We start from the raw sequence: 144179 nt of genomic DNA, 5'->3' as shown, positions 1-144179 counted from the left end.
GTAACTTATTAGGCAAACGGAGAGTACAGTGTACAAAACAGCATTCAGGTGGTTTCTTTAGGAACCAACTGGAATAGCATAGATTCCGTTTAAATTAACTTAAGAAAATCGATTAGGATTTCAGGAGACTGCGAGCAATCGGATGGTGGGTTCTGAGTCGATCGTCGACCATTTTGAGCCGCGGTGCAAGTTAAAAGGTGGCCGAGGCAAAAATACGTGTTTCTCCTAAAAACTAAACTTATTATAATTGCCTGACACGATGCCCGAGTGAATTATTTAAGTACAAAAAGTTCTCTATAGTTAAGAAACAGGCCAGGTTTTTAAAACTGGTTTTCATCTCCGTCTAAAGTAATTAAGGCACACGGATTTATCCAAATTCGTCTGCTTCGCAAACTCTTCAAGTTAAAGAGTTGCATTGTAAAAAATAAACATTTAAGAACAACCCATAACTTACCCATCAGAAAACGCAGTACTTGTTATTGGCGGGTCTTGTGCTTCACATAGTAGCATTTTTCACAAAGGCATTAAGTTTGTAACATAAGGGAGATTTCTAACCAGTGGAATATATTTTTCTGCTTGGTACAAGTGTAATTTATACACGGTCTCCGCGGGACACAAAAGGAAATCTGAAGAATACTGCGATTTGTTGCTATTGAGTATGTAGAATGTAACATTAACTTATCCACAATGATCAAATACAAAGCTGAAATGGTCCTCTTTCATTTACGCTATATGTTGACATTAATCTCAACAATGATTCATAGCTTTTAGTGCGTTTTTATAGTCTGTAATGGTAACACAGTCACTCAAGAGATTTTGACTTCCTGGGGTGCATGGCAATGTGGAAGTAACCACACGTTTGAACTACAAATTCCATTCGTTTAAAGATTTTACGAGCGTAACATGAAATGATGGGATTAGTAAGTCCTCGGAAATGTGAAGCAACATATAGGCCATTAAAATGAATATTTTGAGATAATCATTCTGTAACCAACGCATATATTGTTGCAATTAATTTGTGAGCACCGGAAAACTCTGGCGAATTGGATTTGGAATAGCGAAAGCCGTCAAATATTGTTAGATTGTGAGAGTTTCCTGCCCCACTGTTGACTGTAAGAAATATCACCGATGATGAAAGGATCAATAACCTCAGCATCTTGCTCTTTTCTCTTGATTGCGCCTAACACTTTTAGTGGTGATAAAACACCTTCCTGACATAGCCGAATACTTTACAGCCGATTAGCTGCGGGTGTGTTTGCCCCTGCTCCCATGTTTTAACCGATATGCTTCGAATTTCTCAGAAGCAACACATTCCGCGTACCAAAAAGTGACGAGATGGGCATTTGGCAGCACGTGGTCAAATGCAATCAAAAACGAACAGGAGCAGAATCTCAAATCTGTCCAGTTGATGTTGATCCATGTTACACTTCACTAAAGGTTGTCCTCTCACTTCTCCCCTCCGTACACATCGTTATATAAGGCCAAAACCTATAATGGATTCATTGGGTCCAGAAAAATTGTAGGCGCTAAAAAAAAGTCAGCGAATTAGTTTCGACAAAAGAGGATTTTAATTTGTCTCAAAAATTCTAAAATGTGAAATACGAATCATGAATTATTTCTACAAAAACATAGTGAAGCCCTGTTTATTGGTTAAGTAAATTATTGATTAATTTGGTGTTTTTTTACGAGTTCCGCAATAATTTACTAAAAATTAAAACGAAAACTAAAACCTGAATTAAACCATGCTGTCACATACAGTGGGCGGCGGTTGCGTTTTCCGACTGCAGTCAAACGGAAATAAATCTGAAAGCCGTGCTACTAACTTTTCGGTCGAAAATAATGCGAGATCCACGATAGCATAGTGTTACTTAAAGGTTATTTGAGCAGTTGGACACTGGGCAACAGAACAGGCAATTTTAATAAAAAGTACAGGAAGGGCAGAAAATAACTGCTTTAGCAAGTTTAAACTAGTCCGGGCCGGGATAGCAAAGATGCTGCATTATTCGGCACTAAGCATTTTATTACTTAGAGACTAAATATTTGTTCAAAAGTCTAATGTAGGTGTCTTTGAAGAAAGCCTAGGTGCATTGCCCATTGTAACGACCAATAAACCTCAAACCTCCCATGTCTCTGTGCTAAATTAGCTGGATCAGATCCATTTGTCCAGCCATATTTCATATACTCAGCTCCAACATAGACGGTTTTACCCATGTTATGTAAACTGCACAATTCTGTTCAAAGGTAAACGTGCGTCTGGACTTCGATGCAAGTTAACATGTCTGATCTCGGATCACACTTTGCATCTGGCAATGTAAATGCAGTTGCCGCCTCAGTGTCCTTGACTCGAACAGATTAAAGATTAACCAGAGACGGTTTTACCCTGCTATTTAAACATACACATTGTAATACAATGATACATTTGCGTAGGCGCAGGATATATATCCAGTGACAAGAATGGTTGCTTTTGGTAGCATGGTAAAAGATGGCGTTCTGTACACAGAGGCTGTTTACCTAGACACATCCAAACGCAGTATACCAAGTATAGTGACTGCAAACTTTGGAGACAAAACTTAAAATTCAGGAAAGATTCTTGAACAGCTTCAAGCAACTCTGCAGACATCTAGTGGGAAAGCTGTGCCATTACAAGGGTAAATATAGAAATGATCTCGCTTGGTAATATGAACTATATGCACATTACTTTTGCTCCTTCTGCACAGAATGCTGGATATTATCCTTTCCCATGTGCGTTTCAAGTTTAGCACTGATTGCCTTCGGTTATGATCAGTTTTCTACAGTGGAGTCCCTGCTACTCGCAGTATCTGAATGGTTGTGAGTTGCAGTTATTCCCGAAAGCTCTTTCCCCGACCCGAGCCTGGGCTGAACATGCAGGGGTCATCCGTGCTTATCAGGAAGCTATAGGTTCCCACGGCCCTCTAATCTCACTGGTCAAACTAAGACTGATACTAATGAACCAGACCCGAGGATAACCCGTTACCATTACTCACTCTTCACTTGGAGCGAAGGAGTAATTAATAACCCTCGTTCCTTAGGTCTGTTGGGGGGTTGCTAACAGAACGAGTTACCGTGACTGGGATTAATTTCTGATCAATTTATAACAGTTGCAGTCATAACATTATTATGCTAGGATTGACTTAGAAAGACTCGATAAAGAGATAATGAACTAAAACGACAAAATAAAACAGGTGGTGTGAAATTTTGCAGAAATATATACAGGCCAGTTTATTATTACTAAATGATTCCGAAAATAATTCCACATCCATGAAGTGAGCAGAAGAAAAACGATGCAATAAGTTTGCGCCTTCTCACTGCCTTATTTCTCCTTTGCATATACATTGATTATTTTTATGTCCTGCATTGCCTGATGCAAGTTATCTCGCGGATATATTAAATTAATTTTCGGCGTGGAGCACTTCATTTCAAATATCTGCTGAATATTGCAGTTTCAATCTACCTCCGTGAAGCAACCGAGAGCCCAGCTCACGATTAAGATCGTGTGTGGTATAATGTTGACAGAGTATTGCATTTAGACATCATAAATTGACAAAAAGAAACGTTTCAGTCTAAAAGCGATAGTAAAACTTTATGTTGATACTCTCCCCCACTCAAGTGCCCAAAACAATATTAACAGATTATCATTTTACGACTTAATGTATGACATAATTTTTAAACAGTTCACTGGATGGGTGACGAGATGTTTGTTACTGTGCGGGCAACATTTTACCTACAGGTTTGAAAAAGAGAAAATAAAGCGATCATCTTTTATGCTACCTCTATCACTAAAACGTATAAAAGTCATTGAAGACTTTCAGAGGCAGTTGTGAACGAAAATGTGCAGATGCTTGTTTCGATATGTTTATACAGAAAACCGAAACCAGTCGCAGAGAAGATAGTTTGTTTAAATATCCCGTGTCATAATGTAAATTGTTCTTAAGCACCCGGTGAATTGATTTGAAAGGATTAATATTCGAGTATAAATATATTTTGCAGTTGAGTGTTGAAGTGCATCTTAAGTAATATGAGCGCCCATTCATTGAACATACACAATATGTCCTTGCCCCAAGGATTAATGATTTATTAAGGTGGAATGTATTGTTTAATTTAAGTACATTCAACGATACAAAATAGAAAAATGTTGAGGAAACATGTGCACCTGTATTTATCATAATACCTTTTAGCTAATTGTTTTCGCATATATATATAGCAACTACAAGGAATCAAATATTATTGATGAAAATTCAAAACACTAAACAATAATTAGCATCAAGACACCTTGAATTGGAGTTCTTACATCCAGCTTGTCATCATACTGTGCAAAAAACATCCACAGAAAGCAATCTTCGTTAAGTATATAGTCATCCAATATTAAACATATTACTTATTATTTGGCACATAGCAGGGATATGTAACCGAGTTAGAGTGTAGTAGAAAATAATGCCAATGCAAACGTTGCGTTGTTAAAGGAAAACAAATAAATGATTTCTCTTGTTAAGGACTGTGAAATTAAATTCACCGTCCCACAATTACTAGCATGTACAATGTGTCACAGTAAACTAACCTGGGTTAAAAACAAAAAAACTGCGGATGCTGGAAATCCAAAACAAAAACAGAATTACCTGGAAAAACTCAGCAGGTCTGGCAGCATCGGCGGAGAAGAAAAGAGTTGACGTTTGAGGACTCGAAACGTCAACTCTTTTCTTCTCCGCCGATGCTGCCAGACCTGCTGAGTTTTTTCAAACTAACCTGGGTGTTTAGTTTTGACATTTTACTTATTAAATGTGAGAAAGGTTGTTTTCATATAGTGTGGGCATCAGTTATATCGCAGAGCAACAATATCGTTTTTCTTGTTTTCTGGTTGGTATTGATTCATATATCTTCATGTCTAATGATACTTTATACACACAAACCATGAACGTTGGTGTCCGTCGCTTAGAAGGGAACGCATACATAATTCGTATAATTTGATTGTATCTATTTGCGTGCGCTTATTGCAATAGGGTTGAAGAGACACTTGTCTCACATGAATTTAAAACCATATATAGGGTTTTAGGTGGCAGTTGTTTACGGAATGTTCGTGGTTTGAGATCGTAAATTCAAGTTACCACAAAGCTGACATCTGCGCATTCATATGTGTACTGGAAAATTTTATTTGCATTCATTGTGCATACATAACGCCTAGAGGCTTTTATACTATAGGAACATCACTATGGATATATATATATATATTCAGTTAAAGCAATGAACGTTTTCTTCGTATATTGTAAGGCCGTTTATAATAAATAATAAACATAATAATGAAAATAGTTGAATCGAATAATGTGATATTATTAGTTTACAGCCCCGAGTGCTCATTCACCCTGGTCTGCCCACCCACACAGCTCAGTACACACAGGGGAAGAAAAGAATCCATCATAGCAAACCCCATACTGCACAACTCTTTCGAGAGCTTTCGAGGAAACCTGCTTACTGACTCTTGAAATACAGCAGCAAAAATAACTGTTGCAAAACTGGGGCTAGCAGAACAGCAGGTAAGGGCTAGGAGATTCAAAGTCAAGAATGTTCCAGGCGGGCTCAGTTATGTAACGGACGTCCACGTCGGTAACATTTTCTCTTGATGGGCAAAAGATCTGGCTACAAGTTGAGTATCAAGAACAATAAAGGCTCATCCGTCGCCAGCAAACTGTAATTAATGATTTAGTTGTGGGATGCAGCGCTAAGACCCGATCTTTACAATTTCAAATCTTTATATCTAAATACATTTGGTAAATGTTTGCAAATGGTGCCAAAAACGCGGAAGGTACCATGTAATTCGGTTTGAAGCCAGAACGACGTAATATTTTTTGAAGCAAAACAATGTTATCCGTAATTATATCGATTGGCTCTAAACATTTTAAATGAGAGGCGAATTTTGAATTCAGTTGTCAATTAGCAAGACTCTAAGTTCATCATTGTATAATTCAAGTTTTCTTAGAGTCTGAACTATAGTTTCAGTAGACGTTTGTTGGAATATGTTAGAATAGTTTTGATAAAAAGTGATCGATTTTCTAATCTTTTACAAAGATCTCGCTAATGATCTGATTATCTTTTTAGATTGTTGGTGATAAGTATATTGCAACTGTTTCATGAATAATTATTGCAATGCACTTGACTTATTTCAATGGCATGCAATTTTACTTTGCAATAATAGCATAATGAGTATACACGCCTACTGTGCATAATAATTTGATAGAATGGAAAGCGTAAACTGCTCGCACCAAAATGAAGAACCTAGTCAGATGCGTACCAACAATTCAACGCTGTCACTTACTATAATTCAAGTGCCTATCTTGTTCTTTATCTTGTTGATAAGAATATACAGCATTTTATTCGAATGATGGACTGACATCAGCAAATATGAAAAACGAAGTTTGTTCACTTTTTAATATATTGTCTGTGAATGTGTGCCATTGACCAAGAAGCCAGCACAATAATGCAAATGCGAAACATTTGTAATATCGCTGTGTTCTGAAACGGTTTGATAATTGAAGTGATATAAATACGTTAGGAATATTGGCATGGCCAGCTATGCCAAACCCAATTCTTATAAGTAACAAGTTGTTCTTCAAGGATATATGATACACCTACAGAGTGTGTCTTACGCAGTTGCTCAATGGTACGGGGCAGGAGTCAGCGTTCAGAATGATGACTGAATGTGTTCGAACTGTGCCAGAATTAAGAGATAAAAGAAAACCATATCCGAGCTGTAGTGGAAATATATTTGTAGATATGTATTTTATGATATTGTAGATTTAGCAGCTCATGGAAAGCGAGGCTGATTAATCATTTTAATAGCTCTCAGTCGGGCTTCCGGATAGAATTTCGAAATATTTCAGGGAAGTAATATGGAATGCTTAGCAGGGTATGTTAGCTTGTGTAGGTGCCCGTGTTAATCTAATAACGGTATAATTATTCCAAATACAACTGGCAAAACTCATGGTAAACATGTTGTAATTTAATTGTTTGGGGAAGATGGTCATTACAATAACACGATATTTTATTGCGATTAATTTGGCCATATAAATAATTCTAACATAAGAAGTACATCTGCAATAGAGCAACACAAAGATAAATAGCTTCTTTGTTGGTTTTGTTTAAGACGTTGCTTTACAGTTTAACCTGTAGAATCTAAAGTTTGAGACACTGGTAGCAGCATGGGTGGAGGACAGCTGATATTGGAGTATAAGTGGTGTGATTTACCATATGGCCCATGTGATAGAAAATCAGAAATCAAAACGACACCCATTAAATTATTTATTTAAATTAGTCGTTAAATTATTACATATTATCTGTAACTGTTACTTGGCAAATGAAGGGAACAAATAACGAAAATATAAAATGCATGATAAAATGACGTATTTAAATACATTTTCCAGAGCACCTGTGTGTGCATGTTATTTAATCTTGAAGTATATGTAGTTGGAAATCATGCAAAACTACTTAGAAAATCTGAAAACAAATGCAACATAAAACCGAAAACATTGCCACAAAGAGTTCTAGAAATATTCTGATGTAAGAATAACAAATGCACGTAAGGCAACTTAGTTCTTTGATATGATAAATGGAATCCACGCTATAGACTAAACCTATTATGTAACGCTCACAGAAAAAGGAACAGAAGATATTTCATTCTATGGTGCCCTTGGACGAAAACTTATTGTAGGAAAGGTTCAGGTTTTAACAGCAATACGGTTAATATATCGTTTTTATATTATTTAATGACAAATTTATGTTGAACAATTAAAAAAATTCTATTGCTCCAATGAATCACCATTGAATACATATTCGGAGACGTTTTACTGGAATAATATGGAAATCTTTATTCATATTTTGGGGGATGTAAATACACAAGCTTCTTGGGTCTCGTAAATACTTACATTAGGTGAAAATGGCAAATCAAGGTCTCGGTGATCCCAAAAGCCTGTACTCTATGTTGAAACAAAAAAAAAACCGAATCAAAATACGAATTCTTACTGAAGAATAATTCTTGGACATGCTTCAAGCCGCATCAAAATATGAACCAATGTGTTTATGTCCCACTCAACGTGCTTGCAGTTTTACCCCAACCACCGTCCTGATTCGAAACACACATAAAGCGCACCTATGCGATATTTAGCCGCAATTCTAGCCTGACAAAACAAGCACAACTAGGCTGAAAACACTGAACAGATTAGGACGTCGAGTGCTTTAGCATGGATGTTCTGTGATTCAGTTAAAGCATATATAAGGATCTTATTGAACGAAATAGCCGACAATAATTTGATAAAAAAGATTTATTTCTATCATCGTCCTACAGTGCATGAGCATATCCGGAATAGCAGCATACAGTACCTCTCTCGACAAATACTTCTTACTGGTGATGTCCTGATCTGTAGATAGTTTGTAGCCAATTCTTGGAGATAACACTTTACAGCACATCACGACCCTCAGTACTTTAGCGTAACATGATCTTCTACAGATTACCCCTACCTTTTCCAGTAATAGTGACGGGCCTCCAGTGCAAATAGCTCAAAACAAGAGGTTTTGTAAACAGTGCATTTAAACCGGATGCAATGCTATATAATTTGCAATGTATCTTAAAACGACTGCATCCATTTCACATCCTTTTGCCAGCCATGCAGAAACAGCCTGGAAATGAAGACGGTATGGTCAGTGGAACCTTTTTTTTTCATTTGGAGGGTTGTGAGTGGAAAACAAAAGAAAACAAACAAAACGGCAATGAAAAAGTCAATTCTCACGGCTTGCCTTTATAAGAATTCAGACAGGGTCGTCAACGCGTGAATGACAGCACTCACATTGGCTAGACTGCAACTTTCAACTTGACCTTGGCCTTTAGCCGTGTCTAACCCGTATGTAAAAGAGCTGCCCATTTGGTTGCTGCCATTTTGTAGTATAATCCGCAATGTGGCCGCTTAAATATGTAACAGTTTGCATTTGTAAAGCACACATACCATAGCACAAGACTTTTTGGAAGTGGAAGACACTAGAGGTTCTACCTATTACTTAAGTATGCAGCCGAATGTTTGTTTCAATTTAATATGTACTTTGTTGGGGGAGGGACAATGTTTTCTTAATTCAAGAATGGAGAATTAAATACGATGCCGAGTCAGTATGAGGTTCAAATGTATTTCAAGTTAAAACGCAGTCCAAAACGACACAGGCGCTGGTCATTTTTTCGTTTCTAGACCGGTCATTGGGGAAGAAAACGTAGAATTTTTAAATAACCTCTTCGGTATATATTCTGAGATTAACATTGCGGATGCGGTTTTAACGATTAACAAGGAAGAACTACGTGAAAAAAATGTTCGCCTTCAACATATTGAATCACCAGAACAAGTCTAATAAAACTATATGTTTATATTACAAGGGGAAAATCATGCTCCACCAACTATATTAGATTCACACTCAGGAATTCCACCAGCTCATAATCATGCGAGGAAGGCGAAGCATTGTCATTCAGTGACAGATACACTCGAACACAAATTATGTTATCACATAATTATCACTCAAGTATAAACTGCAAGGATACTCATCGGTCATGGAAATGAAAGAGTAACCATTAAAGGTACACCGAGAAAATAAAAGTAACAACATCCCTGCTCTGGTTTGTCATGATTTCGCTGCAGCGTTTAATGTTGTGACAATACCTCGATATCTTAACAGAATTGTAATCCACAGAACGGTGGACACTTTCGGTGGATTTCCGAAGGGGGGGTGGGGCGGGATAATGTAGAGAATCTCTAGATGCGGTGGAGAGACGTTTTTAATCTCGTTATTTCATGGCACGTTAGTCGGCGGAGGATGTTTATATTCCACATAATTGGAATTCAGCGTCCCGGCTTCAATAACGCTGATCGGGAGCAGCATACAACCAGTGCTCCTAATTCATCAAGGTTCGTATCACTTCCAATATCTAAAATAAGTTTAAAGGAACGCCGGGCAGCTGTTTCTCGAGCGATTGTATGATCTCAGTATTAGAATCCTGTAAGAAATATAGAAAAGGTGCAAGAGAAGGGAAGAGAAAGTAAGACATAAACATGAAACAGAGTTAGAGAGGGAGAGAGGGGAATTGCAAAGAATAAGAAAAGCAGCATTTTAATTGTAAAATGATTGCTCTAAACAGCTGCATCACTACAGGCATATTGGATCATGTTGCAGAAGAAAAAGGACAAACAACTTTAGTGAAACAAGCTTGACGAGTTCGCCTGATCCGAGATGGCTTTCATTCCACTCATTACACTACCTGATCTACAATTATCGGACTGAAATTGAATTAAAAATCACCCTTTGTGACGACCCATGCCACCCGAATTAACATCGGCTACATCTCTGCTTTTTTTAAATGCATTTTCACCAGCTACCATTCCTCACCATGTAATAGATGGCTGTAGCAAGGGGGTTTATAACCTCGCTTTTCGCCAAATTGCAGCAAATTAATTTCAAATACATTTAGAACATGGTTGATATTTATCTATCAAATAACACCTTTAACAATGTGCTACATATTATAAAACAAATCATATTTATGGATTTTAGCACATTTAACTATGTGCTAGATATTGTTAAATAATTCACATTTTATCCCTTTTCCATGAATTTAATTGTGCCAGGTACTCATAAAACACGTGCACTGATATTTCAATGTGAAATCCAGTTGTGTGAATTATGGTCCTGGTGAATGAATACACATTTTGTAGCAAGCAAGTTAACGCGAAGCGGCTGCATTAGCGGGGGAAGTAAGAAGGCTGACATTTATTTAAATACTTTTGTATCGCGGCTGGCAAACGGCAAACAAGGAATTAGTGGATACCCTTATCTGTCTTATAAATGTCCTTAGATCTTAATATTCCTATACTCATGGCTGGCGAAAAATGTTGCTGTTATAATTATAATGAAACATACTAATTGGTCAGTGCGAATGGAAATTCAAACTAATTTCATTGCTATATAATATGGATTCGCAAATGTAGAGTGATTTGCTTTGATAAACTTTGTTCTGATGTTTAGTTTAATGACATATTATATGCAGAGCGAAAAGATGTATTCTTTCAAATGTTTATTACGGATTAAGAAATCTAGGCTTTGGAATAATTTCGGGCTGTTCTTCGGCATTATTGCTATTTGCTTTAACGAGTTATGTCAAGAAGCAATACAAAGGTCATGCAGATGTTTCCTTCTCACTATAAAATTCTGCTGCTACCTATTTCTTTAAATGTTATTTTCTTATTGGTTTAAAGCACCTTGAGATTTTATTCATGAAGCGAAATGCAAAAAAGCCGGAAAGGTGTCGTTTTAGCCCATCCTAATGTGAAGTTTTGCTAAAAAGGCAATCTTTATCAGAAGAAAGTGCATTTTCATTGATCAGAGATATAGATTATACAAAGGATGAATTGTATAAACATCTATGCAGAAGTAACCTCAAACGCGGGCACAATGATCAAATACGCAAATATATAGCCACCAGCATTTCAAGTATTTGATGTGGTATAGCCTCGCAATTAGGTAAGTTATTCATTTTGATACATTCAAAAGCCAGCAGGTTTTGCTTTGTCTTGTTTTGTATACATGCAAAATAATGCCTTTTCTAGCCTGGCCACGCGTTTTCATTTACCGCCACCAATCTGACGCCCACAAAGAACTGGTTTATTTTGTGCACCGTTAGCATTTTGTTATTTTAGTAAATGTATTTTATTCCAGTCACTCATTCACGTAAATACTCAAACGTTGCTTTATTAAACTAATGGAGTATCTACCTTTTTATCCTTCATGTATTTATCATCTACTTTGCATATCATGTGGTCATCTCGCAGCCAATGAGGAGGCAAGTTCCAGCGACACTGGCGCGTCAATGCTGCTAAGTCTGAGAGATTCAGTATCTCTTTTCAGTCTTAGGGGCTTTTAAAACGGCCACTAGTCTCAATGGTGGACGTGATATGACAGCGTCCGTGATACTTCATCCCCGCTGGATCGACACGGTGATGTTCGTCTACGACAATAGCTTGGATGAAATTAATAAAAACATGGATGGATTTTCAGGAGGGAACTTCACAGCGAATCAATGCAGGAATTTGATGGCTCATCCAGCATCCCTAGCCCCCAGCTCTGCCTACTCGTCGAGTGAAGTGCCAGCCTCTGGCATTGCTGAACCTGTCAAACAGTGTAGTCCTTGTCCTGCTGCTCAAACTTCGTCCAGTGCTGCCCTTCCTTATGGATACTTTGGGAGCAGTTACTATCCCTGCCGAATGAGCCACCATAGCAGCATCAAGTCCTGTGCTCAGCCCTCCACCTTGTCCGGCTATCCTGCCGACAAATATATGGACACGTCCGCCGGCGAGGAATTCACCTCCAGAGCTAAGGAGTTCGCTTTCTACCAAGGTTACGCAGGGCCATACCAACCGATGCCCAGCTATTTGGACGTACCTGTGGTTCCCACCATCAGCGCTCCGGGGGAACCGAGACATGAGACATTATTACCCATGGAGAGCTACCAGCCCTGGGCAATTACCAATGGGTGGAACGGGCAAGTCTGCTGTTCGAAAGAGCAACCCCAGGCTACCCACCTCTGGAAATCAAGCCTGCCAGGTAAGTATAGATAAATACAGGAATCTTTCAATTATCACGAGGAACTAGCACAATGAAGGGAACAAAGCATTCTGGTGTGTAAATACATACGGGTAACTGGGGTAATGTGTAGCAGAGATTATAATTAAGAAATTATATGCGTAATTCCCCAATACCGGTACTAATATGTTATCATAAACTTTCATGTTTAGTGCACTGCCTAAATATTATTTTGCACGATTTTTCAGAATCATTCAATTTCTCACGCGCTTTCAAAATGATGTTTTCTGCTGTAAAAAATGTATTGCAAAAAAAAAATCATAGTCGGTATAACATCCCCAAGGCGCAATCTTCAATTTGACTCCGGCGTCAGTTCACGTTTTTCCAGTTTTTATTCGGTGGCGAATGCTAAATGCCTTGGATAATAAGGTGTGTTTCCTCTTCACAGACGTCGTTTCGCATCCTTCCGATGCGAGCTCTTTTCGGCGTGGGAGAAAGAAAAGAGTGCCTTACACCAAAGTTCAGTTGAAAGAACTTGAGCGTGAATATGCCACCAATAAATTCATCACCAAGGACAAACGAAGGAGGATATCGGCATCAACTAACCTTTCTGAGAGACAAGTCACTATTTGGTTTCAAAACAGACGAGTCAAAGAAAAGAAAGTTCTTACTAAACTGAAAAGTAACAGCTAGTGCGACAATTCCAGATACGTTCGGACTTCATCTGAAAAAAATTAAGAACAACTGACTTCAGCCTGAAGAAAAAAACCACCACAGCTCATTTTCTTGATGCTAGATTTTTTCCCCTTCTGCCTGCTCGTTGCTTTTTCTTTAAAAAAAAGGCAGAAACACACAAGTAAATATCTCGGAGAGACATTGTATAAAGATTTTGTCAAAACAACTAATGTTCACCAAAAGCAAATGAAACCCATTAATCTAGAATCTAAAGGGTTGCTGTTTTGAAATGTAGAAACCATGCGGGGTTAATTGTTTACTGCATACAAAATAGATCACTTCAAAAGAATAAATGTACCCATTTGATTTAAGTAGTCCCTTCACATAAACGTAATCTAAGCACCTAAAGAAAATGTGTATTGCTGGAAAAGGTTCTGGTTAACAAAAAGCTAGAGTGCATGATAATTTTTTTCCTCAGGTAAACTATGGGATATATCGTGAAATGTATAATAAAATGTATGTTTACGCACTACATTTTCTTTGGATGGGATGCGCTGTCTTTTAAAGATATTAATGTACAGGTAGAAAGAAGAGTATATTCTAAATAGCAATGTATATGGGAAAGTAAATACGTACTATTCTAGCATTCTACATTTCGTCTTATGTAAATATTTAGGAGCATCCACGCTTTCGTAATTAAATAGCAGAGTAGATTGCCATTTTCTACAGAGTGGAAGAAAGATCTGTCTGCAAACATGGAACCACCCCCTCCCGTGTAAATGAACTAAATATTAAGTATTTTCTGTCTGCTTGTTATATTATCCACTTCACATAGCATTAGCCTCCACGCAGACTTAAGGCGCACAGCTTTCTTCCTAAAGGTGATAACATCTGCGTGCAATTGTATTTTTTTAAAATACTGCATTATTATATCTGCATGCAACCTCCTGCTTAGTTAATATATACCAATAATAGTTAACAAAATAAATCACGAATGATAATCATGAAATTAAAATGTCTTGCATTATTATTATGCAGCTGTTTAATTTGTATACCCTATTGTCTTTTTACATCTAGTGAATTACTTGCATTACAACAAATTATTTCACGAATAAAAGATGTTCATAAACAACAGCGTCGAATTTTTTGTTAAGGAACATGACGCCAGCTAACAGTTTTTGAAACAAAATGTAAAGGGATAAGTATGGGTCAGCTAGATTTATTCTTAAAGTTCAGAGGCCGTTGGTTTAGACGTTTAAAATACTTTGAAATCATGTTTTTATACTGAAGTTTTAGTAATAATCAAAAAAATTGCAAAGAGCTAAAGGCATCCGAGAATATTCCCTGCTGCTTTTAATCGAAACCAGTAAACGTATCACGACAATTATGATAGAACCGCTTTTTGGAAGTGGATCCCTAAGTTTGTATTAGGATATGCTGAAAGTTTAAAGACAATGAATTAGTCTCCATATTCTGATTGGAAATATTGGAATCCCTTTGGTTTTAATATGGAGGCAGGGCGTTAGGAGGGGGGCTTAAACCTTGACCTTGACGAAAACAGATAGTCTTTGACCTTGACTATTAACAGCTCATGAATAGTCATGAAGTGCATTGGTAGAGCAAGTGCGCCATCTACTGTTAAATCTGCGGATATTCCTTTATACGGGCTTTGAGCAAGCGAGCAACCAAACATAATTGTTTCAACAATAAAAGAGCAAAGGGTGAACTGGAACCGTCAGATGTAGGTCAGTAACACTAACAATTAATTACGCATTATCCAAATTGTAGAAACGCTCAGAGAACTTATTTAAAATGTTCCTGTTTCAATGGTTCGTCGGGAATTATTCGCTTAATATAAATAATAAAACCATCAAAAACAATCACCAACTTCTGGTATTGCAATAGGATGACAAGCGCGAAGGTGTATGATCAATATAAATTTAGGGCTGTGATAACGTGGTTTGCAAATTAATTTTCGCGATGGGTTTAAATTTCAGCCTCTGTAAGACAGCTAACAAAAGAGTAACCAAACTGATCGGATAAAGTTGATTACTGTCACACTTGTGAAATGCATAGTTTTACTTTAATGGCGTTTAAAATATATATTTGATCAGCCGTGTCTGCCAAATTCGCTCTAGCATCAGTCTATCTCCCTGTCTTTATCTGCATCTCGTCTAACTGCTTCTGCTAATCTGGTGGTCAGGTTCATCAATTCACGTTCATACTCCTCCTATACAGCCCCCGATTAAATAGTTGCATATTTTAACATGGAATTTCACAAAACTAAAGCAATCAGTGGTATTATGGAATTTGGCTAGAAATAGCCCGAGATTTTAAGAATTGTACCTAGATATTTCTAAAGTATGCAGTCCACATCATTTCAGATATAACCTGCGAATAACTGAAAGTGAAATTCCATATATTTTCAGCGGAGAGCAGAAACATACGTCTATCTGCATTTGTATCTTTGCACCAACCAAACATTGTGGCTATTTAAATGTTCATTTAAAAATATATAATTACAGAGAAATTTCATAGGCATGCGAGCCGTACAGTTTTTAACGTGGATATTGTAGAAATGTATTCCTTGCACTTACTACTTGTGACCAACCTAAGCAGGGTCGCTCATGTAAACAATGAGTTTTTGTCACATTTATTTTCGAATCAATGTTAAATGTGTAATGTCCAGCCCAAAACAATTCATTTATTTTCGCTTGTGTCCTTTCTTAACGCAGCCGAAGCCGCAAACCGGGAGATGTCTATGGCAAAAATGAAAGCTGATTTGTCAAAATGTTGTGGGATTAAAAAATTCTCATTCATCACATGACGTGTTCGAACCAATCACGCCACCCTCTTGTAAAATCCGTTGAAATATTTGTTGGAAAGTACTTGCAGAGAACCACCCACATTCTGTCTGATCAAGGCAGGTCTAATGATCCAATATCTTTGTTTTCTAGATGCACCGAGTTGAAGTATATCGTAAGATTTCTATTTACACAGAAGTAGAAGGATAGTTAGCCAGTGTTTATTAGTTAAGAGTATCCATTGCTGATTGGGTTTATAGATGGAATTGAAAATTATCAGTGCTTTCCAAAGAAATTAATCAAGTGCTGAACCTTCTTTCAGCGTGTTTTCTTTTGCCGTTCCTGGGCTTTAAGTAAAATAAACTAAAGGCAAAAGATGAGAACGAGCAGTCAATGGCACATTCCTGATTATCCGCGTCATTTCTTGCTATTAATTTATTGCAAGATAACCGTTCAAGTAAAATGAATCATATTGCCAATGTTACCTTTATAAGCATAGCAAAGTAGGAAATGCAATCAATTGGAACAGACACTCTAGAACATAATCATTTAGCTTTCAATTCTGCTGATCGTTCTGTGCCAATGCATTCATCCTGAACTGTGAACCTCTATTTACAGTAAATAAATGTACCTTTTATGAGTACAGTGGCGAACACGAGCGATTAAACTAGTTTATAGTAAAAACAATAATGCATTTGGATCATTGAATTTGTGCCGCAATTAGCCTTGGTAATGGTCTCCTGTGTAGTCCTCACGGAGAAGCTCACACATGTCACTTTAGAATGCCACACAAGGCATAACATTGCGAGAGAAATACATGAAACAAAACATTATTAAACGAACTTTTAAGGGCTTTATGCGCTGAATCGCCTGTAATTAAAGCATTGCCTATTAGTTGTTGATGTATTAGCGAACATTAGAAAAAGAAACAAAGAAGCCATTGCCAAGAACCGAAGGCGGATGAAAACCTGGGCATGTCTTCAATGTAGTTTTGAATTTCATTTCGCTAGTTTTAACTCCACTTCTTTAAAATATGCAAATATTCACATCCATGTGCCTTTGTTTTTATTACACTAAGTTGGAGCGATTGTTCAATTTGCAGTTGTTGGGTTCATTCATCTTGAAAAAAAATAGTTTATTTGATTTATTTTGCTTTTTTTTCACGCAGCTGCAGCCACGCTATCAATTCTGAGGTCGTACATCACTCAATGTAGGAAACTGTATATAAACACCACAACGCACGGTTTATGTGTTTGTGTTAACTTCGTATTATACAATAAGTGTACCCAAAACTTAATATTTTTAATAAGTACCAAAGAAGTGCGCATTTAATGATTAGTATGAATCATTACAAAACAATATTTATCTAAAATGCCTGCCCTGAATTCAACGATGAACCACAAACAGCTTGAAGAGAATGTTTAATACTATACCCACTACCCCGGCCCCACCCCCAAAGAAGGGTACATATACTTTTTTGAAAAGGCTGTTTATATTTTTAAAATAAAATTTCGCCAGGCAGCTTATGCAGTTGTTGAATTTACTATAAAATTTGTAACCAAACGCTCCTGCGCCGCGGCGAACCTGCTTGTATAAATGCAGTGATATTTTTGTAATATACCTGATTCTGGTTAAATCAAATCTGCTTGGACTCACCCTTGCTTTCTTCCCATGTAGAATAGAACATGCCTATATTACAATAATAGAATATACTAGACGAAAAATTGGTGGCAATATAGAACGGGAAAATGGAATACTTCAGAAATTAGGTATATAAGAACACGTATAGCATTGATGACCTACTGAGATGTTTACGTGTCCAAAATAAAGCACAAATATGGAGCTTTGTTTAAAAAAACATGAAAATATGTAGCACATAAGCAAGGCCATTAATGCAGCCTCAAACATCGAATTTACAGACGACCTGCCAACGCATATTTGCGAATATTAATATTGTACGTGTATATTAATAGATGCATATGAATATTATTTAATATATATGTGTTTATATATAAAGTAAACGGGCAAATTCTATGTTTACATGTTACATATATGTATATATAGCAATATAAAATAAAACCGCTTATTATATGTCTGTATATTCACATAAACACACATATATAAGATATTAACAATTGAACTAATATTTAGGGCAGGTTATGCTGCAGGGCATTTTGGGTATGTAATGTTTCACTTTTATCTGAGTAATTAGTGCTAAGTTTACAAACTAACACGAGGGATAATTAAAATATTGTCTAATAGATTTTGCTGCATTTCGCGGGGAAATATATTTCAATTCGTGGAAATCTTTTATTAATGCTGATATGGATTTTAAAAAAAACTAAAGTTTGAGTATTTGCAAACACTGTTAAGTATATTCTAGATGGCTATGCAGATGTGTAAATATATGGGTATAATAACACCATAATATCGCACATCCAAAAATATCCTTTAATGTAACGTAACACATTGTGTACGGTCTACAACTCGAGGTTTCCTTAAAATTATAAGTCTATCCGTTCCACTCACCGGACGTTCTATGCTGGACATAAAATAAAACATTACATCTAACAGTATTGTTTTGCACCCCCAAGTCTGTGTTTGCACTAAAGATTATATGTCGCAAAAGCAAAAAAAAAATGTTTTCGTTCTTTAATGGAGTACATTTAATTTCTGTGACCAAGTGTAATAATTTCAATCACCTTAAACTATGTTTTTGCATGGTTATAGCTCAGTTTTCCAGTGGTGTAGTGTTGTTGTTTAATGGTTTACCGTAATTGTATAGGCCAAATGTTTTGTATAATCACGTTCGAAGATTTGTACTATTACATCTTTTAAATCTGAGGTCTTATTTATTTAGCTGCATGCAGAATGCAATATCAGAGAATGGTTTTCATTTCTTTGTTAATGTGATTTGTTTCAAAGTTATTGAATTAGCAGTAAAACTTTAGCTCTGCGTCTCTACTTGGGCAGATGTAAACAGATGAAATACAAGTTCCAATGGTAAATTCGTTCACAGTTGTGTGAAAACACACTCTTAAAAAACGAAGCAGCATATCGTGATCTGAACTTTGCCCATTGACCTCAAAACATTTGTTGTGTCCCACAACCAGAAAAATATATAACTGCATTCTGAGCCACTGTCATCCAAAGTCACTTACATAATTCATTAATAAAGCATCAGAAAGAGGGCGTATGCAATTCATTAATTGTAGCTTTCATTAAAACGCAGTTCACCCTGTCTCCTCTGGTACACACAGTCGCGGTCGGTTTTCTTGTTGACATTGAACACGAATTCAGTATTTCATTGTTATTCCATGTGTTCTTTCAATTGAAAGGGGTTCAGTCATTTTGTCACATTGCAAGTTTAGTATGCTACGTGTGTGGGTCCTGAATGTTCATCTGGGAGACAACTGCATCACACCACGGTTTGGAATATGCTAAGCTGTCAAAGATTAGGTGCAATTAGAAGACTGTCGCTTCTGTGTTCATATGGGTACGGCAAATGGGTACTGGAAAGATAAAAAAAAAAGGCTTTAAGAACCCCAGCACCTGTGCATTTTGCAATACCGTCCAGTTTTGAAAGATTAAAGATTAGAAAGCTGGAAGAATCTATTCGAAATGTGCAGGAAAATAATTCGTACACTCGTGTCTCAGCTTTTGCTACATTTGGAGGTGAGTACAGCGCCTTTTAACGAAGATAGTTCTGAAATTCCAAGCTGAATTCCTCTAGCCAAGTTCAAAGTAAAGATCTTTCAAGTTCAAAACCGATCAGTTCAAGTGAAACTCTCCTTCCCTTCTCGCTATTTCAATGTTCACGACTGCTTGGCCTGCCTCTCATATTGCAGTAGAGGAGAGGCTCCTGCTAACATAAAATCTTATTTTGTTGCTTGTTTTCATGAAAGGAAATTCTGCCAAAAATTGCCATTGGCCTATTTTTGGGTTTGTTCAAACTGTTGTTTTGAACCCCGCTATTAAAGTGCTGAACTCATAGCTGCGAAGTGGCTGCGGCAGCAAAGGGTATAGCTACATTTTTCTGATTATCTTGCACACCAAGTTCAAAAGCACGACATGAACCCCCTATTTATCTTCAAATTAGCATTTCGTATTAAAGTGATAATGGACGTTTAGCTCAAAATACAATCTCACGCCATAGGCTCCAAAAATGCTGGGAAGTGAAACATTGTTCTTGTGTATTTGAGAGTAAAGGACAGATATTCGGAAGATTGTGCCTAAATTATTCAGAGGGGAAGGCTCGGTATTAATTATCTCATTTATTTTGTCATGCAGTGTGTTAAAAAGGCGCCGGCTCAGAGTTTTCTTCGCTTAACATTTTGGGCTCCAGGTTACGGAAATGATTGAAATAATTGCAACAAGCTTTATAATAAAATATGCGAAAGAGTTTCAACAATTTTATTGGGGAAATATACAGGAGTTTAAAAGTATCCGGAATTGAAGTACACATTTACCATAACAAACGTGATACGTTCCGAATCGCAAATGAATGCACGCATAAATAAATATAGATACATAGATAGATACAGGCAGATACGTCCTCTCAAATTACTCAAAGGTGTAAATGCCCGCTTATTATTTACAAACCGTGTTACCTTCATTGCAAATCCTTACTAAATGCGCGTGCCCCTGCGAGACTATTACTGTGCTATCATGGTTTTGATTGGACACAAAAAGAATATTAGAAAAACAAGTTTAAAATATTAATTTTGCCCAGCTGTAGGTCGCAGTGTTTTATGCACAATCTCTTATTTCAGGATCATTTTAATAAATCTACTGTGCTTCAGCTGAAATAACAATGGAAGTAAACCATGCAATTCTGCCTCAGTTTCTGTCTTCAAGTGTGACCCACTTGGAGGCTTTGCCTATTATTACTTGGGATGTTCTTTCAACCTTACAAAAATGTTCTTTATCAATTCAAAGCGGTTTTTAAAAAAAATAATATAGAGCTCATTTCTTGAAGTTGTTTCTCTTGAATGAACTTTCTGCGGAATTTCCTAGACACTAGGGCATGAAAATGGCCGACAGGGACCGTTGTCTTGTCCTTGTCACTGAACAAGGCACAAAACAACCACCACAGAAAATCAGATGGATTTTCGTTAAAAGAAACCTACTTTTCTGAGGCCAATATCTACAGAGCCTGAAATTCATGACTTTTTTTTTGGCAATCGGGGTTTGTAAATAATAAGCGGGCAAATCATTGCAGAACTCCTACAACAGCACTCGCATCCCCACCCCACCCCCACAATCACCGCCGCCAAGAAAGGATTTTAGTTTTCAGTTTATTCCACTTTACACCATTAACTTCAAATGTGGAATGATGTTGCCCCGAAAATGCATGAAGGTTTCAATGCTCGCAGCTTGCTGTGCCAATTTCAAAGTCAGCGATTATTGTGGAATAATAATTGTGATGAAGTATTACAGCCATGTGGAAGAGATCCGTTAAAAGGCAGCAACTACTATCTAACAATAACTTCAGTTGAATTGTTCATGTTATATGTGGAAGCCTGGTCAGGAAAAGTCCACTTTCTCTTATCCATGAAGATGTCCTTCTCCTTTGCAACGTTTTACAAAAAGTGATAGCGCAGTAATGAGTTCCATGTTAGAAAATTGGCTTGGGGTGTAGGATAGTTAAGGGCGTTTGAGGTTGCAGGCAATTAAGATATATGTGACTTAACTTGCACGGTGGTAAGTAACGTGCAATGTAATTCGTGGGAAGAACTGAAGAACATATGCGAATACATTTTCCTGCAAAAAATCTGTAAAGGACAATATGGCTGGCCGTTTTCATGCCGTATTGATTGCCTTTAGGGTAACAGTAAAAATCTATTGGCTACAAATATAGTTATCAACTTTTAGCCAGTGGATAGTGATAGTTTAAAATGAATGAATCCATGCACGACGAATTATATTTTAATTCACTGCTTCATTACATTACAATTAATGACACAATCGACTTTGTAAATGTCGACAGGGCTCGTCGAAATGTTTATCTTTTTTTCCCAGATGAACATTTGATTTAAGCCATCCTCATTATGACTTCAATTTCATTTCGCTCGATATAGCTCTCACCTTTAAAAAGCAATTTTCTTAGACTTGTGCAGCGTTTTTCAGAGTTGAAGTTCAATGTTAAGCAGGGGCTGTGCGCCCTTAAACCGCAAAGCTGTCAAATAACTCAAGTGAAGACTTTCTCTTACCACAATCTTATTTTGGTGCTTGTTTTTATTTTCAAACTTTAACAATAGAGTTTTAAATCCGATTCCGTTTCTGACAATAACTGCGGCAAAGCTTCGAAGTACACATCAGTGTGCAGAAATTCAGCTTCATCCGGGTCTCAGCCCTCCCGTTGAGTTGGACTCCTGCAGGAAAATAGCTTGCGCCGCAATAATTCACTGATCTCCTTAAACTCCTGTATTTACATTACATTTCATTCACATCGAATATCAACCGAATGTCCCTCACTGCATGCCTGATATTACATCAACAAGGTAAGTCTATTTCATTTTTGGAACCATCTCTTTAGTCTTACATGACTACATTCTTGGAAATAACTATACGAGTAAAGGCTGAAAATGACGACATGAGTCAATCTGAACCAGAATCTGTATTTGAAAGTCATTGCAAAAAAAAAAGCGATCGTTGAATAGAGGGGTGATAATTGGGAAATGCAGATGGATGGAAAATGGCGAAGCGAATAAGGTAGTGGACTGACCCTGGCTCATTTATCGGCTTTTATTTAATCCGGAGCGCAATTGCCAGCTTCCCTTTTCGTTTGGATGGTTATTAAATATCAGCAACATCCCTTCTGTTATTGCCTTTGAAACATCATCGGCAAGCTGCTTTAAAACACACACAGCAATATAGTTACGGAGAATCCTCCCTTCTCGGAGAGAGGGAAGGAGACAAGAAACGAACATTTTGTCCAACGCCTTGCAAAGAGGCGCAGTGTACAGTTCAAAACTTACTCTTCTAAAACCGAGTCTGATTTTATCAGACAAAGCCGAGTCCTTGTCTCTTTTTGAGGACGCCTGATTGCTCATGTTAGCTGGGAATGTCAGGGATTCCATGTAGGTGGCGTCTTCAGCTCACCCCTGGTCAGCTATGATGCCTATTCTGGGATTCTTGCTGAAGCTGCTTGTCAAAGCTGCTGTTAAAACCGCAGGTCAAACTAAACCGCCCGCTTTCGGTTCTCATAGGCGTCCTGTATTTCATTATATTATGAAGACAACTGTACATGTGTCGGAATTTGACCATCCATACAGCGACAGATGGTGCCACTGACTTTCGGATTTTCTTCCTACTCAAAAACCCTAAACGTTTAAACATATTCTACATCGCACTTAAATAATTTTGAATACGGAGATTGCGAAATTGCTGATTACGAGTCAATTCTGTTGAGTTTTAAAATCAAATAGGCTATTTGATTTATTCCTAAACATTTAAATTTGCAGCGATTCGCATATTATGGCTTTCCTGTACCAGTCTGTTTAGTACATAAATTTGTTTTCTAACGAGAGTTTAAATAACCATTTAGTGATGTAATGTAAATTCTATAGGTAAGTGTAATGAAGAATAGCTGAACTGCATGAATAGCCTTTATAATGGATATTCCAAAGTCTTACTGCCGAATATGGTGCTTATATATTATTATATTAATATTCTTAGTGATTTCAGTATCTAAAATTGTTGTATTGTATACTGGCCTTATTTTATAGCGTTTGAGTTCGGTTACAACAGGTTAGAAAAATGAATAAGATATTCGATGCAGGCATTTCGAAGATTGCATCTCGTTTGTCTCTATTTATCATAACGAAACAGTTAGAAAAACAAAATTAAATTGTCAACTTGTTAGTGATATGGTCCCTAAGTGCAGAGTTTTTTTTACTGCATGGAATTTAATTTAAATAGAAGGTCTTTCTGGCAAATGTTTATGGCAAAGATCCTTTTTCCCAGGAAACCTGTTTGTTTTGGCACTGCGCAGTTGTTTTTGGAACAGCAAAAAGCTAATTTGTGACAAATTCTAAGGCAAAGTTTAACTTCAGCTCTCTTCCACAGTCCCATTCTTTTCAACACACCAGGATTCATCGCATAGCTTTCAGGCTCGTAGCGTGTATTTAAATCATAAAAATTGTTGCACGGAGATAGTATCCCGAAATAAAATGCATTTTATTGGCTGTTCTTCAATTAATATAACACTCGCTAAACCAAAACTATTAAAAACATCTCAAACTGCACTAAAGCTGAGCCTTTTGCATATTTGTCCATGGTGACACTTTATAAAAATATGGAAAATTGCACCAGTGGCCAATGTCAAATAAAGCAGCATTCCTTTTATCCGCTTTTGTTCACGTCTGGCTGCTTCATCCCAAACTTGTTTTCAATGAGGGCAAGTATTCGTTTTGGAGCAACGCATTCACAAAAATTCTGTCTGAACCGTGAAATTGGGCTGCGCATTTGATTTTTTTACGCTAACATTCCTCGATATCCACCTAAGCGGATAACTGGTTTATATAATTTGGCTGAGAGCGAATGGTTTGTATGTGGTGGAGTTGAACGTGACCATGCCCGCTTGTGACAAGCCAGAAGCAGAATAACATTCTTAGGGAGGAAAAAAATCCTGCTCACCTCACACATTTTGCCAGATTTGCACGGCTTCATTTTTTCAGAGGGGAAATGATCTAATATTGATTTAGATACATTCACAAAAACACAAGCGTAGGTTGATGTCGAACTTGTAGACGGTCAAACTTTGCTTCCCCACGCCTCTGTGTGGTCTATAGATCATTGTCTGCTCTCATCTCCTTTCACAGAAGATAGGAAGAGTATTTTGCATAAAGCATGATTCAGCCATTTAAAGGTTGCACGCTCACCGTTATACACTTCGGTAAGATTTCTAATAGGGCCTTAGTCTTTATTCATGAGTGATTTCTCAAATTCTGTGCAGGCGAACTGTGGATATTTCTTTCACTAAAATGGCAAGGACGAGAAAACAAGAGGGAATTATTTGCACATTTAAAAAACGCCGAACAATATTCCGGCAGAACCAATATATGTGAAATAGGTCAACAACCGCTCTTTCTGGGAAATAGACAGTTTTTGCTACATTTCCCCTGCGGAAATCGTTACGTGTTTTTTCCACGTCCACCCTCGCTTCTAATCAGCTTATTGGAGCGACGTGAAGTAAATGTGCCAAATGCGTCTCTGGTGTGAAGGCTGAACACCTTCACAGTATTATTCGAGCTTTCATTTCCCTCTTTAGAAATGTGCAGAGCTTAGATGTAAAGAGCGTTGCGCTCCTGGTGCGAGGGGGGAATCCAAAGTGATGCATGTCAATTTCTCCAGGCATCTGGTCACATGACTAGCTTGTCCCTGCGATGTATGGAGATACATTTCCACGTCAGCTTACGTTTCCAAATTTTTACTCCGCGGATCAGCTTCAAAGAGGCAGCAGCATCTAAGGACCATGTTTAGCTGTGCGAATGCAAGCTATTCTTGCGCTAGGGGACCCCAAGCAAGCGATGATGGATTTTGATGAGCGGGTTTCTTGTGGCTCTAATCTTTATTTGCCTAGCTGCACCTATTATGTCTCGGGTCCGGATTTCTCCAGCCTGCCTTCTTTTTTACCCCAAACACCGGCTTCTCGCCCCATGACATACTCCTACTCGTCCAATATCCCCCAGGTTCAACCTGTGCGAGAAGTTACCTTCAGAGACTATGCCATCGATCCTTCCAATAAGTGGCATCACAGGGGCAATCTGCCCCACTGCTATTCCGCAGAGGAGCTGATGCACAGAGAATGCTTGCCTGCCAGCACCATGGGCGAGATGTTAATGAAAAATAGCGCTAGCGTTTACCACCCCAGCTCCAACGCGTCTTCCAGCTTCTACAACCCGGTGGGCAGGAACGGGGTCCTGCCGCAAGGATTTGATCAGTTTTTCGAGACTGCCTACGGTTCCAGTGAGAATCAGCAGTCGGAGTACTGCGGGGAGAAGAGCCCAGATAAAGTGCCGTCTGCGGCAACCTCAAGTTCGGAGACTTCCAGGGTGTCCGCGGAGAAAGAGACGAGTCCCGGGAGCAGCAGCCCGGAGTCCTCTTCCGGCAACAATGAAGAGAAAGGCAGCAACTCCAGTAGGTAGAGTCAGTGCCCACTCTTGTGAGAGAAAGTTTTGCGATCTCGCGCGCTGCTGTTAAAATTTTTATGTGCTGTTTTATAAGCATATAAGGGGGTTTATGGATGGCCTGTAATTTCCCAACAAAACTTTTTTATATAAATGACAGGATCACGTGTTCAGCTCTGAAATTGGCCGTGAAATAACTCCAGCCAATCGCTGCATTAAAATACTTCCACCAGCACCTCAAAAAGTGAGATTGGGGTTAAAAATCTGATCACTTATGTACTTAGGTGCAAAATTTTGAAAATTGGCTTTTGGCGGCTTGCGATCTTTGCGCGTATTAATACAGCTCAACATTTCTATAAAACACACGTGTTGACACAAAAACTCTATTTATTGGTTGTATTCAGTTCCATAAGTAACCGCTTTAAAACATAATGTGGCAAAATGACATTTTTAACAGCTGTATAAATGCTACAATACCTCCAGCATAGAGCTTTCCATCATAAAAACTTATTTCAGGGCCGAGTGACCGTATTTTATTTAATAATCACATTTTATAGCTGAACGTCTGATCGACGCAGCCTTAATGCTGTAATATTACTTCTGAAGGCTGCTCCATGTTGAGTTTTACAACGCGGAATGACTATAGAATTAAGCCCCCTGCCTTAACGAACTGATCTGTGCTCCCCTGCATTTTTTAAAAAGAGACTTCAAGTTTCCCATTCCCCAGCCCTTTTTTACTTTGAATTCCTCAGATAAGATAAAACTTTTTTTAAACCCTCTTTCGTTTCATCCATTTTCTGCCTTTAATGCACACGTGGTGGAACGGTTCACCTTTCAAAAACATTTCTCTTTAAAAAAAAATATGTAGCTAGCCCCTGGCTACGGGAAGCTCATCTGTAACTTTGAAGTGTATCGTTGAAATGGGAGTACTCCAGCTTCAATTTAACATTAGAGTCAGTGCCCGATCGAGGCAGCCATCTTTTATTCCAAAGGCCAGGCAAAATATGAAAGAAAAGAAAATGCTTTAGCGAACAATTCTGTACTTCGGGCACCCCTGGAAAAAAAACTGTTGCGTGAAAATCAGGAGCTATGGAGAATTCCCCCCTCCCCCGCCATCACCCCTCTCCCCACCCCTGTGAATGCGTTCACAGCAAAGCGTGTATTAACGCATGAAAAGATGATGTTCCTCTCACTCACAATCAAAGTTTAACGCACTGTTTACCTGTTGCAGGTGGCCAGCGTACACGCAAAAAGAGGTGCCCCTACACCAAGTACCAAATCAGGGAGCTGGAGAGAGAATTTTTTTTCAGTGTTTATATCAACAAAGAGAAGCGGCTGCAACTTTCCCGGATGCTCAACTTAACCGACCGGCAAGTTAAAATTTGGTTTCAAAACAGGAGGATGAAGGAAAAGAAGTTAAACAGGGACCGCCTTCAATATTACACCACAAATCCATTGCTTTGAGATTAGACTTAGATTCCAAAGAGGCATTTCTCCTTCCTAACTTCGCCTTCAACGAAGAAAGCGACCAGGGCAGAATGCAGAGGTAAAATAAAACTCAAGTTCGAGTTTGGGAGCAGACACTTTGGTACAGTTTTGACAGGCCGGACAACTTTGCAAAACTAATTGGGACGTCTAGTTTCAACTTTAAAAACTAACTGGAATTAATGTTCATCGTTTATTTCACACACATACACACATATACACACATGCACATATACACATACACACATATACACATACTATTATATTCTCACTTGTGTGATCTACATGCTTTGTACAAAGGGCGTCTCGAAAGATTATTGTTGAGATGCCAAGGTGAATGCTTGGATTTAGTTCAGAGAAACAGATTTGTCTTAATTCGAAGAAGAACGCAGCTTCTATATGAAAACGGACCTGTGTATGGGAGCCTTAGGAGAACGAGTTGACTGTTGTGGACCAGCTGCAATATAAAAACAAAGTAATAAAATGTGCGCATGCTTTAGATTAGGAAGCTTTCAGTGGCGCTCACTATCAATCACAACTATTGGGTATATATATTTTTAATCTTCAGTTGCAATGAGTAGCAACCAGCCTCGTTCTTTTGTAACTGAACCTTCCGTCAGGGGGAGAAATTAGCGCGACAATTCTCTAAACAATGCCTGCTCATCAGCCCTTAAGACACTGAAACTTGTCTGTATGAAAGGCAGATTAAAACCTACATCTCTACAATAAATCCGGGAATCCCCCCCCCCCCCCCCCCCCCACCATAATTACAGATAAATAGTTCCCACCCTACCCTTCACTATCCTAAACGGAGAGCATGCATGTAAATATCCAACCTGGAATTCATTCTCATAAGATGGCTGCTGATGGGACTCAAAGGCGTTTTTTGTGTTAAATTCATAATCGCCACCAAAATAAGCAAGTGTAATTAAATTCTGTTCAGAATGTAAAGTTGTACCTTTTTGTCATGGTACTCTGTATAAACACTTTACCGTTAAAAACATAGCTTGGAATAATACGATTTTTGAAAACAGGCTATTTTGTGCTTGCAGAAGCAATCCGTGAGTGTTTACTTGTACTTGACATAATGTGCGTCGTAACTTGCAACTGCAGTTTTTACTTCTAACTTTTCAAAGAGAAGAGATGCTACCCATAATGGCACACTTGAGCACAAAGTATTGTAAATATATCGCTCTTTTGGTACAATATGAATGTGTATTGACAGTTTTAAATAGGAATAGGGTTTAAAAACTGCTGCTCATGCATTTATTATTTTCACGGATTCCTTCAAGAGATGACAAGTCTGCAGTACTTACAATATTGAAGCCATCTTTATCCGTGTGAACCAAAGACAGAAACTTATTTTCCTTGAACACATATGTGTTTTATTGCACAATGGTAACACTTCCTGTACTTCACCGTATAATCTTTTTATAGGCCGATATACCTATAGGCCGCATTGTACAAATATCGCCTACCCGTTACCTGATAATATATACCAGCCTTTAAAAATAGTTTTGTTTATTATACCAATTTAATTTAAATGTTTCATTGTGGTCTCCGTCATTACCCTCATTAAAGTAGGTGATTTCCTTGTATTCTCACGTAAAAACGATAGATGACAGTGGCCGAGCGTCTGCCTTTGCCTTTTTTTGGGTAATTTTAGATCAATATGGAAAACACTGAAATGTATTAAGGAGGCTGGAACATGCACCGCACATCGCGGTGCTTTTTTTTACATTAAACATTTAGATTTTGAAAAGAAATGCAAATTCCTTGAAAGGAAAGTCTTAATCAAATGCTGTTTAATTCAATGTGATGCCGACATTTGCTTAACATTTGTAGATAATTTATATTTATCGGTTTGACTAAAAGGGTGTAAGATTTGCATGTATACGTTCAGCGAGCGCACAGTGGGATACAAGGTGGAAAGAACTGCTTTTTCTTAAGGACGATCAATGTAGGCTTCTTCAACTTTGCCGGGTATTCAAGGCGGAACCTAAAACACCTGCAAAGAGCTGTATTATTGTGCATTCCATGTACGTAACAAACAATCATTAAAGCTGGATAACAGTCCACATCATTCTACATACATGGGTATGATTTTCTTTGGTTTATTTCCTGGAAACCTAGACATTCAAATCAGATTTTGGGCAATGTAACTCCCGTTCGCTGCTTCGTGGTATAATTGAAAACAACTTGACAGAAATCGGTTGAATTGCCAGAACTCGTGTTAATTTAAATTTAGTTTATTTTGAAAAAAAGAATTGACTCTGTAATTTGGATAATATCGCGGATTTAAGCTCCCCGATTGGCAAACATTCCACTGCGTTTGACTGGGCTTGTAAGGGTCCTGGTTTAGCAATGGTTGCAACACTTTTCATTTGTATTACAATATTTTTAAAGCCAGTTTGCATTCTCTTTTCCTGCTTGTTTCCTGGCTTTGAACTTCTGTTGCGCCATGGACGTCACCTCTAACCTTGGGGGGTGAAGGGATAATCAGGCCTGAAGCTTCTGCACAGTGGTTAGACTCCCGCCGGAGATGGCCGGGACCCGACACAAATTGTAAGAGACTGATCAAGACTTCCTAGCGAGTTATGATCTGGCATCATGGAAACTTAATATTGCAGGCGAGGTTGTTTTAATAATGGACGATACTGGCTGTGATTAAAGCTTTGAGTGTAGCTTTTAGCTCTACAGAAGAGGGAGTTGAGATCAGCGTTGTACCGGATTAAGGGGCTGTGGCATTCAAAACAAATGACAAGGAAACGTCTCTGTTGCTGTGGTTACTAACAGCAGGACAAGTCATAAAGCCTGTTTAATGTGGCTCTTTGCATATTTCTAAGAACGCCGCAATCTAGAATTGCAAATGCAGTGAACGTAATCAAATAATTCGGTTTTAGCTGTTCTGACATTCTGGATATATTTTTGCGTTCGTTCTCGGTTTTTTGTGCTGCCACACCAGAGAACTGACAATGAATTAATTCGAAGGACGCTTGGTCCACATGGTGGCGCCATTTAGATCAATGTCAAAGCCGCTTTGGGCAGCAAAAACCTATAAGCAGAAATACTTGGTCCATCGTTTTTCCAAAGCACGAGTTCCAAAAGACATATGTTCGCTTCTTTAATCCGAATTGAACGCTGAAGAACTTCGCAAGACACATTAAATCCAATAGGGTCGGAATGTCCCAAAAGAGCTCCAAAATAATCGTTTTTTGCTAACAAAGGTAGGTGAGTAGACTCCCATGTAGACACAACATGGACGTTTTATTCGACCAAAATCCATATAATAGTTTAAAGATTTTTCAACCCGCTTGATAAGTGTTACTACACTGGTGTGAACGAAATAAATATCACAGGTTTTATGTTTCAGTTAATGTAGCAATTAAGGATTGGAGGGCTAAAAGTCCCTTTTGAAATTTCTTTTATTTCATCGGAAAAAGCTCAGGGAAAGGAGAACTGCGCGGTTTCATTTCATTTCACAGCAGACTGGAATGGAATTTAGCAAGTAGGGTAGACAATACTATAAGCTTATCGTTTAAGTAAAACACTTACGGTGAGCCATTTTATAACAGTAACGGCATAAAATGTTTATTGTCAGATTTGCGGGTTATGGGGTTAAGTTTTAATTCAGGAATTAAGCTTTTACATTTTTTATTCTACATTTTCTGTCATTGCATGATGTTGCACAATTTGTCTTTTAGAAATTATCAACTAAACGGTATCATAAAACACCGGCAGATTTGTTCTTACAATTTAATTTGCAATGTAAAATTAATTTTTTTCTCAACGACCGGGGCATTTGTATTTTTAAGATTCGATTCCCTAAATAATCATATGTGTTATTTAAAACCTCAGATAAAATTCAAGTTAACCATTGATCTTAGGTTTTGGGTTCAATGTGCAACACATTTCTGTAGTTTGTGTATTGCCTCTTGTGCATCCTCCGTTTACACAAAAAACGCTTCAACCGTTTATTTAAAGAAATAGTCCATGCTGGCGGTTTTATCTGTTTCTTAAATATTGGTTGAAAGTTAAATCTCCGACTGAACCGTGAAGCTTGCCTGATGCACTAATTTGAGTTTTGCCGTTTATATGCCAAGGCGGGCAATGATATTTCTCTTCAGTTAAAACTTAACGTTTAAATTTAAAGAAAAGTCGCACTTGTTGCAATTTTAGGGGTTTTTTTAATTGAAAAGACAACAGCTTATTTTATTTCATGCACCATACGGTGTTATACGGTTAAATCAGAAGTGAATGCAATCTATATTTACAGAGTATTTTTCTGCATATTTTTCCATTCGAATATTTTATGGTTTTTTTTAGCATAAATAACTAATTAACAAAGACAGTAAGAATTAAATTAAATAGCTTCCAGTAGAGCAATTGGATGCAGAACATTTAATAAGACTTAACTTTAGTTCCGAAATTATTAACTAAACACAATTTGCGTGGCATTTTGAAGCAAGTTTGCTGTGAACATTATGCGTGTTGGTCTTAAATTGTAGATGCAGGGAAACAGATCAAACTTGTCCAGTTCAACATTTCTTTCGGCAAGACTTCCCTCTAATAAATGGCCTATCTAAAATTACACAAGCCACATGCGTTGAATTCTTGTAGTATTTACATTGGAAGTAAAATGTGCATATCATGTATTTTTGTTCACTGCGTGCTTGCGCATATACATGTGTAATTTTACGTGAGCGTACTTATCTAGTAAAAGATTTGGTTAAAAAAAGCTATACATGAATTGCCGTCTGGTTTTAATCCAATGTTTTGCTTTGGTTAAATTGTAAGTTGCTTAGTTTCTAAGCCCGGGTAATGTTTCAAGTGTATATTTGCAATATTATATTTCCCTCTCAGTTTATCCCTTTATTTTAGACGATAGGACAAAAACAACTTCCAATTCTTACGTGCTTGTTATTTTAATAAAATGTTATCTAGTGTTCGATGCATGTCACGCAGCATATTCCCATTAAGAATCAGTGCAACTTCAATATTTAATGCACCCGAGTTAGAAGCTGAGGCAACTTTAGGACACAGCGCCCTCTGGGTCTAGGATCAGCACTTGCACAACAGCACACCAATGATTCATTCTGGTTTTCCTCGCTGTAAAAAGTGCAATTTGGTATTGCAGAACTAAATGATTTCGATTATCAGAAGTTAATAAAAACAACTAATAATAGGGCTGTATGTCTTCGGGCAATTATTATCTTCGCGTTTACTCCCGCAATAGACGCACAATGTCAGTGGTAGCCTATTTGTAAAAAGCTATATATTTAAAAAGAAACGCCTTCAGCAATCCCCCTTTACTTTTGCTAGGAACATGAGATTTGGCCTTAGAAAAAACATTTCATGTTTTGCAATTGCCAAAATAGCAACTTTTAAAGTCAATGCAAGTATTAAACAGTCCGTTAAATAGTTTAGGGTTTCGTCAATGTAAAACTGGATAAATCCCCAAATAAGACATCGAAACAGTGAAGATTTTGCACGTGTGATTGCCAACACTTTGCAACAGTGAGGGATGAATAAGAAACAGTAAGAGGAACTAAAGGACAAACATTCGCCCCGACCTGCCGCTGTGAGCTTTAACTTAACTGGTCGGAAAATAGAACCGTCTAGACATCCCAAAGTTGATTGCACGTTCGTGGTTTTTTTTAAGATTAGCTCACTTCTTTCGTTATTTCAGGGAAAACGCACTGTAACAGTTCTTCATTTTGTGCAGATAGCCATATTTTTAAATCATTCACATTCAAAGGCATTTTCCAGTTAACTCCTCGCACACATTATTTTGCATATAAACTTCCGCAGTGCAACTATTGAACTCCGCAAGCAAAATAATAATGTATGTTAAAAATATTTTGCTGAAGGACAGCCTTGTTTGTACAGCTATGAATTGCAAAAGATGATAGCACTGGTTACAGTAGGTTCTTTGTTTGCAAGAGGGAGATGCAATAGTGAAACGCTAACGTTTACTTTATTCTGGATCATTGAGACTATATATTAAACAGAAATAGCGTGCGCGCACTTCATATTTGAAGAAGTTACACTGCATTTTGCTCTAAGACATTTGTCATTCCGTTATGTTATTGAACGACTTTAAATTGAGCGTTGATACCACAAATCCTTCTTTGTTCGGAGGTATCAAACTATTGAATGATAGCGTTTCAATCAGTGCAGTTCTACACAGGAGACTAATGTGGGAAATTTGTTGTAATTGTATATTTTACACCGCGACTTTATTTTCGACGTGGTACATAACATGGACATTCTTTTGGTTTGTGACCTGACCCCCGCTGCGTCACCTTCACCGTGGCCTAAGCGACTGAATCGCCGCTTTTTGGGGAGAATAAAGCCAGTGAGCAATTCTGTCAGCGAATAAAAAAAAGCTGCGCACTCATCTACATAGAATGATGCCAAATAAAATCAGAATTCCTGAATCTGATTGTAAATTATACAAATTAACATCAAGCTACGTTTTCAAGTAAGTGAAAGCCGCTCCGCATTTCAACAAAATCCAATCAAAATCTCTTTAATTATAAAGCGACATGGGAGTGGATATCTGAGCGTGTCGGCGCTTTTCTATGTTTATGTTCATGTGTTTTGTATGCGTGGTTTCTGCAAATTTGAACGTTTTTCACCTGTAATCTTTGAAGAGAAATTACCATCTGAATCATTGTAAGACTTCTCGTTCTTTAAAAAAAAATGGAGCCAGCATCAACGTGTCATTCATAATGCTGCACAGGAAACAATCAACTCTATTCAGTCTAGATAATAGATTTTAAATCCTGACAACACCGTCTCCCACCCTCTTTCCATCGGAAGGTTGTCTTTGAGTTCTTAGAAGAGTTTTTAATTGAACAACATTGATTGACAGAAACTGTTGCTGATATATAAAATGATGCGTAAGTGATGATAATTTTCACCAGGAACATGAGCCTTCCATTTCACATTTAGAACGTTCACCTTGTGAAATGTTATACATTGTTCATATTCAAAGTCGAACAATTCATTTCAAATCACAAATTTCCATCGATATTCCTTTGTTTTCATTTTTAATGGGATCCCGAGCAGATAACTACGACAAAGTAAAATTGCTGAACTGAAATAGGTTAAGATAAAACAAATGAATTATATTTATATTTTATTCGAGGCATCTTTGCTGATCTTTTTGAGCAAATAGGCTTTATTATTTACTGGGATTAATGTTGTTATTATACCAACGCGTTTAACAGTCATGTGCCCATTTCTGTTGTTATTCTATATTTTAGTCAAATTTGCTGTACAAAGATAGAAGTTTTCACCCCTCTGTTTTCAGACGCTATTTCCCGTTTCTTTATGTTGGAATGTATTTGGCAAAAAGATTGTTTAAACAGCGTGATTTGCTTCTCTCTGTTTTAGCAATATTTACTTTTGTTTATTCTGAGCAATAAGTTACCTCAAAGCACATCGCTTTTCCTGCATTCAGCGGCAATTCAACAAATTATTTAGAATTCTAGATTTAATGAAACACCAGCTTTAAGTGATTTCAACAAGGACAAGTTTTTGACTTCTTTGTTTCAACTTTCTTGACTGCGGCCTGAGTCCTTTAGTTTGTGGTTTAAGAGAAAACTCTGTATAAAGTTCCCGTTGGGAAACTTCTAAACAATCATTCCAGGATAGTGTTTTTCTGTTTTAATGTACTTTATGTTTTAAACATCAAATGTAAAAAAGCGAAACACTAATACCATGGGGTTGTCAGTCTTCAGTTTTTTTAATCCACAATAAACTACACATTTCCATAAAGTTTACTTTTTAAAAAATCGATTTGCAAAAAATATTCTGTTGGGCAAACTGTAGTTATCTCAGATGTCTGACTGTAAAACAGTTTTAATACATAGCAAGTTAAAGGACGCCATTGTTTTCAGATTTATTTTTGAGGCACAAAACAATTAACTTTCTTCGAGCTCTCCAGCAACCTTAGCGAATCATAGAGAATTATATTTTTGTAAGAAAAAGGGGATTTACGTTAAAACAGAGTTCACGGATGGCAAGTACTTGCTCTAGTTGGTAGACTGAAAAGAATTTACTGCGCACATACAATGGCGCGTACACTTGGAGAGTGAGGCGATTTCTTTTAGACTTCACAAAGTGTTATATACATTTTGTCCATGAAATCAGAGGTAAATAATTGCAAGTAATCTCACTCAGGGCGGCAAGAGGCAAGAGACATGAGACTTCTCTTCGAATCTTTATTTAGGAAAACCCAGTGAAAGACCATTCTGTCTGTCTTTCAGTCTTAAGTTCACGATCTAGGCTAAGAACGAGTCCGAGCTATGAATGCGGTCAGCCTGCTCTGTTCAGACTTTGAAATGACTTATTTACCAGGGACCCACCACTCACTCCATTGCTTTCTACGTTCGCTCTTTCACCACTGGCTGGACAACGTATCGTTTACCTCATTCGATGCAATGTTTCAAGACGTTTGTTTATTGCTGGAGCGTTGAAGGAGAAATTGAGAAATCTTGCAATAGCCACGATCGATACAGCTTGGCGAAGAGAAAATTGTCTTCGTTATTCTTTCTTATGTCAAGGGGGATGTGTTAAACGCCACAAGAAATGTTGCACAACAGGCGGATTTAGGCGGCTCCTAAAACTATTTCTTATATATTTTTTGTCATGTTACACAGGGAAGCCATTTCATCTGCCCCTAGCTCCTTCTCGGCAGAGTTAATCATATTTCTATACTGTTAACGATGCCGTAATGAGGAGTTACGACACCTTAGAAACTAGGGAAGAAACTTTTTTCCCCCGCAAGTCCTTCGTGTTTCAATGACTTGCCAGTGCGTGTGTTTTTAATGTATACAGGGAATCACACGGCCCTCGCCCCGTTACTACCAATAAAGTCCAGAAATGACTGCAATGGCCTTAGAAACTGCGGCAGCCAATCTCCTATCCCCATTAGTTTTACTGGGATACTGGGTTATAAACGTTTAAGCCTATTACCCATCCAAAAATGCACGAATAAAATTATCCAAATATGGAACCAATGTATTAAGCAATGATATATTTACCACGAAAACCAGATAAATACCCTCCCTTCAACACATAAACGCGCTGCTAGTTAGCATTTGGTGTACAGGAGCTTGAGCCTTTATATATGAGACTCTGTTATAGATGACAATTGTTATTTCCCTCCCATTAAATCTTTGTATGCTCCCGTGATCATACGTGTCATGGGCACAGTGGGACCGCAAAAGGAAATTTTTCTTTTTTTTTAATAAAGCACATTTAAGTTTTTATAGGTTTTCTGGACGACCGTGATAATTCTAAGCAGTTGTTTGTGTTTTTAAAAAAAGCAAGAATAAGGGATCCTCTGAGACGGCCCCTTAGCAAACACGATGCGTGCAAAACCGACCTTCATATCCCGCTGGCTTTTACCACAAACGATATTTTTAATAACCTGCTTTGGATTAGCAACATTTTTTGAGCTTTATTCCAGCGCCAGAAGTTAAAATAACAACAATTGGAATAATAGGGCAGATTGGGGTTTGCTGGTGGTGGGGACAAGTTCGCGGGCGGTTTAAAATGAACTCGCAGTAAAACGCAGCAATGCCAGAGACTGAAGATTAAGTCCTTTGTCACTGTGAAATTACACTGTTTACTCCCGATCCCAACCTAAGGACTACATTTGAGAGCGTCATTGTTGGCTGCACTTGATTACAGAGGTGGCCGAACAAAGTAGAGATAGCAGGTCTCCTATTTGGAGCCGCATTGATACATGTCACATTGTACAGATATGCCACAAAATCATCAATTCGAAGAGAAACTGTCCGCACGTTTCCTTTGGCCAAGATGTTTTTATTTGTGGGGGTTGGGGAGTGGGGCTAATGGGATATTGGCTTACTCCTTAATTCCTATATCACTTAACTTCTGCTAGCACTAATAATAAGGATAATATCGTCACTTGGTCTATATTTGTCCTTGAACGCCACCCCAATCCCAAAGAAAAGTTCACAAACCGAAGTTCCCGCTTCCCTCCTGAAACAGAGGCAGGGTAGTTGCAGTTTTTCTGTCTGACTTTGTTTTCAACAGTTACCTTTCGGATAGGGTGGCGAGAGGAACTCTGGATGAAGCTTCTGTTGCGCGCCTTGTCTTAAACTTGACCGGTTTGTAGCTGAGAGTCTTGTAAATTTCTGTTTAACAGTCTTGTTTTCTCTTTTTAAGACGAAATGATGAGATCGATTTTATAGATGTGGTAAATGCTCTCTACTGTAGCCCAGACAGCCGAAGAACACATGGTTAAAACATTTTGAAAATGTTTCGATTTATTGAGATGGTAAGTATAAAATATCAGAAATGGTCAAGGCTCAATTAACTTCTAATATGTAATACTGGTGAAATAGAAGAGGAAATGAAATAAATGGGTTATGTTACTTTATTAGTTTGTTGTCACTGACCTTCTACACTTAATCTACAGAGCTACAGCATGTTGCATTCACCTACTAAACTTTAGACTACAAACATGAAACTAGAAATGCAATCTAGCGGCTGTATGTTCAGAACACGCGTCACAGGATAGTACTGGAAGTAACAATCAGCAGAGCCCCAGTGTGGATCGGAATTATAGTGAGAACTGTGAAAATGTAGCAGCAACCGGCGAGTTAATCCTAGACAGACCCGTGAAAGTCAAGATTACTCCTGTTTTCTCGCCTGTAGCCGCCAGGGAATCTTAGCGTGTGATTAAAACTGCATAATAACAGGGCTAAAACTTTCCCCTTTGTCAACTTCATATGTGAACAATTTAAAATAATAAACGGATTGCCCCTATGACTCAGTAACGCCGCGTTATGCATTGCTGAACCTTCTGGTGATACCCTGTTACACATTGGAGCCCCGCTTTTATTTTATTTGAAGGACGTGATTCCAATAAAGTAGAACCGAGTAAATAAAGATGCATTTAGAGGCTTTTGCAGTTTACCGAATACATATGGTGACCTTATTGCAGTTCTCGTGACGCAGCTCTCCGTGGAGGAGGGGCTTATGTCCAACTGTGCCATTCGATTGGCTCATTCCGCCTGTCGTGCTGCGGAGGTATCTCTAATCATATTCAGCGTGTTTGCACAAGAAATGTCAGCCTGAACTGGATATCTTCTGCTTTCGCCAAATTATCCCACAACAATGTCATGCTCAGACAGCCCGTCTGCAAACTCCTTTTTAGTAGATTCTCTGATCAGCGTGGGCCGTGGCGGGGAAGGAACCTATTACCCCAACAGCAGCGTGTACCTGCCGCCTGCCTCTGAGCTGTCTTACGGCACCCAGAACTGTGGACTTTTCCCATCTCTGAGCAAACGCAGCGAGAACAACTCTCAGAGTATGGTCCTGACTTCTCATCCTTACATGAGCGGGATGGAGGTCTGGTCAGATCCCCCAAGGTCCTGTCGCATGGAACAACCTGCAGCCCAGCAAGTAGCAGCATGTTCCTTCCCCCAGAATATCAAAGAAGAGAATGCATATTGTTTATATGATTCGGAGAAATGTCCCAAAAGCGCAGCAGCAACAGATCTTTCCACGTTCCCAAGGCTAACATCAGATTCGTGCTCCAATAGTGACACGACTACTAGCGGCGGGGTTCCTGTCCCTGGCTATTTCCGTCTGTCCCAAGCCTATCCGACATCCAAACAGACACTTTATAACAACACGGGGCAGGTTGGGGCCTCTCCATTCGTACCCCAGTCCCAGATCCGTTTTGGAACACCCCCTTCTTCAGCTTCGACCCCGACTGAGTTGGGGAGAAAAGGAAGTGAAGGGACATCCCCCGGTCATTTAACCTGCGGTTCGGAAAGAGAAGAGGCAGAAGCTCCCGCTTCTTCAGCGAACGAAGAGTCATCTCCAGTCCCTTCAGAAAGCAGTAAAAACTCTCCTGAGAAAGAAACAAAAGGTAGGTAAATAAGAGGCAGAGGGGAGTTTATACAGCCAGCACTCAGAAACGGGTAGACGTGGCAGGTACAGCCAACAAGCGTAACAAAGGGGGTTTTATTCTGACCTTGTGAACTTTTTATTTTTGGGCGTGAGCTATGCTGTAAAAATTAATGCCTACTATAGTTTATAGCACGGGCCCACGCTCCGGAGTCAATTGTAGCCACATTCTAAACTTGTCAGATAAGTTACAAACCACGAATGCTTTCTGCAGTTATTTAAGCGGACCGCATAGAAGGACATATTTGCACACAGGGTCCAAAGTAAACACAGCACAGCCAATAAATAATACTCTAAGGAATCCAGTGATGTTTCATGTTCCAGCGCTCTTTTCGGGGAAAAAAACGTGAAATATATAGAAAAGTTTTCAAAGTACGAAACGCTGATCCTCTCATCTTTTACTTTAATATGTTTGATACTATTTGCCCAGTGCAGTTATTATTCACCTTATATTAAAAAAATCAAATTTGAACTTACAAATATAATTTAGTCGTTATTTAGTTTTTAATGTGTCTGAGATCCAGTGGTCAACTAAATGGGGGCATCGCAACAAATTGGTTGACGTTCTGTGGGCAATTTTAGTCTTAACTTTAACGAACTTCGGAAGGAATCGTTTTATAAAGTTATTCCAAATAACGTGAAACAATTAGGTGTTAAAAAGGCTTAAAACATTCAAGCGATGAGGAAAACACTCCAATCTGACTCATTGGATTTGTTTACGTAAACGAAAAACTTTGCTTAATTTTCTCAGACTGAAGCAATAGATAAGCACGCGTTTTTAACATGGCGAGAAACGGGGCTGTAAAAAGTTGGAAATTATACCACAGGGGAAGACACGCCTACTGGTGCTCAGCGAAATGTTGAATTTTACCGATAATTGGAGTTAAACTGCTCTTTCAGTGGATAACTAATTATTAAGCCAGTATCCAACTATTCTAAAAAGGAGAATGAACGAGATCCTTGTACGATAAAGTGAAACCAGACAACATCACTCCAAGTATATAACAAGCTTAGCAATCATTTTTAAAAAAACTAACAGCATCAAAATAGAGTTTTCAAACTAATTTCGTCTTCAGTGTAAATGCACCTAAAACTCACTTTTACCCCACATAGCACTTCATTTCACACGCCCGTTTGAGCCATAAAGTAATTGAAAATGTTAAGTTTTGTGTTCCATGTGGATATGCACATAACGTGCTGACAAAACGTGAATTGTACAATGCTAATTAAAATGTAATGCCACAGAGTCAAAACGGAGCATTGAAAATTGGAAGCAGCAGCATTTTAAGTATTTCATAGCGCATCTTAATATGCTTAGATTTAGTGACACTTTAGCGTGAAGAGTACGGTTAAAAGCAAATAGCCATCACACGTAGACTTCTTTTGAAAATTATATTTCGAAACAAGATAAACTTTCTTCTCTTTCTCTCTCGTCACCTTCTATCTGGTTCACTCTATTTATCTTTCTATTTTCTTTCTCGTTCTCCCTCTCTCTCTCTCATTCTCACCCCTTTGCTTATTAGGGGAGGTGAAAGCTGAAAACGGGGCCAACTGGCTGACTGCAAAGAGTGGCAGAAAAAAACGCTGCCCTTACACCAAACATCAGACCCTGGAGCTGGAGAAAGAGTTTCTCTTCAACATGTACCTGACTCGAGAGCGTCGCCTAGAGATTAGCCGCAGTGTCCACCTGACTGACAGACAGGTCAAAATCTGGTTTCAAAATCGCAGGATGAAACTCAAGAAAATGAATCGTGAGAACAGGATTCGGGAGCTCACAGCTAACTTCAGCTTTTCATGATAAACACAAACACTGGTTTACGGATTTTAACGGGACATCGAGAAGCTGTGCTCGTGTTGCTAAAAGACTAAAACTTCTCCACTTACCTCTGACTTCTCAGCCGTGTGCTGGTTGTAGATATTTACGATTTACGTGTTTTGTTTTTATTTGTGGCGGGTGTCTGTTTCTGTAACTATAATAATAAGTGTTGCCATTGATAAGCAAGGCATGCACACAAGTTATTGCCCTGTATGATGATTTTTCAAACAACTCTGGGGGGGGGGGTGGGGAGGGGGAACCTGACAACAATCTTTTAATTGTGCTAATTACCAATTATCAGCTAAGTAAATCAAACTTTGTAATGTCTAAATACAGATGACCCATGCTGTTAAAATATTTCCAAAATAAGTAACTACCGTATACTGACATGTTAATAGAAGTTAAATGTGAATATGCTGTAAAGTGTGTTGTTGCATAAAGATATCACATACCATGAACAGAAGCATCAGGACACATGTACATGTGAAACACTGTTGCAAAGACGAAAGAGTAGAATGTCGGACCTTTTATTCACTGCCGTCGATTCACTTTTAGAAGTAAAGACAAACAAATAGAATTGATTCATTTGAGTTTGTTAAGATGAAATACTCTGAATGAGGACTCAAATTATGCTCAATCCTATTGCTGCTGCACTGTGTACGTAAACAAAATTTGTGTTTTCATGAAAGATGAATAAAACGTATTTGGTCGGAGTCCTTTGAGATAGGTATATGTATATTGTTTTTACTTCATTTTGTGTTCAATTTTTTCCCTTACCTTATCTGTCGAGGAAGCTTTCAGCAGGAATGGTGGGTTTAAAGACTGGCAATTACCGTTGCAATCTATTTAAATATTACCTAGACGGTCGTAATTTGTCTGGGCTATATAGCAATGGTGCTGTAACGTTTGTCGGCTTTTGTTGAGTTTTATGACTTGCTAGTATATCTGGGTTGTTGCTGTCTTGGACGAGTGGTTTCAGTTGAGCGAACAGCCACGAAGACAGAGGAAGCAGAGCACGGCTCGGATGTAGGAAATTGATTTTCTTTGAACACAAAACACTCCAGATCCTTTAATCGGCTAAAATCAGAAGAGTGTGAGGAATCGAAAAAAGCAGCAGATAAGACCTTTGGAGACATTTACGATGAAGGTAAGGTCTGTAAGAGGAACGAATGTTAAGGCCTATTATCCTATATTTGAGACCTATAGGTAAGAGTTTCTTTCTAACAACCTTGCATCTAGTATATTTTAAAATGCCAATACTGCTGTTCACAAATAAAAGTTAAAGTTACTGTTTCGTCTTTTTCTTGTGGCGGGGTAGGAGAGAAAAAGAAAATATATCTCTGTAGGCTATGTCATCTGACTAGTTCTTTTCTTCGGACAAACCTTGAACTCCGTGATTATTGCAGTATAGACAAGTTGCTATGGCTTATCATCACTAGAGTGAATGACATGCATTCAGATCGCGTGAAATCCTGCACAGAGATAATAAAGAACCCCACCATATTTAGTGGGGAAGTAACAATTATTCTCGTGCTGAATTTGCCATTAAATCTATTCATTTAAACACAAATCTGGCCTGCAAAGCAACAAAAAAAAAATCGGAATTTCTTGGGAGATTATTACAGGGATTCACAATATTGCTTGTTTGAGGGGTGTCTTTCGTATTTGGTGAACTGCATGCGAGGTTGTAAGGAGAAGCATCATAATGTGACTTTTTTCTATTTGAGTAAGCTTGTTGAATGTGCATCGAGGTCATCCCTATGTGTGTACAAAGATAGGAATCTAAAGAGCTGAGATAGAACTGATGTGTGATTTAGGTAGTTTCATGTTGTTGGGGCTCAAGTCTATCTCTACAACACGAAACTGCCTGAATTACTGCAGTTATCGTCTTCGCCAGTGAGTTCTGTCGCTGGTTTGGAAAGAAACCGCAGTTACTAAATAACCACGAATAAGTCAAATGTTTTGGTTTCATATCTCCAGCAGTAAATTGTCATGTTTTGTGACAGGAATAGCAATGTTTTATAAAAAGATATAACAATTGTTTATTAGACAAGCTTTTTAAAAAAAAACGATTAATACAACTCTGTGAATTAATTTTTGAAGAGCAGCGTGCCTCCCATACTTTGCGAGCAAACAGTGGGCCATGCTTCCTTAACGTTGTTGTCAGTTGGGATTTTATAAATGTAATGTTTTACATTAGATTTGTTCATTTTTGCTCTAAGAACGATCAAGTTCACGTTTAAATTAAATATGATCAATTTTAGATTTCCTTGCAGTATATATGTGCTGCTGAATTATTATTTGTAAACATCGATGTAGGTCGGCACAGTTCTCCTGAAAATAACTGCAATTTCATCTGCACAGCGGCGTAATCCATGCATTGCAGATTTCGTCTTTGTTAGTGATAAATATGTCATCGTTATGTTAACATCGTCTAAACGGAACATTTTTCTTGGTGCATTTTGTGCATAGCTGATCTTATAATTCCCGATGAAAATCGAAAATAAAAAGGACCGGCGCCAAGTGATTTAAGATACGCGTTTTAAACCTATGCATTCTACCATGTGCAAGACAAAGAAATTACTTGAAAGCACAAGGCCTCGGTTATGATCATTACATGGCGCCTGGGCGCGTAAATTTGGGTTGCTCTTCGAAACAGCGACCTCGGCGGAATGTAGTGGAAGCGCTTCTCGGTCGGCGGCTCCTGCCTCTGCAGGAAACTAGACTAAACACAGAACGCAGACTTGTCCCATTATATTGGCTGTTTGGAGGAGACAAACAGAAGCTTTAATCTAAGCAAAGCAAGTAAACAAACACCATGGCACTTAATTCTGTTGCTCTATTTATTCGTGTTGCGCGGCCGATTAGAATTACACTTTTAAAATCTTAAAAATCCAAATGATTGTACAACAGTCATTGCCACAAGATAGATACAGTGCAGTCTTATGAATGCAGCATTAAATTCATTTCACCAGACATAAATGCATATATATGGCAACCTTACAATGGTAAAATGAACACATTAATTAAGAGAATGCAAAGACTTTATAATAGGAAATGTATTTAAATACAATTATCCACATCCCCATATAACCGTTTTTAAAAATGAAGTAACCAAGAAATACTTGATTCAAATAAAATGCATGAAATCTCATTTACAATATTAAATTATATAATCCCCTTTATTAGCTATATCAATGTACGGCCTGTTGTAAAAGAAACGACACGCTAGTTAGAAACATTTAACTTGATCTTTTTCTTCGGTGCAATGCAAAATAACATCTTCTGAAGAACATGCGCTGTTATACACCCGAGTGGTGATACTATCCGAATATGATTGCACTGCCTGAAAACTATCTCCGGTAGGATTTAAAGATTCACAAAGCAAAAGCACAGTCAAGTTTGTGCGGTTCAAAGCATCACTCCTCGTAACATCCAGACCCTCTTAAAATGCAGCTCAGCTCAACATTATATCTAAACCTCGTTCTTTTGATTTGCTGAGTATTGACATAGGATTATTTTGGCAAGGAATCGGAAATATTTCTTTAAGTATTACATTTCTGTGTAGTTGCGTATTGCGTTTCATTTAGACACTATTATTTAAATAATCTTTCTCAATTCAGAAGTACTTCAACTATGTGAGGTACATGCATTCCCTCATTGTTTTCACTAATCTAGTAGCAAAATCTTAATTTTTTTTAACTTCAAAATCATTCTGCTTTCACCTCGAATATTTTTTTTGTTTACTCGATGCTCGCAAACTCCTATCGAGGCAGATATGGTTTATAGGCTTAAAATAAAACAGCAGCCACAGTAATTTTGCACTTTCCTTCTTTAATGTTAAATTAGAGTTTGGCTTCTAAAAGGCGGTGCACCCGGTCCTTTTGCACAGTTTTAAATGGAGGATTTAATTTCGAATTGATGTGTGGATGAACTAAAAAGCGCTTCAACCTCTCGTAAACAATCAACACCCAACATAACATTTGGTATTTGAGATTGTCTGCAGTCCCGACTTTCCTGAAACTAAACCCTTGAGGGTGGTCACGGGACCGGCTCGAACAGTTTTGATAGTTCTCGTGCAGATGTCTCCAGGATTTGGTTAGTCTTATTTTATGTTTTATATATATCTTGTAAATCTTTGCCAAATTATACGCTATACGGCAATTACACTCGAAAATGATGAAAGCACTTTGAACACGTTGTCGTCATTGCACACTGCATGCCCACAAATTGGCTGTGCAACTTCACACTGATGTTATCTGAACGGAAATAAAGGCGTCAGCCTTTATGGTTTATTTTAAATAATACAATGAGAATCGCAAAAGGAAAATCACACATCGAATGTGGTTTCCACTTTGAAACTTTTATCGTCCGGTTTTGCCTCAGGCTTGTAATATTTTGAAAACTTTGATTTGTGACATATTTTGCCTAGTCTTTCTGACGACAAGGTGTATGCAATGAATATCGTAAATGGCTGGATAATTCTTCCAAGTATTAAACAAAGTTTGGGAGTACCATATTTTGAAGGAATTCTTAACTGCTGTATCAGTTGCAGGAATTAATGCAACATTTGATATTTATGTGTTACAAGCATAATTCTCAAGGAAAAGGGACCAACTCATAACAACAGATTAAAAAAAAACTCTCGCTTTATTCTTCTTCCACTCGCCTTGCTATGGAGTGAAAATAGGATAGATTCCGCTACCCCAGTATGCGTCTTCAAATTAGAATGGGTGAATTATAGTATTTTTGTCTATTGTCGAATAATCGGTTCCGACTTTGTGTGATGATACTCGTTTCATTTGAGACCTTTGGTGAGTTGTATCCACGCACGTAAAGGATTATCTTCCTCTGTTTAGTTTTTACATTGCCTAGCCCGAGAGCTGCAATTTGCAAGAAACATGCGAGCTTCCTGAACTGAATGCTCAAACAAAAGTGCGAACTGAACATCTAAACCGGACAACTCACCATAATTCGTAACTACATTTTTTTTGGGGGGGGGGGTGGTAAAACAGTGATCCATTTGAGAGCAGAATTCACTGTGCTAATTGCAACTAATTCAACCACATCATTTAAAATCATACATTTCGTACATAACTATAAATCTTAGGTACAGCAGCAAGACGCGCGGCACATTCCAAGGTTGTGGGCAAATTCTTTCAGGCGTTTAAACGGTGGGTTGTTTTTATAAATTTTCTTAGCATAAATAAAACTAAATTTCAATTAGAGGAAGCACTCTTTAAAGCGAGGTGCAGTTTCAGAGTGCCTTAGCTTCACTTTGTAAATATAGAATCAACATTTGAATCCTAATTTCAGGCCATCTGCACAGGAAACACAAAACGTTTTCTTTCTGAGGCTCAACACTGGACTTGAATGGTTCTCGATTTTGCTCTAGACCTCAGCACTCCGCCTGTGTCGCTGTAATACTCCGCTGACCAGATAGTCAATGTTGGCTCACAGGGCGAGAGGCTGAATCTTCCCTTCCCCATAAGGAATGCACAGGAATCTAAAGAAAGATTGGGATACAGAGAACCCAAACATCGAGAAAGGGAAGTTGCATTTCAGCTAGCTGTGCAGATTTTAAACTGAGGGTTTATACAGGCAGCGGGTGGTGGGGGGAACGCAAGCGATTCACGACGACTACAGCAATTTGTTTTAATGTGGGATCTGATGATTGTCTTTGTTTAATGGGTATTTCTATGTTATCTGATCACGCAACAGCTTATACTCCAGGATAATTTTGGAGATAGGCGTTTTTATATTACCCTGTTGCTAGCGTCGAGATGCGCCGAAGGTATTTTTAAATTAAGCCTGTTGAAGCAGGAATAAACAAAGTATATGCATGCGTAGATTGTAAAATAACAACCAAGAAATATAAAATAGACATTAAAACAAGCCTCGTTTGAAAACATACGTTGTCCAGATAGCGAATCACATTAATGGTTGTCATCAAAGATCCAAGCGTTTCAAAAATTAGGACAAGTTGCATTTGATTAGAATGACGATTGTCAATTTTCCTTTAGGTTCTGAGTTACTGCGCACATCAAATAATGTTCAGAAAGCGTCCCCAATGAAACACAACACAATATAACATGATCATGGTGCTTCGAGAAACCCCTGTACTGGAGTTCTATAAACAAAGGCACTAACGTCTAAATCTTACATGTCAAATGAAACATTTCATATTAAAATAGCATTGATAGATTATGCTAAGCGAAAAATGACAACAAGATAAATCATTGGCGGATGTTATGGATTGTTTCAGGATTTAAAAAAAATAATTTTATTTAAAAAATTGAGATTAATTTACTTTAAAACTATATCATGATAAGCCATGATGCTGGACTTCCAACTCACATCCCATTTGTTAATTTTATTGTAACTAAGTAAAATCATCCATCGCTATACATATTTATACCCAGAGTGCGTATGTGAAAGAGGCCTACTAAGTTTTTAAAGCACAGTAATTGGTTGCACATATAATGTTTAATAGGCCGATAACACTGTAATAAGGAATCCTTCTAACTCCATTGAAATACGACTCTTATGTTTTACATCTGTTTATATATCTAACTATTTGCTTTTATTTGCTATTGAAAGGAATGTATCTTAACCATATAACAGATTAGGTTTCCGAATACCGTCTGTGCGGGGAAGCTTTTCCATTTACTCTCCACAGAACGCGCCAGTGAGTGACCGAAGCAACAAAGTACACGAATCTGAAGAGAAGGACGGCAGAATTGTCCTATTTCCCAAGAAATGTATTTTGTCCGCACATCTGCATCTGTCAACTTAAATAGCGCATTGAATGCGGAAGTTGTAGTTTGTTATGGTTTATTGGAGGTAAAGAATCTTTTTTGGAACGGCTATAGTTTGCTAACATGTAGTTTTATTGCTGAAACTGTTATAAAACGGAGATTGTCACCGTGTGTTTTATGTGGCCTCATTTTTGAAATGAAAGATCTTTAGCAGCTGCAGGTACACGAGCCACTTTTCAGCGGTGCCATTGAAAAGTTCGTTAATGGTTTTCATTTGTTAAGAATGCGTTTTTAATTTTACTAAGCATGAATAATAAATACCTGTCCAATCTCTTTCTTCGTTGTTTTTCCCCCGCAGTTTATAGTTTCACTCTTTCCATAATGTTTTATGTGAAGGTTAACGATTATAAGGTGTTCGTTAAAAAAAACGAGCATCTGATGGGAAGATTGATTATGATATAAAATAGTCCCCCTGAAAAAGAACTGGAACGGAATACTTTTTTATATCTCAGCTGGCAACAAAGAAATCAACCTCCATATATAGTGGTGATTATATCCCTTTGCATAAAAAAACATACGGAGTTGCTATATAAAATTATCCCTATAAAAGATTGACCTTGTTACAAGCTGCGGATTGATTTATATTTTATTGTTGTTTTTTGAATCACGTGAGTAACTTATCCAATGGCGAGGAAGTGCGTCTGCACCATATTAGCAGACTGTACTTGTCGCGGCGGTAAGTTGTTTCAGTGAAATCTGCTCTTTCATATTTTCAGAGGCGCTTGCTGTGTCATTGCCGAGAATGTCGACATCAGGGACTATCAGCAATTATTATGTCGACTCCCTTATAATGCATGAGAATGAGGATCTGCTGTCGTCCAGATATGCCTCGGGTCCACTGGCACAGTCTTCTCGGCAGGCAGCCCTTGCAGAGCACCCCGACTTCACCCCATGCAACTTCCAGTCCAAAGCCACAGTTTTCAGCACCTCTTGGAGCCCGGTCCATGCTCAGAGTTCTGCCAATATGCCCACTGTCTATCACCCATACATGCACCAGGCTCCGATTGCTGCCGCGCCCGATGGTAGGTACATGCGCTCCTGGCTAGATCCCATGCCGGGAGCCCTGTCTTTCACCGGGTTGCCTTCCAGTAGACACTACGGCATCAAACCCGAGCCTGTAGCTGCCCGCAGGAGTGACTGCACCACGTTTGAAACACACACACTGGCACTATCAGAATATACTTGTGGAAGTTCTCCCGGCGACAAACGTGTGAGCGAGGTTTCCTTTTCTGAAAATAACGGAGAGATTGAGTCAAACGCAGATAAACTACACATGGATCCAAGTAAGTATGGAAACCCCACATTTTTGTATTACTTGTCGAGACAAGGGTTATAAATTGAAACTATTTTATATTCCTTATATTTACTTCATTACATAGCGAAATACAAATGCCGAGATCAGTGTCCAGTTTTTTAAATTACATAGCTACAAATAGTTTTGAGATATATGGTTAAGGCTTATGCTGTACATTTTCGGCACTGCTATGAGTACCAGTCGGGTATATATTGAACTAATTTCTACTCATTATAAAAGAGAAAGAGGGGATATTGTGTAATTGCTGACTCTAATTCAGGTGCATTTGTTGCAAATAAACGTGATGCAGTAAATACTAGTGGATATACAGATATTGCACACAGTGTGCAACACAAGCAGACAACACATTGCTTTGGATTATTAGTGTCCGATTTTCAGGTCGCCACAATATTAATTTTTTTCTCTAACTCAGTTTCATTGCTCTATTCATAGAGTTTGTTCATTGAACAAGAAGATTCGCACGAGAGTTTAATTTTTAGTGAAAACACACGTAAAAGTGTAGCAGCCTGCCCCATTAATCCAGTGCTGGCACATCCTCTTTTATCTGTAACGGTGTTTTGATTCTGAGAATGGTACAACATTTTGACTAACTTGGAGAGGGAAGATATATTAAATGCGTTTCCTTCACATTTCCAGATAACCCATCCGCCAATTGGTTGCATGCAAGATCTACCAGAAAGAAACGCTGCCCTTACACCAAACATCAGACCCTGGAGCTGGAAAAGGAATTCTTGTTTAATATGTATCTCACAAGAGACCGCAGATACGAGGTCGCCAGGGTCCTTAACCTTACCGAACGGCAAGTTAAAATCTGGTTTCAGAACAGGAGGATGAAGATGAAAAAAATCAACAAGGAACGACCCAAAGACGACCGGTGACACGAATTCGAATATTTTTGAGAGAAAAAAAGACTCATTCACAATTACAATCGAAATAGGCCCCACTTCAGAAAGACTATATGTACATTTTGTCATGCCATTAGCACAAATTATTTCTTTGCCAGTTCTGGACTACATATGGTGGGTAAAACGACTGATACACTTGTTAGTTGGGAACCAAAGAGGGAGACATTTACGGCAAGGTTAAGTATGTGGCTACGGAATCTACCTTACTTCACATGAAAACTACCTTTTCTTAATCCACCGCAATTCAGTGTGGACAGTAATTCAGTAATAATGTACTAATTTAATATTTACTTGTTTTACATGCAGCAAACGAGGCTGCTTATATACTTGAATCCTTGTGTCTATTGTCGTGATTATCTCTGTGACTGGGCCTTTGTGCTTGGGCGGTGTCCGAGTAAAGATCGTGTAAACAAACAAAAGAAAAATCTCAATTTAACTCAGGATGTTTAATATAAAGATAACAGGCTGTGTAGTGCATATGAAATGTTATTTTCGTGGTGAACTTGGAACATATATTGTATTACTTTCACTGTGAATGAACCTGTAGAAACTCCAGGCTTTATGCTGTCTTTGTGAGACTGAGTAACGGCCTTGCCCGGGGTGCATGACGATTGTGTTGTTCTTCAGAAATTATATGAAACTGATTTGCATAGAATGCTAATATAAGTTGTATTTCAAAGAGCAGCGCTGAGCATAATGCTACACGATACTCTTGTCTGTTGTGATAAAAGCACGAATAAAGTTCTCAGACACTTTGTATTTATCGGTGTTGTGGTGCAAAGAAAAGTGTGAGATTTGGTTTAAAACTACCTATATGTATAACTAGTAACTACCTATGTTTTGTGTGTAAATGTCACCCTTAAAATTGTTTTGACGCATTTATGCGATGGAATAAATAAACAAACAATATTGTCAATAAATGTAATGTGTACAAGGAAAAAACCTGGGTGCAATAGAAAGAACATATACCACTGATATGTTTTAAATGGGGGTTTACTTTAGACCTGTAGAGCTAACACATTTACACTTGTGTACACGTTTGAAATGATTACCTCGTGTCATATTGACCAAGCTATACTGTTTGTAATGAAATGTCATTTTATTTGTTGTCGAATAAAATACATGTTTGACTACATATAAAATATGCTTCTGCTTCTGAAGTTCAATGTATGCTAAGGTCTCGCATGGAGCTCCGCCGTTACATTCTCATTCCACCATTACTGCAAGTTTTTCAAGATCCTCACACCGAGCGGAAACATATTCTAAGCATAAACAACTCCTTTCACAGATATACAGCATTTTAAATACTGTACACGAATTCAAACGTAAACTTTCAGGCGAACAGCGGGCGAGTCAAAGGAATAAAGTTGGCCATGTTCAGGGAAATAATCCAATTTCTTTACTCATATTAAACAGAATGTCGTTAATATCAGTCCTTCCAATTTTGCAATATTTAACGATTTGCTTAACATTCTTTGGGGTTTTACCCCAAGTCCTGACATTGAAGACGTAATTTAAAGTTTAGATTTTCTTTAATAAAGGCTGCAACAAATGTTATCACCGCAGCTGACATGACATGACTTACAGGGGTAACTAAAATTAGAATGAGATTGAGGTTCCTGAAAAAGGGAAGAAAATAATAAGTGTGATCTAACAACGTTGGCTTGGAAGCGGATCTGATGACAACGATTCCGAATCCGTTTGAGCTTAACGCCCAGTTATCACCAATTAACCCGAGAACGTGCAAAACTGTATTAACAACTTCTATCTGTCGCCTGGCCATGCGCCAAGGCCCCTGGTTATTTAAATGATTTGTTGTGTGCTACTTATCCAAGTAATGCAGCACTTCTGCTGGAAGTGGAAATGAATAATCTTGAGTTGCTTGTCCGTGTGAAGAGCTCCAAAATTGTTGGGATTTCATCGCATTGTAAAGAGGTAAATAATTGTAAATATTCGCAATGGCACAAATCCCTGCCGCCATTTCTTTAACCAGTCAACACAAAGAGGACGGATCCTTAGGAAAAAGGTATATTGGTCTAAGGCGTCTTAGCGCTAACAAAAAAAAAACTGTGTACGGCCTGGCTATTTATGCAACTTCCTTTCCAACTGTAAGATCCCTAGTAACTTTTTTTAAGGCCCCGAAGACAGTTTGGATAGATTTAGTGGGATTCAAATGATTTGGAAGCTGGGCAGAGAGGCCCACATAGTTGGAAGTCTTGGCAGTGGCTGTCGTTAGTAAAATCCAGAGTGGTGTACCGCAATAAAAGAAAATGACTGCTGTAAGCGTTTATGGGGTGTAAAACGCTGGAGGTTAAGGGGCGAAGCGTATAAACACGACACTGACGATCTTTATTTGGAGTATTCTTCAGCATCTGGCAGCAAACACTGGCATAGGATTGCAATCATTTTTTTTATTATTTTAGTAAGCAGTTGATAATTGAACTTCTATTTTTAATTATTTAGTGTTCAGTCTGAAAGGTTATAATGTTGTGACGCCCTCTGTTGTTGCAGATGGAACTTCAAAGACTAAACAGGGAGACTCGCAATAAAATGAAGGGTCTGGCAAGCCGTCTGGAATTCGGGTTTTAATGAGTTTACAACTGTCCAGCTACAATCAGTATTTTTCCAGAGAAGGCGATCCATTTGTTTTGTCTGGCTGCCTAGACAAAAGGGTCTGCGGAAATAACGACCTTTATTAGTCTCGTCTTTAACGTGGGCCCCTCAAATTTCTCTTTACTCATTTATTGCGTCTAGTGGAAAGATAACAGATCTTTAGGTATTTTGAAACGTGGTTTAACGCGCTTTGCAATTAACTTGATAGTTATAAGAAAAAAAATCATTGTCAAATGGACACATAGGTATTAGCTTCTTGACAGTTTTAAAAAAAGGTTTCTGTGCATTTCTGATAGCAATTTCTTGGTTGCAGTTTTCTTTCATGGCCAGGAGATGGCAGTGTTAATCCACAGAAGAATTTAAAAAGAGTGCCGCCAAGCTGCCAAAGAGTGCAATAACTGCTATAAACTGGGATTTATTTATACAGTAGGTTGTAAATAGGATGAAAACATCTACCACAAATGACACTTGTAAAAATGGACTGAGGTCGATGGAGTATATTCATTTTGAATCCATCAACTCATTTGCGGACAGATTAATTCCGCTTGACACGGGTTTAGAAATCCATTTGTACTTCAGTGTTTTATTTTTAATGTACAATAACACGATTTAAATTGATTATCTCCCACTTCGTTCCTCAGTCTGCTCAGCTGCGTGCAACAGGGGATAGCGATTAGAAGTTGAGTATGTGAAATAGAAATGACGTGAGCTATTATATGTTCTTTCGTACATATATCAGCGTTAATATACACATACAACGAAGTACACGAACGCGTACGCACATTCATGAACACACATCCAGCCAAACATACATATATACAGGCATACATGTGTGCAATCACATACCTAAATCTATATGCGCTCACTCTTGTTTATCATGAAATTCTCGTTGGAGACCAGTAAGAATTAAATGTTAAATGTGGTATGTCCTTGGGGTCGAAAAATAGTCACATAATATAGTTAAATTTTCTGAATATTTTATGACTAGGCTTCATATTGTTGAAATTCATAAAGCTACATCTATCGACGGAGTAAGTGGCGTTATTAATGGCATGTTGTGAGATGCCCGTTTGATGTAAAGTACTTAATAGTAACTTTCAGAAATGTCAATAAATCGTTAATAACTTGGCTAAATGCTATAATGGCACCAAAGAAAGTCAGTTAGGAGGACACTTGTTTGGTTTTTTTAACCATGCCCACATTATATTTTCTCATTGATTTAAGTTACGGCGTATACACTGAACTGTACAGATCTTCTCAATGGGAAACGTCGGGCGAACCCAAAGGATGTTCATCTTGTTTATCTGCCGACTGGTTTACTTCAATAACGACACCTGAGCTTTCGCATACATCAGGAAGTCGAAATCGTGCAGCAGTTTTTTTCTAAGCGGCATAATAGTTTATACCTTTTGAAACTAAATCATGTAGATTCTTCACGTTATTAAAACCTGGTGAATTGGAGTCAACAATTCTTGGGTCTTCACACACTTGCCATCATGTGAATGATACCAATACATTTCGTGATATATGGTACAAAGTAATGACACTCGGATTCATTAGTATTTTTAATCAAACTTCAGTGCAATGTATACAATTTTATTTTCAATAAAGCTATACATATATAAGATCTGTATATTTCCTGCCACATCCCAGTACTAAACTGGAATTTAACTCGAGCAGGCACACACTTACATTTCCTTTAATAAACTGCGCAGAAGGAATGGGGGACTTTAACAGCCAGATAATAGATTCGAAATCATAACAAATGACGTGTAACGAAATCGAGATATATGCATTTCAAAATATGCAGACAGGAATGATGTACATTATTATGTAATAGCAATTCAAATATATGCTCGGTGATCACTATGCAATTTTGTCTATTGAAATGTGTGAGCCGGTTGCAAATCAGGATTATCTGTTACCGTGCAACATAATCTTAATGGACCACATGTGTTTGTAAGCAGTTTAAAATAAAACTATAACAATCAGCTCGAGATACATAGAAAAAAAAACACCATCAGACATATAGCCGTATCCGGAAATACAGGAGAGACTCAGATTTCCGAACTTAAAGAAACTGCCATTATGATTTAAATTTCTGCAAAACATAACGCAGAGGCAACTGAGTGTATTTTGCTTTCTATCATCTTATCTATCTATCTATTGATTTTTTTGTAATTGCATATTTACCAGATTAATTTCCTTCATTTTGGTACTATACTTGGTCTCCACTCGTGGACGAGCAGGCATAATTTGAAACGGCTCGGTTTATTAAGACAGCGTAATGTGCTGTCCAGCCATATGATTCAATTGTATTTTGTTCCAAAAATATGCGGTTACATTTGAAGTTGCATCCATAGTAATTTACTAATTAATGCGAAAATGTGTTCCGTTCACTTTGTTTTTGCACTTTCTCCAGCTCGAGTTAGTAACACTTCTGTCCTGGCCAATACACCCTTACATCCATGTAATAGAATTAAATAAGCAGTTGGGATTGTTACTAAATAAACCTTGCCCGTTCCTGTAGGTGCTTTGTCGGTAAAGTTGTATTTAATGTGATAATGGAACACACGAGTAATTAAAATGTTCAATGGAAGGTTAGAATATCTATTTTACTTCTAAACAGATGTAAGTGGGGCCGTGCAGGCGGAATGTTCGCCGGTTTAACTGTGCGAGGAACCTCAGGGTCCGGAGAAATAGGGAAATAAAGGGCAAAATAAAAGTTGGGAAAAATCCATTTGCCCAGGCATGTATTTCAAATTATTGCGGGATGAGATTTTACATGTTTGGCCCAACTTTGGTGTTTTTAACAGATATTTGACTTCAGTTAGCAGCGTTCTTTTGTTATTATTGAATTGGGAATATATGAATGAAATGCTGACATTACTGGTATCCTGTTCAATTATGTTATATTTTCATCCACTCTTCCTTTCTTTCGATTTTTATTGCTCAAGTTTTCATTCCTTTGCAATCAAGGAGCAGCCTGGAGCGGTAACCCATCTTTAGCGAGGAATCCTCAGACCTGGAAAATCTGTTTTAAAAACATGTTCAGATATATTTGCTATGTATATACTCGTTCCATCCCCTGGACTCAGCCACTGGCTGTTGATTGTAATGATTTGAACTTTATTTAGGCTGTTAACATTTTTATGTCTGTTCGGCCTAGCAAAATCTTTGATACCTCGGCTTTCCGGATATAACTTGATATTGGAAAAGTTTGGAATTTAACTTAAGCGCTTCCCGGAACATTCACATATAGCGCATCGTTCGTCTAAGGCACTGGCGGGAAACATGGATATTGCGGGCAGTTTGGCAGTTTTGTATCAAACATGGACTGTTCTTTAACGAGCCAGGGACGAGTGTAGTGTAATAACCTCCTGATAACCATCCCCGCTGGTGTTAAGTCTGCCTGCTTAGCACAAGGATTATGACATGACAGGGAAGACTCCAGAGATCAAAAGAAAATAACATTTCTTAATATTAGAGAAAATAATCCCGGAATGATCCCGGGCGGAAACGCACAGTCATGTTTTATTGCAATAACCCTTTACTTTCGACGTACCAGGTGCATGGTTGGTGAGACTGTGGCTCTCTTGTAAGCAGTGGGATTGCATTCCTCCGTTTAACACCGACAAATATGCCTATTAATGTTGCATTTAGAAGCAACGCTTCCGCTGGGAAGGAACCAAAAACCTAAGCGGAGCAACTGGACAATGTGCAAGGAAATTGTGGACAACAGCTTCGGAGGCAAGTTCTGTGATCTAACGAGAGGACCGGCAGAGAGAGAGAAAAAGTTGTAAAACAGAAGGAGGAAATGATACCGGGGTAAATCCCCTGCGGGGTTTTAATCAGATTACCTAGCAACTCCAAAAGTTTTCCATCGTATAGTTGTTGCACTGAGACCCGTTTGAGGAAGCGTGGTAATCTCCAGAGTGAAATTGTGCATTTCAGTAAATCAATATCGAAATACGTTTGAATGTTAGCAAAAGAAAAAACGGGAGTTGACAACAGACGCTTCACAGCTACCCTGCGCGGTGCTGCTGCGGTGTGTATCTTGCATCTGCAGTCCTCAGTAAAAACGCACAGATTATTTTCTAATCTAGAGTTTACGTGTGCACTGAGCATTAATTCAACAGGGCTCTAGTTTCTCTGGTGTTGTACAGTGGTTTCATTCCACTGCAAGACAGCAAACAACGGTACAGACAATGGGAGAGACAATGGGGGAGAGCTCATTTATTTTAAATGAAACGTTTAACGTTGTCTCCCAAAATGTAAACTGATACTTAATATTAGTCCAGTGTGGCCATGTAACTATTCATGAAATATGCTCTTTTCTAAATGAAAGCAAGACGTTTCGTTTATTATGTCCAAGCAAACGTTTCATTCCACTTCCAAATTCATCATCCTATTTTCAAAAATGCTGGATACATACCTGCGATGCTAAAACCTTCACATGCATGTGGGACAATAGCTTGCAAAGCAATGGTGAGAAGATACTACGCTTTTAAAGTTACACAATCTATCTATGTTAATAATACTGCAAAAGATTATCTATGACTTTTGCACAATATATTTTTGAAAATAGTCGGATAACATGCTATTTACCACCTGTGATGTGGGATGCTATTGGGTGACAGGATCACATGGTCAGGTCACGTGAATAGAAATAAGTCGGGCCGAAGGAAAATGGGTGTTTGGTGTAAATCGGGGGTGTAATGCTGCCATATATCACGCTATCTCGTAAAACCGACACTGAAGAGTCTTAGCCAACAAATCACCAGACAAAATTATGAGTTCGTCGTATTATGTGAATGCTCTTTTTCCCAAATATACGGCGGGGACATCCGTTTTCCAGAATGCGAATGGCTTTACAGAAGCAACTTCTTGCGCTTTTGCTACCAACTCACAAAGATCCAGCTATGGAGCGGGCGCCAGCGCCTTCCCAGCCCCGATGGCCGGGCTGTACAATGTTAACAGTGCAATCTATCACGGCCCTTCCATGTACAACACAGGTTATAATCTAAACTCAGATTCCTACAACCTGCGCTGCTCTGCCTTAGACCAGAACATTCCAGTTCTTTGCAGCGATCTGAGCAAACAGGGTTGCGAAAAATTGGATCAGCCTAACGTGCACCCTCAAGCAGAGAGCAATTTCCGGATTTACCCCTGGATGAGGAATGCAGGTATGGGACATAAATGTAACATAGCTATGAGAAACGTGCAAATGACCAGTTAAAATGAGCGCCACTACATCCTGAAGGTAGTTAAGAGTTTTAATGATATCTGAGGAACAGTTCCTCAAACGCATGTAGTATTGTATGCAGATAGCAATCATAAAACTTTTATTGCACAATTAATCAGTACAATCCTCGTAAAAGCACTCGACTTCCGCTCCTTTATAGTTAATAGCAACTCACATATTGCTTGTTTACCCACTTTTATCAACATCAAATAAGAACCATTTTTAACTGATACGCGGGAAAACCGTATATTCTTGAGCCAATGTCGAATTATGTATTCCAGCTTGAAAATATGTTTACAGATTAGGCAAGGCCCGCGGAATTGAAGATTTTTTTTGCATCTCTTGAAAGATCTTTGGGCCCTCGTAAAGCTTTTCCCCTTGTAGATGTAAGTTCGTATTTAAAATGCACCACTTTAGTGCTCTGATATACGAGCTCTAACTATCAGAGTGAACCTGGCAGTTGCAGTTGTTGGCGTTAGAATCTAACACACAAAAAAACCACGCATGCAGGCGTAAGTTTTTAGTTACCTGTCATTTCTCTGCCTGAAATGTTAACATTGGTGTTCTTTATCTTGGGTAAAATAACACTTGGGGTACCCGCTTGGATGCAAGTAAAGAGTTAAGAGCACATAGTGACTTTCACTGAAACTTGGGATATATCCTTAATTTTTAAATGCGTTGCCAGAAGATCCCGTCGAGATTCCAAAGTGTTCATTTGCACCTTAAGCCAGATATTGACATCTGAATATCTTGTTCAGTCGCAGATATTTTAATGAGTTAAGAAAGAGGCGAAGGGGAGTTAGAAAGGGCATTAATGGGTTGAGTGGATACCTTGCATTTTGTATTCTGAAGCCTTATTTTAAAAAGAAAACACGTTTAATGGTCGGTGTCCTTTCTTTCTCTCTTTCTTAGGTCCGGATAGAAAGAGAGGGCGGCAGACCTACACGCGTTACCAAACCTTGGAACTGGAGAAAGAATTTCACTTTAACCGATACCTGACTCGCAGGCGGCGGATCGAAATTGCCCACGCTCTGTGTCTCACGGAAAGGCAGATCAAAATCTGGTTCCAGAACAGGAGGATGAAATGGAAAAAAGAAACCAAAGCTGGGAGCTCGAACCCCACAATCGAGGAAAAACAGGAGTGAAGCTCCCAATGAATGAACTGCGAATAAAGCTGTTCTTTAGCCGCTAGCCATGACTTTTGACTAGTAAACCACAATATTGGACTATTTCAGAGATACTGTGCATTAGCACTCATAATACTACCTATATGTTTTAATAACCTCTTTCGAAATCATGCCTGTACAATTTAAAGTTCTCTGGTTTTGTTTGCAGTCAAAATCTTGGGATTCAGAATGTTTATCGGCGTTAGGCAGAAATATAGGAATTGAGTTCAGAATCCATGCTTTCGGTAATGAAGGGAAAGCGGAAGCAGATGTTACATGAAAAACAATAAAATTTGGAATGCTTGTTTTCTCAAGTTTAATTGAGAATCCCCCTCCACAACAATAAAATGAAAGTGAATGAAATTCGAAACCTTTATTCTTCGTCATTAAAACGAAGGGGATAGGGTTCGGGCTCTGAATCTCCAAAAAATACAACCAATGGGGCAATGTTAGCCGATAGAACAGAATGTCACCATCGTTCTAGTCTACGTACTGTCAAATTCAATCACTATCTGTTACAAAATATATCTCATGCACTGAGCTATTTCTCATACTTACTTTACCTCCGCTAACATGCCTTCTTCAGATATTTTAAAGTGTTTCTGCTTATTATCCACAAAATAAAAAAAATACCGTAATAAGAGGTCCTCATTTTCAATTCAGTCAGAGATCAGGTACTTGAGCCATTCTACCTACATGTAGCAAGAACAAGCTAACTTGTCGAGTGAAATAGTTCATTTCCGTTCAATTCTTAGTTTTTATTATTTCCTACATCATTTCTTAATTGTAATTAACAGGAGGAAGAAGATTCCTCTTTCACATAGCAATGGAATGTAACTACCTATACCACAATTGTGGACACCTTGCACGTCTATGGAAACTACCTAAATGTTTTAATTTAACATTCGTTTCTAGACACATAGTGTTGTTCTGGGAGTCTTGACTTTTCGCACTTCTTCAAACAGTACCCATTATATGAGAGTAAAAATGTGAAATATATTCTGATGTATGTTTTTTTATGAGGTGCGTGTATAGCCACTTTATAACACGAAATAGTGATAACTACCTAGATACCGGTTTACATTTGACGCGAATGAAATCGTTTCGTACTGTGCTTAAACGCTATACTGTAAAAAGCAAAGAAACAGTAGAAATGGAAGGGGGAAAATTGCGTTCTTTACCTTCGATCAATGGCATTAAAATATATACTTGCTAAAGATTTCAAAGAAACCATGTATTACTGAATGATCTAATTGTGTTTCTTTAAGTATGTTGTACCAGTTGTCTTATACATGTGTACTGTTTAAGTTATAAAATTAAAATATCCAATAACCAAAAGTAATAAAGAAACTATGAACTGCATTGTCGACTGGATATATTGTGGTTCCATATTCGGTGTGGTATCTGTCAATCGGAAGTTTTGCTTTGTAATCTGTGTATGTGTTGTTAAATAATAACCAATGTTAAAGATTTAAGGTGCAATCTATTTAAAATACATGTATTCGTTCCAGCCATGTATACTTTGAATGGAGTCTCTGTAGGCAAACAAAAATGAGAAACATTAAACGGTGCTTGGAAAATACGGTCTCGCTTTCTTGCCTGAGCGGTTAGCACCAAATGAATGGTTAGAAAATGTGTTATTAGGGCAGAAGTAACATCATTACTAACACCAATTAAATGTAAATTATTTCAAAAGTGGTACAGAAGTATTTATACACCGCAGCCCATCCAGTGCCTTCTAATTTGATTTCAATAAACACATTGAAAACGTCGATGTTAAAATTGCGCAATTTTGATTACCATTGACTAGAAACTTTAAAAAAAAAACAAGGCAATATTCAAAAGCGAAACATTCCAATTAGAACGGTAATGGGCAAAAGTTCCCACTGAATAATCTGGATCCGACGCCTGATCGGGCTCATTTCCATTTGAGAGTAGGCTGACAAAAATGGAAAGGATGAGGACATAGAGAGCACAGCCCTGTGCAATATTTGGTTTCATTAAAAAAAAAGATTTGAAATGAAGAGAAAAAGAGCCGAGTCGCTCTTGTCGAGCTTTGAACGAATCTTCGGGTAAGCGCAGATCTTATATGCCATCTATGCAGTGCGGCACTCTGACTTGTCGTTAGATCACACAATATGGGCGAACTCATGGTCATTTTAAAACTGTAGCATTTTCAAAAAAAACGAGTAAACTAGATAAAATATCAATAGAGCTGATGCGGTTACACTTCAAACAGGATGGATCCGTTACAACAAGAGCCTGGATGCAGAAACAGTAATGGTTCTTTGTTAAAAAAAACACAAATTGCAACCTGGTGTTAACATCATGATAACGTGACTTCCGAAACGGGAAAATTATTTTTCAAAAGCGTGGAAAAAATCTTTAATAATTTCACAATTTTAACTTGTCTCTTTGTTAAAAATGGCGTCTAAGACCTGCCTCCTAATAGTCATGGAGAAATGTCATAAATCCCTTGTTGTTTTATGAAAATTTACAACTTTGCAATAGAACTTTACGAGTTGTTCGGTTTTTCCATTGGCCACTGAAAGTCATGTGGAGACTAACCGTGAACATGAACTTTTTATAATTTCCCTTGCGACTATAGAGCTGCATTCTTTTGCTAAGCGCGTGTTGGTTCGGATGTGAGAGCTTGCGGGCTTTCTCCAACGCATATTTAGTTCCTTACCACCGCCCCCCACCTTCCCCCCCCCCCCCGCCCCCCCCAACCCCCCTTCTCTCCTAGCGCAGTGATTATTGCCCATGGAGCTTCAATGCATCGAAGCTTTCAGCACAGATCTCATGGCTGGCAGCTACGAATTCCTCCACGGAAGGTGGAGCATTGGATTAAAAAGAGCCGGCTCGGATCCGCAGGGCAGTTTCCTGCAAGTCGTCACCAAACGCCGCTGGCGGAATGCGAGAGCCATTGGCCTGGGATGTAGCTGAACGGACAGCTGTCAAACTCGCACGGGCTCTGCAAACACTGACACTGGGACTTAGCAAAAAGGATACCCGGTCTGTACAGAGCCCGGGATTGACAGGCCCAGGAATAGACTCGACAACAAGGTAAGGCCCACTCGCTCTCCTCAGCTTCCCTGTTCTGCAAAAATAATCTTGAAAATGCCCTTTAGCGGAGTTATTGTAAAAGTACCCCACCCCGCCCCCTTTACAGATCTTTAATTTGTCAAAGTTGAAGGATATGATGCAAAAAGTGCCGATCACCTTCGGAATGTATTAACTGGAAATGTAGCATTGGTTGAGCATGTATTTAAAGTAATCTGACCGTTTTATGGGCAGCTTTAATGTGTTTGTATTTTTCACACACACATATATATGTGTGTATATATTTGTTTTCAAAAGAATGTGAATAATGTTTCTGATGTGGTACGTTATGGTTGATTTGACCGACAGTCCCCTTGCTCTTTGCATAAGGGACAAAAATCACATAAGTAAAACACAATCCCTGATCACGTTTTAAAATGTCGTAGAGTGAGAATCCTGAGGATGCGTTCTTGCTTTAATGCAAGCTTTTGTAGATTGTATGGCGATGGGGGGAGGGGGGTGAAAAAAACACTTATTTCAGTTGCAAATAAATTAAATAATCTGCCGGCTCCAGCGATGGCGATGCCCCGTCTTTCACTGAAAACGTGATTTATTTCTTTTGAATCGCCGTTCTTGCATGGTGTAAATTTCGTTTAAGATGCGATATGTTTTAATAATATATTTTTATTGCTTTCTACGAAAATTATAGCAAGCTAATGCATGTCATGAGTTAAAGGCAATTTACTAGCGTTGTCTGGGAGTCGTCGTCCCTAATTATTTGTGGTTTACTTCTGTGCTGATGTTGTTGAAGAATGAGAAATGATCAAAGACATCCTATTTCGGATGTGAGCATGCAAATTTGTCTGTTGTTGTTTTTACTTAACGCGTAGGTTGTCTTTCTGACACTGAGACACTTAGCCCCGTCTGACTGAGAATGTGTGTGTTCGCGTGGATATTGATGTTTGCTTTCCTTTTTGAACTCATTGCTGCCACCGTGTGTTTGGAGTGTGGGCAAACTTGCATTGCTGCTGCAGAGCGTCTCTCCTGGTCATGTGTTACTGATGAAATGGTTGAGTTGCATTCTTAAATTAACCGTTCTATGTGTTGCTTTGTGGACTTGTCCAGTAGTTAACAATTTGCTTACATAATATCGGGATGTCTTGAATTCGATTAAAGTGGCATTTGGAGCGTTTTACATGAAGTTAATTGTTTAGATGTAAAATGTCGTAACTATGGGCTTTGCGCTTAGAAACGAAAGATAAACCCCTGTGCGCTTCGTATTTCACCCAGAGTATATCAGGGCTTTGAGTGGAATATTTGTATATCTGCAATACATGCCGGCGATTAGTCATTTGGCCTTCATCAATCGTCAGTAAATAGTTAATAGTAAATACGAAGAAAGTTAGAAGCTAAAATACGCGTGTTTATGCTTAGAAATCGACAATTACATTTAAAAGTCAGTTTGGAGATTGGAGGTACTGAAAGAAATATTAAATCCGTTCGCTGTGAATCTACAAAGCCTTCTTAATGATATGCTTTAACTATAATAATAGCCCATTGTTATGATATCAAGGAGAGTTTTTATAGATATTGTTTTCTGGTGTAAGAGCAAAAGAAACGTGATTTCGAATTTAACGAAGTGTTTGAATTAACCCCGGAGTTTAGAATGCATAACATGAAACACTGTCGTCAATTAATCGAGAGATTAATTGATAGGCCCGTTTTGTAGTGGTTAACGATTGCAAACTTATTTTAATCTCTTAAAATACAACTACGATTAACCAGAAATTGAAAATAACATTGATCATTTAAATAGGTTAAGAATTGCGACTCTAGAAGGTGTTACAGTTACCACAAAGTAATTGGAAGATTTATACTGCTTCCTTGCAATAGTTGGTTTAAATAGCGGTAACTTGTTAACGAGATATGAGCATAGCAATAAGTAATATAACGAGCCAGGTGGGTCAAGGGGACTTGAAACAAGGCCTCGCAGTTCACAATTTGAAAGATGAAATGTTATTTCATTTCAGAAGAATGAGGTAAGTGGGCTATGTGCTTGTTTAAGTGCCGCTGTTTTGTAAAACCTTTCTTAATTGGTCAAATACACTAATCGTTGCAAACTAGGCCCCAGTTATATCTCCTAAGCCAAGGGAAATCACATCTGCTGTTACTAATTAGGCTGCACCAGATCTGATCATCACAGGAACAAATAAGACTTGGCCAGAAAATTCCCCCTTATTAACGACACAATTAAATCTAATTTACACACTTGTGGATTTTACAATATTCCAACTTTCTTTTTTTTAAATAATGATTGACATTCTCTTAGTTCAACGGTGCTAAAATTCAATGCATTAAATTTCAGATTCTGTCTGTTCACAATATATTATTTCGTATCATCCTTCGGAAGTTTTTGCTGTCTGCAAGGAAGTGCAAATACGTCACTGGAAAGAATACATGGCAACGGCTGTATTGTAATCTTTAGCAGTCTATTTCCTAATTAATTGTAACCTAATGTGGATGGAAAATTAATCGGTACTTCATTTTCTGAAGCAGAAGCGTTATTTTCAATGAATTCCAAAATATATTTTCAAAGTGTAGGTTGGAGATGCAAAGGTTCAAATTGCTTTGCGTTGGTTTCCGTCCCAATGAGAAATACAGATCGAGTTATAGTTTAATACCTTCTATTAGCTCTCTTGTAGCCATTTACACCACTCTGTGTATTCATACTCTAATTATATTGCCCTGTTTTCTCCAGTTTTCATAAGACACGATGCAGCAGCAGTTGTGAAGTGGTTATTAGTTGTTCCACCTAATTGGAAAATAATGGCTGTGTGTTACACATTGCCCTATTGTTCATCTTTCAATATCACCTTTTACTCATCTGTATTTCGGTCATTTGCACCAAACCAATTTATGTGAAGATTCTCCATTATAAGTGAGGAGCAATTGTGGGGACTTCATCATCAAACCTTCGCGTTTGTGTCCTGGACGTGACGAATAAACGAAAACCAAAAACAATACGTAAAGCAAACCATAAACAGAAAAAGATTCAAGGTTGATGAGAAAACTTCGAATTTATTAAAATGCAAGATACAATTGGGAGAAACTGCATAAATTGCAGTACATGGTTAGAGGCTTTAGGGTAGAAACTGAGGAAAGCGGCAAGCGTCGGCCTTAATAAGAGGGTTGGAAACTGGCGTGTTCTTGCACGTTTTCCTCCATAATTGTGCTGCGTTTATACTCACAATTCGAACAGACATAGCTTTTGACTTCGGCCAGCTTTCGGTTTGTTTTTTTAGTCAGTCTATAATCAGGAAAGAAAGACAGGTATAAGCTTTCAGGACTGAAAATTAACCTACTTGTGGTCTTTTAACAACTTGTAATCAATGAGGTAGCATCCATCCCAAAGGCACATTTGTAACGTTCGAAAATGTAAAAGTGTCCCACTACTTAGCAACCGCGTTCATCATTTCACCTTAATTTCTAATCATTGCTTATAATTGGCACGTTTCGAGTTCGGTTATAGGTGCTGTAGCTAGAGTGCTGAAATATTTTCCCTACAAAATATAAGCATACTCATATATATATATATATATATACACACACACACACACACATATATATATATAGTTTGCAGTGCCCTTGATATTTCAGTATGTGATGTAACCATTGTTGACAGGAAAGGAAACCTAACGAGATAATGAGATCTTTAGCAAGGAGCCCTGGGCTTCCGTCCTTTTACTGCGATCTGATGCCGCGCTCAGGGCGCAGTAAATGTTCTGTTATTCCAATACACAAATGTCTCCATTGAGGTGTTCAAAAATGCCTAATTATTCCAAAAGAAACATTCCACTATTTTATGGTCGATAAAACCTTAACAGTGTGCAATTATGGAAAATCGAAGTTGGGATTTGGGGAGTATTAGAGAATTTCAATCGTATGCAATTAAAACAACATTTTGATGGAAGGGAGCCATATACAGGCTTATCAAGTATAAAATCGAGCCTCTGTGTGTTTGCAGGTCGCTTGGCCGTTTAAACAAACCCGGTGGACGTTGGTTAAACACTTTTTTTCTAGAAGTACTGTGGCGTTTGTGTGCTAAATGCACATGTATATGCATGCATGTTTTAATGAAGAGCGCTTGTGCAATAACAATTACTCCTACACACAATTACTGTGAGATCTTTTAAAGCTGAGATGCCGCGTTGCGCTCCACTGTTGGGATTTTCTGTATAAGAATATCAAAATTAAATCTATAAATCATTTCCCTGAATATACACCCTTACCATCAGGCTATTTCTATTTATTTTGCCAGTATGAATTTACTGAATACAACATTTAGGGATACTTGATGTTGTGGGTCTCAGTAGTTGTAGACGCTATTGTTCTTTACCGAGTTGAAAATGGGCAGAGATGCATATTATGGAGGGACTGATGTCTGATGTTTCTCAACTAGTCTTCACAAGCTAGCAAAGGAAATGTTGTGCTTCTAAAATAACAAGTACAAGTGGAAAAAGGAGTAAATAGGAATAATCGATTCTTACAACGGTTGCTTACCTATCTAAACTACCCTGTGAGTCTACCTAGAACGCACAGCTACAGAACTAGAGATTTCTTGATTTATTTCTTTGCACTCTCTATTTTCTATCATCTATCTTCTAATCATTGTTGATCCAGCTATTGTTGGATGCGTAATGCAGAGCCATATTTCTATATGCGAGCTTCTATAAAATAGTACACATAACTATATCCCGTAACCTAATAGTGTTCTTATTGGGTCACTAATATTCCATTAAAACCACCTCTATTATAGTTCAGAACTGATTTGGTTGTTTGTAACTTTGCTAGCTCAGTCGCCGGATCTCCAGGGAGTTTTTTGAACCAAAGTCGGTTTCTATTGGCCAGAGACTGATCAGCTGGTTATATTTGCTGCTGTCGCTTTGGCGCTCGGCCATCCTGAAACAAACCACCTCGATGACTACTAATAGCTAAACCACATTGTGTACTAATACATAACAAATCATATTACTACAGAGTGTGGAGCAAATGAGTTCGTATTTTGTGAACCCCACTTTCCCTGTTTCACTGCCCAGTGGCCAGGACTCCTTCCTCGGACAGATCCCACTCTATACAACGGGGTATGATGCTCTAAGGCACTTTCCAGCTTCCTATGGGGCAGCGACGCTCCAGGACAAGAGTTACTCGTCACCTTGTTATTATCAACAATCCAACTCAGTAATAGCTTGCAATCGTGCATCGTATGAGTATGGAGCTTCGTGTTTCTATCCTGAAAAGGATCTAACCAGTGTTTCGCCATCCGGTAGTGGAAAGCATAGAGCCCAGGATGAATTCTTTTCCTCAGACCAACATTACAAAACAGATTGTGCGCAAAACAAAATTTTAAGTGAAGAAGGAAACGACCGGAAGTACAGTACTCCAATTTATCCTTGGATGCAACGAATGAATTCAAGTTCTAGTGAGTATTTATAGCAAAAAATAATAAATTAAACTTGACACTTAGCTCCAACTTTACGTAAAGAGTGCATGCATATGTTAATTGTTACGTTAAATGCAGCACACTTACTAGAGTCGGAAAATTGAACAGTACCCTTAATTTGATAATATTAGGTCTTTCTTTCAATTTATTTTGCATTTTTGCTTCCACCATGCAGGTTCTGTATTTGGGCCACATGGGCGTCGAGGACGACAGACCTATACACGATTCCAAACTCTTGAGTTGGAGAAAGAATTTCACTTTAACAGATATTTAACTAGACGCCGCCGGATAGAGATTGCGAACGCCCTCTGCCTCACAGAACGTCAGATCAAGATCTGGTTTCAGAATAGGAGAATGAAATGGAAAAAGGAAACCAAACTTCTAAATACAACAGAATCCAACAGCGAAGATGCAGAGGATAAAACAGGGGAGTAAGAGCGCGAATTTGAAAGAAGTTAGTCTGGGCCTTTCTGTTTGGTAGTGAGTTATTATGTGCTCATCCTGCTAAACAGTGCGGAAAAAAATATTCGTATTTCTGTTTGCTTTCGTTGCCCCTCTCTTTGAGTTTGTGTCAATGTATAAGTGGTAGAGGAAGTGTTCAAATAACTCTGCATTCCACAGGATACTATAATTATACGGTATTTAGGATTAATTGTTTTATAAGTGCGAAGTGTGAATGTTTCTGCTTCTAGAGTCGTTACTATGTGATGATTTACTCCACAAATAGTATTCTAATTGTTTCAATGGCTAGTTTTAGATATTATTTGACAGTCTTCAAATAATGAGCGTAGTAGATATGACCATTTGCTATTGATAAATATTGTATTGTATATGTCAATACTTTTTACCGTAATATTTCTTTTTGATTTGTTTTTGTCTAATTGAGAGGACGCAGTGTTCAGTCAGCTTGTGCCATGTTTTCTCTACCAAGAGAAACAGTTATTTTTGCTTCTGACTTGACAGTTCTGGGATAAATAAAGTCAGCCTAGCCACGCTATCGCTCTTAAATTGAAATTTCGCGAATAAGATTTTCTTAAATATATATTAAATATATACAGTAATATATATATAAATAAGCTATCCGATTTCTAAGAATTTAGCCTTCAACTAAAGCTGCCGAAAACTTTTTGTATTAAATAAGCTGTGAAAGGAAACTTAGCACTGTGAAATTGATCGGTAGATGTCCATGTTTCAGAGAGATAAAAAGACAGTATACGTGGTAGGAATGACTATTTAGCTTCTGGGTCCATTAAATACGGCAATTTTCACTAAATGCACAACTAAAGACATAGCTGAACCCGCGGTTAAATTATGAAACATCTTCCATAGTGTTTACCCCAGCAAACCGAGAAACAGCATCGGACACAAAGCTCTTGTTTTGATTAGGTGAGTGACTATTTGGGAAGTGAGCTCTCCTTTGTTAGAAACTGTATAGCCTTTCATCCTAATCGAACCAACACCAAAGCTGTGCGTAAAGCAATTGTTCCCATGTAAATTTAGGCACAAGGTAATGTTTATTTACTAATGAAAAGGGATTCTGATTTTACATGGTCAGTGTACGAAAGTAAATGGAACGATTTAAACTCATTTCCAATTTACGTGACATGATTTTTAAGAATGCCAAGATTGGTTTAATAGTTTAGATTTGCGGTGGCTTCGAAATTTCCACAAACACGTGAATAATTCTTCAATACCATGAGCTATCCGGGCAAAACATAATTTTTAAAAAAAGGAGCAGATGAAAGAATGGGCACTTTGATGTTGTAGGGTGCCGATTCCCCCTGAACAATTCAGCGATGACAGCCAAGGCGTAGAAAAACACTAAGCACATAATAATTAAAATTAAATTTGATTTCTTTTAAAAAGTCAAACCAAATCAGTTATAACAAAACATCAAGTCCAATTAATAACCGTGTCAGCTGTAGCACATAAAAAATCTGCGGTTGGGGATTGAACAAATGTACCGTTGTCTGGCGTGGACCTTTTTTTTTGAAAGATGCCCTCCACATTGTTTTATGTGATTTATTCTACGAAATGTAACGGTTACGTTTGAAATGTGTGGTAGCCTTAATTCGACCCGAGGCCGATTTCCCCGTTCATCAGAACCACAGGATCCCTAGCCTCAGTCTCCAGAGGGTGGCGCGCAAGGACAACCCAAAGCTGCTGCTGGGAGCCGGCGGCGCGCCCCCGTGCGCGTGCCCTACGCTCTTCCTTCCACGCAACCTTCCAGTTTGTAGCCACAGTGCACGGATTTACCTCTAGAGGTCATCAGCGAGAATTTACGACTGGACAACAAAAGCACGTGATTCTAAGTCGTGCCCCATATTTGGGCGCCTACGTAGGAGGGAACGAAGTACATGTCCCAGTCATTTCCATAATTCATCATAAATTGTGCAGGGTGCTAGACGCACAAGCGACCAAGAGCCACAAATCAAGTAAAAATAAATAAATAAAAAAAATCAAATGAGCTCTTACTTTGTAAACTCATTCTGCGGTCGCTATCCAAATGGCCCGGACTACCAGTTACATAATTATGGAGATCATAGCTCGGTGAGCGAGCAATACAGGGATTCTGCAACGATGCATTCCAGCAGGTACGGCTACGGCTACAATGGGATGGATCTCAGCATTAGTCGTCCAGCATCTAACCACTTTAATGCCAGTGAAAGATCCCGAAGCTACTCTGCAGCAGCAACAGCAGCAACAGCAGCAGCAGGACCAGAAGCAGGAGCAGACACCAGGTACAACCAACCTGCCACATCCACTCAGTCTCCTTCACCTGACCCTCTGCCCTGTTCCGCCGTGGTCAGTCCGCCTGCTAGCGAGAATCACCACGGAATCAAAAACTCCATAGCAAGCCCAACTACCTCCTCAAATTCCAGCAGCAGCAGTCATATCAGTAGAGATGGGGTTGGCACATCGCCTGGTACTGAGGATGACACCCCGGCAAGCAGCGACCCTCCAAGTTCACAGAACGGGCAAAGCACAGCACAACAACAGCCTCAGATTTACCCCTGGATGCGAAAACTGCACATAAGTCACGGTAAAATCCCTCCTCTCTTATCTTTGCATTAGTGGAGTCCTGAATTATTCTGGCAAATCAAAACGCTAAATATACACGTTAATGTTTCTTAATATCTTTGTAAGGATCATCTTTTTTAAAGTTGCTATTATATTTGGAACCCTTTGGATGGTGGGATATTTATTAATAAGCTGTCTGGTTACGTATCAGTAATGCAAGGGTAAAGAGGGATTGATAGATAGAAAAAGGTGTGGTTTATTATGGGACAGCTTTGTCCAAGTGGACACTTTAACATTTACTTCTAGCTAAGTTTCTAAAGTCATTTTGTAATTAAGGTATAGAAAGGACGCAGTAGTTAGCGTGGACATGCCTGGGCTAGAATTCGGTCTTCTTCTTTCAGTTGGTCTTTTTGGATTTTATAAATGTATTTCATATTCGACAATGTACTGATAGCACTAAACAAAGGATTCATTTTTTGTGGGTTACAGACAGTATGGGAGGACCAGAAGGTAAAAGAGCCAGGACGGCTTACACTCGATACCAGACCCTGGAGCTGGAAAAAGAATTCCACTTCAATAGATACCTGACCCGGAGACGACGGATAGAAATTGCACATGCTCTTTGCCTCACAGAGAGACAGATTAAGATCTGGTTTCAAAACAGGAGGATGAAATGGAAAAAAGATAACAAGTTAAAAAGCATGAGCATGGCCGCTGCAGGAGGCGGATATCGTCCATGATCAATAGAAGTACTGGGCAGTAGCTGACCAATTAGCATAATGTCAATACAGTACTGACTTCCAAAACTCTTTTCCCGTGTTACTTCTATGAAGAAAATCATTTCCATGTTGCCGTATCCCAATCTTTGAATCGTTAGTCTGTTTTCTGGTCGTACCGTTGCCTGTACAAGTAATCTGCTTACAGTATATTGTCTAGGAGTAACAACAATGTTGTAGGAGTAGGATAGCCTTGTGAATTATAGCTGTTTAACTTATTTATATTAATACAAGCGGTGTTACTTGAAGTAACTGTATAAAATCGTCCAGTAAAAAATGTAATTATGTGTTGCACTCTGCAAAAAAAAGTGTATGTAAGTGTTAGTGTTGCTAAATGTCAAAATAGCTCCAAGCTTGCAATACGTATTTAATTTCAGGCCATCGTCCTCTGTAATTGATATCGTAGTGTTAAATCACTGAGATGCTACCTATTCTGTGTTATTAGTGAGCAGTGAATTTTGTGAAGGATATTGCAACTTTGAACTGTATGTCTATGCTGTGCCTTTGTATGACTTTGCACGAACTCCAATAAGTGGCTCTTAGCGCAGCGTCAGTGTATGTTTTTTTGTGACAAAGGATAAATATAAAGCCTAAAAGACTGGCAGTTTAAGAAATTCGTGATGAGCTTTTGTATTTGTTTTTAAAACTGACTGGAAGTTAAAATAAAGTTTCTATAGTAACTTTCCTGGACATTGGCCTCCCAGATAGGTATTTCTGTTGTGTCTGCTGTCCTGTGAATTAAATTGCTTCGAGTTTTGAGTCCAAAACACTCAATAAGAGCATTAAGTCTATCCTAATCTGTACAATTTTGCACCACTCCTCCAGATGGGAATCTTGTAGTTTGGGTTTACGACAAGCAATCAAGTTGCGCAAATTTATAAAGCCGTGCGTTCAACAAATAGATTTTCTCAACCCTTGATTATTGCAAATGTTGGAATTTAGTAAGAATTAGCAAATACAGTAGTTAACCGCTTTGCTATGTTGTAATTTGGCATATTTAAGCAATTCGTATTAAATGTGTTCGCCTTTTACAGTATGATTCCATACGCTCTGTTACACACTTCAACACCGTTTGCTAAACTACACATTTTCCGCTAATGCCCAATTTCTTTGTTGTTGCTGTTCTTGCATTTACTCCAACCTACTTTATAGACATGGTAACTCTGAAACTCAGTAGTCTTGGTCTGAGGAAAAGTGAACCCTGAAGCACTTCAACCACTTTGTTCCGCAGGTAGGCGTTAGTCACGTTCTCTCAACTTATCGTAGCGTAAACGTTTCCCAACAGGTATTTTTCACTTTATAGAGTTAACTTTACTTACCGCGCGAAGACAGGACAGAAAATTCGCCTCTCAGTTCCTGACAGCAAGGGGGATCAGCACTTTTACCCTTTCTGCTTAGTGAGTGCTTGTCCTTTAAAGTTATAATCAATAAACTTTTATACACCTCAGTTCCGGCTATATGACATTTGGGTGCCAAATGAATAGGGTTTTGTCTATGAATTAGATCGTAAAATCATCCATAGCACAGACTGATAGCCTCACTGGCTATAAAAAATCACGTGGTGTCATTAAAGTAAGTTTTATGGTTTTGGGGAGTTGACAACCAACAGTATATTCTACATAACATATAATCTCACTGACGCTGGACTTCATTTGGTTCCTTTGCAGATTGCGTGTGCAGACAGGCCACTCAAATGGCTAATTTTCATGTTCAGAGGACTATCCACAGCTCCACAGCTCCAGTGTACAGGAAAGTTGTGTTTTCTTGCAAGACAAGGTAAATTTTGTTGAACTATTAACGTTAATTACTTTTCACCAGGAGTTTTGGCCCAGTAAAATGGGCCTTAAGCAACACCCATAGTGCACTGAGGCAGAAATGTGTCTGGGCAAAGTACTGGCTGGATTATTTCTGTGTACGAATGGAGCTTTAACATTAGAAAGCAGGTTAAAAAGAATGGGTAAGATTAGGAAAGAAATAACTTTTGGAGAGACGAGTGGGTTCCAATTTTGAAATATTTTATGTGTTAAAAGTTTTTGGGGGACTATACAATTAATTTTCAAGAAATGTTGCTGGCATTGTTCTTCAGTACCTTTATAAGTGGGGCAGAACATTCTTATTCTTTTTCACGGTTTCTTTACCCGTAGGCTCTGTTGTGTCAATTTGTTTATTTGTGTTTTCTTGAGGGGAGTGTTATGTGCCTGCCTCCAGTTGATACTGTTGCGAAGTATATATTTTCAGTCGTCTTAATCGTCATGCATTTTGGGAAGTTGTAGGGCACTGATACTTTAGTGTGTATTGTGCATGCATTAGCAACTCACTCTTACTCTCAGTGTTACAGTATAACCTCTATCAGCACGAGCTGATTAAGGTACCATGCAATATATTATATGCACTAATTTACGCATCCAACCAATCCCCTCCTTATTTTAAATTTAGCTTTTATGGCGACAAAAATCATGCTCTCGAGGACTGAAAGTACACGTGTTATAAATAAATATGTTAATGCGGAAGAACATAAAAATCCTAATCTAAATATCCTGGAATGAGGTATATGTGCGAAATAAACACTCTGAGGGTTACAAAAAACCCTTTGAAATACAGCCAGCGGAAGAGTTGCTGCAACTTTAAATTTGACTGTTGTAACACCGACATAGTTTTTGGTGAATTGCAGCTTTCCCACAGTTGTGACTGACGAACCATAAACTTTATGACCGGCTTTTCATTCTTTGAAGCTTCCGCTAGTCTAGTGTGTATATGGAGACATACATATATAATTTACTGCTTGAGATCTGGTGTTTCAAAACAAGAATGCAAAACGTGATGCATTTGGAAGATTTGGTTATTCAATTTTTTTCTATATGGACAAGTCCAACTTATAGCATAAGGAGTGCAAATGGCAGGCGGCCACACGTTTAGCATAGATAATACGGTTGAAAGCAATTACCCTGCAGAAATTCTACTCAAAACATTCCACTGCAATTAGGCCTGTTTTACGATGTGCTATAAAGATCCAACAGTAAATAGAGGAAATCAGCCCCAATATCAGTATTGTAGTTCCGGATCGGCCATGTCAATCGCGTCAATCTGTTGTAATTTCCTTTGTATTAGTTTACATTTAAATATGACAGTTTAATATGTCATCTGTCCAAATCACTTAAATCCTTTTTAGAACAAGCCAAGATAAGTTGAAGTTTCACTCAGTGCTACAGTGGCATCCAGTCTAACGTTATATGTCAGTTATTAAATTTGAAATTGATTTACTTGTAATTGTTTTCCTAATCACTACTGATAACATGTTATTTCGTTTCACTTTGCACGCAAGTCTGTGCTTTTGATGTATTCATTTCCTTGCCGAAGACTCTAAAACTTTTCAGTCTAAAAACCGAGACTCCAAAGTGGGTGTGTGTGTTTGTGTGTGTGGTTGGGGGGGTGGGGGGTGGTACAGGGTGGAGGGGGTGGATTGTTGTTGGGGGGGGAGGGCTGGGTTAGTGGGTGGATTTTGGTGCTAGAGGGGGGACAAAATGTACAGTCAAAGTATTAAGCATGTAAATATTTATCTTCACTGCGCAATCGTGTACGTAACACAGTGTAGATATTCTGTGGCAACCGATATAAAGATAAAGTATGGTTATGTCCTTCTCTAGAAGTATTGAACTGCCGACCTTTCTTTCACCGAGGAGGCAGCTATGTATTCCCCAAACATAGAGATTATCTTGTTTCTATATTTAGTAAACATTTACTAAGTAAACTCAGTGCATGTGTGTCCAAGGAGTTCAATTATTTCTGAAGACAACCGCGTGGAATTGTTTTTCAGAAAACTTTTTTCTGTGGTTGGGGCTGCCATCTTACGTGTATGATGCAGTTTGAGGTGGTGGTAGGGGGGCGGGGGTGGGGTGGTGGGGGCGATGGTGTTTTATAAGGGTTCATTTTACATATGCTTCCGTACGTAGCCTCTATACTAAAGAAAAACTTGCAGCATAAAACCCAATTATTCCATAGGTGAAACATACATTTTCAACAATTTCTTTAATTTCTGTCACAACAGAGGGTTTAATCTGAAATTGCAGTGATTCAGTTTCCCGTCAACAGTCTCTTTTACAATATATAAATCTTATTGGCCGTCTAAATATAAATCTTAGGTCTTTGCCCTTTAGAAATGAAGCTATTGCCAAAGTTTTGGTTGAGGTATTTAATCCAGAGCTATCGGATATCATATCTGTACCTACCCTTTACCACTCCATCTCATTAATCAGTGTTTAAAATATAAAGAACAGCTACTGTGCAATGTTACCAACAATTCTCTGAAGCGTAACGCAGAAAATATACAAGTGCAAAACAAATAAAAGTTGCGAGTAGTAAAATCAAGAGGTGGTCGCCATAAAATCTGGAATGTGACGTGCTTACGTCTGTGTTAAGGGCACCGAAAGGACAGCACATTTTTCAATAGCAATCTATGCTAGTTTGTCTTTTGGGCACAATAGAATTTTGCCTAAGCTTTGCAAATGAGTTTCTTCAAGAAATCCAGAGCAGGGTGTACTGTTGGCTTAACACAGTTTCCATTTGCAAACCTGTGCAGCTGCATATTATGTGAGATCGTGATGAATCTTCTTGGGCCCCCTTTCAGCGAATTTAAGGGGTCCCGCAGCATTGTGATTTCCTATTTATGAGCAAAGTAACCGATAATTGTTTTGGCGTTCATTAGCGTAGTAAAATAACTTGAAAGAGGAAGCACTAATGCTCCTTCATTTGTAAATGAACATAACATGTTACAGTACATTCACTATAAGGGTAAATAAATAGAAATGCATGTATAGCAATATCGTCATGCATGTGGTAATCTAATATATTTTCAGATCGCCCAATAATCAAGCTGGATATGGCTTTTATAGACTGATTTTCTATTTCAGTTATGTTTACTGTATCTGACTTTTAGCGATCTAGTTAGCTAATGTGGAGTTTCGTATGGAATCCTCTGCATTCTAAACATTGTTATGAAGGCTTTTGATAGAAAGTAATAGAATGGAAATGAATATATTTATATGGGTTTCAGGGATTGCATCATATTCACATTTTATTTCTTGCGCTTGTTTTGCATAATGTCATTTGGTACTCACCATTTACAAAATTAACTGATCGTGAGCAGGCTAACATTACAATGTAAGGAAGCAAATTGTTACTAGATAGTCTGGTGTGAATTTCTCAGCACTGAAGCTTTAGTTGCAGCATGACCTTGTAGAAATTGAGGACTCTTCCGGGGATGGATTCATTAATAACTGCTGTGTTTACTTGAATGCAAGATATTGCAATACACAGTTGAAGGATTGCGTTGCATCATACTATAGTTGGCATGGGGAGAAAAAAACATGAACCCACTAAATAAACTGATTATTTTTGATTTTATTGCCAGAGACAAATCGTTTCTTAAAAAAATAAAAGTAATTATCACCAGCACACAACTTTTCCAATTGACACATTATTACATAACAATAATAATGGCAATATTTAGTTCTCTCGAGGAAGTGATGGACAAGCTAATCTTCTGAGGGATGTGCATATAGAATCAATGCACGAAAGTAATTCTAATTGAAGTATTATTTCCTCTGTCTTCATTTGTTTTTTTTTATTGTTTCATCTAAAACTTGCAGTTACAAGATAAGCTTATTAATTTTACACGTTTTTTTCTAAGAGGTGCGATATTAAAAGCCTGTCTTACGCACTAAAATTCAACTAAATATGCATGCGCCCTTCCAATTTTTGCCAAAATATAGAGCTTGAATCGTGAGTTATTTCATTGTTCCAGTAAGGCTTTTCGTTGCTTAAATCTAAGAAGGAATGCATTCAGGAAAGAGAAAGAGACAGGGAGAGAATTATAAGAAAATGCATCTGCACACTCTGCGACTCACCAGCAGAGCTCGCTTTAGACCAAGTTCACAGTCATTTTCTATTAGCATGGACTGGGAACTCACGCATCCATTGTTCTATCAGTGCAACAGAAAAAGACTGAAAAACTAAAATAGACCCAAAAGCTTAATGCGTTTGTTTTTTTTTATATTATCTATAATTAGATCGGCTGGCCGATGCAGTAAAAACTTACCCACTTTGGCATATCCAACTAAATAAAAGAGCACTTGAATAAACAGCCTGCAGACAGTTGAGGTTCATACCATTTTTGAGATTAAAGAAAGGTTTCACTTATGGGGGAGACGGGAATGGGGTGGAGGTGGACAAGGAGGGGGATGGGGACAGTGCCTTCAGCATTCCCAGACCTGAAATTAGCAGTACATCATGAAAATAGTGAACGAAAGGGGATATTATTTCAGTCCTCAGCAATGCTTTGAAAAAGGGCTCCCTGTACCGTGGTTGGTAGGGCGTTACAACTGTAGGTCAAAAAGTTGAGGGTCAAAAGTTTACGTTTTGCACGACGTGTAATCATCTGCTCAGACAGAGTTTGATGTCAATGTTATAGCGCGATCTTGACTATCAGCACAAAAGATAAAATAGCTTTGAGTTACTCGTGTATCATACTATGGACTCCAGGTGAACCCGAGCGACTGAACGACCTCAATTACTGACGAAATGAAAGAAAAAAATATTCTTTTCATGATCGAGACACGTTGTATTTCATCTTGAAAAATCGACCACGGTCATTTTTCTATCTGTTGTATATGCAGCAGGTAAACTTTCAACAACTGTACAAAAAAATTAAGAGGCTTTTCCCACAAAAACAAATCGAATTGTTTTATTTCGGTTTCCCTTTTTTCGCGCCGAATGACGATTTTTTTAAAAAAAGAGAGATTGGAATACAGCAGCAGCCCGCCTGTCGAAGTACATCACCCAACAGTGTACACTGACTCAAGGACTAGATCGACATCATTTATACTTAAATTCACAGACATCCCCCCACATTCTGAATCGTTTTAACAATATAGACGCACTGGTACTAATTTAGAATTAAGGAACATCTCAGCAGAGCTTATGTTTGAATTGACATCTATTTTAAATCATCTGATTTGAAATACAGTACGTAGGGGCGATTTTGTATTCCTCTCAGTTCCGTCGAAATGTCACAAGAATACTCTGAGACTCAACGATAGAGGGGTTAGCATTTGAGAAGAAAGTTCCTTGTTTAAAATACAGAAATAACATTTACTTCAGGTCCTCCACTTATCCATGGTAATAACTCTGCGTCTTTCCATCTCTTTTTCCTGACTGCTAAAATACACTTCAACAATAATATAAAAATCCGTCAGCATGACAATGGTGATAACTTCATTGCTAATGCAAATGCAGCGTTACAGTTTAACATTGGCCGCGTCCCCTGATGTATAAACTGAACGACTGAAGTCTATGCAGCATGGTCTATGAGATTTTAGCATGCAATAACAAGGACAGCTCTTGTTTGTGGCATTAAAATCTTCACAGATTTTTGCAACCCAGATGTAACAGTTGATGCCAAACGTAATCATTTTGCTGCACCTTTTCCGTTTAGCTGCAATGAAGATAAACGTCGAATCCACTTAAGGATTCTACAAAAAAGTATAAAACCATATGAGCCTATAGAGTTTAAATATTATATCCCTTTATTCTCTATTAGACACATTGCGAGCAACAAGATACAAATCTCTTATATATCTATTCAGTAGGGCAATAGCATTGTTCCTCCACTTTGTAGAAGTGGCGAACATGTGCCTTCGAAAACATAATAATTAGTACACAGATAATAGAACAATAAATAAAATATATGCAAAGATGAACGAAAATGCTGTTTGTTACGAGCTCTTAAAACACATCATATACTAAAAGTTAACAAAAGTCAAATTCTTTAATATCTAAGACGGCATTAAATGTATCATTCAATAGATGAAGAGGCCATCTTTATTCTGAGTCCATACAGCATTTTCCAAAAATCGCACTCCACTTGAAATGTACAATATTTCTTTAAAATACCGACTTTAGCATCTGTGTATGTACGAATAGATAGGGAGGGAGAGAGAAGATGATGGAGAAATAGACGGACGGGTAGAAAGGTCGTGGATTTAGATGAAAGACATTTGTAGTACCGGAGATAAGAATGAAGAGGGAAAATCTATCCATTGCAAATGACCTGACTTCTTTTTCTCCTGAGAAAGATGGGAAGCCTAGTCCAAACGAATAATTTCGTTTTATTAATTTGACACTTGTTACTAGGATAGTTTGTAAGGCATTAAAACGTATTCCTAAGCGGTAAAATAATTGATTAGGGTTGCTAGATTGATGATTTTTTAAAAAGTTGTCACAGTTTTAAAACAGAAAATTGCACATTAAAACTATGTTCCCCATTAGAATACAATTCTTTTAGGATTCGATGTTTTTTTAAAAAAAGGAACAGCAGCTTGTTTAAGTTTGGAAACTCTGAGCACACGGATGGAGGCACCAGTGAGAAGAATTTGAAATGAAGTGCAGATGTATTGGTAAAACAAGGCAGCCCTTTGTGTAACTTTTTTGCAAGTTAAATTAATTTTAAATTCCAAAAGCAAATTGTCTAATCACAGAAGCCGTTAAATATTGTTCAATACGTCTCCACTTCAATTGCTTTATGCGACTTATCAAACAAAACGTTACAAACCTATTGATTTTTTACTTGGAGCCGTGAGCATTTTATTTACCAACATTTAAAGACGGTCACCGAGTGGGTTATTAAAACACTCAGGACTGCATAGCATCCACGCATTTTGCTTAGTTTCCCCCTCCACAAAGGTAATGACCTGGGCAAAACACCCTGGTATTTGAAAGAGCACTATAGGCCTTTTAGAAATGGCTAAGTCCAAGGCCGAGGTGAAATTCAGGTCACCGCGTCTAACAAATATGAAAATGTCGCCTCACGAATGGCACGCCTTGTTACTTAACAAAGACTGTCAATGTATAAGATTAATAAGAAATAAAATGCACACGGTGTCACTTTTCGGTCACTTCCAAACTTAGCTTAGCGTATCCCTTACGAAATCTCATTTCATTGAATAAAATCTTTTGTTTCGTTTCCCGTGTTGAAGTCCAATAAACTCACAGTTGTGCAGCTCTGTGGGATGTGATGCAAGCCTGCTCGAAGATGTATCTTCGAAATGTGCCATTTTATTTGTTTTATTTTGTTTGTGAGTTGGACACCGGCTGTTTTAACCATATGCCCCAGATAGAATTGGAAACAATCACATTTTCATCATGTTACAATCTATTTGATAAATCCTGAGCCGTGCTGATGGGTTCAGTCGGTAAATGAAGAAATTATGACACTCCTTATCATCTAAACTACTGATTTGCTGTTCGGAGGAGAATTTAAACTGGTAACGTCTAATTTCTGATTTATTAAACCGCGAAACAAATCTTCCCTCCATGCTTCATAACTTGGCTAATCTTTTTATGTAAAACCGATTTCCTAATCTCGACACTTTCTAAAGTATAAATTTGATATAAGCTCTTAAAACATGCAGGTTTTGGAAATGTCGTAAAACGCGTTAACTTTGCCTTTCGCTTTAAAATGGCTGTAAATCTACCCTTGCAGTAAAAATGTCAAATGTACACGCAGGCGAGGTAACACTTGGGGGTCCTGGCTCCATCGCTGTTTATTATGAAAAAAAAACTGCAGAGGCGAATGACCTGCATTTGCTGGTCCCAAGTAATGCCTTATGTTTGTGCGATTAGGCCCTTTATTTTCATTTTTTTCTACAAAGCGCTTAAATGCACACATTGGCCCAGCGAATTACTGGACTGCGCTATTTAGAGGGAAGTTACGTGGCCAGTGGAAAACGATGCACACCATGACTGTCAAGGAGGAAAAAACAGCAATTTTTTGGGAGTTAAATGTTATGGGAATTTTTTGAGCGAAAGGAAAGTTTTTAGCAAAATCATTTGGATCCGTTTACATTATAAGACTGTTTCGTAGCTTTTTAAACTATATTATGAATGATCTAAATATAAACATTTACACAAGATGTTCCTGGTGAATACAATAAAATCGTACAAATTATTAAGACTGATTCCATGCAGATCTTCCCTACATAACCCCTTTGTATAGTGAGTAGTGAAAATAAGCATCTGTTAATTACACTGAAAATCAATTAATTTTGCTGTTAGATACTTAGTTGAAAGCATTCTAATGGGCGATTATACTGCGCAGCAAAGCAAAGTAGGCTAGTAAATGTACCCCACAAAAGATCTGTTGTAATGGTTGAAGAAGGTTCATTTTATTGAAATGTTAGCTCGTGTGTCCGGATACAGTATATCGTCCAAGCATTAAAACATTATGATGCATTCTTGATTGACAGGAACTCATGTTGTGAATCGATTATATTTCAGGAAAGAAGGCATATTGCGTATGGCTACTTTGAAAAAATAACGTGCAGTGCACCTAAATTGTCACTTTTCTATTTGGTCAATTTCATATTGCGCACCGTTTGTGGTAGATATTAATTCAAACATAAAACGTTATACAATTTTAATCACATTAAGTTATATGACAAGCTAATTAGCTTGCAAATTTTTACGGCAGGTTATTTTTACTTATTGTAAAAGGAAGACAACATTTGAAGGCTTTATCAATTATTGCTGGTGTGTTTTGTGTTTCTTGTTACATTTCTTGATATAACAAATCATGCCATATGCAGACTTAATCGTGTGGATACAGTAGAAACACCTGAAATATAATTGATGCGTTTAACGTTTAGTTATTCAGGGTGGTTGAAAGGAGCGGTTTTGTTCAAAAATTCAAACGTACAATGAAAACGTTTGCTAAATGCTTTAGAATAGAGTTCCATACAAATGAATCGTTTTACTGAATAGTTGTGATTTGCGCATTTTTAAAAGGTAATACAATTAGTATCTACTTTTATTGGGTTTCTCGACTATGAAAATGTTCGTTTCCATCATTTTACTTTAAGAAGATCAATTAAAGCAGGCCTGAAAAAAATACTAACAGAAGAGTATTTCATTAGTTAAGCCACATTACAATCGAACAATTAAATGCTAGTATATTTTAAACAAGATTTATTACGCCAAGAATCTCAATTGATTACATAACGTTTATATACATATGCAGTATATGGGCAAAATCCTCCACTGTTGCCTTAGCTATTTAACATTTCGGCATGTACTTTGAATGTGTATTAAGTTCTACGAAAAGCTATTCTGCCTTATCTAGGACTTGTAAATACTCGTGTTTTATTAAAAATAAACCAAGTATTTTCGCAATTTTGTGGAAATTCTTCTTGTAAGCGATGAATCTTAGAATGCCTTTGACAGCATCTCTGCATTCGGAAGGAGAAGCGAGTGCGTTGAACTCTGGTAATTATTTTCCCAATTGTCTTAATCCAACCCCCCCCCCCCCCCCCCCCCCCCCCCGAGAAAGCGCTGAACCATGTTGTGTTGTGCAGAAGCATTCCTAGAACAGAGTAAACTATTTCGGACAATAGCAGATCTCTATTTAATGCTATCTTGTGATGTTTTCTCCGTCAACATATATTTGCAAATATTTGCATTCGATAAAACATCATAACATCATTACCCATTTTAGATTATTTTAAAATTAGCGTTTTCCTGATTGTCCCAATTTTCTCTTTCTATGCGACAACATAATTTCAGGGGAAACGAGATTTTGAATGATAATATGGAATTTTTGACTGGAGTCCATGCATTCATCATTGGTGTATTTCCTTATCCGGGGCTCACAGCCACTCACCTCATTGGCTGCTTGCATCACATGAACAGCTAACTTTATACACTTGACAGCAAGTAGGAGGGTTTTATGGAACAGAAAAACGACAACGCGAGAAAAATTAGTATTTTGCACTTCAGAAATTAATGACCATGAGTTCGTTTTTGATAAACTCCAACTACGTTGAGCCAAAATTTCCACCTTGTGAGGAATATTCTCAAAATAACTACATACCAAGCCAATCTCCTGAATACTACGAGCGGCCGCGGGACCCTGGATTCCATCATGAGGCACTATACCCACAATCAAACTACCCAGAGCCGACCTACAGCTTCAACAATGTCCAAGGCACTGGCAACCAAGACATGTCGCAAAGGGGTCATGTGCAGTCGCAGGCTAGCCTCCAAAATCACATACCGAGACAGAATCAGCTTTGTGAAGTGGTCCCAGTAGCCACACCAGCTTTGTGTAGCCAGAATGCGAAAAATCCCACTGCCCAGAAAGGTACTCTCAGCAAAGAGCCCATAGTTTACCCGTGGATGAAGAAAATTCACGTTACTACCGGTAAGTAACTAAAGCTAACTGAAACAATTAAAATTCAATTGAAATCGGATGTGCGGAACCCTTTCTGTAACTAGCCCTTTCATGAGATTTACGATCACCTAACTGTTAGGTCGGTAATTACAGCGCCCATAAATTTCATTGCCCTGGATCTTGCTCCTGGCCATGTGTCTTTGATGCTTTTCTAACCTAAATACCCAGAGCCATTTTATTGCAGTAGATTGTTCGCCGTTGTCAGAACACTTTGAAAAAAGTCTTGTCTTTTAGAACCTTCATTCACGTGCATCTAATCCCATTGTCAGATTCGCGGCTGTATCTATATTTATGTTTGGTTACTTTTTGTTTTGTTCAGTGAACCCAAATTACACTGGAGGAGAGCCCAAACGGTCTCGAACTGCTTACACGAGACAACAAGTCTTAGAGCTGGAGAAGGAGTTCCATTTTAACCGTTACCTAACCAGGCGTCGACGCATTGAGATTGCACACACTCTTTGCCTGTCTGAACGCCAGGTGAAGATCTGGTTTCAGAACAGAAGGATGAAATGGAAGAAAGACCATAAACTGCCTAACACTAAGATGCGTTCTGCTAGCTCATCATCTTCTACAAGCCAGCAAACACAAGTATCCTCCCAGGGCCCACAGCCAGATGGTTCAGCACCAAATTCATCAAGTCTATAGCTGCTTCGACTCTCCAACCCCTCTCCCACAACATAGTTTGGACCAAAATGTGTCTGCCACATAACTGACTTGAATGTGGAGGGATTTCTTGCAGTGAGTTTTTTTTCCAGGGTAGATGCTGTTAACCCCAAAAGGGACACGGCATTTATGTTGTGTTAACCCATTCTCTGCAGACTTTCAAAGTGTTTTCTGTTTTTGATTGGGTACGTTCTGTATCCTTCATTACCTCCACATGAACCGATGCTAGGTCCTGTCAAAGTGGCTTCTTCCATGTTATTCAAAGCAAAAAGAATAAAAGGACACTGAATAATAGATATTGTGAGGAACTGTAAGCGTCATAATCACAACTAGTGTAGTCTGTTGGAATATTTGTGAGAATTTAAGAATAAATCTGTTTTAGAAAATGAGAAAGGCAGCAATATGTATGGATGTGGAAATGGTTTTAGAGCAAATAAACTGTCCAGATGCTACATATATAGGAAATAAATTATGTCGCCAGCGTTATTTAAGGTGTTTTTATTTTAAACCTCTATCCTCTATATAGTCGTGTTACTGATATCAGTATAACGAATGTGCAAGGATCTTATCCAGAGATTTCAAACGAGTGGTTGTATATTTAACAATTTTGGTACAGTCCAAACTGTGACGAAACCGTACAAATCATTGGTAAGATTTGTGTATTTTTCTGTGGATATTTCAGTGTGCTATGTGCAGTGCCAAATGTTGCTAAAACGAAATACATAAATTACAGTGTAAAAATGAAGCCTCGGGCTTTAAATAAAATGTTAATTCGTGAACCATCTCAGTTCTTATGTGTACAATTTACTTCCAGTCAGGATTTAGCGAACACACAGAGAATTACTTTTTCGACACCAAAACGTGGCTATGCATTTAACTGATTTGTTTTCAATATATTTTTCTTCACATTCTTATTTTCAAAATAAAATAATTTAACCCCCCGCCTCGCCCCTCCCCTCACCTCCCACACTGCAAAATATCTCGTGGTACTAAAGAATAACTGGGCGAAAGAGGTTAAGTTACTGCATGGATCTACAATTCATCTTTCTACAGCCTTTCCACATCAAGTTCTACGTCACCGAGTCGTAAATAATGCAGTAAAATGTGAGGCGATCAAATAATAAGTCATCTTTAAGGTTGCGAACATGGCCTTTTATGGCCCTGGACGCTATTTTTCTGATCCTGGAATAAAGTGTAACCATGTGGGGATTACTTTTAATTTGACTTTGCATTCTGTTGTGCTTTCTTATATATTACATAATTTAACGTGGCAACGACATTCCAAATATAAAAATACAATCATTGTTTATTTTATTACTTGTAATATATGGCTAATAAAACATGAACTGCAGGACTAAATATTCGAATATATACTGTGACTTCATTTTGTCGATCTTGGGGAAAGGGCGCTAAACAATTAAGCAAGAGTTACTTCAGTGAACATAAAATTGTAGCTTGTGACTTCTAGCATTATGAACGATGATAATTCTAATAAGTTCCATGTTATTGATTGCTTGAAGGCAGTACAAACACCAGGCTTCCTGAAAAAATAGTGTACATCGGAGGTTTAATTGTATAACAACGCACTTCTTTTTAACCATCTTATCGATTTTGATACATCTATATGTCTTAGTAACAATTTAAAGCTCACAGCATAAACATTCGTTCATGGTTTTTGTTTTCCTCTTCAAATTGTACAGATAGTAGGCACAAACAATATCAATGCACAGAATGCATCACGTTAGCGGTGGGGAAAATACATTTATACTATTGGGTGCATTTCCTCCTAAAACTTGATTAAAACTGAAATTACCCATAATTATATAAAATTACACACAAATAATATAGCCATGACTTTCGATAAGGATTATACGAAAATAGACTCAATTTCCACATTTGTAGCTCGAAATATACTCTGCTACTAGCTATAGAAATATTTTGCTTTTATAAATGACGAACAACAACTGCTAGCATCATCAGGCATAAACATTCTTAAATATGCTTTGTATAATAGTTTAAGACGACTCCAAAAGTATATAGAAAGACAAAGAATCGTGCGATGAGAAAATTCGCTCCCATTAGTCAGTCGTGCTTGCTTATCTTTATAAGGAATTTTAAACAGATTGAAAATACCAGATTTTGCTCGGAATCATTAATCACCTCATTCAATAAATACTTCTTTGTATACTTCAACAGCAAGTCTGAAGGGCGTTCTTTTGGAAAAGTGTGTGGACACATTGGATTCTCTTGAATAAAATGTGGCCATCTCGACGAGCACCATGTTTCTTTCCCCTTGGAACAGTCCTGGAGTTGCTTGCCGGACAATTTTTTTCACCACAGAAAATTATAAGCACATATTGTCAAAGGCAAAAGGTAATTTATTTTATTCCAAGTAAGTTTTGGAAAGGACAAGTTTATTAAAACTTATCCTTTATATGCCCAAACTTTGGGCGCCTTTAGCAAATGAAAACCCGATTGCATCTTTATTTTCTTTCTCTTTGATGTTTTTGGTTTATTGTAACTCGAACGGTCTTTTGTAATAAAAAGTTGCATTGTTTGTCAACGGCTGGGCAACCAGAGCGAGTTCACCAAGAGGACAGATTTTCTGACCGATTAGCCGCTTTTAGCGGTGCAGACTGACCCCTCAAACCCTTGACCTTTAAAAAGATGGACAGTGCTCTTTCCACTATTTCCTATGCCTGCAGAGGTTAAAAATGTACCTTGTTATCAAAAAAGGCCGTATAAGGAGTCCAAATAATATCTTTTAGAAATTCATATTTAAGAATACGGCGACACTAAGAGAAAAGTTTATGTATGTGCGTGTGTGTGTATATAGCATATGTATGTATGTGTGTGTGCATATGCAGTACATTTTACTGTGTGGGACGTGCTTGTGTAAAGAGTCCTTGGCGATAAATTATACGTAAGCTGCAAAACACAACCCTTGTGCGTGGTGAGAAACAATGCTTATTTTAAATGGTTTAGTTAATAACATTTTTGTAGTTAATTGTTGTCATGGTTTAAAAGAATGGATCCAATCCTTCACTTGTTACAGTGAGGCAATTCTCCTATTAAGGGGTCTCTATTGTTCTGATTATTGAATAGAGAAGTAACTAGTATGTTTTCTATCAAATACAAGCTTGCTTTCTTGAAACTATATCTGCTCCGGTAAATCCCTGTAGCTAGCATTTTCGGAGATGTATAGGTAATTGATTTAATAAAATGATGCAACGTTTCTTTTGTTCATTAAAATTGTCTACACGCATGTGAAAATGTATGATTTAATTAAACTCAAAACACGACAATTTGAGTTTAAATCGCATCTAAAACAATGAACGAGATTGTCACCAATCATAAAATTCATTGTGTATATTTTAAATCAACTGTTTGTACACCACCATGTTGGATGCTACCCTTAAAACAACTAGTCAATGCACCGGTAATTGTGGGCTCCCATATACCAGACACAAAGCAAAAACTAATACACATTTGAGAAGTATAATAAAATATCGACTGTGGCTAGTGAGGGTCGATTTGGTGTCAAATTTAGCAGCCTTGGGGGGATGTAAAGTCATATATGAAAGAGTTAGTCTTACATGTGACTGTTATATATGCGGGGTAATGTAACAGTGAGCTTCAATATCAAACTGTCAGGCGAACAATAAAGACAGCTTGAAGAAATGCCCAAGAATATTGGACTGAGGCAGTTCGAACTATAGGTGACACAAATGGCAGACCTGTCAAATCTGGGATCAGCACAGGCCAGTCATTTTTGCATTATCACTTACCAGTAAGCATCCAAAGACTAAAAGAAAGCCAGAACAATAAAGATTCAACTAAGAAGGGGCGCAAAGAGAAAAAAAAATCCACACTCCAAGATAAAGGGTCACGCGTCTCCTCTGTGTATGTATTGAAATTTTAATCTCCCCAGTCACGTGACTCATTAAATAATTAATGCAGCCGGTCCGGAATAGATATGTAGTCGTCAGTATTCGCACTAGATCTGTTTCAGTCTGATGTGAAAATGAACTTTCCTTAAAAATAAGTCTATAATTGGAAGACCTGTCTCAGAAAAGGAAGAGGCAAAACTCAGGCACGAATTGTGGTGAGTAGTGTCTTTGTGACCTGTGTTTTATTCTGTTTATGTTTTTACATTTTTTTTATTTCTTAATACTGTCATAAATGTGATGAATAGCGCCCTTTAGTATTCAGATTTAAATCACGGCATGTCTGTGATGGTGTTTAGTCAGTCTCTCGCGTGTCAGTAATATTTTAGATTTTTTTCATGATTAATTGCAACAAATACAAACACATATGATGATGTTCTAGTTCACAGTATGTATGCCTGGATACCACGGTGTAGCTGTGCTGCTTTGTTCAATTTTCCTGTCGTTAATAAATCACCATCTCTTACATGCGCAGGGCTGAGAGGCAACTGTAGGCAGCAGCGTTTGGAAATGAAGAGGCATAAGCTAAATTCCTCTATGATTCATTAATTTGAGCGATTTACAATAAGTGGCAGAGTTATGGTGCTCCAGCAAATGCACTAACATATGTAATTCTGAGCAAAGTGAAGCACTTATTCTGGCTGTCTACTATTTGTCTTAAGCATTGAAATAATGTGCAACCACGAACCAGACAAAACATATAAGACCATAGAGTGTACAGAAACACCTGTCTTTATTGTTGTGTTTTTAGGACAAATTAAGGACCCTCCTTATTTTCAAAATACCCTGTTCATTTATTTCCATCATGTTGCAGATAAAAACTCTGAACTCATTTGGACGTAGTTTGCCCTCATGAAAGAATATATTTGTTCTTCGCAAAGGTCTTATTCTTACTTAATACATGCATTGGATGTTGGTACCTGACGAAAGTAGATCCAGAAACGTGCATTGTTTGCATTCATAATTAAGTAGCACTCCTAATATTTACAATAAAAGATCATTAGTAAAAGTACATACCGCTTAATTAAATGTCTCATCACTCCAGTCAAGTACATTTTATTATTCTTACTATTGGCTATGATCAATCAAAACAAGATAATTGCAATAGTATAACGGCTGATACAATGTCTTCAGCTTCCGGGCCGGCATTCCAATAAAACACGTATGTAATTGGATCCACCTCCTGAAATAAGAACAGCACAAATACATTATGATTACTGTTTGGCAACTGATTCACAATGTTTTTCTTTAACGACAATAAATGTACTCCTTTTAGGTCTAGACTGTCTCTATCCAGAATCAAGACTCGTTCCAGGGTAGTCTAATTGGGCATTGAGATGGTTTAAGGGCCCGAATTTAAAAGGTAAAATATTTTGCTTTGATTGCACTACTGAAATCGAACGTCTGATTTCAGGTGGACCCGTCTTATTTTAGTGTAACAGGTGGTTTGGTGCTGCAGTTCATCGGAATCAGTGAACACTAAATGAAAACGTAATTTATTTTTTCAACTCTGTTATAAGATGAGAGGTTGCGTGCACTCCGCAGAGCTGATTCCTTCCACGTTGAAATGTATCACCCGGCTGCAAAAGGTAGTCATGGAGCCATTTGAGAGTGTCAGGTCGGTAGTTATTTAAAGGAACAAAAGCCTAGGGTAATTCCTTTGTTTCGGGTTCACAGCAACCTCAAAGAATTCACTGGAGCTAGAAACATAAAGCTTGATTTATTTAAAACAGAATATCATAATTATCGTTTTTAAAGGAAATACAACTTTTTCTGTGACACTATCAAATAATATATAAACTCATTTTCAACTCCTGTCTGAATTTGAACAACAAAATAGGCAGAGGAAAGGATCATAAAAAGACGTACTGTAATTGTGTAGAGCACGTTAATTTGTTATCATTCATATTGCCAAAATAAAAGTGCTTGTAACCATATTTGAAGGCTGGTGTGCTTTGTACAACCACCTATTTATTTTTCATAGGAACCAAATGTCACCTCAATGCAATATTTTTCAATGTCCGTATTTACAACGATAGCATACAATTTTTATCCTATTTACGTTTACATAGGAAGCTAACACCCGAATCTACAGCTGTAATCAATAAAATACTGTGAAGAGATCTGAAAGCACTTGGTTAGAAGTGAACGTAATACATATCAGGTTTCTTTGTTTTATTATTGCCAGGCGAACAACGAATATCGAAATAAGAGCTTCTCGACTGTTCCGTTTACCCCACCTTTTTGCTTAGTGTAAGTGTCTAAATGGATGGACTTTCCGATATGATTTGCAATTTTATTAAAAGGCAAAAAGCAATGTTGCAAAATAAATACTTATTTTCGAGTTACGACATTAGAAATCTAATGCAAAAACAAGTTTTGGGTGTGATATGGTTAATAGTACGTGAAAATGGAAATCACATCTAAATATTCCTAAAAATATATAGCATTTTAATAAATTAAAATAAATCCACATGTAAGAACCGACTAAGGATAGGCCTGCAGGGTAAAACGGCAAATAAATCTTTCATCTTCCCACCAATCCATAAACAGTATATTGCACATATGTTGGTTAAAGGTAACACTTTGCCCGCAGTCAATCCGAGTAAATAGTGTTGTTAGACTTTGTGAAGTTCCGGATTGGTAAGGATGCTCAAATTTTCTGGCTAGTTTAAAATGCCGTTTGATAACTAGAGTAGTTTTATTGCATGGAATGAGGAGTGCAATAAATTACTCGGTCTTAATGCTTTGTTGTGATGGGTTTGACAATTGCACCCGCATACAAAACTGAGTTTCTTACAGGGCCACTCTTAAAATGAAAACAAACAAAATTTACTGATACTTGGCTGGCTTATTTCTCAGGTAGTTTCTGTAAAAAGTTTATATCATTTAGATTAAAAGAAAGCAATCGTTTCACTGCGGCCATTCGTTTGTTGGGAACGTTTTCTCATGCTCCGAGCTATCACTCTAATTTTATTCAGGTCAGCGTCAGCCTAAATCTCGCACTAGGTCCTGTTTCTTAACTTTATTTCCAAGCCGCAGAGTCTAATATTTCCACCTAAAGAGTTTATTTGACCTAAAGAACAAAGAAAACAAAATAATATTTGACTGTGTTTAAACAGCGAAAAAAATCGTATTATTCGCTTATCTATAATTTTACGTTTGTTACATGCTAATGTCTAAATAGACATTAAAAAATGAAGAGTAAAATGAAACATGTAGCAGTGGTTAGTGCTTAACGTGCGAACCCTATTTGCTCTGCCATGCTGCACGGCTTCATTCTTACCTTCGCAATGCAATGGGACTTAGCTCTCCTCAAGACTGGAGCAGCTGTTTCCTAAATCAACACCGCTTAAATGCAATGCTGGTTTGCAAGCATACTAGACTAACAATGAACCACAGAAACTTTATTGCATGTGCCTAATAACCAGATTTGATCCAGATTCTGCTAACAATTATTTTTAAGTCACGTGAACGGATTCCATAAGGTTTTTTTTCCCCCTCGATTTGGCCCAGCTTGTTTGCCGGGCTGCTTTTCTCTCTCTCTCTTTAATGCATAGGTCTCACAGAAAACCAGTACCCCAGACGTCTGCAGAAACCTATAAGGCAAGCAGTTCAGTATTTACCGTGCGCCGAATCAGTATGAAGCAGTGAAAATTCCTTCTCCTGCCTTTTTGGTCTGAAAAGCTTACTCTGCAAAAAGAGAGACTATCCCCAGTAAGCAGACAGCAATATATTTAAAAGAGCCGGATAACCTGGAAAATGTAGACTCTTCAGTATGCATTGAAAGTTTCCCCCTGTAAAGCACATTACCAATTTCGCAGCAGGCTTTATTTGTCCTTTGAGGCTGATTTGGATTTGGCTGAATTATCAGGTAAGCCATAAGACTTCTTTGCTTCTTTGCAGCTCTATCTATTTGCACACAGGATAAATTCCGGCCCAGTTCGTAATTAATGACACAAAGCTTGCCCAAAGAGAAGTTATTGCTTATCGCCAAGCCCGATTACACATTTTTTCGGATTCTCCTATCTTTATAATGCACACGTCGGTTATAGTTGTCCTGCAATATTTTGAAGCTCAACTTTATACTTTTTAAAGTTTGTGCTGGTATTGCGGAAATATCTCTAAATTAAAAATGGCCATCAGTTGCTAGAACAGAAAGACTGTTTAACTTTGGAAATTTTAGCCTCAAGATACAACTGTGAGCTGTGAGAGCTGTTTTCTTGCTTTGATTAGTTCCACTTGTCCAAAAGCAGTTTCCTAAAGATATCTTCTAACTCTAGACTCCGAATAGCCGAGCTCGTCTATGTCTCATTTTCAGATTTCTTGTATATTTCAAAAAAAAAACCTGGCGTAAGTTTTTGCCTCTGTCTGTTTGTCTGTCTGTCTATCTACCTACCCATCTATCTATGTTTAGATATGCACATGTTTATTCATATGTGCATATATTTACGTATGTATATGTGCACATTAAATGATTTCAGCGTTAAAATGTCGAACTTCGCTTCGTGGCGTTCATCAATTATTCATTAATGTTTTACTCTGGGTGTTGAAAGTTTAACTGCGGCCTTTGTAAGACGATTGCACGGATTTTGTTCGGAGCGAAAATGAAGAATGTATAACCTTTCTCAAATTTGCTGAGGTTGGGAGACCAATAAACACGCCTTCCTTTTGTACCCTGACACTTGAAGTTACTGTAATGATTATAATTTAACTCAATTCATTGTCAGCTATTCTTAATTGTCCAGCTCAAACTTTTTTTTACATATAGAGGTTTCCCTAAAACTGTAGAATTGGACGCTTAAAGCAACTTTCGATCATTTGTGACACTAACCAATGTTTACATGTAAGAATAGTGCTTAAAGGAAACGTGTCTAAATCATGTAAAACAGATTGAGGTGAACAACTTTCAGGGCAAGATGTTCAAAATGGCAATAAATAGAAGGAAGCAAAGGGGGAAGTGGAAGGGGCAAAATAATTTATAAGCAACAGAATGAAGGGACCCTGCTCAAGACGGGACTTATATAGAGAAGGCGTATTTTATAATTAAATTTAAATTGAAGAACCTACGTGCTTAGAATAGAGACATTTTAATTATGAATCTCGTACATGAACTGTGATTTTTAACAACTTCAGCCATATGGAAATTGCAGTTGCCTTGATATTTTCTCCTAAATACTTACTGCTTGCCCCCAAACTTTCAATACGTGTTGCACTAAAGTAAGGTACATCTGATAGAGAAAGAACCAGAGATTTCAATTCTATCCCATAAAGAAATATAATGGCCATTTGTTTCATCAATGGTTCCGCATCACTATTAACATATATTGCATTTGAATCTATTTTGTACTTTCTTCCGCAATAAATTCCATGCATCACTCAATTGGCACAAAACGTGTAAGCACACATTTTGCATGAAGGTCCCTACAGACACGATTTACGATTCTACTGGAAAAGAAGTCAGAATCATTACACATCGCTGTCAAGTCCACTCCTCACCCTGTGCTACACTCACTAAAATCACCTAGGCTTTCTGGGACACTGCTTTGTCTTTGTCAGGTAATTATAAACCTTTTCTAGTTTCAATAACTAGCATGATGTAACGTGTGGGTGTTAAGCAAGTCCAGTACAATAGCACGTTCTGAAAAGGGAGATTCGCGTGGAAGCTTAACCACTGTGGGACTTCCCTGCTTATTTGGCTGTTTTGGTCGAAAATGTGAAGTGCTCCCTTCTTCATAGGTCGATTTAAACTGCCGTTTGCGCTACAAACAGCTATTCCTCCGTTCCAAGTAGTTGAGTCTACAGGCTCCGGATAGAGGTCTTTTACACTATGAGATACAGACGACACAACTTACCGTATCGTGGATTTCCTGCAAAGAATTATCGCGGAGCAACCTTCTGCAACGCCAACAAAACTCTGCTTAAGAAACTTCTTAGGTTTTGTTGGGTAAAAAGTTAGGTTTTGCCTGAAAAAGGTGCTCCTTTAATTATCTCCCAAATTCAAATAAAAGGATTTAAGTTGACGTATGACCACGTGAGCACATAATACAGCGCATTATTGTGGCATTTGGATCGGAGACCTATGCTGGCTTCGGCTGTGATTACGCTTTTCCACTTTCTGTTAAGAGCCAGCTATTTTCTTCTAAAGGGATTGCACTCTGGGCACTGGATTTCACATGAAGGAATATATGCGAGCAGGGGAGATGCTGCATTTAGCGGAATGGATTTTATTTTGAGGTACTCCAAATGCTTCCGTTGATTGTTCATTAATATGGTGAGTTATTGCTGTTCAAGGCAAAGGTCAGTGGAAAGGCTTACGGGTGTCAGATTGTGCCAGAACACGCTTAGATTCCCCTTTTCTGTTTGCTTCGGCACATAATTCATTTTCAATAATATTTTCTCCCCATATGGTAAATACAAAAGAAGTTATTTTGTAGAATACTGCTCGGATCACATGCGTGTGTTGTCCTTAAACACGAACAATTGAATATTGAAATCCTGTCAATGGCCGCTCTCTGTCCGAATATGTACAAACAAAACATCGTATTTTTATCACATAAAACTTAGCGCCAATAGTTCTGGCTCTAATAGCCGTAAATAGGAACGATTATTGTATCACATGGGGATGAATATACATTTACTTATTTTGGCATTTTATTCATTATGTAATGTGCTCCAATGAATGGCTCTTCGTCCATTTTAGAAATCTACTCAGCTAGTTTGTGAATTGTGGTATCTCTAGAATGAGATGATTTAGTTTTGCGTGGCTAAGTGTGTGGCTGTTGAAATTTCATTGAAAATCACATTACTTAATGGATGAGCATTGTATGTTATGTTCCTATATGAGACATGCAGCGATTTTATGAAGAGAAAGGCAGCCCATCAAAGGTTGAAATTTTAAAAAATCATTGTTGCTTAAAAATTGCCCCTATTTGTTCATCTTCACAGTGGTAGTATTTGATTAATGTAAGGCATAAAGCAGGTGTGTGTGGTGGGGTGGGGGGGGTGGGGGCGGCATTATTTACTAGCAGGCCGTCATTGCGTTGGAATACTGATTGCCTGGAGAATTTAACGAAATGAATTAAAAGGCGATACAACCTAAACCAATGCTGCCATTTTTTTTAAAAAAAAAGAATACATGCGCGATGAATAAAAGACTGGAAAACGACTCGTTATGTTATGCTGGGGGTGCAAATGTTATATAAAATTGCACCCACCAGTGAGTCCTGCTCAGGAAAGGTCAGGGTGTTGCGATTTGATTTATGTTTTCGGTGTGCTGGGACAGCGGTGCCAATGCAATCTGCTTTAACGAATGCTTTACTTCTTTTTATATATGACAAATCACATTGGCAATTATTGATAGCCAGATCAGTACCCTACCGTAATTCTACCAATCGCGTAAACTAAAACCAAATCGGCTGGGAGGAGGGGGTGCTGGGGGGATAAAAATCATTGTGAATAGCAAAGTTATTTTCTGCGATATATTCTGTCCTACGCTACATGGGTATGAATGCAATACATTTATTGCAAGATGCAATTACTTTGCGAACTATCATGTCTCAAATGTATCATGTCCGTAGAATAAGCATTGTTGTAGTTGATATTTTTGTCCTCATTGGACTTTGAACTCTAGATTTGGCTTCTCTATTTAGATTATTGCAATATATCTGAGGTTTTTACTGTCCCCCGCATCATCTGGCCGACTCAAAGTTAAATGCAAACACTGGGCAAAGATTTTTTTTTAATAAACACATTAAAAATTTAATTGCAGTTCGGATTACACGTCACTGTTTCTTGCTGATTTATTATCCAGTCTTGGCGTAAATTTGACAAGGCTAAACGACACACAAACAATACAATTTTTACAGTGTTTGAGAGCAAATGGGATTCGTACAGATATATTTGAAAACGATACATACATAAACTGCCTTATTAGCGAAGATCCATAGAAAATCTACAAGGTTTTTTTATGATACATCCTCGGCTTGAAATATTTCGTTCAATGTTCCACAAAAACCTTAACATAGTTCAGAGATTATTTTCTTACTTATTGGAATGTTATCATGTGTGTGCAACTGATTTAAGGAGCTAGATTTTTTTTGCCCGTTAATAATCCATGCAGAATTAGTCGATTTACTTAAACCAAGATTTTTCAGTTCTCCGACGCCTTTTCTTTCATTCCGTGCAAATTAATGGTTTCTCGTTTCCGTTCCAGACTATATATTAAATAACAATTCTACAATCAGAGACTTTTCAGTGAGACTGAACAAACTTTCGGTGAGTTTTGTGTACTATTATGATTTTTTAAAATACATATGATCGTTGAAAACCCCAAATGCGAACATTGCAAGATGTCATATTTATTAGTCCCAGTGCAGGCGGCCGGTGATACTGAACATCAGCTAAAAGGACCACAGTATGCTATAACAATTTGACTTACATGTGGGTTTTTAGGATAGTTGAATAAATGAACATAAATGTATCAATTACTGAAGAAATTACATACAGCATGCATTCTAGGCCGTAAAATGGATGCTAATTCATAGCAGACAGCATATTTAAGTATTAAAGATGGCTGGCGGAAATGTAAATTTTGGTTATGGTATTCGAATTTCGAGCAAGATATTTTAGAAATGGAAGTTATGACTGCTGTAATAAATTATCGGCACCTTAGATCAAACCAAACGTCTCTCCCCCCTCCGTTTACTTTCTCTTTGTAGAGCTTAGCAACTAGCTGCAGGGAGAGTCGTCAATCATGAATGGCGTAAAACATTTCTTATCCAGTATTTTAGTTCACTGCACCCAACGAGCTCGCGATGATTTTAGGAGATACGCTCACATAAACCAGGCGCTTTCAATTTCTATCCAGGCGCTTTTTAACTGAAACTCACGGAGTCAAACTAAGTTATATAAAGTTTTTTTTTAAAATCCAGCATCCGTGGCGTTACTTTTTTTTTGCCATCTTCCTACGATCTCAAGAGAAAGAGCAAAAGTTGGAGTCAGCACTTTAAGAAAAGTGGAAGAACTGTTCATTGACAATAAAGTACTTCAGTACAGATAGAACATTGAGCGGCTTACTTGAAAAGTTGCAAACGAGTGAATTTTTGTCCCTATCTTCCCTCCTACGCTGTTTGGCTTCCCCTTTCAAGCAGTTGCACCGCAATAAAGCGATAGGAGCAAGTGTTTTCACTTTAGTGCTCTGTTTACAGCCTTAGTGCATGAAGTCATAAATCTTACGTAGCCATAAACGACAGAAGCATTGGTATGCATTAGTGGTGACTATACCGTATAGTCTTTCAGTTCTCGCCTCCTCTGCTTCGGTTTTACTTCTGAAGTGTAACTTTTCGCTCCTGTGTCTGAAACACTTCTATTTCGGCATCGTTAACGCCTATAGTTCTCTGAATACGAGAGAAAAAAAACACATTGGCTCTGCTTTAGAACCAATTGAACCTGTTTGAAACCGGCTGCATTTTCACCCTTGTGTCATATTTCCTCTGCACTATTCTCATGCTGTACTTCAAACAAAGGCCTTTCTTTGCAACAAGGTGTTAATAAAAGTTAATGCAGCACTTTCAACGCGGAAGTTTAAACGCATATTTGGTTATTATTGTTTCACAATATAATTATTAACATGTGAATTGTTTGAAATGGGGCGAGTTCGATTCAAGTTATGATTGTAAAGATTTAATGATTGCCAAACCAGGGCGCTTGTGTCCTCCGCGTTGGTTAATTTGCATAATTTTCACTTGTGACGCTATGTTTCGGGGGAGTTTACCCAGCCTGTCTGTTCAGTACTCTCAGACAGCAATCTTAAAATCCGCGCTTTTAGCATTCAATATTCATAAGAAACATACCCATTTCTTTTGTATTAGATAAGAGCAACCAGTAAAGCTGATAGTAGTCTTATCTCCCTGACCAGGGCGCGCTACCATAATCACAAGGCTGTCCATCCAAAAGCTAGAGCCTTCTCGCCAGTTCTTTGCCGCTCTACCATTTTCCTTTCCCCATTTGCCGTTGTCGCCAACGAGTGACTTACAGCGTGTAAGGGTAACTGTTTGCCTGTATTCTACTTAATTTGGAAGTTTTGAAACTCCTGCTTATCGATTTCCCCGGTGAATCTGAAAATATTGTGCCGTGGTCTGCGTCTATCGTCAGAGGCTAAGGTAAGCTGGACACAAATAGGCTATCACTCGTGAATGGCGGAGTTTATGTCCCAGTGATTTATGACCATATGACTTAAATCTCGGTTCAAGAAGAGTTCACATGCTATAGCTTCCTTTCACAACGTGACTGATACCCGTAGGCTTCGAATTCAAGTCTTTTATTTCTATTTTCTGTTTCTCCTGCACTGTTGGTATTTTCCTCTACATTTTCCAAGTTTTGCAAATCTATTACTGCCCACAGTGCCGCCTGAGGCACATCTATACACGTGAACTCAAAAGCATTTATTATTACTCTTGGTAGAATCTGCCAGAGCTTCCTTTTCAACTTTTTCTTTTACCTTGCTTACACTTGGTAGTGCTGTAGAGAATGCGGAAACCTGTTTATTGGGGAGGGGGATGGGGTAATTTTATTTACAAACATATATTTCGGCTTGGGTTTAGCTGTGTAAGTAGATGAAAAAGGTTTAGATTAACTTAACAAATATCTAACGTGGTGGAAAGTTTGTTTGTCATGACTCCATATTTTACTCCACTGGAGAAAGATTTTCTTCTAACGTGTTATCTGATTGGCAGAGGGAAATGTATTTCTGTGAGAGTAAAAGGGCTCGTGTGTTATCAATGCAAGGTGTCAATTTACAGTCACAGACCATTTCTGTATTGGAACATATAACGAGAATGAGAAAGAATAATACTCCCGGGTAATATGTTTTTTAAAATATTAGAACAATGAGGAAATTGGTTGACAAGATACTGAGGTGCAATCGCGTAGAATTAGATGCAAAGCGTTTACACAGGTGAGTTAGCTTGTGGTTGCTGTTGAAAGAAAAATGGCGGATAGCACGCAAGTCTGAGAAATCAAAGGAAAAAATTGAAGTGTGAGCTCCGTTTATTAAGGATTACCAGTAATTGTTTTTTTCACAATGCAAAGAGTAAACCACAGCTTTTTCCTAATAGCTGCTTGAGAGCGAGGTCTGATAATATGGCAAGAATATCTCGAAACAAAAGAAAATTATTGACAACTCCTTAGCAGCAAAACCCAATAATTCAATAACTTGTATACTATTGTCCCCAATGGTGGTTATCAGCTCATTAGACCTACCCAGAGGCCTGTGGTTTCAGGCGCAGCACTGGACAGTTTGCGACGCACCACTCATTACATAATGGTTTCCACTTTACAAAATGCTTCGGGAACATTCAGTGCTGCGAATAACAACAATGGAGGTGATTCATTCAAAGCGCAGGACGTTACAATTATTTTTCAAAAGCACTTTTATTGCTTCAAGCATTCAGTTTCAAAAACACACAGAAATGTTATTTGAAACCTGTACTTAGCACAACTCTGTCCTCCCTTACTGATCTGAGCAGCTTCGCTTTCGCTTACAGCTCTAATAAAAATACAGTAGCTTTGAAGACAGCTCCCAAGTTCAGGTCATATTCAATGGGATGTTGCGAAATATGTTCTGCAGAAGCAGAGGAATGCACCAGGTTAGAAATGGACATTTGATTGGTCAACAAAAATGTACAAAACGCGAAGAAAGCTTTTTAAAATTTTTCAGATTTAAAATGTGCAGGGAAGCTCTGTTTACCGGGAGCTTGATCTATTTCCCTAGCAGCAGCACCACAAAATGGATGTGCTCGCTTTACTAGTGTATTTTCCTTTGTATTAGTGTGACTGCAGCAAAGAAAGGCCTAGCAAATAATGGTTTGCCCGCCTAGGCCATATTTCTTACTCAAAATAAAGACAAATCTCGTCATGACAACAGATCCATAGATACCTTAACCTACTGAAAGTGTACAACCGTGACAAAATAACCGGATTATTTTTTGTGTGTGTTAAAGATCTGCAGGCCCAGGGTGAGCTTTGTACATGCGATACGAAAACAATTCCATTTTGTCGTTTTAATTGACATTTATTCCACAGGAGAAGCAGATTAAAATGACTCTTTAAATGAGATATAAGGATTGCAGAATTTTTAAGAAGATGATAATTAAGTGAACCACTTGAATAGAGTAGTGCTACGTTTGCTGCCGGTTTCTCATGATGCAGACGCTTTCTGTGGGCTGGGCTCCCAACTCTTCCCCCGGCCCAGTGACCCCCATACATCAAATTAAGAGCAGTTTCAGAGACAGAGCCTATTATCGTTTGGTTGGAAGAAAAGTTCACACCGTGGTCATGAAGAAGAACGCCAGTTCTTCAGGTTTCTGGTCTTTCCCGATCCATCATGCTTTTAGCAGGTAGAATTCAAACAGTAAAAGGAACCCTTGGAAATTTACGCCAGACCAAATGGTGACCTGTTAAAAGTGGAACCAACAAAAAAACAAGACATTTCTGACCGCCAGTGTGGAAAAATCTGGGGAGCCAAAACAAACACTAGTTTCAATGCAATGATATCAGTCACAGTGCACTTAATGTACTGCTTGTTCCACGTCCCGGGCTAGAGAATGGCAAGAACAGTATTTTAAAACGAGACCTTGTTCTAGAGAGACGGCTTCATTGCAATATCAGTGGTGTCTATTACACGAAAGGAATGTACAAATGCAGCTATCACCTCGATCCAGCCAGCGGGAAAATCTGCAAATATTTTTAAATGATACCTAAACACACAGCGCAGCAATTACCCTGGTAGTTGTGATTTGACATAAAACAAACCCATACGCAACTTCGAGCCTACATATATTTTTGTGCCTCTTTGCGGAAAGTTTTGCTGCTAACGTTGGTTTCTTTCGGTTTCACTTATTAACAAATCATTAACTCATCATTGTAGCTGCATCGTTTAAATGTCATCTTATTCGACTTGGCCGAGATGGAACGAATCAAATAATTAGAATTGAGCCCAGTTCACATAGATACACATAACGCAAAGCCATAACGTTCCGTAACCATTGACTTGAAAAATGCCTTTATGTACAACTAAAGTGGTCCTTCTTTCCAACTACCTAAGAAGAAGGTTGTTCCTAGTTTAACCTACCGAAATCCATCTTTCACATGAACCCATATGTAGCACTGGATTTCCCCGATGAGACAAAATAAAATAAAAAGCTGGAATCTGCAGCTACCGGTCGTTTGCTGCGCAACCACAATGAACATTTACTGCTGAGAATCAGTTATAAAACGCTGTTATACTCAGGTTGCCCAGGGCTAAGCTGTGTGACCAAATATTGCTGCACACTTTTTAAGGCTTTTCATGTCAGTTGCTATTGAGAGTAAGATGGATTTGTACCATTTCGCCATTATGGTTTTGTTTCTTGTAACCCCAGGTCTACCCGAAGAGGCCATTGGAAGAAGAGAGTCACGTGACACGGGGTGCCAATGTTATTCTATAAGGGTGTCAAGACCCTGTCAGTTTGCGAAATAAATATTGGGAAACAACGAGATGCAAAAAGCGACATACTACGACAGCTCTGCAATTTTCGGTGGTTACACATACCAAGGAGCAAATGGTTTTAACTACAATGCCAGTCAGCTGCAATATCCGCCTTCGTCCCATGTGGAAAACGACTATCATCGGCCCGCCTGCTCTCTGCAGTCACCGGCTAGCACTGTTCCCCATCACAAACCCAACGATATCAATGAAAGTTGCATGCGAACCAGTGCCAGCCAACAGAGCCATCACCCAGTTATTGCAGAGCAACAGCAACAGAAGCAGCCACCCCCTCCACCGCCTCCTCCACCACCACCATCTGTCTCACCACCCCAAAATACCAGCAGCAACTCGACCCAGCCCAGCACTAACAAAAATCCTACACTTACCTCACAAACCACCATTAGTAAACAAATATTCCCCTGGATGAAAGAGTCGCGCCAAAACGCCAAGCAAAAAACCAGCAGTTCCAGTTCAGGTATAAAGTGTCCTGTCTTACCTTTTGATTATCAATCGACATGTCATTTGTACAGCCGGTAAAGTTGCTAATGGGGCTACTGGAGTTGCATAGGCTTTGCCCTCATCTCCATAACATTTAAACAACAACAATTTCAATAGTTGTGGAACCAGGGCCTAAAAATAATGTATGGCTCATTATTAAACTGTGATGAGGCCATTAGTTGATAAACAAAAGCATTAATATTTGCTGAATGAAATTTAGACAATTTAAAACATATATTACCTGGAAGCAGTTAGGAAAATGCATTTCAGCCTCTCTATTCCTCTCTCCACCACCACCCCCCACCTCCTCACCCCCATTTCCCCATCTCTCCCCTCCCCCTCTGCCTCACCTCTACACTCTCTCCTTCCCTCGCTCTTTCCTTCTGCCGTCACTCTTCCATACACGTACACACTTCTTCCAGTCTAAACTCCAAATTCGCGTTAATTATCCCAGCTATATATTAAAAACGTTTTTGTATACGTGCATAATTATAGGGACCTAAAGAGATGATTCTTTTTCGTATAACATAAATATTTAAATATTCAGCAATGTGCATGTAATTTACATACGGATATTAAACATACATTAAAAGGCCCAGGTTTTGGACTGAACTGATATTCTTGACCAAATTTTCAGTTTTAATAACCGATGCATTTATGATTGGATTTGCAATGTCTATTTCTCATCTGCAAATATGGAAACATATACATACACAAAACTCAAATTGATATAAATAAATTACTAACTAGTGATAATCAAATTTACAGACAAGTGTTTTGCTTGCACTAGTCTAAATGATTGGATATTTAGATATCAGATTTGCATCTGTAGGCTACAAGTGTAACTAGATAATACAAAGTGGACTTGTATTGACAGAATATGTATATAAGTAATTTCCATCAATTTGATATAAATAATACATTTTATGTAGGTCACAAGTACAAATGGTGACGTGACTCAAAATCATGAAGTAAAAGCAAATTGTTGAGGGTGCCGAAAATCTAAAATGGAAGCGAAAATGCTGGACGTGCTCAGCAGGCCTACCAGCACCTATGGAGAGAGGACCAGAGTCAACGTGTCAGATTGGTGACCTGTCATCAGAACTTGGAAAAGCTAGTGGTGAATAGGCTTTAAGCAAGTTATTTGCCCAACATTCCCCTTCCCTCACTTGCTGAAAAACTTTTACATCTCTACCGTCTCCCAGCTCTGATAAAAGGTCATCGACCTGAAATGTTAGCCCTGTTTTTCTCTCCACAGATGCTTGATGAATGTTTCCAACATTTTCTGTGTTTATTTCAGACTTACAGTGAGTGGGTTTGATTCATCATTACTTGTATTTAACATGTAATAAAATATCACCAGTCAAATGTTTTCTTAGCTATCACACCATCGCTTTCAAATGATCTTTCTTATCATGTTTGATAATATTGTGGCATAAGCAAGTGTATTCTTTGGAATGGGGGAAGGACACTACGTAGTTGTTTGTGTTGGCATGTAAAGTGAGTCAGGTAACATAAAGCCTGTTTTCATTTCGATGTACTACCTAAGATTATAATTCGATATGTATATACATTGGTAATTCGATGGGTTTGGCGCACAGTGGGCTTTTTAGAAGGCTGCTTTACTGATTGCATCATGGGTTAAATTAGCACAGTGTTTTGGCATTACCTGTTCAAAACATAACACCTTGATTGGAATTGGTGATGGTTTGCACATGATTATATCATTTCTACTAAGAGTAAAGATTGTGCATGTTCTTGAAGATCGAGAATGAGCCATTAAGATTTTAGTAATGGGGATTAGATGTTGACAGAACTTACTAAGAATATATTAAAATAAGTGACATTTTATATGTAGAGATATATTTGCTGTATTTTCAACATCCATAATGCCCCATGACTGGATGTAATCATTGTTTTCTTTCTTTGCAGTTGAAAGTTCTGCTGGTGAGAAGAGTCCGCCAGGCCCAGCCTCCAAGAGGGCACGCACAGCATACACCAGTGCTCAGCTGGTGGAACTGGAGAAGGAGTTTCACTTTAATCGCTACCTTTGCAGGCCCCGGAGGGTCGAAATGGCCAACCTCTTAAACCTCACTGAAAGACAGATTAAAATCTGGTTCCAAAATCGTAGAATGAAATACAAAAAGGATCAGAAAGCGAAAGGCATGCTAACTTCCTCTGGCGGACAGTCTCCATGCAGGAGCCCCATTCCACCATCAGCTGCAGGAGGATATGTAAACTCCATGCATTCCTTGACAACCAGTGCTCCATACGACCCCCACTCACCTACGTCCTTCAGCAAACCTCATCAAAATGCCTATGCTATCCCTACGTCTTATCCCGGGCCCCTCAACAGTTGCCCACCTCCACAGAAGAGGTATGCTGGGACGGCAGCTGTGACGCCTGAGTATGACACGCATCCTCTTCAAGGCAATGGCGGCTATGGGACTCCTCATTTACAGGGTAGCCCAGTCTATGTTGGAGGAAACTTTGTGGAATCCATGCCGAGCTCTGGGCCTTCCCTTTTCAGCCTAACCCACCTCGGTCATCCTCCCTCTGGAAACATGGACTACAACAGCGCAGGGCCAATGACAAGCAACCATCACCATGGACCTTGCGACCCACATCCCACGTACACAGACCTTTCTTCGCACCATCCGTCTCAGGGAAGAATTCAGGAAGCACCCAAACTGACCCATCTGTAATGGGCCAGTTAGCCCCTGGTGGACTATCACTTTCTCATGCTTTTATGTCATGTTATCTATGATTACACTCCCTCTTTTCCCCTTGCCTTTTTTGATTTATTATCAACCCTTATAGTTTACATGTAATGTACCTATTGACAACCAATCATTGCTTGCATTGCTCTGTCTCTGGTTAGTGGTTGTTCTTTCCGGACTCCAGCCTTAACATTCAGTAGTAGAAGTGAAGTACTAAGGCTTACAGAACTTTGCATATATAATCTTCTACTCTATGGAACAGGGTATATGAACAAATTTTCTAAAAAAAATACTTAAACGTGAATTTGTTCGTGCTTTATTTTTCCTTGCGAGGAACAGTAAAATGGTTTATATTGCACTTCTTTACATTGAATGGTTAAACAAGATCAAAGCGCTTGTACAGGGTCTCCCTGGGCAAATAAGAGTTCTTGTCCATCTTTCAGTATGTGTGTATGCTGGTGAACATTCAAATTTATTTATTTGCTCTTGCAAAGGAGAATATTCTAAGTGTTTAAATATTATTTATCCCCATCGACCCATATTTATAAAGAGAACTGTACATTGACTATTTACTTGGTTCTGTTCAGCCTTGTGTTTTAAGTCATGGTAAATATATGTTTTTTTTAATTCCTGTAAAATACACAGAAAAGTAGTTTTCTGTTAGTAATGTATTCATGAAAAACGCAATTTGGTCAATCGTGGGAATAACGCCAAGAAAAGGGACTTAGTCTGTAACTGTAGTATTCTTAAAATGGAACACAAAATTGCCACAGTTTTGTTTTAGATATGCATTCCATGCTGCAAATGAGATATCCGTTGAACAGCTAGTTCAGACGAATAAATTTTTTTTGTCAGCAATACTGTGTTGCTTGTAATGTTAATTTCGATGAATTATATACATTGTTTTTCTTCTAAAATGTTTGCGAACATGTAAACTCGTTCAGTAATGCACAGGAAAGCACCCAGCCCAGTAATCAGATTTCCTTTGTGTTGTGTGGCTACAACCAAGTGCTTCAACCCCCACATTGTAACATCATCCATTATCATGTGGCTTGCATCTGTCTCCAATGCTGCATTGGTTGAGGCCGACGAGAAAAGGATTCAGATTCTCCCCCATGCAAGGAATGAAAAGATTTACAAGAAGGCATTACGGGCTTAATTTTTTAATTATTAATAATGCTTTGTTTGATCAAGAGGCATAAGGTACACGTAAAATATACAGATATTGCATTGGGTAAACAATATTTCGCCAGCCGAGAAACATTACTATTTGTCGCCGGTTTCCGGTCCGTTTTCCCAAAAAATCCTGTACATTCAGAGAGAGAGAGAAGAGGAGAAAGCGTCAGGATTCAGAAATGCTTGTTATTATTAATTTTAAGTTAATGTCTGATTAAGAAATACTACTGGAAAACATTTTTACAATTCTAGTTGTTGAATATACTAATTCCAAATGTACCACGATTCTAAAAAATAAGGACTACTTGGGCTGAATTTTCTAAAATGCAACATCATTGGGCATACTTACCGCTTAACATTTAACATGTGAAATAAGGTACGAAAGAAACGTATTTTAAAAATTTTTGATAGCGTGTCCCTTATTTATTTTATAATGTCCCATTCCATATAAAATGTACACTTCCACATTTGCTTTCACTAATTAACAGTTCTGTTGAAAGTATAAGACACGATATTTAAAATGTTAAACAATTCAGCATTTATAAATATTCCTTTTCATTCCAATGAGCAAATCCTTTTCAATGAAGTTCCAGTACCTATTTACAGCATCAACGAATAAAACTCCAAAGTGAACTTATGGTGATGATGTACCATTCCATTTGTAAGACAATCTCCCTTATCCAGGTTGTTGATTTCAAAAATAATATTTTGAGACTAGATGGCATAGATGATAATTAATGTATCATATAAAATATCAAATATATAAATATGTACACAGCCTTAGAGAATCCATTACCACATGGCAAATAATATCCATCCAAACAACAGGAAGAAGAAAACTTACGCTTATTGCTCAATTTAAAAAATAAAATTAATTTCCATGTGGCAGAGCCTGAGAGCCGAGGAAGGAGACGCCATGTTGTCGGCATTCTCGCTGTCAGTGCTTCCCAAAGGACATGCTGTCTAATTTATCTTCCTATCCAAAATACATAGGAGACTTTATTCAGCGAGCAACGTTTTAAAAGTGATGCAATTAAAGTGCATATTGACGATCGGAATGATGCTACCTAAGCAGAACATGGGCTACTTACACTAATCAACTAGCATAAAACACAAGTTTTACAAATTCAGATTGAACGAAACTATTTTGTGAGGTGGTATCAGTCGGGTCAACTTTCTTTCTGTACAGTGCACACAAACGAATCCCTTTTAATTACAGAACGTTTTAAATAGTCTGGCTTAGTTGTGATCTGAAAGGATGCATAATAAAATATTACAAAGTTATTTGACAAGTTTACCATATTTCCAAAGATTAACTGGTAACGAAACATCCCACAGAAGTGTATTTTTACTCAATAATTTATTACTTTCCTTAACTGACATATCGGAATGAAGTTTTTAATTTCGAATCAGCTTTAAATCTTTGTTTTCAAATGCAATATAAATCGACGTAATTACTCTTAGAACATAAGAATGATTTACTCACAACACAGTAACAATCTAACTACGGTTTCGTATGCATATATACATCCCGAAAGCGATTATATTTTTTCTTCAAGCCATATGTGTCGCAGAACTGAAGCATTCTGAGCGGGGTCGGTGTCTTTTTCCTAAATATTCCAAGCAGCAAAGGCATTAATAAAATCAACATTTTTAATATCTTAATATACATTATTTTCTGTCCCATTCCGTTCTGTGTTGCTAACAAACTGAATCTAATGCGGTTTGCTTTCGCCCACATGCCCATGCAACAGAAAGACTGTGAAGATCTGCAGAACGCCAACACCTACACACATTTCACACAAAAGCTCCATTTATTGCAAAAGGTCGTTCCATTAGTAGCTTAGCGTGAAAACCTACAGTTCAAACTGAACAGAGGGAAAGCTGGTATAAATGGTTAAATGTTTCTGTAACATTTTCTCTGAACTCACCTTATGCTGCGTTATAGCTCAGTAGCGTTGAATATGCTATGACGAAAAACAAAATATTTTCGGTAACTATTTAAAGTATCAAGCAGAATTCTCACACTCTTGCTGATGGTATTCAACATTGCAGAGAGAAGCTTTAAATGTGTTCTTGGGGGCCAGAAGCTGTCAGATCTTTTGCCGAACAAGATTGATAGGACACATACTTCCTTACAGCTTTGTTTGCGGTATAAGCAAAACGGAGGCCTAGAAAACCACTACTATTTCCATCTTAGCCGTTCAACAAAATCCCAGCACTTTACAATTCCGTGATGGTGAAAGATTCTTTTCAAAGTACGGATATATTTAGTAAATGTTGCATGGCCACAACGAATGTAAGTGCATCGTAAGTTTGTTTTAATCAAAACCCCTCCTCCCGCCTCCCCCCCCCCCACCACTTCACCATTTAGACAGAAGTACTATTAATGTTTTTAAATGAATTTGAAATTCAAGTTTGTGAAAACAAACGCACCGCTTATTTCTCATTCCACGCCACGCAAACCCTCGTTTGTTAAAACTGTTTCGTTTTATGTTCACTGTTTATGTAATGTGTGCATATTTACATGTTTATGCATGTGCGTATATGTGTGTTTAACACAGTAATCTATTATTACCCGCAGTTAATCTTTAGATGTTACAAATTTCACAAAACACAAGAGAATACAATACCTTCAGTGAAACGCCTTTTACGTTTTTCGTTGGTTTAAACAAACGAGTATAAAATAATATAACGTAGTATCCAGAATCACCGCCATATTCGACCTCCTGCTTGAATTATTGCCTTCATACAGCACAATAATCAAAGAGTGTCCGGTACTGTACAAATATAATAATAGGGGGACCGAACTCCCAACGAAAACATGAAGCAAATGGCTGTAGCTTCGTCTGTGTAACTTCTTATGTGGCTGGGTTCTGGGGTCCAGTGTCAAAACTTTGAAGATTAATGGATTACTTTGTTAATGACTCTAGGCGTCAGATTTAGGTGCAAGATGATTTGTGAGGTGTAAGTCGTCTTCGTGACAGTCGGTAATACACAGAGAAAGAGGAGCCAGCAAGTGTGCAGGAGACAAGGGAGGGAGAGAGAAAGAAAGTGGCAAGGCTGAATAAACTGATTTCCACGAGCTTCAAAATAAAAATCTTTTTCACATTTATTATGGGAAGATGGATCAAAAAGTGGAAATCAAAACACTGCTGGCCTTGAATGAGGCGTTTCTCTCCGACTTTTTGGATCAATCACATAGACAGTGCCTTCTTTTGATTAAACCCCAAATTGTCATTGGGCAGACGCAATCATGTGACAGCGAATTCGGTCCAATTTCAACCTTGTCTCCATGAATTCAATAGTTTAATAGTAGCACGGTCCCCATACGGCTGTAATCAGTGAATTAGAAAAAAAAACCAGCAGCGATATTTATTTTTTTTAACGGGCCAAAAAATAACTAACACCTAACTTTCTCCCCTACGTTCTGTGGAGACGGCAATGAATTACGAATTTGAACGAGAAATTGGTTTTATCAATAGTCAGCCGTCGCTTGCTGAGTGCCTGACATCTTTTCCCCCTGTCGGTGATACATTTCAAAGTTCATCAATCAAGAACTCGACGCTTTCACACTCGACAGTGATTCCTCCTCCTTTTGAGCAAACCATCCCCAGCCTGAATCCCAGCAGTCACCCTCGCCAAAGCCGGCCAAAACAGAGCCCAAATGGCACAAGCCCTTTACCAGCCGCGACTCTACCTCCGGAATACCCCTGGATGAAAGAGAAAAAAAACTCCAAGAAGAATCACCTGCCTGCTTCTTCTGGACCCGCAGCATCCTGCCTTTCCCAGAAAGGTCAGCTCAAAGACGTTTCGCTTCTAATTATTGTCTTAACTTAGTCTCGCTTATTTGCATGAATCGTTTAATCAGTTTTATTTTGGTTGCTAGTTAATAATTAAGAGATCGAAGCACTTTTGCCAACTTATTTAATGGAGGATGATTTATTTGCCGAGCTAGTCAGAAAATGACCTTCTGTGCTCTCCCCATCCTAGAGTTTTGATATTTGACAGTAATGAAGAGTGATAGATGAGTGCACTTTCATGGTAAAGCAGCTGATGCAGAGATCACCAAATGTGGAAAGGCTGTTGTAAACTTTACTGCAAGATCGGGCTTTGGTGCACGTGTATGTTACAACATCTTTAACATTTTAGCAAGTGGCAGGCGCCACAGCCGCAGACATTGAAACAATGGGTTTACTGCATTCAGGCGGCCATTTTGTTGCAGTGGATGGTCTATATTTTATATAATTTTGGTTCAAGTGACTACAAACTCTTTTATTGTTGCTTTTCATTTCTATTTATTTGTAGAAACTCATGAAATTCCGGATAATACAGGTGGGGGATCGCGGAGGTTAAGGACAGCTTATACAAACACACAGCTTTTGGAGCTGGAAAAAGAATTTCACTTCAACAAGTATCTGTGTCGACCCAGGCGGGTGGAGATTGCAGCTTTGCTTGATTTGACTGAAAGACAAGTGAAAGTTTGGTTTCAAAACAGACGAATGAAGCACAAAAGACAGACTCAGTGCAAAGAAAACCAAAACGGAGATGGTAAACTTAAGAATTTGGAGGATAGTGGGCAGCCTGAAGATGACGAAGAGAAGTCACTCTTTGAGCAAGGCATCAATAATGTTACAGGCGCTCTCTTGGACAGGGAAGGCTATAGTTATCAAACGAATGCACTGACTCAACAGCAGGCACAGAATTTACACAATGGAGAATCCCAAAGTTTCCCAGTTTCGCCTTTGCCCAGCAATGAGAAAAATCTAAAACATTTTCATCAGCAGTCACCCACTGTTCAAAACTGCCTGTCAACAATGGCCCAGAACTGTGCAGCTGGCTTGAACAATAACAGTCCAGAGGCCCTTGATGTCCCTTCCTTACAGGATTTTAACGTATTTTCCACAGAATCCTGCTTACAGCTTTCAGATGGAGTATCGCCCAGTTTGCCAGGGTCCCTCGACAGCCCTGTGGATCTTTCTGCTGACAGTTTTGACTTTTTTACGGATACTTTAACCACAATCGATTTGCAGCATTTGAACTACTAACTGAAAAGTCGGTGTGAGCAGAATATGCCTTCTTTTAAATTCGTTTTCTTTCCTTCAGTTCATTTCAAATGGTCAGTATTTTTGTTTTCTTTTAATTAAATTGAATGTGTTCGAGGACCATCTATAATTAGAAAAAGTTAGTTATTGTCTTTGGACTAATGCCCCGTGTTCTTAACCCGTCATCCAGAAATATGTGGGTCCCTCATGAAAATTATTGCATAGGAATCGTCCGATCTCTACTTTTACTTTTGTATTATTTTAAGGTACACTGTCATAAATAATTTGATAGAACAAAATATTATACGCTACAGGTAGCCATCCTGAAGCATTTTCTCTCTCAGGACTATTTTCACTTAATAAATACCTTTCATTTTTTGACATAAATGCATTAATAAAATTGAGCAGTCTGGTCAGTCTCGTTCTTTACTTTTTCATAACAGTATTTATTGAAGACGAAGGAGAAGAATATAACATTCTGGGATCTTTAATGTATGACTTCACAGAAACAACAATAAAGCTGGGGTTTAAAAACTTTGACCAAAACTGTTTGGAAAGAGCCAGACAGCAGCAAAATGTAATTATATTGCCTTTATTGAATTGCACAAAATATATGGCGCTACATTTTAATATTAACAATTCCTTTGAACGATCTGAACAAAGGCAAAACGACTGCTATTTATAGGAATGAATAATATTTCGTCGAAATATCTTCTTAAGTTCACACCCCAAGGATACATCTGCCGTCACTCAGAAAATCTAGAAAAGAAGGGGAAAAGTTTAGGAGTATTCATGTCCATGTGTACTTGTTATTAAACAAACCTCTCTATTTCCTGATGCCAGTATCTAATCTTTAACGCTGATTCCTTTATTCCTTATCTCTCTTGCTGCCAGTCATCATCAGCACTATAGGTTTCCATATATTTCACTGCATCAAGCACGGTTAAACCCGTTTTTTTTTTAAAAGAAAATCAACCGGCCCTAAGGAATTCCGGCATTGCCAAATAGTTTATTATTTTGCTAATAAATCGTACATTAGAGATTTAACATCAAAAACCAATTTGATTCAAGTGAAGGCACAACTATTTTTTTTAAAGAAAAAAGTAAGCCCTGAGCGAGCGCCTGGCGCGGCGCTTTAAAAAGAATCCATTCAGCACAAATGTTTCATTTGTTACTATCCTCTTTTTTGAAAAAGCCTTCAGAAAACATGATCTTAAATCTTGGCCCACATTTTATAAATACAAGGCGTATTCTGCTTTTGTTATTGCAATTGCATTTGTGTAAATGAAATAACAGCTGTAGGAATGCAGCCTTATTGTGCACCAGAAGTTTTAGACGGCAATTCTTTTTTTTGTGTGTTTTAATCCTCCTGTAACATCGTCTCTGCTCTTTCCCCGAACAACTTGTTGTAACACTTATACCGGTTCGACAGAAACTTTCAATATTAGCCGCGGTGCACTATGTGTTTGTGTTGCCATTTGAAAGCACGTTGGACTTTTGCGTAAGCAGTGACAGGAACGGCTCTGGAGGTAATTCTTCCCAAACTCATAAATCAAAGCCCTTTTATGAATGAGAATGTCATCAAATGGATCAATCGCAGCAGTACATACAAAAAAAAAACATCTTACGTATTTGCCTGGACCGGGGAACCCCTGTCACTTTCTAACTTGTAGGCGTTGAGTCGTAATTCATTTTCACTGTTTCTTATAAAGAGCACAGCACTTTCTACTGCAGCTGCCGACACTCACTTCGAATTTAGACTCACTATATCAGCATTTACAATGATGTAACTGCTGGAGCGGAGTCCCAATTGTTTCATCATTAAGCAGGGAAATAATGGAAAGGACTTTTACTGCACACTCTATCACTGGCTTTGTGTGGAGGCGTTTTTATCACTTCCTTTATCAGGCTGCTCCTGTATTCTGTGTATAGAGAAGGCGATATTTCCTTATTAAAAATAAACCGCACGGGCAAATGGTGACACTTTGTCGATAACTTGTCGCTTTAAAACAAGTCTTTACACGACATAATAGGCAGCTTACTAGGAAAGGTGTCCTTACCCCCAAAGCACAATGAGCAAAGCTCGCCCGGTTCCTCAGAACCACAAGCTTTCAAGCCGCCCTCGGTGGCGCATGGCGGCGGCGATTGCCCTAAAATACTAGAAGCCAGCTCTTGGTTTACGGGGTGCGGGATTGGAGTGGGGGGATGGTACGGACATCTCAGGGAATATTTAGGAAAACTGCCTCAATAAAATTCTTCCTCTAGGGGAGGGGGAGAGGTATCTTTGCAGGCTGAAAACTGAAAAGCACAAAAGGCATTTTTTGTGTATTGAAAACGATGCAATCCAGATTTCTTCAGCAGACAATTTCCGCTACAGTGGATGTTCAGACCCAGTAAATAAAGATGGCGGAACTGATTGTTACAGTAAAGCTGTTCATTTGTTCTAACTCACCAGCATATGGAAAGAGGGGCAATACAGAAAGTGTGATTTCCAATTGCCGCCTGATATATAGCGAAAAAAAAACTATTTTCATGGTATATCAATAAAATTACCATTGTGAACGGAAACGAGAATTTTTTTATTATACTCTGCCAAAATGTTTCCTGTTTTTTTCTTAGTGCATTGCAGTTCTCTTCTGTGCTCATTTTGCCTGCTTAAGGACAATAGGTAAGTAGATCATTGCTCACTTGGTGTTAAAACTGGAGCTTTACTGAACTTCAGTCGGTTGTTCGGGGAGTAAAAATCTTCATATTTTACACAGCGACAGAATTTCCAGCGGTAAGCTGAATTATTGGAAAATAATTCCTGTGACATTTTCTTTGAGGTAATTTTTTTTTCGCTGCCAGTTTCATGATTGCTACAGTTAGGTCATTTGCACTCAAAAATATTTCACAAATCTAAATTGGGCATTTACTTTCATGAATAAGTTGTCGAATCTCACTAAAGACTAAATCTACACAGAAATGATCCCCATGTTCCACCTTTGGTCGCCATTCCACAATGCTTTCTTACAGTAGGGCTAGAATCCACTGTTTGTCATAATTAACCCGAGTAAATTACTGTATCTAACTCTGATCCACGTCACTGTAATGTGCAAAAGATTGATCTTAAATCACCACCAACCCCGAACTGCTCGGAGAGGGCTCTACAGGAAGCTGACAGATGGGCGGCAGTGCCTTCCAATCGACCACGTTTGGTTACATTATGCCTCAGCCAAGGGGAGTTGTTATTCATATCTGCATGGAAAAAAACCCCTCTGATTCCCGCTGCAACCAGAATAAATAGGCAGGCAGCCAATATAATATAGAAGACTGTTTGGCTGCCTGTAGCCCTATAGTGAGGGGACGCTCCCGCCAGCCTGTGTTCGATTGAAGAGGCTGCTCATTTCCATGCCAATAGCGAGAAACCTGAGGACAGGCAAAGGCCAGGCTTTGATAGGCTGTTGCATGCTTCCTTGTGACATTATTGCACAGTGAAGGCATGGCGCCTCCTTTTACAAGCGCGCACCATATCACATACTGCTTAAATACAAATCTTCACATCATAAACCCCTTAGCCCAATCAATCATTTTACGCTTTTGTTTTGAGGATCGTCTTGAGAGTTATGTTGCACTGATTGGGGTATAATCAGCTCATAACAAGCACAGGCTATCCTATCCCTGAACAAAATATAGCGGTGCCACAGTTATCTGTACTGTCTTTCATTAAAGTGCATGAAGTGGTCTGACACACAACAGATTCGCTTCGCAATCTGAGTATCACCCAGCTATGCTTGAAAAAAAACGCCGCTCACACACACAATGCTACAGCAGAGACACTACAGAGGAACACCGATTCCCTTTTCACAGTGGGGCGACACAGGCAGTAACGCCTTTCCTATAACTCTTTTAAGGTTCCGGCTGTTAGGCATGTAATCCAGCGGTTGTTCTTACCTGACAGAGAAGCTGCTGTGCGGAAGAAGACGGCGTATTCTCCCCCTTGTAGACGCGCGATCCGCCGTAACTCTAATGGCATTGCAGATCCGAAAGGAACAGTACGTGCATCTTGAATAAATTCCTGCTGCATTCTGCCGGGCATGCTTTGAAGTATAATGCATTTGTGGGCTAATAATGCGCGTAACCTTGATGGAAGAGCGTTTGTAATTTAAATGCCACTAAAACAGTGATCGATCACCAGCAAAAGCATGCAAACTTCGCAGGGAAGCGCGCGATTGGACGAATTTGGTCACGTGACGACACTTCACTGTATATTGATATCATTTTCTTTCAGCCCCATTGAGGAAGTGGGCAAGTTGGCACGGTTCATCCAGGTTGGTGGACAGTCACTTTATATGCTGGTTAACCCAGTGACAGATGGACAATGCAAGGATGAACTCCTTCCTAGACTATTCCATCATTAACGGAGAAACTGGGACCTGTTCTTCCAGAAGTTACCATGTAGATCCAGGAATTACAACTTATCAGTCTTGTGCCGTTAGTAATAATAACTGCAGCGCTGATGACCGCTATATCGTGAGCAGAAGTGTCCAAATGGGTGCTCCTCCTCCTCATCACCATCACCAGACTAGCTACACACATCACAGCAACCTGGGCATCTCCTACAGTGCCCACCCCAACTGTGGGGCAGGATACCCAGCCCAGAGCTTTAACACAGGCTACAGTCATCATTACTCATTGAACCAAGAGACGGATGGCAACGGAGGGTACCCTCAGTGTGCTCCTGCTGTCTACCCTGGAAACATTGCCTCAGCTATCAGCCCTCATCATCACGGCTATGGCGGGATGGTGGGACCAGGCCAATATTCCCATCACCCTTTCGGACAAGAGCAGCAGAGCTTAGCCCTCGCTGCGGGTTGTCACCCTCTGTCACCCGTTCATGGCAGTCATCAGGAAGCCTGCTGCTCCCCGTCTGCTGAGACCCCTCCCCCAGCACAGACCTTTGACTGGATGAAAGTGAAGAGGAATCCTCCAAAAACAGGTAAATTCGACTTTCCAGGTACATTCGTCTCCACAGGTAACTGCAAGGTGAAAAACCGATAGTAGCAAATGTGCTGGGAGAAGTGATTATAAAGCGTGTCAGACTCGGGTTAAAAAAAATTTAATCTGTTGCATGTTGCTCAAACTGATCTGATGACCGCACCTTTCGTCTACGTTGTCTTTTTTTGATCTATTTCTTCCAGTCTTATCAGCATTATGTGAAGCATAATTTAAACTTCAGCTAGCTGATGACATGTAACAGTTGTAGAGTAATCCTTTTAGGCTTTTCTGACAAGACATTTCCAAACTACTGAAACGGTAATGATTGATTATAAATGCAGTAAAACTAACCCAGCAGTCCCAAGCAGTTGTCACATTCTATCTTTCAAATCCCCTTGACTTGCCTGCTTTCTGATAATTTTTCTTGCCCGCCCCCCTCCCCCCTCCCCCCTCTGATTTAGGAAAAGCCGGGGAGTTTGGTTTTGCCGGTCAGCCAAATACGGTGAGAACCAATTTCACCACCAAGCAACTTACGGAGCTGGAGAAAGAGTTCCACTTCAACAAGTACTTGACCCGAGCCAGGCGGGTGGAAATCGCTGCTGCCCTTCAACTTAACGAAACCCAGGTAAAAATATGGTTCCAGAATCGGCGGATGAAACAGAAAAAGCGGGAAAAGGAGGGTCTTACCTCAGCTTCCCCGGCCACACCTGGGAGTGAAGCAAACACAGAAGACACCTCAGACAAATCTAACTCTACCTCATCGTCTCCCTCCCCATCATCATCTACCTCAGACACAATTAATACTTCAGGATGAGACATTCCGAAAACAATCCCATAGTGGGAAGCAATTACTTTGCTCGTTGTTTTAAATTAGAAGCGAAAGCTGCAATGCGATAGAAATTTCTGGGAAACAAACCAAAAGATACTTATTTTGTTTTTGAGGGGAAAAAAAATCTGCCAATCTCTCAGCGAGCCAGAGATGCACTATTATAGAAGTGTTTACACTAAGAACCAACTACTGTATAATATAATTGTCCTATTTTAATTTAATGTGTTGCATATATATTGTAAGCTGCGCTGGTTGTATATATTTTGTCAAGAGTTTTATCTTTTTACGAGTATTTTCTAAAAATAATACTGAAAGCCAGGGTCAAGCGACCATTATATGACGTAGATGTAGAGTTTTTATAAGCAAAATGTGATCAATGAATCGAAGTGTAAGTGAAACATTTCTTGTACTTGCAGAAAGGTGAGCTGAGCAGGTTGGGGAGCTCTCCTTAAACTGTGGAAGGTTATATGTACAGAAATTATCGTATACTTCATTGCACTGGGCTATGTAAAATTTGAACGATATTAAATATGTGTCCCCCTCCCAAAAGTACGTGGATTTTCTCAAGACCAGCAGTAGTACCTTGTTAAAATACCTCAAAATGATCACGTTTACTCCGATATCTGTTGGACTTGGTGTCATGAGCTACCTGTTAATGTAATTTATAGCCAAGCGATTGTTTAACTTGTGATTTGTGTCTGGAATTTTGCATGATGCAATGCTGTCAGTGTGTACCTACCCATTACTGAGTTTTATCAGTTCTGCTGTGTGACTAGATGTATTGTACAATCAGCACGTGATTTGAATCAGTTCTGAGACTTTCTGTGACTGAAGTCCAGAACAGAATTTACGGGTCCAAACAATAAATTCTATTAAAATGCTGCGCTTCCCTATGATAATCAAGCAGGTGGCCGTTTCTCTTCCCTCTTCATTAACTTGCACACTCATTGACTGTGTTTAAAACTTTTTCTTCCTTCAGAAGCAGCGCACTTTTGACATCATACGCATTTAATTTACTTCAGATTTTTAATAGTTAAGACACGGGAGAAAATAATCAGGTTTGTTGCTTCAAGCAAGTTGAACCTAAAGTTAAATGGGACAAGTTTTCTGCTCATAGGAAAGACCTGCGGGTCTTTAAAGAAGTTTTTAAAGCACTGTTAAATGCTACACATAGTAGATCTAAACACTGACCTTTTCACCTTGAATGGCTTATTTACATATATGTAAACAGCACGCTCTCCAACGACAGTCATTGTCATCAGCTAGCTTCGCATCAGATTTTGCAACATAGAATTTACTGATTTCACATAAATATATTCGATTCAGCGAATGTAAAGAAATGAAAAAATACAGTATTATCAAAACAACATTCTGAACTATCTAATCTCCTCATATCGCTTTGACTGAGCAAACCGCTGACGCCGCGTGACCAGAATGTCACTGGCATTTGCTTCAGAATCAACATGATTAGATGCAGTTTGGTGTCAATAGCAAAAGTCGATGGTGTTTTAGGGCACGTCGGCCATATCAAGGGAGACGCCTGCTATAGAGCTGTCTGCCTTTGGAAGATTGGAGTCGATGCAAAAGAACTTCAAAGAAACCTCCAACTTCTGTCTTATTTGATACTCAGCGTTTCCAGTATCGCTTTCTGTTTGCTAAAGGAAACTGCTTTGGCAAAGTCAAAACTCGGAAACAACTAAGCAATCCCTTTTTTTGCACATCCGTCTAATTCTTTTACAACTATTGGAGCGGATGTTTATTTAGTGCGTCATCTATTCTCTTAATTGCAATATATTAAGAACACATAGAGGTTAAAAATATTTAAAAAGTGCTTAAAACAACTTCAGATAAAAGGCAAAAGAAAGACTTGCATTTATATAGCGCCTTTCACGACCTTAGAAAGCCCCAGTTAAGTACGTTTGAAGTGTAGTCGCTGTCGTAATGTAGAAAATAAAATGAATCTAACTAGCCTGGAAATGCAAGTCACGAAGTAGAATAATTTAGATTTTGTATAATGCTTCATTTCTAAAAGTTCAATTATAATTATTAGGGGCTCCCAGACAAACTGTTACACAGCTTTTGGGTCAGTTATTGTTGAATTTCAAGCTCCCCACTATTACCTAGAATATAATGGCTCGCCATCTGTTGCTAGTGATTGGGTGTAAACCAATCGCCGTGGAATCCGTTTGCTTTCTCGCTCTGTACATCTCAATCCTGGCTATTATGAACATTCAGTACCATTCTATGGAAAAACGAAAGCAGATTCTTGCTCCACTTTAAGACCTCTTATCAATTCATGCACCGATCAGTTAATACGTATGACATTTAAATACTGATGCATTAACCATTACCGCTCGCACGTTTCTACACAGCAAAACAACTATATCATATCTTGGAAGATGAAAGCTTAAAGGAAAAATTACCAATGGAGAACAGTAGCCTTGAGCTCACTTTCCATAACGATATGTTACGATTTACTGGGGCAACAATGGCAGATCTTTACTACACTATCAAAGCTTTCAATTTGAGGTGGATTGTATTCAGAAATATTGGCAGTGACGATCGAAATTCACCGTAATGTCCTGTGTTAAACTTGGTTCAATCATCTAATATCTAACACTGAATGTTGAATGAGTTTTATCTTGTTTGGGGTCTGTGCTAACTATTCCTCCTGTACGATCCCCAGTTTTCATTACTCTTTATTTTTACATTATGTCACTTTTATACAGAATTGATCTATCATGAGCACGGTTGTCTTCTTCGAAACGATTTTTTACATAACAATTCGGCGATTTAGCTGGAGTATCTCACCATAAAATGAGAGTTCGTTCATTCCTTTTGAACGTTCACCCTCTTGAATTTACCTTTTCCAATGTAGAGACTCTGCATTTTCCTCCGGGGCAATCAGATTAAAGCTGATCAATATTTACTCAGTGTGAAAGGCTGACTGAAAACCCCATAGCTCAGAAACTGCTCTACTCTGACTGCTCAGCCTTGTTTAATTTCCAGTTCACCGAAAGTTCAAGCCGAAATTAATTCAGTGTTGGGTCATTTTCACATTAGTCCTCCCGTTTTCGCTCGGGGTGAGCCCAACTACAAACTCCAGATAAATTCCTTACACCAGCGACATCGTGTAAGCAAACCGCGCATAATTACAAGAAAAAACCCTCTCAGAATCCGTACCAAAATGCAGGGTATTAAGCAAATTGTTATCCTTGTTTCAGGTCAAAGTTCATTCTATCACTGAATAAATGAATATTTAATTATACTTTATTGCCCCATTCTAATGACAGGTCACGTTCTGAGTAATCTTCTCTATAAACATTGACGTCCTAATCGATACTGGGTTTAGTTTTATGACAAAGGAGACAGAAATGGTCAGCCACTATTGCAGGACTAAACGAGACTTTTGTCAGTTGATATTGTTTTAATATAACGATTTACTTCGTTGATAGATGACAAATTACAATGCAGTCCCGGGTTATTTAGCATTCATAAAGCCTATAGCCTACAATGCAATCCTAATAGATTGCTAAAAAAAAGTTATCAGGAACGTTTACATATATTGGGACCAATTTTCCCAAGCTATAGGTTTGTGTTTAGCGTCGGTCCAACTAAAATTCTGAAATACTTTTCCGTATTTGCAATGTGCGCATTAGTGATGAGAGTCAGTATGTGTATTACTGTATACGTTTATGTAAGAAGTCAAACAATATTCAAAGCCGCTAATAAGACAGAGCTCAATTAGCTATGCGATCCGAAAATCAGCTCATATTGAATCGATCTAATTTAAAAGTAAACTACAGTGAACTAGTCAATGTTTCCTGAACGCATTACAATCATGCTGTAAATACCAGTGAACGACCTCTTTGTAAAATAGTCAAATCAGCTCTTCAACTCTCAATCATCAATCGCCACTGGACAAATGGTCTAGCTGAGGCGACTTGACAGGATGAAGAAAAATTTAAGCGAAATGCACACATAAGACAACGGAGATAATATTGAGGGAACATTTATGACATTGGATGGGGGAGGAATAAATTTCGGTCAAGTGCACTTTCAGTTACCAACAATACAAATAGTTGTGGACAAAATATGTATGCCAAAAGCGTCTCATCAGGAAACGCGCAGGATAGATTTAAACTGAACACAGAGGTACCGAACTAACAAGATTTGGGTTATTCAAAGCACAGGTTAAATAGTTACAGAATTTAAAGAAATCAGTTTCTCTCTTTTCAATAACTCCAAGTTCACAAATTCATCTAAGTTTATATTTAAACCCTTTCAAACGCATGCGCTTCCAAAAGTGCGGTCTCACATGTTCTTGGCATCAGGAGATTAACAACGTTTATTTTTGCTTCTCTGAAGAGGCGTCTAATTGTTTTTGCGCATTGTGAGAAATAAGGAAAAGCATTTCGGGATTTTTTGTAGGTCTCGTTTGAAATATTTTCAATATTTATTAACTTAGGCTGACATTGTTTGATTTAGTTGGGCGATACTGCTGTCGCCCAGAACTTTTTTGTAAAAACAGAAATCAATGAGTGTTTCTTGCACTTACATATTCACTTTAATAAAAACACGCGTGAACTATGCAGCAAGTACAGTATTAATCTACACCATAAGACAGCAATTTGTTTCGAAATAATTAACTGAATCTATTCACAGGACAATCTCAGTTTTTGACCTTTTGATAGTTTTGCCCATAAGGTTAAACAAACGTACTTCAGGTTGTAAGGGCCGATTCATCATTTTAAGAGGCCATGCCATGGAGTTAGAAATGCAATAGCTGCTCTCGAGTAATATCTAATATTTTACATTTGGAAACAAAAAGCGAGTTTAACAGTGCATTCAAAATAATCAGCTAATCAAATATCGCGCTACAGAAAAAAAAAGCCAAAGCACATTACAAATCAACACCCACTCACCCTGTCTTCTGTCGACAGACAAAGATATAGACATTGCTAATGAAAAGTAGAAATATTCAAATACACTCTACAATCGCTTGTATCCAACGCTTTTCCAAATATTGATACTGATGAAGATAGTATTGTTGAAGAGCGGCGGAACTTCTTTTATTTACTAATAGAAGATGTACAATTTATTTCATGAAACGTTAATGTTCGTGCATATGGTCATATGTGCTTATAGATATTTACATACAACCCAGGAGGCGGCCTTTCTCTCGCCTTGTAGCATTAATACAGAACTTCCAAATACAATAACATTGATCGTTATTTTAAACATAATTTTCGCAGTTAATACCAGGAAGTGTGGAGAGGGGAAATCGATATTAGTCAGAATGGTAGATCATATGCACAGTTTTCAGCGATATTTCACACAACCACAGTTCACAGAAGTGCCCTTCCATTTACTTACATAAAATCACATTTTCAAAAGCGATCATTGCAAAATGAAAACAAGTTGCTCAGAGCTAAAACAGAATTATTAAGAAATTAGATTATTTTTCGTTCCGTTGATGTTAATAGAAACATGCAAGTCTTTGCTCATTGTGAAATGAGGGAAACACTTCCTGCGGCATTACTCTGCATCTGGGATCCGTTTCGATAGTCCCGCTATCAATTTGCCCTAAATCTGTGCTTATCATTACAGCGTCGTGAGTTAAGCTGTAGAGTAGCAACATCTCATGATCAAAACTTTCTTTTACGAAAGTAAGTCTATCTTTAAAGCTTTTGAAGGTAATTTTGCAAATATTGAGGTGGAAACAATAGAATAAAGTTGCAAAAGATTTTTTACTAAGGGTTTTATGCATATTTGTTGCGCGCAGAGGCTCATTCTTTGCACCCTTTCAGCAAGAATCGTGTCCTTAGCTGGTGTTAAATCAATCACTAGACGAAAAAATAAAAGTGGATGATCCGATCTGCTAGAAATTTCAGGCTGGAGATACCCTTGTCATGTGGCAGTACTAGAAACCTAGAGCGGGATTAAGCTTCTGTAACAATCTCTGCCATTCAGAATACGTTATCATCGAATGGTCACAACATAGAGGGATGCCATTCGGCCTTATGCTGTAAATTTACCATATTGGCCGCAGTCAATTTCCAAACTTTATAATCTACCTGTCCGTGACAAGTCGTGTCCAATTACCCCCAAATATGTTGCCCCTTCCTCTAAGATTCTAAAGAAAAATGAAGTAAATCAAACCTCGGGGCAAATGCAATATTTATTTCAAAAGATAGAATGCCAATTATTTACGAAAATGAAGCTTTCCCCGTCTTCGTTCCTGAAAATTACACTGGTCACCAATTAACTGCCAACAAATATATAACCAGTACAAGCTTTTATAATATCTCTTTAAAAACAAACACTGAATGTGAATGACTGTATTCATGTCCGCATTCTGTTTGTCTCAGCACTGTGCTTCGAGGGACAGTATGGTAAATGATAACCTCCCTTCCCCACCACCCCCACCCACCGCCCCCCCCCCCCCCCCCCCGCCCCACTCCAATCAAACCACAGGCAATGAATGTAGGTTTAATTTAAAATATCTCCTTCAGCACTTAGGGCAATTGAAAATTATGAATTCGTTGTAAGCGACTAATAGTCTGGCCATTCTTATATAGTTGTCCAGCTAGCATCCGGTTTGACCGCCGTCTTCGGTTCCATGTCTTGGCTGCTATAAAGAAGACATAAAAGTTTCGCATGAAGTTGCAGTAGATCGCAGGAGGAAGGGACACGATGTCACCTCTTTAATCTTTGATTTTTCACAATCTAAACTGCTGGTCTCGGTTTAGTTCGGCGCCTTTACTGCGCACACTTGGACTCTTTGACTCCTTTAGAACCTACAGCATCAACATTTTTTGTGCCGTTTTTGTAAAATCATTTCTCTAAAAACAGGCATACTTTCCTCCTCTTTCGTCTGTCTCAGAATTGTGTTCATCTACAAGATCAGGAGAGAAGAAAAAGCCATTGGTGCTGTGTTGAGCTCTTAGTGAAATCGATGGTATTTACATGGAAGGAGCATTCGGTTTCACACACGCCGTTTAGAGATACTAACTGGTGATCAACTTAAATGGCATGTTGAATTGTACTGCAGTTTGCCTGCAAATTGTTCACTTTTTAAACGTTTCAGGCCTGTTGTTCTTTTTGAAAAAAATAATCATTTCCAAGCGTTTATATATATTTAAAAAAGTCATCCTCTACTCAGATCCACCCTTCAATTTCAAAGATAGGTGGGAATGAAAACAAGCTTTATAAATTAGAATCTCAGTGAGGTCTTAAACTTCATCATCAGACTCCAACTGTGTCCTTTAAAAATAAGGTGACTGTTCTGGTGAACAGAGTATTCATTATTATGTATATTTTGTTTGCAAAAGGCCATAAATCCTAAAGATCATTTTTTCTCTTATAAATATAAAAACAAAAGAACTGCGGATGCTGGAAATCCAAAACAAAAACAGAATTACCTGGAAAAACTCAGCAGGTCTGGCAGCGTCGGCAGAGAAGAAAAGAGTTGACGTTTCGCGTCCTCATGACCCTTCGACAGAACTTGAGTTCGAGTCCAAGAAAGAGTTGAAATATAAGCTGGTTTAAGGCTTTCTCTTGCCTGTGCATAATTTAAATCCAAGTGCAAGGTTGCTATGAATACCCTTTCCTAGTACTGTGTGCCAACCAGTATTGAAACTGAATTATCAAGCTGGTATGCAGCATATACTTGAGGCAATGGCCAGGGAGAAGCACTGGTTCATTGTACGGGCTCAGATGGCATGAAACTATAAAAGGAAAATTACTGACTTGGTTTCTCAGCATAATTAAAGCCTAGTATTGAAGTACAATAGATAATTATAGTAGATAGGGTTTTAAATTATTAAAGGGTAGATATGGGAGGGTTCAGGAAAGGGTAATTCAAAAACAGTGAGAGAATTGTTGAGTAAAAGCAAAATGCTGCAGATGCTGTAAATCTGAAATAAAAACAGAAAATGCTGGAAAAGCTCAGCAGATTTGGCAGCATCTGTGGAAAGAGAAAAAAAAATAACATTTTGAGTCCATTTGACTCATCTTCAGAATTGCTGAAGATGTATAGTAGGGTAGCAAAGTAGCTATTTGGGTAAAAATCAGCAGAGTATGTCAGGGATAGAGAGCTGACCAATGGTAATAGGGTTTTAGTGGCTAGGATGGCATAAGAGGGAAACTGAAAAAAAATGTTAATAGCACTACATTTGAATACATAAAGCATTTATAACAAAATATATGACTTAATAACACAGCTAGAAATAAATGGGCTTGATTTAAAAGCCATTGTGCAGATATGGTTGCAGAGTGACCAATGTTGGAATTAAATATTCCAAGATACTTGACCTTCAGAAGAGATACTCAGAATGGAAAAGGAGAGGGTAGTCCTGATAATAAATGATGGGATAAAGACTGTAGAGAGAAGGATCTTAGCTCAAGAAAAATCAAGATTTAGAATCAGATTAGGTGCTGCTAAGAAACAACAAGTGATAGAAAACAATGTGGGAGTAGTTTATGGACACCCTAACTCTGACTCTGCCACAGTACTGGAGCAACTCTTACCAAAATCAGAAATAACATCCTGTATGAGTGTGACAAAGGTAAACTTTCCATTCTCATCCTCTTGACCTATCTGTAGCCCTTGACATGCCTGACCAAACCATCCTCCTCAAAGACCTCTGCACAGTCATCCAGCTGGGTGGGACTGCACATGACTGGTTCCATTCTTACCCATATAATCGTAGCCAGACAATCACCTGGACTGCTTTGTCTTCCCATTCTTGTATCATCACCTCTCGTGCCAAGGATTGGACACTCTACAGTCTGCAGCTTTTATTTAAACCCATTTATTTCTAGCTGTGCTATTAAGTCATCTGTTTTGTTATAAATGCATTATGCATTCAAATGTTGTACCTTTAGCTTTAATTTTTTCAGTTTTTATTTTATGTCACCCTAGCTACTAAAGCCTTATTACCTTTGGTCCACTGTCTATCCCTTCTTGACATACTCTGTTGATTTTTAAATTATTTCTCATCTACATGCAGCCCTTGGCAACAACAAGTGTTCAGATGCCTGGGCCATAAGGTAGGATTCACTCCCTAGATCGCTGCTCCTCTCTTTCCCACTTCCCTCTTCTAAGACGCTTCTTAAAATCTACTTTTTGACAAGGATTTTGGTCATCCACCTTAACATCACTTTTTTTGGCTCGGTGTCATATTTTGTTTTATAATTCACTCAAGGACTGTTTTATTATGTTGAACACATTTTAGAAATACTAATAGTAGTTTTCACCACATTATCTGAAAACACTGCATCGGTTTCCATGCACATGCAACCAGCTTTATCTCACCACCACCTCTCTGGATCCCTCCTGTAAATTGTCTACTCATCCAGTACTGGATGAGCAGAAATGTCCTCTAATTAAGGATTAGGAAGACTGAAACCATAGTCTTTGGTTCCCATCACAACCACTGTTCACATGACACAGACACCATCCATTTCCCTGGCAACCGTCTGAGGCTGAGCCAAACCCTTCACAAGCTTGGTACCATATTTTCCCTGAGATGAGCTTCCGACTAGATCTGTGTCATCATTATGACCATCTACTTCTATGTCCATAACATCACCTGGCCTCTCACTGGTTCAGCTCATCTGCTGTTGACATGCTTATCCATTGTCTTTGTTACCCATGAACTTGACAATTCCTATACACTCCTGGCCAACCTCCTGCCTTCTACTCTTCATAAACTTGAGATCATCCCAAACTCTGCTGCCCATATCCTAACTCGCATCAAGTCCCTTTCATCCATCAATCCATCACCCCTGTGCCCCTGACCTATAATGGGGATCCTGGCCAAGTGACACTTCAGTTTTAAAATTCCCAAACAAAAACAGAATTACCTGGAAAAACTCAGCAGGTCTGGCAGCATCGGCAGAGAAGAAAAAAGTTGACGTTTCAAGTCCTCATGACCCTTCAACAGAACTGATTTTTCTTTACAAGGAGAGGGGTGAAATATAAGCTGGTTTAAGGTGGGTGGGGGTGGTGGGGGTTGGGGGGTCGGTGGGGGGACAAGTAGTGGGGGGGCGTGTTGTAGAGACTAGCAAGCAGTAATAGGAGCAGATCATCAAAAGATGTCACAGACAAAAGAACAAAAGAACACAGAGGTGTTGAAGTTGGTGATATTATCTAAACAAATGTGCTAATTAAGAATGGATGGTAGGGCACTCAAGGTATTGCTCTAGTGGGGGTGGGGGGGTCATAAAAGATTTAAAAATAATGGAAATAGGTGGGAAAAGAAAAAGCTATATAAATTATTGGAAAAAAACAAAAGGAAGAGGGAAGAAACAGAATGGGGGTGGGGATGGAGGAGGAACCTCAAGACCTAAAGTTGTTGAATTCAATATTCAGTTCAGAAGGCTGTAAAGTGCCTAGTCGGAAGATGAGGTGCTGTTCCTCCAGTTTGCATTGGGCTTCACTGGAACAATGCAGCAGGCCAAGGACAGACATGTGGGCAAGAGAGCAGGGTGGAGTGTTAAAATGGCAAGCGACAGGGAGGTTTGGGTCATTCTTGCGGACTGACCGCAGGTGTTCTGCAAAGCGGTCACCCAGTTTACGTTTGGTCTCTCCAATGTAGAGGAGACCGCATTCGGAGCAATGAATACAGTAGACTAAGTTGGGGGAAACGCAAGTGAAATGCTTTTTCACTTGAAAGGAGTGTTTGGGCCCTTGGACGGTGAGGAGAGAGGAAGTGAAGGGGCAGGTGTTACATCTTTTGCGTGGGCATGGGGAGGTGCCATAGCTGGGGGTTGAGGAGTAGGGGGTGATGGAGGAGTGGACCAGGGTGTCCCGGAGGGAACGATCCCTGTGGAATGCCGACAGGTGGGGTGAAGGGAACATGTGTTTGGTGGTGGCATCATGCTGGAGTTGGCGGAAATGGCAGAGGATAATCCTTTGAATGAGGAGGCTGGTGGGGTGATAAGTGAGGACAAGGGGGACCCTATCATGTTTCTGGGAGGGAGGAGAAGGCGTGAGGGCGGATGTGCGGGAGATGGGCCGGACACGGTTGAGGGCCCTGTCAACAACCGTGGGTGGAAAACCTCAGTTAAGGAAGAAGGAGGACATGTCAGAGGAACTGTTTTTGAATGTAGCATCATCGGAACAGATGTGACGGAGGGAAATTCCCATCCTTGTTTTTAAATGCCTCCAAGTTCTCACCTCTGCCTATCTTTGCAATCTGCTCCAACTGTATAATACTCAAGAGATATCTGCTATCCTCCAATTCTGGCCTCTTGAAATTCCTCAATTTTAACAGATCCACCATAGGTGGCCTTCTCTTAAGCTGCCTAGGCTCTATGTTCTGGAGTTCTCTTCTTAAATCTATCTGCCTCACTACCTGTCTTTCTTCCTTTAAAACATTCTTAAAATCTGCCTCTTTGCTTTTGGTCATCTGGCCTGATATCTCCTTGTGTGGCTTTGTGTCAAATTTTACTTAATAACACTCCTGTGAAATGTCATGGGATATTTTATTATGTTAAAGGTGCTATGTAATGATGTCATTTAAACTGAAGGTGCACCTAACAAGGGGAATGCAGCAATCATGGAGCATTTTCATCTTCATAAAGACTGCAAACCAAATTTGCAGTAATGTTGTGGGGGACAAGTTAATGGAATGCATTCAAGATAGTTTTTTGGATCAGAATGTCAAGGAACCAACTAGGGAACTGGCTAATTTAGATCAAGTTTTTTGCAAAGAAAAAGGGTTAATTAATAACTTTGTAGTAAACGAGTCTGGGAGAACAGTGATTATAATATGATAGAATTTTTTATTGAGCGCTCATACTTTCATTAGGTATGAAACAATGGTTTTAAAGCTGAACAAAACAAACTATGTAGGTATGAGGACAAGTTTGCTGGGGCAGACGGGGAAAGTAGATTAGAAGATGTGATGGCACATTGACAATGGCAAACATTTAAGAATTATTTCACAGCTTGCAATAACACATTGCCTTAAGGAATAAAAAACCTATCGGAAAAGTGGTCCAAACATGGCTAACAAGAGGGATTAAGGACAGTGTTAGATTAAAGAAGTTTATGGTGTTCTCAGGAAGGATAATAAATCTGAAGATTGAGAGGATTTTGAAATTCAGCAAGGGATGACAAAGAAATTGATAAAGAATGAGAAAATAGGGTACAAGGGTAAACTAACAAAAGACAAAAAACAGGTTGCAAAAGCTTCTATAGTTATGCTACCATGAAGATATTACAAAAGTGAACATGGGTCCCTTAGAAGCAAAATAGGTGAAATTATAAAGGGGAATAAGGAAACAGCAGTGAAATTAAACAAATACTTCATATTTGTCTTCACAGTAGAAGACATAAAAAGCATTCTGGAAGTAACGGGGGCCAAGGGCCTAGTGAAATCCAGCAACCTAAGGTTATTAGCTTTAGTTAAGAATTAATATTGGAGAAATTTAATGGGACTAAATATGAACATATCCCTTGGATTAGATGGCTGACAAACTAAGACTGTAAAAGAGGTGGCTGCAGAGATAGAGGGTGCATTGGTTTGGATACTCCAGTATTCCCTAGATTCTAGAAAGGTCCACATGGATTGGAAGGTAGCAACCATGATCCTGCTATTCAAGAAAGGGTAGGGAAAGAAAAGAGAGAACTATAAACCAGTTAGTCTGACATTAGTAGGAAAATGCTTGAATCTATTATTAGGGCCATGATCACAAGCACTTTGAAGATCTTAAAAAACTTCAAAATTTTTGAAGTTGTAACCCATAGGACTGATAAAAGGGAATCAGTTGATGTAGGGCATTTGGCTTTTCAAAAAACATTCAAAAAGAGGGTATTACATAAAATTAGGGCTCATTGGATTGCGGTACTGTTGTTACAGATTTAGATTTAGTTAATGGACAGAAAACAATGATTAGGAATAAATGAGTTATTTTTAGGTTGGCAGGCTGTAACTGATGGGGTAGTGCAATGATCAGGCCTCAGCTATTTACAATCTTTATCAATGATTTAGATAAGTGTAATGTATCTAAGTTTGTTGATGATACAAAGTTAATTGGGAATGTAAACATGAGAAGGATACAAAGCGGACACAAAAGGATTTAAAAGCTAAATGTTGTGAATGTTGGAAATCTGCAATAAAAACAGAAAATGCTGGAAATGTTCAGCAGGTCTGGCACCATTTGTGGAGAGAGGAACAGAATCAACTTTTCAGGCCTGTAACCTTTCATCAAAACTGAGAAAAGTTTCTGAGAGAAGTTTTGAGAAAGTGAATGGTGGAGGGTGGGAAGAGGAACAAAAGGGAAGTCTGTGATAGGGTGGGTGGCAGGGGAGGTTGAATAACAGAAGGCTTCGTGGTGCAAGGCTAAAGGGAGTGATAATGGAACAAGAAATAAACGATGTATCTAGAGGAGGTATGAACGGCAGAATCGTGAATAGTTGCCTTCCGAATGCAATGTATAGGAAATAAGACACAGACAAGAAAGAAGAAGAAACAAACCAACAAAGAAACACATAACAAAATGGGGACAAAGGTTATAATCTAAAATTGTTGAACTCATTGTTGAGTCCAGAAGGCTGCAAGATGAAGAGCTGTACCTCGAGCTTGTTTTGAGCTTCATTACAACAGTGTAGGAGGCCAAGGGCAGAAAGGTCAGGTTGGGAGCAAAATGGAAGTGCTCCACAAAGTGGTCACCCAATCTATGCTTGGTATCCCTATAGTAGAGGAGACCAAGACCACATAGTGAGCAGCAAATACTGTATACTAAATTGAAAGAATTACAAGTAAATTGCAGTTTCAACTGAAAGGAGTGTTTGGGGCCTGGGATGGTGAGGCGAGGGAGGAGGTAAATTGAGAAGTGTTGTATTCCCTGTGCTTGTACGGAAAGGTGCCACAGGAAAGTGAGACCTCCTGAGTATTTCCATCATTTTCCATTTTTATTTCAGGTTTCCATCATCCACAGTATTTTGTTTTTGTATTCACTGCCACTTCTTTTCCAGGAATGCTCACTGTGAAGAAATTCTGTTCTTCTCTCTTAAGGATTTCCATTTGTCTCTTCTACCTTGTTCACCTTCATTGCTTTACATTTCCTTTCTCGTGTTTGACCAGGTCTCTACCAAAATGTGCTTTTAGTGCCACATTTCTTTCCTGAGTAAATGCCTCCAGCTCTGGCCTATTTCACTAATTCCAATTGAAATTGCTTCTTTCTTTTCCCTGATCCACCCATGATTGTAGATATCTGCTAGACATTCCACTAACTTCTGCTCTTGCCACATTCTAAGATTGCATTCAATGCCATGCACCTCCACACGTGTGGTTTGGATCTCTTTTTTCAGCAGCACTGACTCACTCTATCTCAAAGATTGCCTTCACTTCCCCCAGATTCCATCATTCTTCCACTCTCACCATTTGCTGTGTATTCGTGGTGCCCTCTGACCTTCCCTTTACTGACCTTGAATGATTTGTCTTTAGCAAATGCCTCAGCTTCTTTCCGTTACATGCCTATCTCAATGAATTTTGAGCTCGACATGTTGCTGAGCCATTCTTCTGTCTCCTTCACCTCCATATCCATTTCTTTGGCCAGGAGTCTTTCCCCACACTTTGGACACTTCTACCCAAATCCAGTATTCTCCCTCCACCTGTGCCCTTTCCTCTAGCCTCTTACCGTGTCTAGATAACTTAATGGACAACTGGCATGACATCAGCTGTCTCACTTTCTCTGCTGCCCTCACTCATTGTAACCTATCTCTCTCTGAATTTGCAGCTCTCAGTTCTCCCAGATCCAAACCTAACAATGCCGTCGAACTTGCTGATGAGGGTGGTGCTATTGTTCTCTGATGTACTGACCACTCCCTAGCAGAGGCTGAATGCCAACTCTCTAATACTTCCTCCACTTCGTCCCTTGAGCCTCCTTTGCCATTCAATAAGATCATGGCTGATCTGATTGTGGCCTTAACTTTACTTTCCTGCCTGATGCCCATAACCCTTGATTCCCTTGATCAAAAGTCTGTCTATCTCAGAATGACTGAACCTCTACTGCTCTATGGAGTAGAGAATTCCAAAGATCAACTGACTCTCTGAGAAAAGAAGTTTCTCTTCATCTTAAATGGGAACCCGCTATTCTGAAACATTCTAGATCCTCCCCATGAGGGGAAACATCCTCTCAGCATCTAACCTGTCAAGCCCCCTCAGAATCTTATGTTTCAATAAGGTCATCTTTCATTGTTCTAAACTCCAATGAGTATAGGCCCAACCTGTTCAACCTTCCTTCATAAGGCAACTTCTTCATCCCAGAAATCAATATAGTGAACCTTCTCTAAACTGCTTCCAATGCCTGTATATCCGCCCTTAAATAAGGAGACCAAAATTGCATCGAGTGCTTTAGGGCAAAAACAGAAAATGCTGGAAAAACTCAGCAGGTCCGATAGCATCTGTGGAGAGAGAAACAGAGTTGACGTTTCAAGCCCATATGACTTCTTCAGAGCTACTGAAGGAGAGCTATTGTAGGTCTTCTTCAGTAGCATTTTCTGTTTTTGTTTTAGATTTCCAGAATCTGCAGTATTTTGATTTTACCTTGGAGTACTTTAGGTGTGGTCTCATGAACATTCTGTACAGACGTGACTTCTTTGCTTTTATACTCTGTCCCCTTTGCAATAAAGTCAACATCCCATTTGCCTTCTGAATTACTTGCTTTACCTGCATGCTAACATTTTGTTACTCATGTACAGTATGAGGACAGCCAGACCCTTCTATATCGCAGTATTCTGCAGTCTCTCATCATGTAAATAATGTTCTGCTTTTCTATTCTCACCAAAGTGAACAGCCTCTCATTTTTCCACATGACAGTCCATCTGCAAAGTTTTGCCCATTTACTTAGCCTATCTGTATTCCTTTGAAGGCACTTTCTGTCCTCAGACCTTACTTATCTTTGTATCAGTATCAGCTTTGGTTACAGCACAGCTGGTCTCTTCATTAATATAGATTGTAAATACTCGAGGCCCTAGCACTGATTTGTGAGGCACTCCACTACTCATAGGTTGCCAACCTGAAAATGACTCATTTCTGCTGATTCTCTGTTTCTTGTTAGTTAGCCAATCCTCTAGTCATGCTAATATATTACCCCCATCTCCATGAGCCTTGTTTTGTAACAAGATGTTAATACCACCTGGAAGTTCCCCTCCAAGCCACTCACCATCCTGACTTGGAAATATATTGCCATTCCTTCACTGTCGCTGGGTCAAAATCCTGGAACTCCCTCCCTACCAGCACTGTGGGCATACTTACACCACATGGCCTGCAGTGGTTCAAGAAGGTAGCTCACCACCACCTTCTCAAGAGAAATTAGGGATGGGCAATAAATGCTGGCCTAGCCAGCGACACCCACATCCCGTAAAAATAAATAAGTTATTGAATACCTTTTGGAAGTCCAAACACATGACATCAACTGGTTCCCCTTTATCCACCTTGCTGGTTGCATGCCCAAAGAACTCTAATAAATTTGTCAAACACGATTTTCCTTCCATAAAACTATATAGCCTCTTCTTGATTTTATTTTGATTTTTTAAATGTCCTGATACTATTTCCTTGAGAAGGAATTGCTGCATTTTCCCATTGACAAATGTTAGGCTAAGTGGCCTATAATTTCCTGCTTTCTGTCTCCCTATTTTCTTGAATAGAGAGCAGTTTTTCAACCTGCTGGGAATGTTCCAGAATCTAGGGGCTTTTGGAATTTACAACCAATGCATCCAATTTCCCTGCAGCCATTCCTTTTAAGACCTGATGATGCAGGCAATCAACTCCAGGGGCCTTGTCAGCCTTTAGTCCCATTAGCTTCCCTATTGCTTTTTGCTTTAGTGATAGTGGTTGTTTTAAATTCATCCTTCCCTTTTGCATCTTGACTTTCTACTATTCTTGGGATACTTTTTGTGTCTTCTACCATGATACAAAATGCTTGTTCAAAGTCTCTCCCATTTCCCTGTTTCCCATTATTAATTCCCCAGTCTCATCCTCTAAGGAATAACAATTTTACTTTTTTGCTCTCTTCCTTCTTATATACTTGTAGAAGCTCTTACTGTCTGTTTTTATGTTACATGCTAGTTTACTCTCATATTCTAATTTCTCCCTCTTTATTACTTTTTCAAGTCATCCTTTCCTGGTTTCTAAATTTTCCCAATCTTCTGGTCTACCACTAATCTTCGTAACATTGTATACATTTTCTTTCTATTTGATACCATCTTTAACTTCCTTAGTTAGCCATAGATGTTACATCCTTCTTGTAGTCTTCCTTCCTTAATGGAACATACTTTTGTTGAGAGCTATGAAATGTTTATCTACCATCAAATCTTTAACCTATTTTCCTAGTCCATTAGAGCCAATTCTGTCTTCATACCTGTGTAATTGCCTTTATTTAAATTTAAGGCACTAGTTTCACGCCCTCAAATTGAATGCAAAATTCCAACATGTTATGATCACTCTTGCCTAAAGTATCCTTTACAATGAGGTTATTAATTAATCCTGTCTCATTCAACATTACCAAATCTAAAATAGCCTATTTCCTGGTTGGCTCCACAATGTAATGTTCTAAGAAACTGTCCTGAATACACTCTATGAATTCACTCTCAAGGCCACCTTTGCCAATTTGATTCCTCCAATCCATATTAAGATGGAAATCACCCATGATTAGTGCAATACATTTCTTATAAGCCCCCATTATCTTTTGATTTATTTGCTGTCATACAGTGTAATTGCTTTTAGGGGATCTATAAACAACTCCCACTCGCAACTTCTTTCCCTTGTTCTTTCTTATCTCCATCCAAACTGATTCTACACCTTGATCTTCCAAGCTAAGGTTTTTTTCACCACTGTACTGATCTCATCCATTATTAGCAGAGTAAAACCATCTACTTTTTCTTTCTTCCTGTCCTTCTCAAATGTTTAAATAGCCTTGAATATTCACTTCCCAGCCTTCGTCATTTTGCAACCACATCTCTGCAATGGCTATCATATCATACCCATTTATTTCAACTTTTACTATTAATTCATCCTTTTGTTATGAGTTCTGTGTGCATTCAGATAAAGAGCTTTTAATTCTGTTTTTTAAAACCATTTTTCCTTACTTTGACCTTATTCATTGGCACATGTTTGTATGCTCTGTCCTTACCTGTCACACTGATTACCATTACCCATAATCACTACCCTGCAGTATTGCCCCATTCTTTCTCGTTAGATTCCAAATCATGCCACACGTGAACTTTGCACCCAACTATTTAGTTTGAAGCCCTCTCTACAGCCCTAGTTAATTATCCACCAGCACAAAAAGGCAGGCATAGTTAAGACACATGTAGGTGCCTATAGCAACACTTACTGCAGGTGTGGTTGCTGTGGATCACACTAGTGTCCATCTGAACCCACATGCTACAGCTGCAACACATCACCAGGACACTGGTTCCAGCATGATTCAAATAAAGCCCATTCCATGAGAACAGTTCCCTCATTGCCCAGTACTGCTGCCAGTGCTCCTTGTATAAAAACCTATTTCTCCCATACCAATCTTTGAGCCAGGCATTTAACTTTCTGATCTTATTTACCCTACATCAATCTGTTTGTGGCCTTGGAAGTAATGAAGACGTTATTACTTTTGCGGTTCTGCTTTTTAATTTAGCCCCTAACTGCTCATGCTTCCTTAGCAGAACTTCTTTTTTAATCCTACCTTAGGTGTTGGTATCCACGTGAAGCACAAAAACTGAATGCTTCCCCTCCCCTTCCATGTTCCTTAGCCTGAGGACATGCCCTTCATCCTGGCATGGGAAAGGCAACACAGCTTTCAGGAGTCAGATTCTGAGCTGGAAAGAACAGTATCTATCCCCCTAACTATACTGTCCCCTACTACTACATTTCTTTTCACTACCCCAGCTGGAATCACCCCCTGAACTATAGTGCTGTGACCATGAGCTGGACCATGAGCATTTTGCTCATGCTTCCTGCAGTCCCTGCTCTTGTCCGCACAAACTGCAAGAGCCACAAACCTATTGGACAAGTGCAAGGACTGGGGCCTCTCCAGTAGCACCTCTTGGGTCCCCATATCTGCCCCAAACGTGGCCACATCCTCCTGTCCCTGGCCACAGACCAAATCTGAAGCACTTAATCTAAATGATGTGAATGCCTTTTGGAACAAAGTATCCAGGTAACCTTTCCCCTCCCTAATGCATCACAGTGTCTGAAGCTTAAAGTCTAACTTGTCAACTCTAAGCTGATATTCATCAGGCTGCAGACTCTTATTGCAGGTGTGATTGCTGTGGTCACACTGTTGTCCAACTGCTCCCATATGTTACGGCTGCAACACATCACCTGTCCTACCATTTTTATTGCATTTTATTTAACTAATCAGAGTTTCAAATCACAGAATCACAGAATTTTAAAGGCACAGAAGGAGGCTAAGTTTAGAAATATGTCTCAACGAATAGGTGCAGTTATATTAAGTAGTTTCTTCCCCATTAAACTGGTTTCTTCCTATGCCTACTCTATTCCACACCTCACAATCAACCCCTAATGTCTAGACTGTTCCCCCTATATCCATGAATCTTCAAATGCTGTCCATCACGATAATAATTTTCAGTTTCCTGGCCCTAGCCATCTCCTTTCCTTAATGACCATCCAATCCCTCCATCCCCCACCAGCACAGACTAAGGGCTTTCCACTTCCTTTTTGAATGAAAGCCCAACAGGTCTCCATTCATCACCAGCTTCCTATCCCTGGCTGAATTTGCTCTCACATCGAACAACTTTTCATTCACTCCACTCCCTTCAAATAAAAGTTGCTATGGGTGCCTGCATGGGTCCTTATTATGCCTGCCTTTTCATTGGATACATGGAACATTCTTTGTTCCAGTTCTAGTCAAGCCCCTCACCCCCATGTTTTTTTCTTTTCAGTGCATTAATAACTGTATCCTCACCTTGCTCCCAATCTGACCTTTCTGTCTTTGGCCTGCTACAGTGTTCTGATGAAGCTCAATGCAAACTAGAGGAACAGCACCTCATCTTTTGATTGGGCATGTATAACCTTCTGGGTACAACACTGAACTCAACATTTTTATGCTATAATCTCTGTCACCATTCTGTTTTGCACTTATTTGCTGATTTGGATTTTTCTTCCTCTTCTCTCTTGTTTCCTTTAGTTTGCTTTTGGATGGCAGCTATTCAGGATTCTGCTATTCACACCTCTTCTAGGCACGTTTCTTGTTTCTTTACTTGTCTTATTACCACGGCTTCTCATGTTGCACCATGAAACCTTCTGTCATTTATTCTTATCTGCCCTCCAACGTATCACAGATCTTCTCATTTGTTCATCCCCCTATTGTTCAAAATGTTCTCCATTTCTAATTTTTCCCCAGTTCTGATGAAACATTACAGGACTGAAATGACAACTCTGTTTCTCTCTCCACAGATACTTCCTCACCTGCTGAATATTTCCGTAATTTCTATTTTTATTGCAAAAGTATTTCAACAGGTTAAATGAGTGGGGAAAAATGTGGCAGATGGGATATAATGGTGGAGCAGTGTGAAGAAATCCACTTTGTAGGAAAAATAGAAAGACTGGGAAATATTAGTATTCAGGGTGACCTGAGTGTCCTTGTACATGAAAACAGAAAGCTAACACGCAGGAACAGCAAACAATTAGGAAAGCAAATGGTATACTAGTCTTTATTATAGAGGGTTTGGATTATAAAATTAAAGACAGGGCCTTGGTGAGACCACAGCTGGAATGCTGTGTGCAGTTTTGGTCTCCTTGCCTAAGGAAGTATATACTCGCCTTAGAGAGAGAGCCTGAAAGGCTCACTAGACTGATGCCTCGAATAAAGGAACTGTCCTATGAGAAGAGATTGAATAGATTAGGTCTATATTCTCTAGATTTAAGAAGAAGGACAAATGATCTCACTGAGACATATGAAATTCTTCAGTGGTTTGACAGGTTAGGTGCTGGGAGGATGTTTTCCCTGGTGGGGAATAGTCTCAGAATAACTGGCTGGCCATTTGGAACTGAGATAAAGAGATATTTATTCACTCTAAGGGTTGGGAATCTTTCAAAATCTCTGCCCCAGATAACTGTGGATGCCTAGGCATTAAGTATATTCAAGTCAGAGATTGACAGATTTTGAATACCAAGGGAGTCTAGGGATATGAGGATAGTGTAGGAAGGTGTTGCTGAGGTAAAGGGCCAACCATGAGCTTACCGAATGGCAGATCTGCCTCAAGAGACCAGATAGTCCACTCCTGCTTTTATTTCTTATGTTTTAACAAGTGTTTTCTATTTCACACAATATATATCTAGTAAAAGGATTGGGATGATGGAGGTGGTGTGTGGTCTTTGGGGGAGACTGTTCTCTTGCTTTTTGAGGCCAAGCATGCTCAATGCAGACTGCGAGGTTTGAGGGGCCATAATCGTGAGGTGAAACAGATGAGGAAGCCCATTCCACCCACATTAGCTCACCTGTACAGCAACAACCTACCGCTCAATATGTTGATCACATATGATGAAGAACCTCCAGACAACAATCCTAAATTTACTGTGGAACTTATGCTTCCTTATCCTATTGTCACAGCTTTATTAGAAGCAATGTTCTGAATTTATTGCTTACTGCTGCTTTTATGGACTGATGGCTAGAATTGGTTCCTTTATATTATATACTACCTGCACATGAAACTGTGGTTCTTATGGTCAGAAGATATGTTTTGCACACATGGGCAGGCACAAGTGAGGAGTTCATCTGCCTGCAGTTAAAATGTAAATGTTTTGAGAGTGCAGTGGGTGTATTCACACTATTTCAATTCTACAAAAGTGTTAAAGTGTCAAGGGTCCGCTTTTGAACATTTCCTAGAACCAGTTTGTTACAGCATTGGCCTTGCACTACATGCAGTGTCAAGCCTAATCATAAGGCTACTCATTCCAGGGAGTCTCCTGTGATTTCTTTCTAGAATTATGCTGGACCCAGTCAGTGGACTTGTATTGCAAGTTTAATGCTGGTGAGAATTGGAAACTGCTTTGCAGTAACTCTAAGACTGTAATTGAAGTGGATCAATTTGTCCTCTGAACTGTCAGCTACAACCATTTTCACTGAAGGATGAACAGTTCAAGGCTTTGTATGTAGTCTTTTCTAATACCTCAGTCTTCTTATGGCCGAGATCAGTCACTTTCATTTTCTCTGTACCGCCTCAGTGCTTGAAAATGACTCAGAGACCAGAATTGGAAACAATATTCAGGGTGTGATCTTATCAAAATAAAATGCAAGAGCATAATTAATTCTTGGAGCATTTGATTGCAATAACATGCATATCTGCACATGACAGCTGTGGTGATATTACAAGATAGTTAATGGTGTTGATGTATCTGTAACATTGCAATGTAAAACATAGAAATGTGGTTGTGATAATAATAAACAACATGCTTTTTTAGTGGGAGGAATTGCTATACACATGATAATAATGTGGATTTAAGTCTGTCTCAACTAGTTTTGATGGATTCACAGCACAAAAGTCAGCTCAGTTTGGCAGAAAATGTTGCCCTTAAATTGTAGAGAACTATTTCAAGTAAAAGTGGAAGCAAAACAAAGAACAGTATCTGTGAAGAGAAAATACAATTTAGTTTTTCACGTGTAATCCTGCACCAGAATTGGAAACAATTAAGATAAACAATACGAAGGGCACCTATTATGTGTGTGAGAGGAGCTGAGTTTTTTTACAGCGTATCTTCACATACATTTTTTTTCCCCATTTGGGGAATATCAGAGAGTTGGTGGAAGGATTCCTAGGGCAGATTATCAGCCCGTTGAACCACTTATTGAATACAGGTGAGCTGGTAGGGGGTGAAAGCAGGAACGAGGGAAATGGGAGGGTGCCATCTGAATATCCTGTCACCATGGTTGAGGTGCATCCTGAGCTGAGGGAAAAGGTGGCATTTCTGAAGCTCTGGTGAGGAATATGGTGCCATCAGCCAGCATTTCAATTTTCTTTAGCCATTTTGTCACATAAGTATGATTCTATTTTGCCTTGGTTGCCACCACTGTGGAATCTGCCATGTGTACATTGTGAAAAAATTCAACAGTTCCATCAGCAATAGATAAACAATTGTACAGAATCAATCTTTGAGCATGCAGGGATATCTAAAAGTCATGATTGCAGGTTTTGTTTCCTGGTAGCTGCGGAAGATCCATTCAAACTTCCAATACAGGAAAGTTCAGTCCCTTGCAGCCAAAAAAAAATCTATTCTGTGGGATGTGTCTGTTTGAATTGCAATTTGTGCTGCTGGTGACAAGGCAACAAGTGAGCAATAGCACTGGCAGCACAGATTCAAAACTGACCCTATACATTTATTACATTATTTTGCAGAATTCAACAGAATCTGATAAAGAAATTGGCTACTAAATGACAATATGTAGAAGGTGAGTTAACTGGTGATAAATAATCCTTTTAAAGAATTCATAGAAACTGAACAATTCCAATAATCAGTTCCACCATTGTCAGGATGTCTTTAACTTATGTCTGGGTTTGTTGGGGACTAATTAATAATGATTGATTGAGATGGTTATTTCCAAAAAAAATCAAAAGTGAGTGCAAAATCAAAATATCTGAACTGAAAATAGAAACATTTCCTGACTGAGAACCGAGAAAAACGTATGTTGTAGTCAATAAATAATCTATATACAAGTTTGATCAGAAAAGTCTGAAATTTTGATTCAGGAGGTAGAGGTTATTTAGTCAAAGCAATCAGGTACATAGCTTAGACAGGATGCCATCACTAAGCTCTTAATAACTGTAGCAATCTTTATCTCTCATTGTGGAGGATGTGGCATGAGTGTAACAATGAGGAAGAAGAGGCTGTTTCCAAATAAAGGTTTCATAACAATCAACAAGAATCCAAAAATACACTGTATGTGGTCTGATATTTGTAAACAAAAGTGATACATTGTTTAGAGTAATAGAATCATAAGGAGTCATAGGGTGAGATTTGCTGGAGTCACCTGCTGTGGGATCAGAAGTTCCCGCCTTTTTTTTAATAAATTCATTCATGGGGATGTGAGCATCGCTGGCTGGGCCAGCATGTATTGGCCATTCCCTAATTGCCCTTGAGAAGGTGGTGGTGAGCTGCCTTCTTGAACATCTGCAGTCCATGTGGTGTAGATACACCCCATGTGCTGTTAGGGAGGGAATTCCAAGATTTTGCCCCAGCGACAGTGAAGGAATGGTGATATATTTCCAAGTCAGGATGGTGAGTAGCCTGGAGGGGAACTTCCAGGTAGCGATGTTCCCATGTGTCTGCTGCCCTTGTACTTCGAGGTGGTAGTGGTTGGGGGTTTGGAAAGTGCTGTTTAAGCAAGCTTGGTAAATTCCTGCAGTGCATCTTGTAGATGGTACACACTGCTGCAGCTGTGCATTGGTGGTGGAGAGAGTGAATGTTTGTGCAAGGGGTGCCAATCAAGCAGGCTGCTTTTTCCTGGATAGTGTCAAGCTTCTTGAGTGTTGTGGGACACGCACTCATCCAGGCAAATGGGGAGTTTTCAATCACATTCCTGACATGTGCCTTGTAGATGGTGGACAGGCTTTGGGGAGTCAGGAGGTGAATTACTTACTTCTGAGCCTCTGACCTGTTCTTGTAGCCACAGTATTTATATTTCTAGTCCAGTTCAGTTTCTGGTCAATGGTAACCCCTGGGATATTGCTAATGGGGGATTCAGCAATGGTAATGCCATTCAATGTCAAGGGGTGATGGATAAATTCTCTGTTGATAGAGATGGTCATTGCCTGGCACTTGTGTGACACAAATGTTACTTGCCACTTGTCAGCCCAAACCTGGATGTTGTCCAGATCTTGCTTCATTTGGACATGGGCTGTTGACCTGTCAAATTATCTGTCTCATCCGCAACAATTCCCACGATGGGTGGGGCTGGAAAATTTAGGCCAGGAGTCATACAACACAGAAGGAGGCATTTTGGCCCATCAATTGCTTGCTGGCTCTCTGTAGAGTATAAACACAAAGCATTAATAATTTGCCTTTCCCCATTATTGATGTTGGCTGACCTACTGTGTATTTCCAGCAGTTTCAATATCTTTCCTTTCAATATCTGATACATTACATAATATCCCCATGTGATCCTGCCTTCTTCTGGTGGTATTAGGGGCAGGTTGCAAATGAGTCTGTTGGAATGATGGCAGATGGTCACACACCTATGCAGCTTCTTGGAAGAAGATCTCTGGCCAATTGGAGCTGGTGGTCACCTGTAGTCCATGGCGTCAAAATGATCACAACCCTCAATTTCTTTGCATCTGAGTCCTTCCACAGCTCAGCTGCTGAAATATGTAGGATTTCTCAAACAGCAGCCCACAACTGTATCAGCAGGCTCATGGATGCCTTGTTTGTGAAGGTTTCCAACTATATCAACTTTGATATAAATGAGGCCAGTCAAGCCCAGAGGGCTGTGAGATTTTCCTCCTTGTTGGAATTCCACAGGTCAAGGGATCAATATGTTGCATTCATGGCAATAAAGGCACCATTGGTACAGCTTGATGCTTTTGTCAATTGGAATGCATTCCACTCATTCAATGTGCAGCTGGTATGTGATCACTGCAAGTACCTACTATCCAGGGAGATGCCATGATGCCTTCATCGTTCTGCAGCTTCAGCTTGTAAAGCTCTTCTCTCCACCAGACAGCCTCAGGTGGCTCCTGGGACAAGTAAGGAACTCCACCGCAGAGGCAAAGGAGAAACAGGAGGCATCTTATCACCAGAGCCACAAGTGACTGGCTCAAAATGAGGCTCTGTTGCCTTGAACAATCTGGTAGTGCCCTCCAGTATTGCTCAGCAAGGGACTCCCAAATAGTAATGCTGAGCTATGCCCTACACAACATGGTGCTGGACAGATGACTTGAGCTTGTGCCAAAGGAAGGTGAAGAGCGTCTTACGTCCTTGAAGGAGGAGGAGGAAAGGGGGATGAACATCCTGAAGCACCATTGGTGCCTGCAGCCACAGGCTTGCCTGCCCGGCAGTCTGCAACACCCTCTTTTAGGCATGATTCAGTTGAGAACTGTACTTGCTGCACTGAACTCATCCCTTCATGACCCCTGCAAATCCCAGCACCTGCTCCTGCTCACATGTGATATGCTCCTCACCATGTGCCACCCTATCTAGCTGAGAATCTGGGCACATAAAGGTGTATGTATCTGAGCTGGTGGAGGCCACGCAAGAGTCATATGATGGTGCTTCCTCAGAGTGCTGGTCCTCCTCCGAGGACTCCATGCCCTCCAGCAGGAGATGAAAGACTTAAGTTTGTGCTGCATGTAGGGGAAATAGGGCTCCAAGTTAGCATGGTGTAGATCATGACAGTTAACATATTGGTCTGATCGATGCATCATGAGAGACAGTTAAGTGCCAAATGGCTGTATGATATCTAATGATATCACCAGGTCTCTGGACTACCTATTTCTCCATTGTCAATGGCCTGCACTGGTGCCACCCTGCCAATATCCAGGAGAGTCTCCTTCACCCTAACCAGGGTCGCCATGGCTTCAGCTCCACTGCCAGTTATCTGCCTCTCCCTGGAGCTGTGGGCTGTCTTCTCCCACAATGAGAAAAGGCAGCGAGTTTAAAGTGTG

At 38.7% G+C, this 144179-nt stretch overlaps 11 protein-coding genes and 2 long non-coding RNA genes across 23 annotated transcripts; 11 read left to right on the top strand and 2 right to left on the bottom strand.

The window, feature by feature from the left end:
* Window positions 1-11987: 11987 nt before the first annotated feature.
* On the top strand, window positions 11988-13308 carry hoxa13b (homeobox A13b). Its single transcript, XM_041184591.1, has 2 exons — window positions 11988-12636; window positions 13064-13308. Exons 1-2 carry the CDS (start codon window positions 11988-11990, stop codon window positions 13306-13308), a joined length of 894 nt encoding a protein of 297 aa, XP_041040525.1.
* Window positions 13309-25588: 12280 nt separating this feature from the next.
* Window positions 25589-27691, top strand: hoxa11b (homeobox A11b). Its single transcript, XM_041184467.1, has 2 exons — window positions 25589-26237; window positions 27459-27691. The coding sequence occupies exons 1-2, from the start codon at window positions 25589-25591 to the stop codon at window positions 27689-27691; spliced, it is 882 nt and encodes a 293-aa protein (XP_041040401.1).
* An 11130-nt stretch (window positions 27692-38821) lies between these two features.
* hoxa10b (homeobox A10b) lies at window positions 38822-41468 on the top strand. Its single transcript, XM_041184315.1, is given in 2 exon segments — window positions 38822-39632; window positions 41194-41468. Coding segments are annotated over 2 exon segments (1086 nt in total).
* Window positions 41469-48148: 6680 nt separating this feature from the next.
* On the top strand, window positions 48149-51653 carry LOC121276194 (homeobox protein Hox-A9). The gene is made up of 3 exons (XM_041184317.1): window positions 48149-48329; window positions 49021-49587; window positions 50256-51653. Exons 2-3 carry the CDS (start codon window positions 49047-49049, stop codon window positions 50495-50497), a joined length of 783 nt encoding a protein of 260 aa, XP_041040251.1. The 5' UTR covers window positions 48149-48329; window positions 49021-49046; the 3' UTR covers window positions 50498-51653.
* A 6156-nt stretch (window positions 51654-57809) lies between these two features.
* Window positions 57810-61128, top strand: LOC121276507 (homeobox protein Hox-A7). The gene is made up of 2 exons (XM_041185004.1): window positions 57810-58323; window positions 59295-61128. Exons 1-2 carry the CDS (start codon window positions 57930-57932, stop codon window positions 59525-59527), a joined length of 627 nt encoding a protein of 208 aa, XP_041040938.1. The 5' UTR covers window positions 57810-57929; the 3' UTR covers window positions 59528-61128.
* Window positions 61129-62427: 1299 nt separating this feature from the next.
* On the top strand, window positions 62428-68776 carry LOC121275791 (homeobox protein Hox-A6). Of its 2 annotated transcripts, none has more exons than XR_005942566.1 (2): window positions 62428-62614; window positions 68266-68370. XR_005942566.1 is itself a non-coding variant. In XM_041183417.1 (2 exons), exons 1-2 carry the CDS (start codon window positions 67640-67642, stop codon window positions 68523-68525), a joined length of 690 nt encoding a protein of 229 aa, XP_041039351.1. In that variant the 3' UTR covers window positions 68526-68776. The 2 variants fall into 2 exon arrangements, 1 of the variants encoding a protein (XP_041039351.1); XM_041183417.1 differs by lacking the exon at window positions 62428-62614 and adding an exon at window positions 67640-68069 and having other exon boundaries at window positions 68266-68776.
* A 1208-nt stretch (window positions 68777-69984) lies between these two features.
* On the top strand, window positions 69985-72572 carry LOC121275789 (homeobox protein Hox-A5). The gene is made up of 2 exons (XM_041183415.1): window positions 69985-71133; window positions 71601-72572. Exons 1-2 carry the CDS (start codon window positions 70554-70556, stop codon window positions 71849-71851), a joined length of 831 nt encoding a protein of 276 aa, XP_041039349.1. The 5' UTR covers window positions 69985-70553; the 3' UTR covers window positions 71852-72572.
* A 981-nt stretch (window positions 72573-73553) lies between these two features.
* On the top strand, window positions 73554-106378 carry LOC121275785 (homeobox protein Hox-A3). 10 transcript variants are annotated; one of them, XM_041183404.1, is made up of 6 exons: window positions 88599-88932; window positions 90051-90137; window positions 94923-95048; window positions 96990-97051; window positions 102196-102777; window positions 104733-106378. In XM_041183404.1, the coding sequence occupies exons 5-6, from the start codon at window positions 102312-102314 to the stop codon at window positions 105503-105505; spliced, it is 1239 nt and encodes a 412-aa protein (XP_041039338.1). In that variant the 5' UTR covers window positions 88599-88932; window positions 90051-90137; window positions 94923-95048; window positions 96990-97051; window positions 102196-102311; the 3' UTR covers window positions 105506-106378. The 10 variants fall into 10 exon arrangements, with proteins under 10 accessions (XP_041039342.1, XP_041039338.1, XP_041039343.1 ...); XM_041183406.1 differs by lacking the exons at window positions 88599-88932; window positions 90051-90137 and adding an exon at window positions 92467-92648; XM_041183405.1 differs by lacking the exons at window positions 88599-88932; window positions 90051-90137 and adding an exon at window positions 94195-94333.
* Window positions 83646-85603, top strand: LOC121275790 (homeobox protein Hox-A4). The gene is made up of 2 exons (XM_041183416.1): window positions 83646-84134; window positions 84484-85603. Exons 1-2 carry the CDS (start codon window positions 83717-83719, stop codon window positions 84807-84809), a joined length of 744 nt encoding a protein of 247 aa, XP_041039350.1. The 5' UTR covers window positions 83646-83716; the 3' UTR covers window positions 84810-85603.
* LOC121275794 lies at window positions 89465-98756 on the bottom strand. Its single transcript, XR_005942568.1, has 3 exons — window positions 98629-98756; window positions 97853-98172; window positions 89465-89957 (listed from the first exon to the last, which is right to left on the bottom strand). It is a non-coding gene; the product is annotated as an uncharacterized LOC121275794 (long non-coding RNA).
* Window positions 106379-106667: 289 nt separating the features above from the next.
* LOC121275792 lies at window positions 106668-109786 on the bottom strand. The gene is made up of 4 exons (XR_005942567.1): window positions 109330-109786; window positions 108628-108663; window positions 108183-108306; window positions 106668-106826 (listed from the first exon to the last, which is right to left on the bottom strand). It is a non-coding gene; the product is annotated as an uncharacterized LOC121275792 (long non-coding RNA).
* Window positions 109708-112139, top strand: hoxa2b (homeobox A2b). The gene is made up of 2 exons (XM_041183413.1): window positions 109708-110492; window positions 111005-112139. Exons 1-2 carry the CDS (start codon window positions 110141-110143, stop codon window positions 111742-111744), a joined length of 1092 nt encoding a protein of 363 aa, XP_041039347.1. The 5' UTR covers window positions 109708-110140; the 3' UTR covers window positions 111745-112139.
* Window positions 112140-115989: 3850 nt separating this feature from the next.
* On the top strand, window positions 115990-118281 carry LOC121275788 (homeobox protein Hox-A1). The gene is made up of 2 exons (XM_041183414.1): window positions 115990-116719; window positions 117180-118281. Exons 1-2 carry the CDS (start codon window positions 116095-116097, stop codon window positions 117530-117532), a joined length of 978 nt encoding a protein of 325 aa, XP_041039348.1. The 5' UTR covers window positions 115990-116094; the 3' UTR covers window positions 117533-118281.
* The last annotated feature ends 25898 nt before the right edge of the window (window positions 118282-144179 follow it).

Source organism: Carcharodon carcharias, chromosome 3, assembly GCF_017639515.1.
Source record: "Carcharodon carcharias isolate sCarCar2 chromosome 3, sCarCar2.pri, whole genome shotgun sequence".
NCBI classification, from domain to species: Eukaryota; Metazoa; Chordata; class Chondrichthyes; order Lamniformes; family Lamnidae; genus Carcharodon; species Carcharodon carcharias.
Note: the sequence above shows the minus strand (reverse complement) of the source record. Positions and strands in the feature narration are given on the sequence as shown.

What these genes read in the sequence shown, in the direction of transcription:
- LOC121276194 (XM_041184317.1), top strand. Translation starts at nt 49,047, where the DNA reads ATGTCGACATCAGGGACTATCAGCAATTATTATGTCGACTCCCTTATA. An exon ending in TAAACTACACATGGATCCAA is followed by an intron (nt 49,588 to 50,255) that starts GTAAGTATGGAA and finishes TCACATTTCCAG; the next exon opens with ATAACCCATCCGCCAATTGG.
- LOC121275789 (XM_041183415.1), top strand. Translation starts at nt 70,554, where the DNA reads ATGAGCTCTTACTTTGTAAACTCATTCTGCGGTCGCTATCCAAATGGC. An exon ending in AAAACTGCACATAAGTCACG is followed by an intron (nt 71,134 to 71,600) that starts GTAAAATCCCTC and finishes TGTGGGTTACAG; the next exon opens with ACAGTATGGGAGGACCAGAA.
- LOC121275791 (XM_041183417.1), top strand. Translation starts at nt 67,640, where the DNA reads ATGAGTTCGTATTTTGTGAACCCCACTTTCCCTGTTTCACTGCCCAGT. An exon ending in ACGAATGAATTCAAGTTCTA is followed by an intron (nt 68,070 to 68,265) that starts GTGAGTATTTAT and finishes TCCACCATGCAG; the next exon opens with GTTCTGTATTTGGGCCACAT.
- hoxa2b (XM_041183413.1), top strand. Translation starts at nt 110,141, where the DNA reads ATGAATTACGAATTTGAACGAGAAATTGGTTTTATCAATAGTCAGCCG. An exon ending in ATCCTGCCTTTCCCAGAAAG is followed by an intron (nt 110,493 to 111,004) that starts GTCAGCTCAAAG and finishes ATTTATTTGTAG; the next exon opens with AAACTCATGAAATTCCGGAT.
- LOC121275785 (XM_041183408.1), top strand. Translation starts at nt 102,312, where the DNA reads ATGCAAAAAGCGACATACTACGACAGCTCTGCAATTTTCGGTGGTTAC. An exon ending in AACCAGCAGTTCCAGTTCAG is followed by an intron (nt 102,778 to 104,732) that starts GTATAAAGTGTC and finishes CTTTCTTTGCAG; the next exon opens with TTGAAAGTTCTGCTGGTGAG.
- LOC121275788 (XM_041183414.1), top strand. Translation starts at nt 116,095, where the DNA reads ATGGACAATGCAAGGATGAACTCCTTCCTAGACTATTCCATCATTAAC. An exon ending in GAGGAATCCTCCAAAAACAG is followed by an intron (nt 116,720 to 117,179) that starts GTAAATTCGACT and finishes CCTCTGATTTAG; the next exon opens with GAAAAGCCGGGGAGTTTGGT.
- LOC121275790 (XM_041183416.1), top strand. Translation starts at nt 83,717, where the DNA reads ATGACCATGAGTTCGTTTTTGATAAACTCCAACTACGTTGAGCCAAAA. An exon ending in GAAAATTCACGTTACTACCG is followed by an intron (nt 84,135 to 84,483) that starts GTAAGTAACTAA and finishes TGTTTTGTTCAG; the next exon opens with TGAACCCAAATTACACTGGA.
- LOC121276507 (XM_041185004.1), top strand. Translation starts at nt 57,930, where the DNA reads ATGAGTTCGTCGTATTATGTGAATGCTCTTTTTCCCAAATATACGGCG. An exon ending in CCCCTGGATGAGGAATGCAG is followed by an intron (nt 58,324 to 59,294) that starts GTATGGGACATA and finishes TCTCTTTCTTAG; the next exon opens with GTCCGGATAGAAAGAGAGGG.
- hoxa13b (XM_041184591.1), top strand. Translation starts at nt 11,988, where the DNA reads ATGACAGCGTCCGTGATACTTCATCCCCGCTGGATCGACACGGTGATG. An exon ending in CTGGAAATCAAGCCTGCCAG is followed by an intron (nt 12,637 to 13,063) that starts GTAAGTATAGAT and finishes TCCTCTTCACAG; the next exon opens with ACGTCGTTTCGCATCCTTCC.
- hoxa11b (XM_041184467.1), top strand. Translation starts at nt 25,589, where the DNA reads ATGCAAGCTATTCTTGCGCTAGGGGACCCCAAGCAAGCGATGATGGAT. An exon ending in AGAGAAAGGCAGCAACTCCA is followed by an intron (nt 26,238 to 27,458) that starts GTAGGTAGAGTC and finishes TACCTGTTGCAG; the next exon opens with GTGGCCAGCGTACACGCAAA.